Source organism: Cololabis saira, chromosome 12 (assembly GCF_033807715.1).
Source record: "Cololabis saira isolate AMF1-May2022 chromosome 12, fColSai1.1, whole genome shotgun sequence".
Lineage (NCBI taxonomy): Eukaryota > Metazoa > Chordata > Actinopteri > Beloniformes > Belonidae > Cololabis > Cololabis saira.
Window position 1 is genome coordinate 46,178,366 of NC_084598.1, and position 144,179 is coordinate 46,322,544.

The following is a 144,179-nucleotide window of genomic DNA, read 5'->3' on the forward strand; positions in this document are numbered from 1 at the left end:
TTTACACTAACGTATCAGTGTAGATGTCGGTCCTCCTGCCGTTAACCATCTGTTTCCAGACTTTTACACTAATATCAGTGTAGATGTCGGTCCTCTTGCCGTTAACCATCTGTTTCCAGACTTTTACACTAACGTATCAGTGTAGATGTCGGTCCTCCTGCCGTTAACCATCTGTTTCCAGACTTTTACACTAACGTATCAGTGTAGATGTCGGTCCTCCTGCCGTTAACCATCTGTTTCCAGACTTTTACACTAACGTATCAGTGTAGATGTCGGTCCTCCTGCCGTTAACCATCTGTTTTCAGACTTTTACACTAACGTATCAGTGTAGATGTCGGTCCTCCTGCCGTTAACCATCTGTTTCCAGACTTTTACACTAACGTATCAGTGTAGATGTCGGTCCTCCTGCCGTTAACCATCTGTTTCCAGACTTTTACACTAATATCAGTGTAGATGTCGGTCCTCCTGCCGTTAACCATCTGTTTCCAGACTTTTACACTAATATCAGTGTAGATGTCGGTCCTCCTGCCGTTAACCATCTGTTTCCAGACTTTTACACTAACGTATCAGTGTAGATGTGGGTCCTCCTGCCGTTAACCATCTGTTTCCAGACTTTTACACTAACGTATCAGTGTAGATGTCGGTCCTCCTGCCGTTAACCATCTGTTTCCAGACTTTTACACTAATATCAGTGTAGATGTCGGTCCTCCTGCCGTTAACCATCTGTTTCCAGACTTTTACACTAATATCAGTGTAGATGTCGGTCCTCCTGCCGTTAACCATCTGTTTCCAGACTTTTACACTAATATCAGTGTAGATGTCGGTCCTCCTGCCGTTAACCATCTGTTTCCAGACTTTTACACTAATATCAGTGTAGATGTCGGTCCTCCTGCCGTTAACCATCTGTTTCCAGACTTTTACACTAATATCAGTGTAGATGTCGGTCCTCCTGCCGTTAACCATCTGTTTCCAGACTTTTACACTAATATCAGTGTAGATGTCGGTCCTCCTGCCGTTAACCATCTGTTTCCAGACTTTTACACTAATATCAGTGTAGATGTCGGTCCTCCTGCCGTTAACCATCTGTTTCCAGACTTTTACACTAACGTATCAGTGTAGATGTCGGTCCTCCTGCCGTTAACCATCTGTTTCCAGACTTTTACACTAATACCAGTGTAGATGTCGGTCCTCCTGCCGTTAACCATCTGTTTCCAGACTTTTACACTAACGTATCAGTGTAGATGTCGGTCCTCCTGCCGTTAACCATCTGTTTCCAGACTTTTACACTAATATCAGTGTAGATGTTGGTCCTCCTGCCGTTAACCATCTGTTTCCAGACTTTTACAATAATATCAGTGTAGATGTCGGTCCTCCTGCCGTTAACCACCTGTTTCCAGACTTTTACACTAACGTATCAGTGTAGATGTCGGTTAACCATCTCTTCACCAGAGTCTCTGCTGCTTGTGTTGATTCTCTGTCCGTCTGGTCGTCGTTGCTGCAGCTCCGACTATTTTAACCTGCTGACACAATCTATTCCTGTCCTGGAGACTTCCCAGACCCCTACACGTAAATACTACCAGGAAATACTACCTCCTACCAGTAAATACTACCAGGAAATACTACCAGTAAATACTACCAGTACATACTACCAGTAAATACTACCAGTAATTCAATTCAATTCAATTCATTTTTATTTATATAGCATCTAATACAACAAAAGTTGTCTCTAGACGCTTTCCAGAGACCCATACCCAGAACATGACCCCCGAGCAGTTATTACATAAACAATGGCAGGTAAAAACTCCCCTAGTGGGAGAAAAACCTTAAGCCAAACAGTGGCAAGGAAAAACTCCCCTTTAGGAGGGAAGAAACCTTGAGCAGGACCAGGCTCATAAGGGGGGACCCTCCTGCCGAGGGCCAGACTGGGGGAGTCGGGGACGGCAACAGCACAGCAGGCAGGTGGAAGCAGCAGCGGGATGACCAGAGGGGGGTGGGGACAGCAGGCCGGCACGCAGCTCCCGAAGCTCCGGCCCAATCATCAAGTCCCAGGTTGGGGTGCAGGGTCGGGGAAGGGTTGAAAAGGGGCAGGGCCAGGGAGAGGAGTCTTGAGGGATGAACCTTTCTCCCCCGCCCAAAAGGGGCCGTTACCCTGCCCCCCTCACTCCCACACTGCAGGTTCCGGTGTCCGGCAAAGGATGCTGCATCATGGACAAAAGAGAGAAAAGTAAATACTACCTAATACTCTACCCGTAAATACTACCAGTAAATACTACCAGTAAATACTACCTAATACTCTACCAGTAAATACTACCTAATACTCTACCAGTAAATACTACCAATAAATACTACCTTCTAACAGTAAACACTACCTTCCCACCAGTAAATACTACCTTCTACCAGTAAATACTACCTTCTACCCTCCAGCTGTGACAGAGGGAACTAAAATGCTGTAATTCTCTCCGTTAAAACAGTTAGAGGGAACGTGCATGACGTCACAGATGCCACTTCAGGGCAGTTTAAACCACAGAGTGTCAGTCTTTCTGACATTCAGTCTTTCTGAGTGTAAACTTTCAGTTTGAGCAACTGGAAAACATCTAAAATGGGAAAGAGCTGTTGTGCGATCGACTGTACTCATAGATTTAGCAAGAAATCAGAGTTATTGTTTTACAGACTGCAGAAAAATAAGCTTAAGAGAAACAAATGGATCGCTGCAATTCACAGAAACAACTGGATTCCAGGACAGAAACGTGGATTTGTGGTTCCCATTTTGTATCAGGTAATGTTGGATTTTTGGGTAGCTAACGTTAAACGGTCCAATCATAAAGTTCGGTTTCCTCATCACTTTAATTTCTCCAACAAATCCTGCCTTGAAGTCGGACCAAGCGTCAAGACTTTTGTATCTTCAAGCTTTGCTTTGTGTGTTTCCCCGCGTAGAAATTAAGTCCATATGAATATCAGGAAACTGGATTGGTGTCCAAATATTAATTCCCCCCATTTCTGCTTCTTCTTCCTGTATCCAAATCCACAACAACAACAACAAGCATCGTGCCTGATAAACTCATGTCTGATCCAGAACGGTGAATTTAACACAGATAGCATCAGAGTTCTGCGTTGGAATAAACTGCATAAGTTCCTGCTTCACAAGCCTGGAGGAAACTATTAGATCTGGAGAAGCTTTTACAGCTCATTAAACGCTCGTTAGCGGCTCATTAAACCCTCGTTAGCGGCTCCCGTCCCGCTGTTAACGAACGAGTCCTGGCATGTTGAGATGCTGCTGCTGTCAGGACGCCCACTGTGACGGTCGTCATGGTAACCACGTATGAAAACAGCTGTTTGAGATGCTGCTGCTGTGACGGTCGTCATGGCAACCACATATGAAAACAGCTGTGGCGTGTTGTTGGTGTCCAAAAAGCCCCACACTGCAGACAATTTTGATGGATGAAAAAAATAACAGTGGGAAAATAAAATATGTAAATCCAAATTCCAAATTATAATAAAACTGCACTAAATTAAATCGAAATTAAGATTAAACAGAAATTTTGAATCCTCCAGAATTCAGTCAGATGATCTGAATGTTCCCAGATTCTGTTGTGGTAGATAATGCCCTGAATCCTCTCCCTTAACGACGTGACCCTGAATCCTCTCGTTAATCACATGACCTCAGTCTTAATCACATGACCCCACCTCAGTTTTAATCACATGACCCTCCTCGCCCCGTCAGCTGAACTCCAGATGATTCCAGATGAAGCTGTTCGGTCTAAATCAACATTACATAAATCCGTAATGAGGAAAGACACAGAGACTGCTTGAATAGTTTTAACTCCTGCAGGAGGGGGAGCAGAGGAGTGCAGAGCAACAAGGCCGGGAGTCAGGCCTGCAGGGACCTGGTCCTGGACCTGGACCTGGTCCTGGACCTGGTCCTGGTCCTGGTCCTGGTCCTGGACCTGGTCCTGGACCTGGTCCTGGACCTGGTCCTGGTCCTGGTCCTTGACCTGGACCTGGTCCTGGTCCTTTCCTGCAGAAGGGGGAGCCAGGAGACAGTTTCATGAGGACAAAACAAGTTTAAAGGTTGATTAACCTCACAATTCCCTCCTGTTGTCCTTTTGAAACTTCAACTAATATCCGTCCATTAGGCTTAGAATAGTAGCCTCAAGCATTTAATAAATAGCAAGGAGAGTTTAGAACACACTTAATGCAAGCTTGTTAACGAGTAATTATATGTCAAGGAGAGGCGAAAACCCCGGCTATATCGGGCAAAATTCCTCTCCGACCCTCCTAGTGAGCGATCGCTCATGGCCAAGACACATTAAAGCTTAAAACATTTCACGGTAAACAAAAGGAAACAGTCTACACTCCAGTGTCATCATAAACATCCTTGTCATCAGTTAGAGTTCAGAATACTGGACTAAGGAAGTTTGGATGGTTCTTTGGACCATTGCACTTAGACACGGGATGATACAGGTAATGAAAACACAGAACAGTACCAGGACAGTAATAATCGGAATCATAATTTTAGTCATTATGTCAGTCCAGGGGCCTGAGGTCAGCCAGGACCCAAAAGTGGTGCCTGCTGAGTGTCGACTTTGGCCAACCGGCTATAGCTTTGGTAACATTAGCTTCAGCACCGGTTTCATCAGAGATGAACGTACAACAGTGTTCCTAAATTACAACAACAATGTAAGTAAAGAGTTTGAGGAACAACATGTCCCAACATGTCAGCATGACTCATTAGTGGAAAAGTTTCTTCCATCTCTCGGACTCCTCTCCAGTCTGTTGTAGCCAGTCAGTTTGGGCTAGTCATCTTCTTCAGGCCCGTGGCTGGTGAGTAGGCGTCAGGTGAGTTCTGCAGCGGACAAGGGTTTTGATACCGTCCGACTTCCGGCCTACTCAGGGTCTGGAAAGTTTCCTACCAGCTTGCACTGTGACTGGTGAACCCACGTAGATCGTTCAGCAACCTTTACTGCTGTCGGGGTCGCGATCTGGACCACAAAGGGGCCGTCCCAACGGGGTGATGACCTTGTTTTTCGTTTCACACTCAAATCAGGATCTGGTCACCTGGTTTCAGCAGTTCCTGCTTAGGAGAGAGAGGAGAAAGCGGCAGCTCACAAGAACTTTGAACATCTTTTCAGCAAACAATTTATTCATCCACATCAAGAGTGGATCTGCCTCTTCGGCTTCCTCTGGCCACAGTTCTCCTTCCCATAAAGGGAACGGGCGACCATGCACTACCCCAAAGGGTGTGACAAAATTTTTTTAAAGTAGGTATTTGAATACTTAAATATTTTGTGTACTATACCCTTCATCCCTCCTGTTTGAGACATGTGACTTCCCATGGCTCAATTTAGCCACAAGGGGGAACAGGTTTTTTAGAAGTACTGGTTTGCTTTGCAGCATAAAGGCCTTCTGAATTTACAGTAGCACCTTCATTTAGCCAAATGTCCTTTTCCTGGAAGGGTCAGGGCTGCCAGAGTCCTGACTTCTCCCCAGATAAGTGGTTCTCCCACTTCTTGACCTTTGCCCCCTGGCAGGTCGGGAGCCTGATTTAATGATTCTCTAGGGTCGGTTATCCCTATGTCCCAGAGATCCCCCCGCCGTCACCTTAGATTAGAACTAAGTGTGGCGAAACCTGTTAAATTATGTCTCCTACCTTAGTCAAGGACTACAGAATTGTCTTATTTCAACCCAAGTGGGTTATGGTTTTATTAAAGTAACAACACACAAGTTAATAACATAATGGTCAAGTGACAACACGGTAAATCACATAATGGTCCCGGCCGTTCATGCTCAGGTGCCTCACAGACAAAACTGTCCGTGCAGCAACTCTCCTGCAACTTAAAACAATAGTTCCTAGTGAACCTATATATATAAACAATAACTCATGGTAAAATGTCACTGACATGCAACTGAAAGTAGGTTCATGAACACGCCCCTCCAATGTATCTAAAACACAGCAGCGCTGATTTTACGGGACATAACCCAACCTGATTAAGCTGTCAATCATCAATACGTGACTCCATGACAGATAAAATAAAGAACAAATGATTGATATGTTTCACATTCATGTAAAAGTCAACCCAATCATACACAGCTCATACTCGCAATGGCAAGAAGGCAAGGCAAGGCAAATTTATTTATATAGCACAATTCAACACAAGGTAATTCAAAGTGCTTTACATTGACATTAAAAGCGGCAAGACATAAGTAGACAGTTAATAACAAATAAGATTGAATAAGATGATGAGAAAAGAAGTAAAATAATAAAAAGCACAAGCTGTTAAAAATAAGGGCAGTAGAGTACAGCAGGTAAGTTTAATTTAGGAGTACGCTTGAGTAAACAGTAATGTTTTTAACCCTGATTTAAAGGAGCTGACAGTTGGAGCAGACCTCAGGTTGTTCCACATTTGAACCACATTTTCATACGATCAAAACACCCAATTAAACCAATTTGACAATTCTACATCACTACGCCTGTATCCAGGGCTTAGAATGATAAAAATACTTCATTACTCAATTTCTACACCTCTTCAAGAGGGGAGTTTCTCACTTGAAACACTAGCCAACCGTCCTCTGAAGCTCCTGTGTTGTCCAGCAGACAAAAATTCTCCCTCGTCAGACACAGATCACACCACCTAAAGAAGCTACTTATTTGTATCATTTTAACAAAAACTTCAACAGAAAGGACCATAAAAAATTCCACATTTAACCCACGGACATCTAGTCCCCAAAATGAGAGGACACCTCGCTCTCAGGATTCACCAAGCCTCTCATCCACGCAGCTTCTCGTGAACGCGCAGCCAGACAGGCAACAGAGCGCTCTTACACACATACACTGCTGCAGCTGTTTCACACACACCATGACCTTTGGCCCTGCTGCAGCTTTGCAGCAGCCCCATTTTCTCCACTTTCCCATCTTCCATCAAATCACATCTCTTTTCCTTTTGCTGGAACCTTGTCCCATTTTGAACGTTTAATCAGTTTTGATTAAATTAGTCATATTTCTGAAGGTTTTAAATCCTGTATATTATTTTGCACAAGATTTTTCCCAAAATATTTTTTATCCTAGTTTTAGGGATGTCTCCTGTCGACTAAGAGTCTTTTGGAAATTATTTTAGGCTTGCAATAAGTTTCAGTCTAACCACGTGTCTGCTATTTTATCCAGCTATTTTAGCCATCTTAAGTTTCTTTCAGCTCATAAGTTTCTGTTTTGACAGTTTGGTTTTAGCGCTGATCAATTTAGTGAACAATCAAAACTTTACTTCACAATTTTGGAAACCTGCAACATTGTCAATACACAGTTTCAGTCATGAACATTAGACAAAAACATTAGACAAGACAAACATTAGACAAAAAACCCATTCCAGTAGAAACCCTTCTCTCGGTTTTTCCATAACATTACTTTTAAGACCCTGACTTAAAGTGGGTCGCAGACCGCAGGCTAACCCCAGGCTAGCATCTATTAAAGTAACACTTGTAATGCCCCAGGTATTCATCGAGAGGAGTGTCTCTTACCCAGTCTCAGTTGCCCTTCCTGGTTCTGGGGACCCGTCACCGGGCCTCGGATCGGCGCAGGACCATGGCCTCGTCGCTGAAATCAGAACGACTGCTTGATCCCACGTCGCCCCGACACCACAGATCTTGGAGTCCCGGGTTTCAGTACCAGAAAATGTTAGGTCTAAATCAACATTACATAAATTTATAATGAAGAAAGACACAGAGACTGCTTGGAATAGTTTTAACGTACTCCTACAGGAGGGGGAGCAGTGGAGTGCAGAGCAACAAGGCTCTCATTGAGAACTCCTGAGCTTCCCCAAAGTTCCTCCTCCTGCATGATGCTTTTATTAAGAAACTTGACAGGAAATGACCATATAAGGACAATGAACAGTGAACAGTAGACAATGGGTGGAAGTGACAACGTGTGATTGATTCCTGACATTACAGTGGGCAGATGTCACCAGAACAGTCCAAAACCCTGAGTAGATCAGGAAGTGGCATTGTGACATTTGTTAATAAAGCATGTGACAGTTTCGTAAGGAAAAAACAAGTTTAAAGGTTGATTAACCTCACAAAGCTCCTCCAGCTGAGACGCTGCTGAAATGTCAATTACCTCCATCCACCAGGTTCAATCACCTCCATCCTCCCCCACATTTACCAGGTTCAATCACCTCCATCCTCCCCCACATTTACCTCCATCCTCCCCCACATTTACCTCCATCCTCCCCCACATTTACCTCCATCCTCCCCCACATTTACCTCCACCCCCCCCCCCCCCCATATTTACCTCCATCCTCCAGGTTCAATCACCTCCATCCTCCCCCACATTTACCTCCATCCTCCAGGTTCAATCACCTCCATCCTCCCCCACATTTACCTCCATCCTCCAGGTTCAATCACCTCCATCCTCCCCCACATTTACCTCCATCCTCCAGGTTCAATCACCTCCATCCTCCCCCACATTTACCCCCACATCCTCCCCCACATTTACCTCCACATCCTCCAGGTCCAGATAATCACCATCATGTCGTGCTGACTCCTGTCTGGAGGTCGGGGTGTATCTGGGGGGATATGGACCATTTCATTCTTTGTTGTTGAAGGAAGATTAAAAATAATATCAGATTCAGAGCCCAGTCTGATAACCGTCTGCTCTGGAAATGTTTCATCCTGAGTAGATGTGAGTAATGACTAAGGCTTTTAAACTTACATTTCATGGTCTCCAGCTCTGGTTTTGTTTTGTTTGTTCTTTTCTCTGTAATCTCTGTTTTTAATTAGACTTTTAATCAGTGTTTTTATTTGTCCCTCTGTCCCTCCCGTTACCTGTTTATTCCCATCAGTAGCTTTTCCAGCCTCTTGCTGCGTCTTATGTTTTCTTTAGTTTAGTTTTATCTTGGATCCCCATTAGTGGACACAAAAAATGCCAGCTAATCTTCCTGGGATCCATGAAGATTAAAAGTACATTCATATAAATGTACATTTACATATATACGTCATATAATACTTCATGCTTTAAATACATGAATATATAAATAAATACAATTAAATCACTCCATTAACTCCCACTAACCCACATCATTACATAAGCAACGTCACTATAGTGGTAATTATCACAGTTTCCAAGTACATGGAGCTGTATATTCCATACACTATACATCACAAATGTATATTAAACATATATATTAAACATTGTTTATGTCTGTACCCAAAAGGAACCCTTTTATTTGCTTTTTAAAGCTGTCTATGCTTGTTGCTATAGTAACGGCATAAACCTGTTCCAGGTGAGATGAACTGGACATGGAAGCTCATAGAAGACATAGAAGTCCCAGGCCGGGACTCAAACCCTCGACCTGCAGGGCTGTAGCCAGGACATAGAAGCTCTTTTATTTGATGTTGGTAAAGGAATGGAAACGTGTCCTGTTAACGAACCTGATGAGTTTATCAACTTTAAGAGTCGTTATCTATCTGGCAGGAAGACATGAGAAGTGTTTCATGTGGTTGAGCAGGTCGTCCACTGATGGAAGTGTTGTTGGTTCCAATCCTGCTCCCCCCAGTCGTCTGCCATTGTGCCGTTGGGCCAGAAACCTCCGGTGAGGCTTCGCTGGTGTGAGAAGGTTTGAATTCTCCGGTGACGGTCAGAGATGCCGTTTAGCGGATTAGCCGTGGCTACAGATGTAGTTTACCATCATCAAGTATGAATGAGTCGTGAATGAATAATCAGAGCTTTGAGTGTCCAAGAAAAGCGTAATATGAATTAAATGTATTATTATCTTGAATGCACGATGCTTGTAAAGGAATAAAGTCAAAATAAATGTGACGATAAATGCATTTTTTTATGGCTAACAATAGGAAGTTATTCCTTCCTTCAATTTCAAGTCCATCCCCCTTTCCTCATCTTAATACAGTAGGTTGTAAACCTTTAAAGACAGAAACAAAAGTTAACATCTTAAACATTTTAAATGAATCAAATATCTTAAACATTTTAAAATGTTTTAAATTAATCAACATTTTTACCCTTTTAAATTGAATAAAGAAAATCTAATTTCATGAATTCCCCATATTTTAAGCCTTTTAAATGGAATAAAGAGAAATTTTATTACATGAACTTTCCACATTTTTAGTAAAGTTTTGATATTCAACAGAATTGTAACATTTTCACATTTGTATTACCGGTATCCGTCTGTCCTCCCAAACTCAAAATGAAATATTTTCTTACTGAAAAATTAAATAGTATCTTAGTGCAAACTCATTCAACACAAAACCAATGAAGTCAATTCTGCAATGCTTTCATTAACCAATTCATCTACACGGCAGTTAAACATTCAATTCACTTCAATTCAATTTAGTTTTATTTCTATAGCGTCTATTCCAACATAGTTGTCTCCAGGATGGGGGACCGCAGGCAGGTGGAAGTAGCAGTGGGATGACCAGAGGGGGGTGGGACCGCAGGCAGGTGGAAGTAGCAGCGGGATGACCAGAGGGGGGTGGGGGACTGCAGGCAGGTGGAAGTAGCAGCGGGATGACCAGAGGGGGGTGGGACCGCAGGCAGGTGGAAGTAGCAGCGGGATGACCAGAGGGGGGTGGGGGACTGCAGGCAGGTGGAAGTAGCAGCGGGATGACCAGAGGGGGGTGGGGGACTGCAGGCAGGTGGAAGTAGCAGCGGGATGACCAGAAGGGGGTGGGGGACTGCAGGCAGGTGGAAGTAGCAGCGGGATGAACCTCTGTCAGGCTGAACCTCCGGCAGGTTCCTCCTCTCTTCCCACCGGGGGAACATTAGTCACGGATCATTAGTTTTCTGTGACGGAGTCAGGTCGTATAAAGGAGGAAACGGCGCTGCAGAGCAGAGACGTCGAGGGAGAAACGGCAGAGACGTCGAGGGAGAAACAGCAGAGACATCGAGGGAGAAACGGTGGAAACATCCCTGCAGGAGAAAATCCCTGCAGAAGAAAGAAGAAACTGAACATGAAGACGTACATGAATCTGTCCGTCTGTCTGTCTCTGCTGCTGCTGCTTCACTCCGGAGGAACTAAACCTGTTTCTGATTCTGACCTGCAGGTAAATCTTTTCCTCTGTCCTTCCAAACGTCTGCTTTATAATCAGATCTTTCTTTCCACAAACATTTTTAGATTTAAACATCTGTTCTCAGATTCAGGAGAATGATTGGATTCTCTATTTCATTATTCTTCTCTTTTCACTGTTTAGGTTTTTTTAGTTTAGTTTAGTTTAGTTTATTGGTCCTTTCAATTTCCACAAACCCAAAGTACAGGTGTAATTCATCAGAGTTGTACAATATATATATATATATATATATATATATATATATATATATATATATATATATATATATATATATATATATATATATATATATACACATATACACATATACAATTTTAACTAAAAACCACGGACCAAAAGGTGAAGACTGAAGCCTGAGCTTATGACCCTTTTCACAAAAATGTTTAGCTTTTATAAACTAGTGCAATGTCATTAATAAATATAATTCCATACAGTATATATATATATATATATATATATATATATATATATATATATATATATATATATATATATATATATATATATATATATATATACATATATATATATGTATATATATACATACATACACACACACACACATGTCCACAGGTACATGCCTGTGTGTATTATACCTTTGTTTTATACGTATTAATCATTTAGTATTTCTAGGTTTTGAATTGTAATAACTGCTCCACATTTTAATTTGTGTATCTCAGCTGTTCCACAGATTAATCTTTGTTGTTTATCGTTTCAGGCTCTACAGCAGCTTCTAGAGGACGACATCACCACCGTGAACCTCCTCCCCACCGTGGACCAGGACGGCCAGGAAGACCAGCAGGGATACTTCCTCCAGGACACACCGGTGTTCAGAGCTGCACATCTACCAGAACTTCCAGAGTCTCCAGAGTCTCAGCCCTGGACCTCCTACAATCCTCCCAGTTCTGGTCTGACCTCCTACGATCCTCCCAGGGCTGGTCTGGATCCCCCCAGGTCTGGTCTGGAGACCAAACGAGAGTCCTGGACCTCCTACGATCCTCCCAGGTCTGGTCTGGATCCTCCCAGGTCTGGTCTGGGGACCAAACGAGAGTCCTGGACCTCCTACGATCCCCCTAGGTCTGGTCTGGGGTCCAAACGAGACCCGCTCAGCCGCTTTCTGCAGGACTTCCTGACATCCAAACGTTCCTGGAGCCGATACAAGAAGGGGGGGCTGAGAAGCTGTTTCAGGGTCCGACTTGAGAGAATCGGATCTTTCAGCGGACTGGGCTGCTGATGACGGTAGGTCCAGGACGGGTGAAGGGACCCAGAATAGTTCTGGTACAGTAGCCAAGCCAAGGCAAGGCAAGGTAAAGGAAGGTTATTTCTACAGAGGGTTTGCATTGACGTCACTTTCCCACTGGACCCCCTTACTGCACTGAGTGGCAAAATATCAGCAAAAATGTCTGAAACTAGTGTGTTAGACGGAATACCAGCCGATTCTGGGCTTAAATTAGCATCAGTTGGACTTGACAGTGACCCGTACAGTTACCAAGAACCAGTGGTCCATGGACATTAATATTTGGTACAGTTACCAAGAACCAGTGGTCCATGGACATTAATATTTGGTACAGTTACAAGAACCAGTGGTCCATGGACATTAATATTTGGTACAGTTACCCCAAGAACCAGTGGTCCATGGACATTAATATTTGGTACAGTTACCCCAAGAACCAGTGGTCCATGGACATTAATATTTGGTACAGTTACCAAGAACCAGTGGTCCATTGACATTAATATTTGGTACAGTTACCAAGAACCAGTGGTCCATGGACATTAATATTTGGTACAGTTACCAAGAACCAGTGGTCCATGGACATTAATATTTGGTACAGTTACCAAGAACCAGTGGTCCATGGACATTAATATTTGGTACAGTTACCAATTTTAGATGTTTTCCAGTTGCTCAAACTGAAATGTACGCTGCCACTCAGTCTTTATTCACTCAGTCTTTATTCACTCAGTCTTTATCCACTCAGTCTTTATTCACTCAGTCTTTATTCACTCAGTCTTTATTCACTCAGTCTTTATTCACTCAGTCTTTATTCACTCAGTCTTTATTCACTCAGTCTTTATCCACTCAGTCTTTATTCACTCAGTCTTTATTCACTCAGTCTTTATTCACTCAGTCTTTATTCACTCAGTGGTTAAACCTGCTGTGAAGTTCCATCTGTGACGTCATGAATGTTCCCTCTATAGCACGATTCAATAACAAGGTGATTCAAAGAGCTTTACAAAGACATTAAAACGACATGTTGATGTAGAGACAATGTTGGTTCAAAACATCAAGGAGGAAACACAGATTCAGCTGAATCATCTGTGAAATGTTCTGTACACAGTTAATCAGGCAGGTCAGATTCTGATCAAATAAACCTAATAAACCTAATAAATCTAATACATAAACACCACCTGAGTCTGAAGTACAGACACTAGTGATGTGCAATGAAGTTATGTTCTTCCAAATTTCCTGTAGCCTAATTTCTCCTTTCTAATCATAATACATTATATTTATAGGCTTCTTTTCAGGACACTCAAGGTCGCCGTGCAAAAGGACAATAAAAACAATCACTAAAAACATGGCAATCAATCAAAAAGATAACATTACAATCCATAAACCAACAGTAAAGTGCAATAGTGAGCTCATTCCAGTCCCAAGAGGATTGTGAGTCTGTACGTCTGAAGAGCTGAGTTTTGGTGGACAGGCAGAGCTGGGTGTCGTCCGCATAGCAATGATAATTAATGTTATATTTATTTCCTGGATTCCTGGATCTCTGCTTTGAGACCAGCACCTGTTGATGAAAAGGAGGAGTCCAAGCACTGATCCCTGGGGGACACCAGAGGATGTAAATGTTTTCAGTTGAACCTGCTGAGATATGATTTAAACCAGTCCTGTTTCTGTCCTGATAAGCAGCAACGACAGATCAAAGAGTTGGAAACATGACATTCTTCCATCACCTACTTGTACATGATTTTTAATATTCTGTTCTGCTACTGGAACAACAGACGTGAAGAAAAGTGTCCCTTCACATCCACCGATGGACAGAACCACGTCTACTTTGATTGGAAAAAGTCAGGACGTTGGACGCTTTTATTTACATAAAGTTGAGTCAGACTCAGCTTTATGATTTCCTCACACTTCCTGTCTTCCTGAGATGCTTCGGCATTGACCTGCATCTATTTTTTCTATTGTCTTTTAAACCACATATAGAAAAGCTGGTCTGTAAGCTTAAGATGAAATTGGGTTTCTTCTTTAGAAACAAATATTGTTTTTCCCTACACGTTAGGAAATATTTAATTTCAACCACGTTTGTTCCTTTACTGGATTATGGAGACTTGCTGTTTATGAACGCACCTGTCACTTATTTGAGAAAGCTGGACACTGTATATCACTGTGCCCTACGTTTTATTACAGGATGTGGAAATCTTGTCCACCACTGCACTTTGTATGCAACTGCAAATTGTCCGTCTCTATCCGCCCGCAGACTTTCTCCATGGTTAGCGTTCATTTATAAATCTCTTCTTGGGTTGGTTCCCTCTTATTTGTGTTCTTACATGTGTAGAGTCTCTAATCCTTACAGCTTACGCTCACAGGACGTTCTGCGCATGTTGGTTCCTAGAGCCAACACTGAACTTGGGAAAAAAGCCTTCAGTTACGCTGCTCCCCGGTCATGGAATGACATACAGAACGATCTGAGATTACCTGAACTGATCACTCTGGGGGAATTTACATCAATTTTAAAGGATCGAGAAACTAGTTCTCTCGGGCAATGTGCTTGTTTTTAATTCAAATGGTGCCAAAAAGTTTTCAAATTATATGGACCCGTTTATGTTGTATGTAATTTGTGTTCCTGACTACAGTGTGTGATTGCTGTTTGTTGTTTTTTGTTGTGTTTTCTGTTGTAACTTATGCTGCCCTCTTGGCCAGGTCGCTCTTGGAAAAGAGATTTTTAATCTCAATGAGTCTTACCTGGTTAAATAAAGGATAATAATAAAAAAAAAATAATAATAATAATTTAGATATAAAATGAAAGGATTCCTCTGACGTTAGTACTTGTTGCATACAGTAGGTGTGAAAGTCAGATACAGGCTGTCCAATCTGAATTTCTACTATGTTGTTTTCTGACCGGTTTGTGTTTTCTCCACAGGACCGGATCATCAGCGTAACAGAACCACAACTCCCCGATCTGTGATCAATGACTGTATTTATATTTATTCTTCTTCCTGTTCATAAAGTACAGTTTCTGTCATGTTGTATTAAAACCACGGTTTTGCAGAAAGCCTGAATGTCGTGTGTGTTTGTGTCATTTAACTTAGACAGCAATCATAATTCTTTAAACATTTTGAAGAAATGTCTGACATCAAGAACGGACAGTTGGAAAAAGGGCAGGTTTAGAAACAAAGAACCTTGTACGGTCGTCCATAAACAGTTTACCATCACGCTGAGGATGAAGCAACAACAGGTCTGTTTCCGGTGTCTCCAGCGGTTCCACCTTTTCTCTGCTAGCATCCCGTAGCCTCTGGATTTAGCATCACGTAGCCTCTGGATTTAGCAACGGCGTCACGTAGCAGACGGTTTACTACTTCCCGTAGTCGGTGACAACACTCTCGTCCAGAGGAGGGTCGACTGTTTCCTGAAACAGAGTGGCGTTTGGAAGCCACTCCGTATCTCAGATACAATTCTTTATAAGGAGCAGTTTCCGACAGCGCCGGCTATCAGAATCAGGTGTCGGGAATGCCGACAGTCTGATGTCACATTCCTGACATTCTCACCATCGTCCGGCTGGAGTATAAAACAGCCCAGGCTGCGGGTTCAACTCCCAACCGAGCACCAGTTGAAAAGGAACAGCCATCCATCTATTCATCCATCCATCTATTCATCCATCTATTCATCCATCATCCATCACTGACATGGGGAAGAGCAGCTTCCACAGAGAAATGCTTCTGTCCTACGTTCCCCTCTGTGGATTCCTGCTGATTTTAAACCTGCAGATCTCCAGCTCGTTCCCCGTCAGCACCGGACTGTCGGACACCGACGTCGACATCTTAAAGGTGGGTCTCGACGTTCTGAAACGTGGCTTTGAAACGCGTCGGGGGAGGAAAACTCCTGTAAAACTCTTCTTCTTCTCACCGTACACTCGTTCCTTAGGCCAACGCTTCAGTCACAGCCTTGAATCTACGACCGGAACGTTGGCCTGAAAACCTGTGTACGGTGAGAAGAAGGTGTGGGAGTTTTCCTGTTAAGTTTGGGTCTCTAAATTCTGAAACGTTGCTTTGAAACTTTGGCTCTGTTGCCCATTCAGAAGCTTCAGAACGGCCACAAAGTCTGACTGGTTGATCCTGCCCAGGAGAAGGTCAATGATCCTGTTTTATAAGGGGATAACGTTAAAAATGTGGCTGGATTTCTGTCATCGTCAAAAGAGCCGTTGGTAATTTACGATGGTCTAAATATAAATGTAAATGTACTTTATTTCTATAGCACCTTCTCTAGCACCTTACATCCTATATGAACCAAGGTGCTTTACATAATAAACATATAATCAAGACAGAATAAAACAAGAATAAAACATAAGAACATATGTTGGGTGTAATGATTTAACGTTTCTGTTGCAGGTGGATGTTTGAGTTGGGTGTAATTATTTAATGATTAAACGTTTCTGTTGCAGGTGCTGCTTCACCGACTGGAGGAGTCGGTTTCAGACCAGAACTCGGAGGAGAACTTTATTCCTCCCGAGAGCAACTCTCCGTACGTCCTGAACTCTGAGGACGAGGAGGATGAAGAGAAGACGCAGACGGGACTGGACGAAGCTCGGATCCGGGAGTTTCTCTCGGCCAGGAAGGAGGACGAAGAGAAGAGACAGACGGGACTGGACGAAGCTCGGATCAGAGAGTTTCTCTCGGCCAAGAGTCTGAAGAACGTCCGCAGTGACTCGTCCCGACGGTCGTCCGGCTGCTTCGGCCGGCGCATGGACAGAATAGGATCCATGAGCTCTCTGGGCTGCAACACCATCGGCAAATACAGTGAGTTTACACAACTGAAATCCACTAGTTTCTAATTTCTGGTCTTTTTTATCCCAGTTTTCCATGAATTAATTCCCCACGTGTCCTTGTCTCCCTCTCTTTCAGACCCCAAGTAAAGATGAAGTCTTACCTTCGATATTCTGGAACCGCAATGTCTGTACTGAAATTAATTTTTATTTGAAAGCTATTTATTTACATATATTTATTGGAAATTGTGCTTTTAAAGAGTATTTATTAACAATAGAAGTGATGCTCTTCTTTATTTGCTGTTGAATGTTTAAATAAATGTTTACAACTGCGCATCAATCAAACCCGTGTTGTTGCAGGAGTTTACCACTTAGACTTTACACCCATTTATCTTTTTCATTATCTTCAACCGTTCTGGAGGTTTGGACTTTCAGAAAATGGAACCGAAAGAGGAAAATATGAAATAACGTAAATGAAACTTGAACTGTGTTAGTGAGGAAGCTTCACACTGAAACCAGTCCCGGTTTATCACTGTAGCAAGAACAGACAAATATACCCCGATGTTATAAATGTTACGTAAATAAATACGTAATATTTATTTAGGTATTTATCTATTTTCTTACCAAGGTTTGCTTTTGAGATTACTGCTAAAATATAGCATGTTTAACAACTGAGTTTCTCTCTGCAACTAGAAAATCAGGCGCTTCCCAAACCTGTTTAATTCTCTGTTGGATATAAACTCATGTATCATAGAATAAGAATATAGAACTTAATTATCTACAAATATACTTTGTCTTATATAATATTGGCAGTACATTAGTGTCTCTCCTCTTTCTTATTTCCATTTTTCTTCCTTTCCCGGGCTGGTCTTTAGTAATTGTGATTATAAAGAGTTATTCCCTCTTAAAGGGGAGTTTGTAAGATTTGCTAAATTAATTTACACCACGGTCTGAATGAATACTGGATTCTGATTGGCTGGCAGGTGGAGGTTATAACCTGCACTACTAGAAAACAAGTTGGGTCAAATTTCCTGATAACTTTAATATGATTACTGGATCAACTGCCAGGTGGTAACCACGGCAACGGAGATTCAGGTGGTAACCACGGCAACGGAGATTCGGGTGGTAACCACGGCAACGGAGATTCAGGTGGTAGCCACGGCAACGGAGATTCAGGTGGTAACCACGGCAACGGAGATTCAGGTGGTAACCACGGCAACAGAGATTCAGGTGGTAGCCACGGCAACGGAGATTCAGAGAAGAAGAGCTACCGCAGAACGGACACATGAGGGATTTGGTCATTTCTTTTAATTTATTTGGTGAATTTAACCATTTTGATGACTGGGATGCAGAAGAGGAGAGAAAAGAAACTATCGGAGCGGAGCTGAGACTAGAATATCTCCCGTTACCAAGGAAACGGACTAGAATATCCCCCGTTACCAAGGAAACGGACTAGAATATCTCCCGTTACCACGGAAACGGACTAGAATATCTCCCGTTACCACGGAAACGGACTAGAATATCTCCCGTTACCAAGGAAACGGAGTTATGGGTGGTTAAAAAACTTTGTAACTTACCAGGTTCCAACGGCTGCAGACGAGAGGTTAAATAGCCGCTCAGCTGTGGTTGTTATAAAACGAATGATTTACACTGAAAACACATTAAAGAATGAATAACTGATTTAATATTGATGTTTTTTGGTAAGTGACCGTGGTATAAGCAGATAATGCCCTTCCAGGTGACATTAACAGAAATATACTTCACGCCTCCGTGTCGTCCATATATTTATAATAATGTATCCCTTACATAATAATACACAATCAACACAATAAAGGCTGCAGAATTCAGGCTGGATGGAACCATGACAACACACACACACACACACACACACACACACACACACACACACACACACGAACACACACACACACACACACACACACACACACACACACACACACAAACACACACATACACACACACACACACACACACACACACACACACACACACACACACGAACACACACACACACACACACACACACACACACACACACACACCTCTTCACCACTTCAGCTTCTTATCTCCGAGGTGTCAGAATGTTGGATAATCTCCAACACTAGTGTGTGTGTGTGTGTGTGTGTGTGTGTGTGTGTGTGTGTGTGTGTGTGTGTGTGTGTGTGTGTGTGTGTGTGTGTGTGTGTGTGTGTGTGTGTGTGTGTGTGTGTGTACATGAGGTAAGGCAAGGCAAGTTTATTTATATAGCACAATGCAACACAAGGTTTTCAAAGTGCTTTACTTCGACATTAAAAGCGGCAAGACATAATTAGACAGTAAATAACAAATAGGTAAGAATAAGAAAAGAAGTAAAATAATAAAAAGCACAAGCTGTTAAAAGTAAGGGCAGTAGATCCAGCAGGTAAGTTTAATTTAAGAGTACGCTTCAGTAAACAGTAATGTTTTTAACCCTGATTTAAAGGAGCTGACAGTTGGAGCAGACCTCAGGTCTACAGGAAGTTTGTTCCACCGGTGAGGAGCAGAATAACTGAACGCTGCTGAACCTTGCTTGGTTCTGGTTCTGGAACCACAACAAACCAGATCCAGATGAATCTCAGGGGTCTGGGAGCTTCATAGGAACTAACAGATCCAGATGAACCTCAGGGGTCTGGGAGCTTCATAGGAACTAACAGATCCAGATGAACCTCAGGGGTCTGGGAGCTTCATAGGAACTAACAGATCCAGATGAACCTCAGGGGTCTGGGAGCTTCATAGGAACTAACAGATCCAGATGAACCTCAGGGGTCTGGGAGCTTCATAGGAACTAACAGATCCAGATGAACCTCAGGGGTCTGGGAGCTTCATAGGAACTAACAGATCCAGATGAAGCTCAGGGGTCTGGGAGCTTCATAGGAACTAACAGATCCAGATGAACCTCAGGGGTCTGGGAGCTTCATAGGAACTAACAGATCCAGATGAACCTCAGGGGTCTGGGAGCTTCATAGGAACTAACAGATCCAGATGAACCTCAGGGGTCTGGGAGCTTCATAGGAACTAACAGATCCAGATGAACCTCAGGGGTCTGGGAGCTTCATAGGAACTAACAGATCCAGATGAACCTCAGGGGTCTGGGAGCTTCATAGGAACTAACAGATCCAGATGAACCTCAGGGGTCTGGGAGCTTCATAGGAACTAACAGATCCAGATGAACCTCAGGGGGCTGGGAGCTTCATAGGAACTAACAGATCCAGATGAAGCTCAGGGGTCTGGGAGCTTCATAGGAACTAACAGATCCAGCATGTATTTTGGTCCAAGACCATTCAGTGCTTTGTAGACCAGCAGTAAGATTTTAAACTCTATCCTTTGACTCACTGGAAGCCAGTGTAGTGATTTCATGACCGGTCTAATATGGTCCAGTTTCCTGGTGTAATATGGTCCAGTTTCCTGGAGTAATAGGGTCCAGTTTCCTGGTGTAATATGGTCCAGTTTCCTGGTGTAATATGGTCCAGTTTCCTGGTGTAATGTGGTCCAGTTTCCTGGTGTAATGTGGTCCAGTTTCCTGGTGTAATATGGTCCAGTTTCCTGGTGTAATGTGGTCCAGTTTCCTGGTGTAATATGGTCCAGTTTCCTGGTGTAATATGGTCCAGTTTCCTGGTGTAATATGGTCCAGTTTCCTGGTGTAATATGGTCCAGTTTCCTGGTGTAATATGGTCCAGTTTCCTGGTGTAATATGGTCCAGTTTCCTGGTGTAATATGGTCCAGTTTCCTGGTGTAATATGGTCCAGTTTCCTGGTGTAATATGGTCCAGTTTCCTGGAGTAATAGGGTCCAGTTTCCTGGTGTAATATGGTCCAGTTTCCTGGTGTAATATGGTCCAGTTTCCTGGTGTAATGTGGTCCAGTTTCCTGGTGTAATGTGGTCCAGTTTCCTGGTGTAATATGGTCCAGTTTCCTGGTGTAATGTGGTCCAGTTTCCTGGTGTAATATGGTCCAGTTTCCTGGTGTAATATGGTCCAGTTTCCTGGTGTAATATGGTCCAGTTTCCTGGTGTAATATGGTCCAGTTTCCTGGTGTAATATGGTCCAGTTTCCTGGTATAATGTGGTCCAGTTTCCTGGTGTAATGTGGTCCAGTTTCCTGGTGTAATATGGTCCAGTTTCCTGGTGTAATATGGTCCAGTTTCCTGGTGTAATGTGGTCCAGTTTCCTGGTGTAATATGGTCCAGTTTCCTGGTGTAATATAGTCCAGTTTCCTGGTGTAATATGGTCCAGTTTCCTGGTGTAATGTGGTCCAGTTTCCTGGTGTAATATGGTCCAGTTTCCTGGTGTAATATGGTCCAGTTTCCTGGTGTAATGTGGTCCAGTTTCCTGGTGTAATGTGGTCCAGTTTCCTGGTGTAATATGGTCCAGTTTCCTGGTGTAATATGGTCCAGTTTCCTGGTGTAATATGGTCCAGTTTCCTGGTGTAATATGGTCCAGTTTCCTGGTATAATGTGGTCCAGTTTCCTGGTGTAATGTGGTCCAGTTTCCTGGTGTAATATGGTCCAGTTTCCTGGTGTAATATGGTCCAGTTTCCTGGTGTAATGTGGTCCAGTTTCCTGGTGTAATATGGTCCAGTTTCCTGGTGTAATATAGTCCAGTTTCCTGGTGTAATATGGTCCAGTTTCCTGGTGTAATGTGGTCCAGTTTCCTGGTGTAATATGGTCCAGTTTCCTGGTGTAATATGGTCCAGTTTCCTGGTGTAATATGATCCAGTTTCCTGGTGTAATATGGTCCAGTTTCCTGGTGTAATGTGGTCCAGTTTCCTGGTGAAATATGGTCCAGTTTCCTGGTGTAATGTGGTCCAGTTTCCTGGTGTAATATGGTCCAGTTTCCTGGTGTAATGTGGTCCAGTTTCCTGGTGTAATATGGTCCAGTTTCCTGGTGTAATATGGTCCAGTTTCCTGGTGTAATATGGTCCAGTTTCCTGGTGTAATATGGTCCAGTTTCCTGGTGTAATATGGTCCAGTTTCCTGGTGTAATATGGTCCAGTTTCCTGGTGTAATACGGTCCAGTTTCCTGGTCCAGTTTCCTGGTGTAATATGGTCCAGTTTCCTGGTGTAATATGGTCCAGTTTCCTGGTCCAGTTTCCTGGTGTAATATGGTCCAGTTTCCTGGTGTAATGTGGTCCAGTTTCCTGGTGTAATGTGGTCCAGTTTCCTGGTGTAATGTGGTCCAGTTTCCTGGTGTAATATGGTCCAGTTTCCTGGTGTAATATGGTCCAGTTTCCTGGTGTAATGTGGTCCAGTTTCCTGGTGTAATATGGTCCAGTTTCCTGGTGTAATGTGGTCCAGTTTCCTGGTGTAATATGGTCCAGTTTCCTGGTGTAATATGGTCCAGTTTCCTGGTGTAATATGGTCCAGTTTCCTGGTGTAATATGGTCCAGTTTCCTGGTGTAATGTGGTCCAGTTTCCTGGTGTAATATGGTCCAGTTTCCTGGTGTAATGTGGTCCAGATTCCTGGTGTAATGTGGTCCAGTTTCCTGGTGTAATATGGTCCAGTTTCCTGGTGTAATGTGGTCCAGTTTCCTGGTGTAATGTGGTCCAGTTTCCTGGTGTAATATGGTCCAGTTTCCTGGTGTAATACGGTCCAGTTTCCTGGTGTAATGTGGTCCAGTTTCCTGGTGTAATATGGTCCAGTTTCCTGGTGTAATATGGTCCAGTTTCCTGGTGTAATATGGTCCAGTTTCCTGGTGTAATATGGTCCAGTTTCCTGGTGTAATGTGGTCCAGTTTCCTGGTGTAATATGGTCCAGTTTCCTGGTGTAATATGGTCCAGTTTCCTGGTGTAATATGGTCCAGTTTCCTGGTGTAATGTGGTCCAGTTTCCTGGTGTAATATGGTCCAGTTTCCTGGTGTAATATGGTCCAGTTTCCTGGTGTAATATGGTCCAGTTTCCTGGTGTAATATGGTCCAGTTTCCTGGTGTAATATGGTCCAGTTTCCTGGTGTAATATGGTCCAGTTTCCTGGTGTAATATGGTCCAGTTTCCTGGTCCAGTTTCCTGGTGTAATATGGTCCAGTTTCCTGGTCCAGTTTCCTGGTGTAATATGGTCCAGTTTCCTGGTGTAATGTGGTCCAGTTTCCTGGTGTAATATGGTCCAGTTTCCTGTAATATGGTCCAGTTTCCTGGTGCAATATGGTCCAGTTTCCTGGTCCAGTTTCCTGGTGTAATATGGTCCAGTTTCCTGGTGTAATGTGGTCCAGTTTCCTGGTGTAATGTGGTCCAGTTTCCTGGTGTAATGTGGTCCAGTTTCCTGGTGTAATATGGTCCAGTTTCCTGGTGTAATATGGTCCAGTTTCCTGGTGTAATGTGGTCCAGTTTCCTGGTGTAATATGGTCCAGTTTCCTGGTGTAATGTGGTCCAGTTTCCTGGTGTAATATGGTCCAGTTTCCTGGTGTAATATGGTCCAGTTTCCTGGTGTAATATGGTCCAGTTTCCTGGTGTAATATGGTCCAGTTTCCTGGTGTAATATGGTCCAGTTTCCTGGTGTAATATGGTCCAGTTTCCTGGTGTAATGTGGTCCAGTTTCCTGGTGTAATGTGGTCCAGTTTCCTGGTGTAATATGGTCCAGTTTCCTGGTGTAATATGGTCTAGTTTCCTGGTCCAGTTTCCTGGTGTAATATGGTCCAGTTTCCTGGTGTAATATGGTCCAGTTTCCTGGTGTAATATGGTCCAGTTTCCTGGTGTAATATGGTCCAGTTTCCTGGTGTAATATGGTCCAGTTTCCTGGTGTAATATGGTCCAGTTTCCTGGTGTAATATGGTCCAGTTTCCTGGTCCAGTTTCCTAGTGTAATATGGTCCAGTTTCCTGGTGTAATATGGTCCAGTTTCCTGGTGTAATGTTGTCCAGTATCCTGGTGTAATATGGTCCAGTTTCCTGGTCCAGTTTCCTAGTGTAATATGGTCCAGTTTCCTGGTGTAATATGGTCCAGTTTCCTGGTGTAATGTGGTCCAGTTTCCTGGTGTAATATGGTCCAGTTTCCTGGTGTAATATGGTCCAGTTTCCTGGTGTAATGTGGTCCAGTTTCCTGGTGTAATATGGTCCAGTTTCCTGGTGTAATGTGGTCCAGTTTCCTGGTGTAATGTGGTCCAGTTTCCTGGTGTAATATGGTCCAGTTTCCTGGTGTAATATGGTCCAGTTTCCTGGTGTAATATGGTCCAGTTTCCTGGTGTAATATGGTCCAGTTTCCTGGTGTAATATAGTCCAGTTTCCTGGTGTAATATGGTCCAGTTTCCTGGTGTAATGTGGTCCAGTTTCCTGGTGTAATATGGTCCAGTTTCCTGGTGTAATATGGTCCAGTTTCCTGGTGTAATATGGTCCAGTTTCCTGGTGTAATGTGGTCCAGTTTCCTGGTGTAATATGGTCCAGTTTCCTGGTGTAATATGGTCCAGTTTCCTGGTGTAATATGGTCCAGTTTCCTGGTGTAATATGGTCCAGTTTCCTGGTGTAATATGGTCCAGTTTCCTGGTGTAATATGGTCCAGTTTCCTGGTGTAATGTGGTCCAGTTTCCTGGTGTAATGTGGTCCAGTTTCCTGGTGTAATATGGTCCAGTTTCCTGGTGTAATATGGTCCAGTTTCCTGGTGTAATATGGTCCAGTTTCCTGGTGTAATATGGTCCAGTTTCCTGGTGTAATGTGGTCCAGTTTCCTGGTGTAATGTGGTCCAGTTTCCTGGTGTAATATGGTCCAGTTTCCTGGTCCAGTTTCCTGGTGTAATATGGTCCAGTTTCCTGGTGTAATATGGTCCAGTTTCCTGGTGTAATATGGTCCAGTTTCCTGGTCCAGTTTCCTGGTGTAATATGGTCCAGTTTCCTGGTGTAATATGGTCCAGTTTCCTGGTGTAATGTGGTCCAGTTTCCTGGTGTAATGTGGTCCAGTTTCCTGGTGTAATGTGGTCCAGTTTCCTGGTGTAATATGGTCCAGTTTCCTGGTGTAATATGGTCCAGTTTCCTGGTCCAGTTTCCTGGTGTAATATGGTCCAGTTTCCTGGTCCAGTTTCCTGGTGTAATATGGTCCAGTTTCCTGGTGTAATGTGGTCCAGTTTCCTGGTGTAATATGGTCCAGTTTCCTGGTGTAATGTGGTCCAGTTTCCTGGTGTAATATGGTCCAGTTTCCTGGTGTAATATGGTCCAGTTTCCTGGTGTAATATGGTCCAGTTTCCTGGTGTAATGTGGTCCAGTTTCCTGGTGTAATATGGTCCAGTTTCCTGGTGTAATATGGTCCAGTTTCCTGGTCCAGTTTCCTGGTGTAATATGGTCCAGTTTCCTGGTGTAATGTGGTCCAGTTTCCTGGTGTAATGTGGTCCAGTTTCCTGGTGTAATGTGGTCCAGTTTCCTGGTGTAATATGGTCCAGTTTCCTGGTGTAATATGGTCCAGTTTCCTGGTGTAATGTGGTCCAGTTTCCTGGTGTAATATGGTCCAGTTTCCTGGTGTAATGTGGTCCAGTTTCCTGGTGTAATATGGTCCAGTTTCCTGGTGTAATATGGTCCAGTTTCCTGGTGTAATATGGTCCAGTTTCCTGGTGTAATATGGTCCAGTTTCCTTGTGTAATGTGGTCCAGTTTCCTGGTGTAATATGGTCCAGTTTCCTGGTGTAATGTGGTCCAGATTCCTGGTGTAATGTGGTCCAGTTTCCTGGTGTAATATGGTCCAGTTTCCTGGTGTAATGTGGTCCAGTTTCCTGGTGTAATGTGGTCCAGTTTCCTGGTGTAATATGGTCCAGTTTCCTGGTGTAATACGGTCCAGTTTCCTGGTGTAATGTGGTCCAGTTTCCTGGTGTAATATGGTCCAGTTTCCTAGTGTAATATGGTCCAGTTTCCTGGTGTAATGTGGTCCAGTTTCCTGGTGTAATATGGTCCAGTTTCCTGGTGTAATATGGTCCAGTTTCCTGGTGTAATATGGTCCAGTTTCCTGGTGTAATGTGGTCCAGTTTCCTGGTGTAATATGGTCCAGTTTCCTGGTGTAATATGGTCCAGTTTCCTGGTGTAATATGGTCCAGTTTCCTGGTGTAATATGGTCCAGTTTCCTGGTGTAATATGGTCCAGTTTCCTGGTGTAATATGGTCCAGTTTCCTGGTGTAATATGGTCCAGTTTCCTGGTCCAGTTTCCTGGTGTAATATGGTCCAGTTTCCTGGTCCAGTTTCCTGGTGTAATATGGTCCAGTTTCCTGGTGTAATGTGGTCCAGTTTCCTGGTGTAATATGGTCCAGTTTCCTGGTGTAATATGGTCCAGTTTCCTGGTGTAATATGGTCCAGTTTCCTGGTGTAATATAGTCCAGTTTCCTGGTGTAATATGGTCCAGTTTCCTGGTGTAATATGGTCCAGTTTCCTGGTGTAAAGTGGTCCAGTTTCCTGGTGTAATGTGGTCCAGTTTCCTGGTGTAATATGGTCCAGTTTCCTGGTGTAATATGGTCTAGTTTCCTGGTCCAGTTTCCTGGTGTAATATGGTCCAGTTTCCTGGTGTAATATGGTCCAGTTTCCCTGTGTAATGTGGTCCAGTTTCCTGGTGTAATATGGTCCAGTTTCCTGGTGTAATATGGTCCAGTTTCCTGGTGTAATATGGTCCAGTTTCCTGGTGTAATGTGGTCCAGTTTCCTGGTGTAATATAGTCCAGTTTCCTGGTGTAATATGGTCCAGTTTCCTGGTGTAATGTGGTCCAGTTTCCTGGTGTAATATGGTCCAGTTTCCTGGTGTAATATGGTCCAGTTTCCTGGTGTAATATGGTCCAGTTTCCTGGTGTAATGTGGTCCAGTTTCCTGGTGTAATATGGTCCAGTTTCCTGGTGTAATATGGTCCAGTTTCCTGGTGTAATATGGTCCAGTTTCCTGGTGTAATATGGTCCAGTTTCCTGGTGTAATATGGTCCAGTTTCCTGGTGTAATATGGTCCAGTTTCCTGGTGTAATGTGGTCCAGTTTCCTGGTGTAATGTGGTCCAGTTTCCTGGTGTAATATGGTCCAGTTTCCTGGTGTAATATAGTCCAGTTTCCTGGTGTAATGTGGTCCAGTTTCCTGGTGTAATATGGTCCAGTTTCCTGGTGTAATATGGTCCAGTTTCCTGGTGTAATATGGTCCAGTTTCCTGGTGTAATATGGTCCAGTTTCCTGGTGTAATATGGTCCAGTTTCCTGGTGTAATGTGGTCCAGTTTCCTGGTGTAATATGGTCCAGTTTCCTGGTGTAATATAGTCCAGTTTCCTGGTGTAATATGGTCCAGTTTCCTGGTGTAATGTGGTCCAGTTTCCTGGTGTAATATGGTCCAGTTTCCTGGTGTAATATGGTCCAGTTTCCTGGTGTAATATGGTCCAGTTTCCTGGTGTAATGTGGTCCAGTTTCCTGGTGTAATATGGTCCAGTTTCCTGGTGTAATATGGTCCAGTTTCCTGGTGTAATATGGTCCAGTTTCCTGGTGTAATATGGTCCAGTTTCCTGGTGTAATATGGTCCAGTTTCCTGGTGTAATATGGTCCAGTTTCCTGGTGTAATATGGTCCAGTTTCCTGGTGTAATATGGTCCAGTTTCCTGGTGTAATATGGTCCAGTTTCCTGGTGTAATATGGTCCAGTTTCCTGGTGTAATATGGTCCAGTTTCCTGGTGTAATATGGTCCAGTTTCCTGGTCCAGTTTCCTGGTGTAATATGGTCCAGTTTCCTGGTCCAGTTTCCTGGTGTAATATGGTCCAGTTTCCTGGTGTAATGTGGTCCAGTTTCCTGGTGTAATATGGTCCAGTTTCCTGGTGTAATATGGTCCAGTTTCCTGGTGTAATATGGTCCAGTTTCCTGGTGTAATATAGTCCAGTTTCCTGGTGTAATATGGTCCAGTTTCCTGGTGTAATATGGTCCAGTTTCCTGGTGTAAAGTGGTCCAGTTTCCTGGTGTAATGTGGTCCAGTTTCCTGGTGTAATATGGTCCAGTTTCCTGGTGTAATATGGTCTAGTTTCCTGGTCCAGTTTCCTGGTGTAATATGGTCCAGTTTCCTGGTGTAATATGGTCCAGTTTCCTGGTGTAATGTGGTCCAGTTTCCTGGTGTAATATGGTCCAGTTTCCTGGTGTAATATGGTCCAGTTTCCTGGTGTAATATGGTCCAGTTTCCTGGTGTAATGTGGTCCAGTTTCCTGGTGTAATATAGTCCAGTTTCCTGGTGTAATATGGTCCAGTTTCCTGGTGTAATGTGGTCCAGTTTCCTGGTGTAATATGGTCCAGTTTCCTGGTGTAATATGGTCCAGTTTCCTGGTGTAATATGGTCCAGTTTCCTGGTGTAATGTGGTCCAGTTTCCTGGTGTAATATGGTCCAGTTTCCTGGTGTAATATGGTCCAGTTTCCTGGTGTAATATGGTCCAGTTTCCTGGTGTAATATGGTCCAGTTTCCTGGTGTAATATGGTCCAGTTTCCTGGTGTAATATGGTCCAGTTTCCTGGTGTAATGTGGTCCAGTTTCCTGGTGTAATGTGGTCCAGTTTCCTGGTGTAATATGGTCCAGTTTCCTGGTGTAATATAGTCCAGTTTCCTGGTGTAATGTGGTCCAGTTTCCTGGTGTAATATGGTCCAGTTTCCTGGTGTAATATGGTCCAGTTTCCTGGTGTAATATGGTCCAGTTTCCTGGTGTAATATGGTCCAGTTTCCTGGTGTAATATGGTCCAGTTTCCTGGTGTAATGTGGTCCAGTTTCCTGGTGTAATATGGTCCAGTTTCCTGGTGTAATATAGTCCAGTTTCCTGGTGTAATATGGTCCAGTTTCCTGGTGTAATGTGGTCCAGTTTCCTGGTGTAATATGGTCCAGTTTCCTGGTGTAATATGGTCCAGTTTCCTGGTGTAATATGGTCCAGTTTCCTGGTGTAATGTGGTCCAGTTTCCTGGTGTAATATGGTCCAGTTTCCTGGTGTAATATGGTCCAGTTTCCTGGTGTAATATGGTCCAGTTTCCTGGTGTAATATGGTCCAGTTTCCTGGTGTAATATGGTCCAGTTTCCTGGTGTAATATGGTCCAGTTTCCTGGTGTAATGTGGTCCAGTTTCCTGGTGTAATGTGGTCCAGTTTCCTGGTGTAATATGGTCCAGTTTCCTGGTGTAATATGGTCCAGTTTCCTGGTGTAATATGGTCCAGTTTCCTGGTGTAATGTGGTCCAGTTTCCTGGTGTAATATGGTCCAGTTTCCTGGTGTAATATGGTCCAGTTTCCTGGTGTAATGTGGTCCAGTTTCCTGGTGTAATATGGTCCAGTTTCCTGGTGTAATGTGGTCCAGTTTCCTGGTGTAATATGGTCCAGTTTCCTGGTCCAGTTTCCTGGTGTAATATGGTCCAGTTTCCTGGTGTAATATGGTCCAGTTTCCTGGTGTAATATGGTCCAGTTTCCTGGTGTAATGTGGTCCAGTTTCCTGGTGTAATATGGTCCAGTTTCCTGGTGTAATGTGGTCCAGTTTCCTGGTGTAATATGGTCCAGTTTCCTGGTCCAGTTTCCTGGTGTAATATGGTCCAGTTTCCTGGTGTAATATGGTCCAGTTTCCTGGTGTAATATGGTCCAGTTTCCTGGTCCAGTTTCCTGGTGTAATATGGTCCAGTTTCCTGGTGTAATATGGTCCAGTTTCCTGGTGTAATGTGGTCCAGTTTCCTGGTGTAATGTGGTCCAGTTTCCTGGTGTAATGTGGTCCAGTTTCCTGGTGTAATATGGTCCAGTTTCCTGGTGTAATATGGTCCAGTTTCCTGGTCCAGTTTCCTGGTGTAATATGGTCCAGTTTCCTGGTCCAGTTTCCTGGTGTAATATGGTCCAGTTTCCTGGTGTAATGTGGTCCAGTTTCCTGGTGTAATATGGTCCAGTTTCCTGGTGTAATGTGGTCCAGTTTCCTGGTGTAATATGGTCCAGTTTCCTGGTGTAATATGGTCCAGTTTCCTGGTGTAATATGGTCCAGTTTCCTGGTGTAATGTGGTCCAGTTTCCTGGTGTAATATGGTCCAGTTTCCTGGTGTAATATGGTCCAGTTTCCTGGTCCAGTTTCCTGGTGTAATATGGTCCAGTTTCCTGGTGTAATGTGGTCCAGTTTCCTGGTGTAATGTGGTCCAGTTTCCTGGTGTAATGTGGTCCAGTTTCCTGGTGTAATATGGTCCAGTTTCCTGGTGTAATATGGTCCAGTTTCCTGGTGTAATGTGGTCCAGTTTCCTGGTGTAATATGGTCCAGTTTCCTGGTGTAATGTGGTCCAGTTTCCTGGTGTAATATGGTCCAGTTTCCTGGTGTAATATGGTCCAGTTTCCTGGTGTAATATGGTCCAGTTTCCTGGTGTAATATGGTCCAGTTTCCTTGTGTAATGTGGTCCAGTTTCCTGGTGTAATATGGTCCAGTTTCCTGGTGTAATGTGGTCCAGATTCCTGGTGTAATGTGGTCCAGTTTCCTGGTGTAATATGGTCCAGTTTCCTGGTGTAATGTGGTCCAGTTTCCTGGTGTAATGTGGTCCAGTTTCCTGGTGTAATATGGTCCAGTTTCCTGGTGTAATACGGTCCAGTTTCCTGGTGTAATGTGGTCCAGTTTCCTGGTGTAATATGGTCCAGTTTCCTAGTGTAATATGGTCCAGTTTCCTGGTGTAATGTGGTCCAGTTTCCTGGTGTAATATGGTCCAGTTTCCTGGTGTAATATGGTCCAGTTTCCTGGTGTAATATGGTCCAGTTTCCTGGTGTAATGTGGTCCAGTTTCCTGGTGTAATATGGTCCAGTTTCCTGGTGTAATATGGTCCAGTTTCCTGGTGTAATATGGTCCAGTTTCCTGGTGTAATATGGTCCAGTTTCCTGGTGTAATATGGTCCAGTTTCCTGGTGTAATATGGTCCAGTTTCCTGGTGTAATATGGTCCAGTTTCCTGGTCCAGTTTCCTGGTGTAATATGGTCCAGTTTCCTGGTCCAGTTTCCTGGTGTAATATGGTCCAGTTTCCTGGTGTAATGTGGTCCAGTTTCCTGGTGTAATATGGTCCAGTTTCCTGGTGTAATATGGTCCAGTTTCCTGGTGTAATGTGGTCCAGTTTCCTGGTGTAATATGGTTCAGTTTCCTAGTGTAATATAGTCCAGTTTCCTGGTGTAATATGGTCCAGTTTCCTGGTGTAATATGGTCCAGTTTCCTGGTGTAAAGTGGTCCAGTTTCCTGGTGTAATGTGGTCCAGTTTCCTGGTGTAATATGGTCCAGTTTCCTGGTGTAATATGGTCTAGTTTCCTGGTCCAGTTTCCTGGTGTAATATGGTCCAGTTTCCTGGTGTAATATGGTCCAGTTTCCTGGTGTAATGTGGTCCAGTTTCCTGGTGTAATATGGTCCAGTTTCCTGGTGTAATATGGTCCAGTTTCCTGGTGTAATATGGTCCAGTTTCCTGGTGTAATGTTGTCCAGTATCCTGGTGTAATATGGTCCAGTTTCCTGGTCCAGTTTCCTAGTGTAATATGGTCCAGTTTCCTGGTGTAATATGGTCCAGTTTCCTGGTGTAATATGGTCCAGTTTCCTGGTGTAATATGGTCCAGTTTCCTGGTGTAATGTGGTCCAGTTTCCTGGTGTAATATGGTCCAGTTTCCTGGTGTAATATGGTCCAGTTTCCTGGTGTAATATGGTCCAGTTTCCTGGTGTAATGTGGTCCAGTTTCCTGGTGTAATATAGTCCAGTTTCCTGGTGTAATATGGTCCAGTTTCCTGGTGTAATGTGGTCCAGTTTCCTGGTGTAATATGGTCCAGTTTCCTGGTGTAATATGGTCCAGTTTCCTGGTGTAATATGGTCCAGTTTCCTGGTGTAATGTGGTCCAGTTTCCTGGTGTAATATGGTCCAGTTTCCTGGTGTAATATGGTCCAGTTTCCTGGTGTAATATGGTCCAGTTTCCTGGTGTAATATGGTCCAGTTTCCTGGTGTAATATGGTCCAGTTTCCTGGTGTAATATGGTCCAGTTTCCTGGTGTAATGTGGTCCAGTTTCCTGGTGTAATGTGGTCCAGTTTCCTGGTGTAATATGGTCCAGTTTCCTGGTGTAATATAGTCCAGTTTCCTGGTGTAATGTGGTCCAGTTTCCTGGTGTAATATGGTCCAGTTTCCTGGTGTAATATGGTCCAGTTTCCTGGTGTAATATGGTCCAGTTTCCTGGTGTAATATGGTCCAGTTTCCTGGTGTAATATGGTCCAGTTTCCTGGTGTAATGTGGTCCAGTTTCCTGGTGTAATGTGGTCCAGTTTCCTGGTGTAATATGGTCCAGTTTCCTGGTCCAGTTTCCTGGTGTAATATGGTCCAGTTTCCTGGTGTAATATGGTCCAGTTTCCTGGTGTAATATGGTCCAGTTTCCTGGTCCAGTTTCCTGGTGTAATATGGTCCAGTTTCCTGGTGTAATATGGTCCAGTTTCCTGGTGTAATGTGGTCCAGTTTCCTGGTGTAATGTGGTCTAGTTTCCTGGTGTAATGTGGTCCAGTTTCCTGGTGTAATATGGTCCAGTTTCCTGGTGTAATATGGTCCAGTTTCCTGGTCCAGTTTCCTGGTGTAATATGGTCCAGTTTCCTGGTCCAGTTTCCTGGTGTAATATGGTCCAGTTTCCTGGTGTAATGTGGTCCAGTTTCCTGGTGTAATATGGTCCAGTTTCCTGGTGTAATGTGGTCCAGTTTCCTGGTGTAATATGGTCCAGTTTCCTGGTGTAATATGGTCCAGTTTCCTGGTGTAATATGGTCCAGTTTCCTGGTGTAATATGGTCCAGTTTCCTGGTGTAATGTGGTCCAGTTTCCTGGTGTAATATGGTCCAGTTTCCTGGTGTAATGTGGTCCAGTTTCCTGGTGTAATATGGTCCAGTTTCCTGGTGTAATATGGTCCAGTTTCCTGGTGTAATATGGTCCAGTTTCCTGGTGTAATATGGTCCAGTTTCCTGGTGTAATGTGGTCCAGTTTCCTGGTGTAATATGGTCCAGTTTCCTGGTGTAATGTGGTCCAGATTCCTGGTGTAATGTGGTCCAGTTTCCTGGTGTAATATGGTCCAGTTTCCTGGTGTAATATGGTCCAGTTTCCTGGTGTAATATGGTCCAGTTTCCTGGTGTAATATGGTCCAGTTTCCTGGTGTAATATGGTCCAGTTTCCTGGTGTAATATGGTCCAGTTTCCTGGTGTAATGTGGTCCAGTTTCCTGGTGTAATGTGGTCCAGTTTCCTGGTGTAATGTGGTCCAGTTTCCTGGTGTAATGTGGTCCAGTTTCCTGGTGTAATATGGTCCAGTTTCCTGGTGTAATATGGTCCAGTTTCCTGGTGTAATATGGTCCAGTTTCCTGGTGTAATATGGTCCAGTTTCCTGGTGTAATATGGTCCAGTTTCCTGGTGTAATGTGGTCCAGGTTCCTGGTGTAATGTGGTCCAGTTTCCTGGTGTAATATGGTCCAGTTTCCTGGTGTAATATGGTCCAGTTTCCTGGTGTAATATGGTCCAGTTTCCTGGTGTAATATGGTCCAGTTTCCTGGTGTAATATGGTCCAGTTTCCTGGTGTAATATGGTCCAGTTTCCTGGTCCAGTTTCCTGGTGTAATATGGTCCAGTTTCCTGGTCCAGTTTTCTTGTGTAATATGGTCCAGTTTCCTGGTGTAATATGGTCCAGTTTCCTGGTCCAGTTTCCTGGTGTAATATGGTCCAGTTTCCTGGTGTAATGTGGTCCAGTTTCCTGGTGTAATATGGTCCAGTTTCCTGTAATATGGTCCAGTTTCCTGGTGTAATATGGTCCAGTTTCCTGGTGTAATATGGTCCAGTTACCTGGTGTAATATGGTCCAGTTTCCTGGTGTAATATGGTCCAGTTTCCTGGTGTAATATGGTCCAGTTTCCTGGTGTAATGTGGTCCAGTTTCCTGGTGTAATATGGTCCAGTTTCCTGGTGTAATGTGGTCCAGTTTCCTGGTGTAATGTGGTCCAGTTTCCTGGTGTAATATGGTCCAGTTTCCTGGTGTAATATAGTCCAGTTTCCTGGTGTAATGTGGTCCAGTTTCCTGGTGTAATATGGTCCAGTTTCCTGGTGTAATATGGTCCAGTTTCCTGGTGTAATATGGTCCAGTTTCCTGGTGTAATATGGTCCAGTTTCCTGGTGTAATATGGTCCAGTTTCCTGGTGTAATGTGGTCCAGTTTCCTGGTGTAATGTGGTCCAGTTTCCTGGTGTAATATGGTCCAGTTTCCTGGTCCAGTTTCCTGGTGTAATATGGTCCAGTTTCCTGGTGTAATATGGTCCAGTTTCCTGGTGTAATATGGTCCAGTTTCCTGGTCCAGTTTCCTGGTGTAATATGGTCCAGTTTCCTGGTGTAATATGGTCCAGTTTCCTGGTGTAATGTGGTCCAGTTTCCTGGTGTAATGTGGTCCAGTTTCCTGGTGTAATGTGGTCCAGTTTCCTGGTGTAATATGGTCCAGTTTCCTGGTGTAATATGGTCCAGTTTCCTGGTCCAGTTTCCTGGTGTAATATGGTCCAGTTTCCTGGTCCAGTTTCCTGGTGTAATATGGTCCAGTTTCCTGGTGTAATGTGGTCCAGTTTCCTGGTGTAATATGGTCCAGTTTCCTGGTGTAATGTGGTCCAGTTTCCTGGTGTAATATGGTCCAGTTTCCTGGTGTAATATGGTCCAGTTTCCTGGTGTAATATGGTCCAGTTTCCTGGTGTAATATGGTCCAGTTTCCTGGTGTAATGTGGTCCAGTTTCCTGGTGTAATATGGTCCAGTTTCCTGGTGTAATGTGGTCCAGATTCCTGGTGTAATGTGGTCCAGTTTCCTGGTGTAATATGGTCCAGTTTCCTGGTGTAATATGGTCCAGTTTCCTGGTCCAGTTTCCTGGTCCAGTTTCCTGGTGTAATATGGTCCAGTTTCCTGGTCCAGTTTCCTGGTGTAATATGGTCCAGTTTCCTGGTGTAATATGGTCCAGTTTCCTGGTCCAGTTTCCTGGTGTAATATGGTCCAGTTTCCTGGTGTAATGTGGTCCAGTTTCCTGGTGTAATATGGTCCAGTTTCCTGTAATATGGTCCAGTTTCCTGGTGTAATATGGTCCAGTTTCCTGGTCCAGTTTCCTGGTGTAATATGGTCCAGTTTCCTGGTGTAATGTGGTCCAGTTTCCTGGTGTAATGTGGTCCAGTTTCCTGGTGTAATATGGTCCAGTTTCCTGGTGTAATGTGGTCCAGTTTCCTGGTGTAATGTGGTCCAGTTTCCTGGTGTAATGTGGTCCAGTTTCCTGGTGTAATATGGTCCAGTTTCCTGGTGTAATATGGTCCAGTTTCCTGGTGTAATGTGGTCCAGTTTCCTGGTGTAATATGGTCCAGTTTCCTGGTGTAATATGGTCCAGTTTCCTGGTGTAATATGGTCCAGTTTCCTGGTGTAATATGGTCCAGTTTCCTGGTGTAATGTGGTCCAGTTTCCTGGTGTAATATGGTCCAGTTTCCTGGTGTAATATGGTCCAGTTTCCTGGTGTAATGTGGTCCAGTTTCCTGGTGTAATATGGTCCAGTTTCCTGGTGTAATGTGGTCCAGTTTCCTGGTGTAATATGGTCCAGTTTCCTGGTGTAATATGGTCCAGTTTCCTGGTGTAATGTGGTCCAGTTTCCTGGTGTAATGTGGTCCAGTTTCCTGGTGTAATATGGTCCAGTTTCCTGGTATAATGTGGTCCAGTTTCCTGGTGTAATGTGGTCCAGTTTCCTGGTGTAATATGGTCCAGTTTCCTGGTATAATGTGGTCCAGTTTCCTGGTGTAATATGGTCCAGTTTCCTGGTGTAATATGGTCCAGTTTCCTGGTGTAATGTGGTCCAGTTTCCTGGTGTAATATGGTCCAGTTTCCTGGTATAATGTGGTCCAGTTTCCTGGTGTAATATGGTCCAGTTTCCTGGTATAATGTGGTCCAGTTTCCTGGTGTAATATGGTCCAGTTTCCTGGTGTAATACAGTCCAGTTTCCTGGTCCAGTTTCCTGGTGTAATATGGTCCAGTTTCCTGGTGTAATATGGTCCAGTTTCCTGGTATAATGTGGTCCAGTTTCCTGGTGTAATGTGGTCCAGTATCCTGGTGTAATATGGTCCAGTTTCCTGGTGTAATATGGTCCAGTTTCCTGGTCCAGCTTCCTGGTATAATATGGTCCAGTTTCCTGGTGTAATATGGTCCAGTTTCCTGGTCCAGCTTCCTGGTGTAATATGGTCCAGTTTCCTGGTGTAATATGGTCCAGTTTCCTGGTGTAATGTGGTCCAGTCTCCTGGTGTAATGTGGTCCAGTTTCCTGGTGTAATATGGTCCATTTTCCTGGTGTAATGTGGTCCAGTTTCCTGGTGTAATATGGTCCAGTTTCCTGGTGTAATGTGATCCAGTTTCCTGGTGTAATATGGTCCAGTTTCCTGGTGTAATATGGTCCAGTTTCCTGGTGTAATGTGGTCCAGTTTCTTGGTGTAATATGGTCTAGTTTCCTGGTGTAATGTGGTCCAGTTTCCTGGTGTAATATGGTCCAGTTTCCTGGTGTAATATGGTCCAGTTTCCTGGTGTAATATGGTCCAGTTTCCTGGTGTAATATGGTCCAGTTTCCTGGTGTAATGTGGTCCAGTTTCCTGGTGTAATATGGTCCAGTTTCCTGGTGTAATATGGTCCAGTTTCCTGGTGTAATATGGTCCAGTTTCCTGGTGTAATATGGTCCAGTTTCCTGGTGTAATATGGTCCAGTTTCCTGGTGTAATATGGTCCAGTTTCCTGGTGTAATGTGGTCCAGTTTCCTGGTGTAATGTGGTCCAGTTTCCTGGTGTAATGTGGTCCAGTTTCCTGGTGTAATGTGGTCCAGTTTCCTGGTGTAATATGGTCCAGTTTCCTGGTGTAATATGGTCCAGTTTCCTGGTGTAATGTGGTCCAGTTTCCTGGTGTAATATGGTCCAGTTTCCTGGTGTAATATGGTCCAGTTTCCTGGTGTAATATGGTCCAGTTTCCTGGTGTAATATGGTCCAGTTTCCTGGTGTAATATGGTCCAGTTTCCTGGTGTAATATGGTCCAGTTTCCTGGTGTAATATGGTCCAGTTTCCTGGTCCAGTTTCCTGGTGTAATATGGTCCAGTTTCCTGGTCCAGTTTTCTTGTGTAATATGGTCCAGTTTCCTGGTGTAATATGGTCCAGTTTCCTGGTCCAGTTTCCTGGTGTAATATGGTCCAGTTTCCTGGTGTAATGTGGTCCAGTTTCCTGGTGTAATATGGTCCAGTTTCCTGGTCTGAATGAAGACTGGACCTCTGCAGAGAAACGAAGACTGGACCTCTGCAGAGGAACGAAGACTGGAACTCTGCAGAGGAACGAAGACTGGACCTCTGCAGAGGAACGAAGACTGGAACTCTGCAGAGGAACGAAGACTGGAACTCTGCAGAATGAAGACTGAAACCTCTGCAGAGGAACGAAGACTGGACGTCTGCAGAGGAACGAAGACTGGACCTCTGCAGAACGAAGACTGGACCTCTGCAGAGGAACGAAGACTGGACCTCTGCAGAGGAACGAAGACTGGACCTCTGCAGAGGAACGAAGACTGGACCTCTGCAGAGGAACGAAAACTGGACCTCTGCAGAACGAAGACTGGACCTCTGCAGAGGAACGAAGACTGGACCTCTGCAGAGGAACGAAGACTGGACCTCTGCAGAACGAAGACTGGACCTCTGCAGAGGAACGAAGACTGGACCTCTGCAGAGGAATGAAGACTGGACCTCTGCAGAACGAAGACTGGACCTCTGCAGAGGAACGAAGACTGGACCTCTGCAGAACGAAGACTGGACCTCTGCAGAGGAACGAAGACTGGACCTCTGCAGAACGAAGACTGGACCTCTGCAGAACGAAGACTGGACCTCTGCAGAACGAAGACTGGACCTCTGCAGAGGAACGAAGACTGGACCTCTGCAGAGGAATGAAGACTGGACCTCTGCAGAGGAATGAAGACTGGACCTCTGCAGAGGAATGAAGACTGGACCTCTGCAGAGGAATGAAGTCTGGACCTCTGCAGAATGAAGACTGGACCTCTGCAGAGGAACGAAGACTGGACCTCTGCAGAACGAAGACTGGACCTCTGCAGAACGAAGACTGGACCTCTGCAGAGGAACGAAGACTGGACCTCTGCAGAACGAAGACTGGATCTCTGCAGAGGAACGAAGACTGGAACTCTGCAGAGGAACGAAGACTGGACCTCTGCAGAACGAAGACTGGAACTCTGCAGAGGAACGAAGACTGGACCTCTGCAGAGGAATGAAGACTGGACCTCTGCAGAGGAATGAAGACTGGACCTCTGCAGAGGAACGAAGACTGGACCTCTGCAGAACGAAGACTGGACCTCTGCAGAACGAAGACTGGACCTCTGCAGAGGAACGAAGACTGGAACTCTGCAGAGGAACGAAGACTGGAACTCTGCAGAGGAACGAAGACTGGAACTCTGCAGAGGAACGGAGACTGGACCTCTGCAGAACGAAGACTGGACCTCTGCAGAATGAAGACTGGACCTCTGCAGAGGAACGAAGACTGGACCTCTGCAGAGGAACGAAGACTGGACCTCTGCAGAGGAACGAAGACTGGACCTCTGCAGAACGAAGACTGGACCTCTGCAGAGGAAAAAAGACTGGACCTCTGTAGAGGAACGAAGACTGGACCTCTGCAGAGGAACGAAGACTGAACCTCTGCAGAACGAAGACTGGAACTCTGCAGAGGAACGAAGACTGGAGCTCTGCAGAATGAAGACTGGACCTCTGCAGAGGAACGAAGACTGGACCTCTGCAGAGGAACGAAGACTGGACCTCTGCAGAGGAACGAAGACTGGACCTCTGCAGAACGAAGACTGGACCTCTGCAGAGGAAAAAAGACTGGACCTCTGCAGAGGAACGAAGACTGGAGCTCTGCAGAGGAATGAAGACTGGACCTCTGCAGAACGAAGACTGGACCTCTGCAGAACGAAGACTGGACCTCTGCAGAGGAACGAAGACTGGAACTCTGCAGAGAAACGAAGACTGGACCTCTGCAGAACGAAGGCTGGACCTCTGCAGAACGAAGACTGGAGCTCTGCAGAGGAACGAAGACTGGACCTCTGCAGAGGAACGAAGACTGGACCTCTGCAGAGGAACGAAGACTGGACCTCTGCAGAGGAACGAAGACTGGACCTCTGCAGAGGAACGAAGACTGGACCTCTGCAGAACGAAGACTGGACCTCTGCAGAGGAACGAAGACTGGACCTCTGCAGAACGAAGACTGGACCTCTGTAGAACGAAGACTGGACCTCTGCAGAGGAACGAAGACTGGACCTCTGCAGAACGAAGACTGGACCTCTGCAGAACGAAGACTGGACCTCTGCAGAGGAACGAAGACTGGACCTCTGCAGAACGAAGACTGGACCTCTGCAGAGGAACGAAGACTGGACCTCTGCAGAACGAAGACTGGACCTCTGCAGAACGAAGACTGGACCTCTGTAGAATGAAGACTGGACCTCTGCAGAACGAAGACTGGACCTCTGCAGAACGAAGACTGGACCTCTGTAGAATGAAGACTGGAACTCTGCAGAGGAACGAAGACTGGACCTCTGCAGAGGAATGAAGACTGGACCTCTGCAGAGGAATGAAGACTGGACCTCTGCAGAGGAACGAAGACTGGACCTCTGCAGAACGAAGACTGGACCTCTGCAGAACGAAGACTGGACCTCTGCAGAGGAACGAAGACTGGAACTCTGCAGAGGAACGAAGACTGGACCTCTGCAGAACGAAGACTGGACCTCTGCAGAGGAACGAAGACTGGACCTCTGCAGAGGAACGAAGACTGGACCTCTGCAGAACGAAGACTGGACCTCTGCAGAGGAACGAAGACTGGACCTCTTCAGAAGAACGAAGACTGGAGCTCTGCAGAACGAAGACTGGAGCTCTGCAGAATGAAGACTGGACCTCTGCAGAGGAACGAAGACTGGACCTCTGCAGAACGAAGACTGGACCTCTGCAGAACGAAGACTGGACCTCTGCAGAGGAACGAAGACTGGACCTCTGCAGAGGAATGAAGACTGGACCTCTGCAGAACGAAGACTGGACCTCTGCAGAGGAACAAAGACTGGACCTCTGCAGAGGAATGAAGACTGGACCTCTGCAGAGGAACGAAGACTGGACCTCTGCAGAACGAAGACTGGACCTCTGCAGAGGAACGAAGACTGGACCTCTGCAGAGGAACGAAGACTGGAACTCTGCAGAGGAACGAAGACTGGAACTCTGCAGAGGAACGGAGACTGGACCTCTGCAGAACGAAGACTGGACCTCTGCAGAGGAACGAAGACTGGAACTCTGCAGAGGAACGAAGACTGGAGCTCTGCAGAATGAAGACTGGACCTCTGCAGAGGAACGAAGACTGGACCTCTGCAGAGGAATGAAGACTGGACCTCTGCAGAACGAAGACTGGACCTCTGCAGAGGAACAAAGACTGGACCTCTGCAGAGGAACGAAGACTGGACCTCTGCAGAGGAACGAAGACTGGAACTCTGCAGAGGAATGAAGACTGGACCTCTGCAGAACGAAGACTGGACCTCTGCAGAGGAACAAAGACTGGACCTCTGCAGAGGAACGAAGACTGGAACTCTGCAGAGGAACGAAGACTGGACCTCTGCAGAACGAAGACTGGACCTCTGCAGAGGAACGAAGACTGGAGCTCTGCAGAATGAAGACTGGACCTCTGCAGAGGAACGAAGACTGGACCTCTGCAGAGGAACGAAGACTGGACCTCTGCAGAACGAAGACTGGACCTCTGCAGAGGAAAAAAGACTGGACCTCTGCAGAACGAAGACTGGACCTCTGCAGAACGAAGACTGGACCTCTGCAGAGGAACGAAGACTGGACCTCTGTAGAGGAATGAAGACTGGACCTCTGCAGAGAAACGAAGACTGGACCTCTGCAGAGGAACGAAGACTGGAACTCTGCAGAGGAACGAAGACTGGACCTCTGCAGAGGAACGAAGACTGGAACTCTGCAGAGGAACGAAGACTGGAACTCTGCAGAATGAAGACTGGACCTCTGCAGAGGAACGAAGACTGGACGTCTGCAGAGGAACGAAGACTGGACCTCTGCAGAACGAAGACTGGACCTCTGCAGAGGAACGAAGACTGGACCTCTGCAGAGGAACGAAGACTGGACCTCTGCAGAGGAACGAAGACTGGACCTCTGCAGAGGAACGAAGACTGGACCTCTGCAGATCGAAGACTGGACCTCTGCAGAGGAACGAAGACTGGACCTCTGCAGAACGAAGACTGGACCTCTGTAGAACGAAGACTGGACCTCTGCAGAGGAACGAAGACTGGACCTCTGCAGAACGAAGACTGGACCTCTGCAGAGGAACGAAGACTGGACCTCTGCAGAACGAAGACTGGACCTCTGCAGAACGAAGACTGGACCTCTGCAGAGGAACGAAGACTGGACCTCTGCAGAACGAAGACTGGACCTCTGCAGAGGAACGAAGACTGGACCTCTGCAGAACGAAGACTGGACCTCTGCAGAACGAAGACTGGACCTCTGCAGAACGAAGACTGGACCTCTGTAGAATGAAGACTGGAACTCTGCAGAGGAACGAAGACTGGACCTCTGTAGAATGAAGACTGGACCTCTGCAGAGGAATGAAGACTGGACCTCTGCAGAATGAAGACTGGACCTCTGTAGAACGAAGACTGGACCTCTGCAGAGGAACGAAGACTGGACCTCTGCAGAGGAATGAAGACTGGACCTCTGCAGAATGAAGACTGGACCTCTGTAGAACGAAGACTGGACCTCTGCAGAGGAACGAAGACTGGACCTCTGTAGAACGAAGACTGGACCTCTGCAGAGGAACGAAGACTGGACCTCTGCAGAGGAACAAAGACTGGACCTCTGCAGAGGAACGAAGACTGGACCTCTGCAGAGGAACGAAGACTGGAACTCTGCAGAGGAATGAAGACTGGACCTCTGCAGAACGAAGACTGGACCTCTGCAGAGGAACAAAGACTGGACCTCTGCAGAGGAACGAAGACTGGACCTCTGTAGAACGAAGACTGGACCTCTGCAGAGGAACGAAGACTGGACCTCTGTAGAACGAAGACTGGACCTCTGCAGAGGAACGAAGACTGGACCTCTGCAGAGGAACAAAGACTGGACCTCTGCAGAGGAACGAAGACTGGACCTCTGCAGAGGAACGAAGACTGGACCTCTGCAGAGGAACGAAGACTGGACCTCTGCAGAGGAACGAAGACTGGACCTCTGCAGAACGAAGACTGGACCTCTGTAGAACGAAGACTGGACCTCTGCAGAGGAACGAAGACTGGACCTCTGCAGAACGAAGACTGGACCTCTGCAGAACGAAGACTGGACCCCTGCAGAGGAACGAAGACTGGACCTCTGCAGAACGAAGACTGGACCTCTGCAGAGGAACGAAGACTGGACCTCTGCAGAACGAAGACTGGACCTCTGCAGAACGAAGACTGGACCTCTGCAGAACGAAGACTGGACCTCTGCAGAGGAACGAAGACTGGACCTCTGCAGAGGAACGAAGACTGGACCTCTGCAGAGGAACGAAGACTGGACCTCTGCAGAGGAACGAAGACTGGACCTCTGCAGAACGAAGACTGGACCTCTGCAGAGGAACGAAGACTGGACCTCTGCAGAACGAAGACTGGACCTCTGTAGAACGAAGACTGGACCTCTGCAGAGGAACGAAGACTGGACCTCTGCAGAACGAAGACTGGACCTCTGCAGAGGAACGAAGACTGGACCTCTGCAGAACGAAGACTGGACCTCTGCAGAACGAAGACTGGACCTCTGCAGAGGAACGAAGACTGGACCTCTGCAGAACGAAGACTGGACCTCTGCAGAGGAACGAAGACTGGACCTCTGCAGAACGAAGACTGGACCTCTGCAGAACGAAGACTGGACCTCTGCAGAACGAAGACTGGACCTCTGTAGAATGAAGACTGGAACTCTGCAGAGGAACGAAGACTGGACCTCTGCAGAGGAATGAAGACTGGACCTCTGCAGAATGAAGACTGGACCTCTGTAGAACGAAGACTGGACCTCTGCAGAGGAACGAAGACTGGACCTCTGCAGAGGAATGAAGACTGGACCTCTGCAGAACGAAGACTGGACCTCTGCAGAGGAACAAAGACTGGACCTCTGCAGAGGAACGAAGACTGGACCTCTGCAGAGGAACGAAGACTGGACCTCTGCAGAACGAAGACTGGACCTCTGTAGAACGAAGACTGGACCTCTGCAGAGGAACGAAGACTGGACCTCTGCAGAACGAAGACTGAACCTCTGCAGAGGAACGAAGACTGGACCTCTGCAGAACGAAGACTGGACCTCTGCAGAGGAATGAAGACTGGACCTCTGCAGAACGAAGACTGGACCTCTGCAGAGGAACAAAGACTGGACCTCTGCAGAGGAACGAAGACTGGACCTCTGCAGAGGAACGAAGACTGGAACTCTGCAGAGGAATGAAGACTGGACCTCTGCAGAACGAAGACTGGACCTCTGCAGAGGAACAAAGACTGGACCTCTGCAGAGGAACGAAGACTGGACCTCTGCAGAGGAACGAAGACTGGACCTCTGCAGAACGAAGACTGGACCTCTGTAGAACGAAGACTGGACCTCTGCAGAGGAACGAAGACTGGACCTCTGCAGAACGAAGACTGGACCTCTGCAGAACGAAGACTGGACCTCTGCAGAGGAACGAAGACTGGACCTCTGCAGAACGAAGACTGGACCTCTGCAGAGGAACGAAGACTGGACCTCTGCAGAACGAAGACTGGACCTCTGCAGAACGAAGACTGGACCTCTGCAGAACGAAGACTGGACCTCTGCAGAGGAACGAAGACTGGACCTCTGCAGAGGAACGAAGACTGGACCTCTGCAGAGGAACGAAGACTGGACCTCTGCAGAGGAACGAATACTGGACCTCTGCAGAACGAAGACTGGACCTCTGCAGAGGAACGAAGACTGGACCTCTGCAGAACGAAGACTGGACCTCTGTAGAACGAAGACTGGACCTCTGCAGAGGAACGAAGACTGGACCTCTGCAGAACGAAGACTGGACCTCTGCAGAGGAACGAAGACTGGACCTCTGCAGAACGAAGACTGGACCTCTGCAGAACGAAGACTGGACCTCTGCAGAGGAACGAAGACTGGACCTCTGCAGAACGAAGACTGGACCTCTGCAGAGGAACGAAGACTGGACCTCTGCAGAACGAAGACTGGACCTCTGCAGAACGAAGACTGGACCTCTGCAGAACGAAGACTGGACCTCTGTAGAATGAAGACTGGAACTCTGCAGAGGAACGAAGACTGGACCTCTGCAGAGGAATGAAGACTGGACCTCTGCAGAATGAAGACTGGACCTCTGTAGAACGAAGACTGGACCTCTGCAGAGGAATGAAGACTGGACCTCTGCAGAGGAATGAAGACTGGACCTCTGCAGAACGAAGACTGGACCTCTGTAGAACGAAGACTGGACCTCTGCAGAGGAACGAAGACTGGACCTCTGCAGAGGAATGAAGACTGGACCTCTGCAGAACGAAGACTGGACCTCTGCAGAGGAACAAAGACTGGACCTCTGCAGAGGAACGAAGACTGGACCTCTGCAGAGGAACGAAGACTGGACCTCTGCAGAACGAAGACTGGACCTCTGTAGAACGAAGACTGGACCTCTGCAGAGGAACGAAGACTGGACCTCTGCAGAACGAAGACTGAACCTCTGCAGAGGAACGAAGACTGGACCTCTGCAGAACGAAGACTGGACCTCTGCAGAACGAAGACTGGACCTCTGCAGAGGAACGAAGACTGGACCTCTGCAGAACGAAGACTGGACCTCTGCAGAGGAACGAAGACTGGACCTCTGCAGAACGAAGACTGGACCTCTGCAGAACGAAGACTGGACCTCTGCAGAACGAAGACTGGACCTCTGTAGAATGAAGACTGGAACTCTGCAGAGGAACGAAGACTGGACCTCTGCAGAGGAACGAAGACTGGACCTCTGCAGAGGAATGAAGACTGGACCTCTGCAGAACGAAGACTGGACCTCTGCAGAGGAACAAAGACTGGACCTCTGCAGAGGAACGAAGACTGGACCTCTGCAGAGGAACGAAGACTGGAACTCTGCAGAGGAATGAAGACTGGACCTCTGCAGAACGAAGACTGGACCTCTGCAGAGGAACAAAGACTGGACCTCTGCAGAGGAACGAAGACTGGACCTCTGCAGAGGAACGAAGACTGGACCTCTGCAGAACGAAGACTGGACCTCTGTAGAACGAAGACTGGACCTCTGCAGAGGAACGAAGACTGGACCTCTGCAGAACGAAGACTGGACCTCTGCAGAACGAAGACTGGACCTCTGCAGAGGAACGAAGACTGGACCTCTGCAGAACGAAGACTGGACCTCTGCAGAACGAAGACTGGACCTCTGCAGAACGAAGACTGGACCTCTGCAGAGGAACGAAGACTGGACCTCTGCAGAGGAACGAAGACTGGACCTCTGCAGAGGAACGAAGACTGGACCTCTGCAGAACGAAGACTGGACCTCTGCAGAGGAACGAAGACTGGACCTCTGCAGAACGAAGACTGGACCTCTGTAGAACGAAGACTGGACCTCTGCAGAGGAACGAAGACTGGACCTCTGCAGAACGAAGACTGGACCTCTGCAGAGGAACGAAGACTGGACCTCTGCAGAACGAAGACTGGACCTCTGCAGAACGAAGACTGGACCTCTGCAGAGGAACGAAGACTGGACCTCTGCAGAACGAAGACTGGACCTCTGCAGAGGAACGAAGACTGGACCTCTGCAGAACGAAGACTGGACCTCTGCAGAACGAAGACTGGACCTCTGCAGAACGAAGACTGGAACTCTGTAGAATGAAGACTGGAACTCTGCAGAGGAACGAAGACTGGACCTCTGCAGAGGAATGAAGACTGGACCTCTGCAGAATGAAGACTGGACCTCTGTAGAACGAAGACTGGACCTCTGCAGAGGAATGAAGACTGGACCTCTGCAGAGGAATGAAGACTGGACCTCTGCAGAGGAACAAAGACTGGACCTCTGCAGAGGAACGAAGACTGGACCTCTGCAGAGGAACGAAGACTGGAACTCTGCAGAGGAATGAAGACTGGACCTCTGCAGAACGAAGACTGGACCTCTGCAGAGGAACAAAGACTGGACCTCTGCAGAGGAACGAAGACTGGACCTCTGCAGAGGAACGAAGACTGGACCTCTGCAGAACGAAGACTGGACCTCTGTAGAACGAAGACTGGACCTCTGCAGAGGAACGAAGACTGGACCTCTGCAGAACGAAGACTGGACCTCTGCAGAACGAAGACTGGACCTCTGCAGAGGAACGAAGACTGGACCTCTGCAGAACGAAGACTGGACCTCTGCAGAGGAACGAAGACTGGACCTCTGCAGAACGAAGACTGGACCTCTGCAGAACGAAGACTGGACCTCTGCAGAACGAAGACTGGACCTCTGTAGAATGAAGACTGGAACTCTGCAGAGGAACGAAGACTGGACCTCTGCAGAGGAATGAAGACTGGACCTCTGCAGAACGAAGACTGGACCTCTGCAGAGGAACGAAGACTGGACCTCTGCAGAACGAAGACTGGACCTCTGCAGAGGAACGAAGACTGGACCTCTGCAGAACGAAGACTGGATCTCTGCAGAGGAACGAAGACTGGAACTCTGCAGAGGAACGAAGACTGGACCTCTGCAGAACGAAGACTGTACCTCTGCAGAGGAACGAAGACTGGACCTCTGCAGAGGAACGAAGACTGGACCTCTGCAGAACGAAGACTGGACCTCTGCAGAGGAACGAAGACTGGACCTCTGCAGAAGAACGAAGACTGGAGCTCTGCAGAACGAAGACTGGAACTCTGCAGAGGAACGAAGACTGGACCTCTGCAGCGGAATGAAGACTGGACCTCTGCAGAACGAAGACTGGACCTCTGCAGAGGAATGAAGACTGGACCTCTGCAGAACGAAGACTGGACCTCTGCAGAGGAACGAAGACTGGACCTCTGCAGAGGAATGAAGACTGGACCTCTGCAGAGGAATGAAGACTGGACCTCTGCAGAGGAACGAAGACTGGACCTCTGCAGAACGAAGACTGGACCTCTGCAGAGGAACGAAGACTGGACCTCTGCAGAGGAACGAAGACTGGACCTCTGCAGAGGAATGAAGACTGGAACTCTGCAGAGGAACGGAGACTGGACCTCTGCAGAACGAAGACTGGACCTCTGCAGAGGAACGAAGACTGGAACTCTGCAGAGGAACGAAGACTGGAGCTCTGCAGAATGAAGACTGGACCTCTGCAGAGGAACGAAGACTGGACCTCTGCAGAGGAATGAAGACTGGACCTCTGCAGAATGAAGACTGGACCTCTGCAGAGGAACGAAGACTGGACCTCTGCAGAGGAACAAAGACTGGACCTCTGCAGAGGAACAAAGACTGGACCTCTGCAGAGGAACGAAGACTGGACCTCTGCAGAGGAACGAAGACTGGAACTCTGCAGAGGAATGAAGACTGGACCTCTGCAGAACGAAGACTGGACCTCTGCAGAGGAACAAAGACTGGACCTCTGCAGAGGAACGAAGACTGGACCTCTGCAGAGGAACGAAGACTGGAACTCTGCAGAGGAACGAAGACTGGACCTCTGCAGAACGAAGACTGGACCTCTGCAGAGGAACGAAGACTGGAACTCTGCAGAGGAACGAAGACTGGAGCTCTGCAGAATGAAGACTGGACCTCTGCAGAGGAACGAAGACTGGACCTCTGCAGAGGAACGAAGACTGGACCTCTGCAGAGGAACGAAGTCTGGACCTCTGCAGAACGAAGACTGGACCTCTGCAGAGGAAAAAAGACTGGACCTCTGCAGAGGAACGAAGACTGGAGCTCTGCAGAGGAACGAAGACTGGACCTCTGCAGAACGAAGACTGGACCTCTGCAGAACGAAGACTGGACCTCTGCAGAGGAACGAAGACTGGAGCTCTGCAGAGGAACGAAGACTGGACCTCTGCAGAACGAAGACTGGACCTCTGCAGAGGAACGAAGACTGGACCTCTGTAGAGGAATGAAGGAATGAAGGAATGAAGACTGGACCTCTGCAGAGGAACGAAGACTGGAGCTCTGCAGAGGAACGAAGACTGGACCTCTGCAGAACGAAGACTGGACCTCTGCAGAGGAATGAAGACTGGACCTCTGCAGAACAAAGACTGGACCTCTGCAGAACAAAGACTGGACCTCTGCAGAGGAACGAAGACTGGACCTCTGCAGAGGAATGAAGACTGGACCTCTGCAGAACGAAGACTGGACCTCTGCAGAGGAATGAAGACTGGACCTCTGCAGAACGAAGACTGGACCTCTGCAGAGGAATGAAGACTGGACCTCTGCAGAACAAAGACTGGACCTCAGCAGAACAAAGACTGGACCTCTGCAGAGGAACGAAGACTGGACCTCTGCAGAGGAACGAAGAGGAACGAAGACTGGACCTCTGCAGAACGAAGACTGGACCTCTGCAGAGGAATGAAGACTGGACCTCTGCAGAACAAAGACTGGACCTCTGCAGAACAAAGACTGGAGCTCTGCAGAGGAACGAAGACTGGACCTCTGCAGAACGAAGACTGGACCTCTGCAGAACGAAGACTGGACCTCTGCAGAGGAACGAAGACTGGAGCTCTGCAGAGGAACGAAGACTGGACCTCTGCAGAACGAAGACTGGACCTCTGCAGAGGAATGAAGACTGGACCTCTGCAGAACAAAGACTGGACCTCTGCAGAACAAAGACTGGACCTCTGCAGAGGAACGAAGACTGGACCTCTGCAGAGGAATGAAGACTGGACCTCTGCAGAGGAACGAAGACTGGACCTCTGCAGAACGAAGACTGGACCTCTGCAGAATGAAGACTGGACCTCTGCAGAGGAACGAAGACTGGACCTCTGCAGAGGAACGAAGACTGGACCTCTGCAGAGGAACGAAGTCTGGACCTCTGCAGAACGAAGACTGGACCTCTGCAGAGGAAAAAAGACTGGACCTCTGCAGAGGAACGAAGACTGGAGCTCTGCAGAGGAACGAAGACTGGACCTCTGCAGAACGAAGACTGGACCTCTGCAGAACGAAGACTGGACCTCTGCAGAGGAACGAAGACTGGAGCTCTGCAGAGGAACGAAGACTGGACCTCTGCAGAACGAAGACTGGACCTCTGCAGAGGAATGAAGACTGGACCTCTGCAGAACAAAGACTGGACCTCTGCAGAACAAAGACTGGACCTCTGCAGAGGAACGAAGACTGGACCTCTGCAGAGGAATGAAGACTGGACCTCTGCAGAACGAAGACTGGACCTCTGCAGAGGAATGAAGACTGGACCTCTGCAGAACGAAGACTGGACCTCTGCAGAGGAATGAAGACTGGACCTCTGCAGAACAAAGACTGGACCTCTGCAGAACAAAGACTGGACCTCTGCAGAGGAACGAAGACTGGACCTCTGCAGAGGAACGAAGAGGAACGAAGACTGGACCTCTGCAGAACGAAGACTGGACCTCTGCAGAGGAATGAAGACTGGACCTCTGCAGAACAAAGACTGGACCTCTGCAGAACAAAGACTGGACCTCTGCAGAGGAACGAAGACTGGACCTCTGCAGAGGAACGAAGACTGGACCTCTGCAGAACGAAGACTGGACCTCTGCAGAGGAACAAAGACTGGACCTCTGCAGAACGAAGACTGGACCTCTGCAGAACGAAGACTGGACCTCTGCAGAGGAACGAAGACTGGACCTCTGCAGAATGAAGACTGGACCTCTGCAGAACAAAGACTGGACCTCTGTAGAGGAACGAAGACTGGACCTCTGCAGAGGAATGAAGACTGGACCTCTGCAGAGGAACAAAGACTGGACCTCTGCAGAACGAAGACTGGACCTCTGCAGAACAAAGACTGGACCTCTGCAGAGGAACGAAGACTGGACCTCTGTAGAGGAATGAAGACTGGACCTCTGCAGAGGAACGAAGACTGGACCTCTGCAGAGGAACGAAGACTGGACCTCTGCAGAACGAAGACTGGACCTCTGCAGAGGAATGAAGACTGGACCTCTGCAGAACAAAGACTGGACCTCTGCAGAACAAAGACTGGACCTCTGCAGAGGAACGAAGACTGGACCTCTGCAGAGGAATGAAGACTGGACCTCTGCAGAACGAAGACTGGACCTCTGCAGAGGAATGAAGACTGGACCTCTGCAGAACGAAGACTGGACCTCTGCAGAGGAATGAAGACTGGACCTCTGCAGAACAAAGACTGGACCTCTGCAGAGGAATGAAGACTGGACCTCTGCAGAGGAACGAAGACTGGACCTCTGCAGAGGAACGAAGACTGGACCTCTGCAGAACGAAGACTGGACCTCTGCAGAGGAACGAAGACTGGACCTCTGCAGAACGAAGACTGGACCTCTGCAGAGGAATGAAGACTGGACCTCTGCAGAACAAAGACTGGACCTCTGCAGAACAAAGACTGGACCTCTGCAGAGGAACGAAGACTGGACCTCTGTAGAGGAACGAAGAGGAACGAAGACTGGACCTCTGCAGAGGAACGAAGACTGGACCTCTGCAGAGGAACGAAGACTGGACCTCTGCAGAGGAACGAAGAGGAACGAAGACTGGACCTCTGCAGAGGAACGAAGACTGGACCTCTGCAGAGGAACGAAGACTGGACCTCTGCAGAACGAAGACTGGACCTCTGTAGAGGAATGAAGACTGGACCTCTGCAGAGGAACGAAGACTGGACCTCTGCAGAGGAACGAAGACTGGACCTCTGCAGAGGAACGAAGACTGGACCTCTGCAGAGGAATGAAGACTGGACCTCTGCAGAGGAACGAAGACTCCCCAATCTGACCAGCGATGACATGTTTAGTCGCATGCTCTCGCTCCGTCGCTGGTTGTATCGGTGGTGTTCAGAAAACGACGTGGCCTTTATTGACAATTGGGAAACGTTCTGGGGAAAGCCCGGTCTGATTAGAAGAGACGGCATTCATCCCACCCGGGATGGTGCTGCTCTTGTCTCTAGTAATTTGGCCTGTTTCATTAGACCCTCTCCCTGACATCGCAGGGTCCAGGCCAGGATGCAGAGCTGTAGTTTAACACACTTCTCTGCTGCTTCTCGAGGACCAACGCCTGCCAACAAAACTATAAGATTACATGATGTAAATGGTAACTCTAACCAGGTGCCTAGCAAAATAGAAGTGGTTGCAGTTCCCCGCCCTCCACTAGTTCACCAGGTGCGGCGTTATAGAGGCGTTAACCAAGATAACCTTGTAAAAATTAAAACCAATGTACATTTGGTACCAATTACAGACCTAAAAATTAGATGCGGACTACTAAATATACGATCGTTAAGCTCCAAGTCTCTGTTAGTAAACGATATAATTACAGAGAGCAGGAGTGATGTTTTCTGCTTAACAGAAACATGGTTACAGGAGGAAGAGTATGTTAGTTTGAATGAATCAACTCCGCCCGGCTACTTTAATCATCACATTCCTAGAAACACGGGCCGAGGCGGAGGAGTCGCAGCAATTTATAACTCCAGTCTCCAAACAAAAATTGAACCTAAGTGCAATCATAATACATTTGAAAGCCTCATGCTTGGTCTGAAATTCCCGAGCTGGAAATCAGAGAAGCCAGTTGTGTTAGTGGTAGTGTATCGGCCCCCTGCTGGCGCTTATCTAGAGTTTTTGTCTGAATTTTCAGATTTCCTTTCTGGATTATTGATCAGCACAGATAAATTCATCATAGTGGGTGATTTTAATATTCATATGGATGTTGAAAGCGATAATCTTAAATTAGCTTTCAATTCTCTTCTAGAATCAATGGGTATCTCACAAAAAGTGGACGGGCCGACGCATTGTTTTGGTCATACTCTCGATCTCGTTCTCACCTACGGTGTTGAAACTGATGGTCTGTTGGTGTCACCTGTAAACTCCCTTTTATCCGACCATTACTTAATAACGTTTGAATTTAATTTTGTTGATGTTGAAGTGCAAAACAGGAGGTATTATTTTAGCAGATGTTTGTCTGATGAAGCTATTGCTAAATTTAAGGAGACCATTGCTCGTCTTGCGACAGTGGAAAATAGTGAAGCCTTTACTGAAGCAATAGAGGCCAGTGACCTGGGTTCTACCTCTGATGTTGATTTTCTTGTTAGTAACACTGCTGATCTGTTGCACTCAGCTTTAGATGAAGTTGCTCCTTTGAAAAGGAGGGTTTCTAGCCACAGGAGCTTAACTCCCTGGTACAATTCAGATATTCGCATGTTGAAACAAAGCGTGCGTAAAATAGAAAGGAAGTGGCACTCTTGTAAGTCTGTAGACTTCTATCGTGAATGGAAAGATATTCTAATAGTATATAAAAAAGCCATTCGCAAAGCAAGAACAGCTTATTATTCAACGTTGATAGAGGATAACAAAAGTAACCCACGTTTTCTGTTCAGCACTGTAGCCAGGCTGACAAAGAGTCACAGCTCTGTTGAGCCGTGCATTCCTGCAGCTCTCAGTAGTGAGGACTTTATGAGCTTCTTCAACAGTAAAATCGCGAGAATTAGAGAAGAAATCAACCAGCCGGTTGTGGGTGTTTCTTCAGCTTTAGCGACTTCCCTAGGCTCTGACTTGTCTCTAGACTGTTTTGATCCTATAGACCTCCCTGAGCTGACCTCACTCGTCAATAGAGCTAAGTCAACCACATGTATGTTAGACCCCATCCCGACTCGACTATTCAAAAATGTTTTTTCTCTTATTGGTGTGACAATACTGGACCAAATTAACCTATCCCTAAGCTTAGGATATGTACCACAGGTTTTCAAAGTGGCAGTAATTAAACCTTTACTTAAAAAACCTTCTCTTGACCCAGACACCTTAGCTAATTATAAACCAATTTCCAACCTTCCATTTGTATCTAAAATTCTGGAAAAGGCAGTTTCAAGCCAGTTATGTGACTATTTGTATAGAAATGATTTGTTTGAAGTCTTTCAGTCAGGGTTCAGAATGCATCATAGCACAGAGACAGCACTGGTTCGAGTCACGAATGACCTTCTTATGGCCTCAGATAAGGGATTAGTGTCCATACTGGTTCTACTGGACCTCAGATAAGGGATTAGTGTCCATACTGGTTCTACTGGACCTCAGATAAGGGATTAGTGTCCATACTGGTTCTACTGGACTTCAGATAAGGGATTAGTGTCCATACTGGTTCTACTGGACCTCAGATAAGGGATTAGTGTCCATACTGGTTCTACTGGACCTCAGATAAGGGATTAGTGTCCATACTGGTTCTACTGGACCTCAGATAAGGGATTAGTGTCCATACTGGTTCTACTGGACCTCAGATAAGGGATTAGTGTCCATACTGGTTCTACTGGACCTCAGATAAGGGATTAGTGTCCATACTGGTTCTACTGGACCTCAGTGCTGCTTTTGACACTATAGATCATGGCATTTTACTGCACAGGTTAGAGCATGTTGTTGGGATTAAAGGGACAGCTCTATGTTGGTTTAAATCATATCTATCTGACAGGTTCCAGTTTGTTCATGTACATGAGGTTTCTTCAGAACAGTCAAGGGTCTGTTATGGTGTTCCGCAGGGTTCAGTGCTAGGGCCAATCTTGTTCAGTTTATACATGCAGCCCTTGGGAAGTATAATCCAGAATCACGGCATACACTTTCATTGTTATGCTGATGATACGCAGCTCTACTTGTCTATGAAGCCGGATGAAACAGAACCGTTAGTTAAACTTCAGGCATGTCTTAGGGACATCAAGGACTGGATGTCCAGAAATTTCTTGCTTCTAAATTCAGATAAAACAGAGGTTATCATTCTTGGTCCAGAGCATCTTAGGAAGGGATTAGATGGTGTTGCGATGGCTTCCAGTGCAACTGTGAAAAACCTTGGTGTTGTTTTCGATCAGGATTTGTCGTTTAAACCATATGTTAATCAGGTTTGTAAAATAGCGTTTTTCCATCTCCGTAATATTGCAAAAATTAGGAAAATCCTCTCGCAGAGGGATGCAGAAAAACTAGTTCATGCGTTTGTATCTTCTAGACTGGATTACTGTAATGTGTTGTTAGCAGGATGTCCCAGTAATTTGCTGAATAGGCTCCAGCTGATCCAGAATGCAGCAGCACGAGTGCTGACAGGAATCAGCAGGAGAGACCACGTCTCTCCAGTGTTAGTGTCGCTCCATTGGCTACCTGTAAAATTCAGAATTCAATTTAAAATTTTATTACTTGCGTATAAAGCCCAAAACGGCTTAGCTCCGCAGTATTTACAAGATTTGATAGTGCCTTATGTTCCTGGCCGAGCTCTCCGCTCCCAGGGTGCAGGTTTACTCGTAGTTCCTAGAGTATCTAAATGTAGATTTGGAGGGCGGGCGTTCTGCTATCAGGCACCATTACTATGGAACCAACTTCCAATCTGGGTTAAGGAGGCTGACACCACCTCCACCTTTAAAACTAAACTTAAAACCTTTCTGTTTAGTAAAGCCTATAGTTAGTGTTTAGTAAACCTCTAGCTGGTGTTGGTAAATCTCTAGGTAGTGTAAACTCTAGTGTGTTAGAGTCAGTAGTCATAGTTGCAGCTATAGAACAAGACTATAATAGTTAGTCTCAAATATAGCTTGGTGGTAGATATGCTGCTATAGGCTTATGCTGCAGGGGGGCACCGACATGATCCGCTGGGCGGTGCCTCTCACCCTTCTTCTCCTCTCCTCTTCTCTTCCTCTCTTCTCCATTTCCATTTTTATTTATTATAAATATCTCATAGCTATCATTTTTGTCCATCGTTCCTGTAGTTTCTTGTGCCGGCCCCCCTTTTTTCTCTTTTGTGCATGTTTGCAGGCCTGAGCCTCAGGAGCTGCGTTCTGGCCTGTGTTCCCGGCCCTCCCCCCCCTCTGGTCATCCCATTGCTTCTTCCACCTGCCTACGTGGATGTCTGCTGTTGCTGCTTCCGCCTGCCTGCACCCCCCCCCCCCCCCCTCTGGTCATCCCGCTGCTGCTTCCACATGACTGTTGTGTGCTGCTGACGCCCCCCCCCCCCCCCCCTCTGGTCATCCCGCTGCTGCTTCCACATGACTGTTGTGTGCTGCTGACGCCCCCCCCCCCCACCTCTGGTCATCCCGCTGCTGCTTCCACATGACTGTTGTGTGCTGCTGACGCCCCCCCCCCCACCTCTGGTCATCCCGCTGCTGCTTCCACCTGCCTGCTGTGCTGTCGACGTCCCTGACTCCCCCAGTCTGGCCCTCGGCAGGAGGGTCCCCCCTTATGAGCCTGGTCCTGGTCCAGGTTTCTTCCTCCTAAAGGGGAGTTTTTCCTTGCCACTGTTTGGCTTAAGGCTTTTCTCCCACTATGGGAGTTTTTACCTGCCATTGTTTATGTAATAATTGCTCGGGGGTTTATGTTTATGTTTATGTTTATGTTTATGTTTATGTTTATGTTCATGTTCATGTTCTGGATCTCTGGAAAGCGTCTAGAGACATCTGTTGTATTAGACGCTATATAAATAAAATTGAATTGAATTGAATTGAAAGACTGGACCTCTGCAGAGGAACGAAGACTGGACCTCTGCACAGGAACGAAGACTGGACCTCTGCAGAGGAACGAAGACTGGACCTCTGCAGAACGAAGACTGGACCTCTGTAGAGGAACGAAGACTGGACCTCTGCAGAGGAATGAAGACTGGACCTCTGCAGAGGAACGAAGACTGGACCTCTGCAGAACGAAGACTGGACCTCTGTAGAGGAACGAAGACTGGACCTCTGCAGAGGAACGAAGACTGGACCTCTGCAGAGGAACGAAGACTGGACCTCTGCAGAGGAACGAAGACTGGACCTCTGCAGAACGAAGACTGGACCTCTGCAGAACGAAGACTGGACCTCTGCAGAGGAACGAAGACTGGACCTCTGCAGAGGAACGAAGACTGGACCTCTGCAGAGGAACAAAGACTGGACCTCTGCAGAGGAACGAAGACTGGACCTCTGCAGAACGAAGACTGGACCTCTGCAGAGGAACGAAGACTGGACCTCTGCAGAGGAACGAAGACTGGACCTCTGCAGAGGAATGAAGACTGGACCTCTGCAGAGGAACGAAGACTGGACCTCTGCAGAGGAATGAAGACTGGACCTCTGCAGAATGAAGACTGGACCTCTGCAGAGGAACGAAAACTGGACCTCTGCAGAGGAACGAAGACTGGACCTCTGCAGAGGAATGAAGACTGGACCTCTGCAGAGGAATGAAGACTGGACCTCTGCAGAGGAACGAAGACTGGACCTCTGCAAAACGAAGACTGGACCTCTGCAGAGGAACGAAGACTGGACCTCTGCAGAACGAAGACTGGACCTCTGCACAGGAATGAAGACTGGACCTCTGCACAGGAACGAAGACTGGACCTCTGCAGAGGAACGAAGACTGGACCTCTGCAGAGGAATGAAGACTGGACCTCTGCAGAGGAATGAAGACTGGACCTCTGCAGAGGAATGAAGACTGGACCTCTGCAGAGGAATGAAGACTGGACCTCTGCAGAGGAACGAAGACTGGACCTCTGCAGAACGAAGACTGGACCTCTGCACAGGAATGAAGACTGGACCTCTGCACAGGAACGAAGACTGGACCTCTGCAGAGGAACGAAGACTGGACCTCTGCAGAGGAATGAAGACTGGACCTCTGCAGAGGAATGAAGACTGGACCTCTGCAGAGGAATGAAGACTGGACCTCTGCAGAGGAACGAAGACTGGACCTCTGCAGAACGAAGACTGGACCTCTGCACAGGAATGAAGACTGGACCTCTGCACAGGAACGAAGACTGGACCTCTGCAGAGGAACGAAGACTGGACCTCTGCAGAGGAACGAAGACTGGACCTCTGCAGAACGAAGACTGGACCTCTGCAGAGGAACGAAGACTGGACCTCTGCAGAACGAAGACTGGACCTCTGCAGAACGAAGACTGGACCTCTGCAGAGGAACGAAGACTGGACCTCTGCAGAGGAATGAAGACTGGACCTCTGCAGAATGAAGACTGGACCTCTGCAGAGGAACGAAGACTGGACCTCTGCAGAACGAAGACTGGACCTCTGCAGAACGAAGACTGGACCTCTGCAGAACAAAGACTGGACCTCTGCAGAGGAACGAAGACTGGACCTCTGCAGAGGAATGAAGACTGGACCTCTGCAGAGGAACGAAGACTGGACCTCTGCAGAGGAACGAAGACTGGACCTCTGCAGAGGAACGAAGACTGGACCTCTGCAGAGGAATGAAGACTGGACCTCTGCAGAGGAACGAAGACTGGACCTCTGCAGAACGAAGACTGGACCTCTGCAGAACGAAGACTGGACCTCTGCAGAGGAATGAAGACTGGACCTCTGCAGAACAAAGACTGGACCTCTGCAGAATGAAGACTGGACCTCTGCAGAGGAACGAAGACTGGACCTCTGCAGAACAAAGACTGGACCTCTGCAGAATGAAGACTGGACCTCTGCAGAGGAATGAAGACTGGACCTCTGCAGAGGAATGAATACTGGACCTCTGCAGAACAAAGACTGGACCTCTGCAGAATGAAGACTGGACCTCTGCAGATGAATGAAGACTGGACCTCTGCAGAGGAATGAAGACTGGACCTCTGCAGAGGAACGAAGACTGGACCTCTGCAGAGGAACGAAGACTGGACCTCTGCAGAGGAACGAAGACTGGACCTCTGCAGAACGAAGACTGGACCTCTGCAGAGGAACGAAGACTGGACCTCTGCAGAGGAATGAAGACTGGACCTCTGCAGAACGAAGACTGGACCTCTGCAGAGGAATGAAGACTGGACCTCTGTAGAACAAAGACTGGACCTCTGTAGAACAAAGACTGGACCTCTGCAGAGGAATGAAGACTGGACCTCTGCAGAGGAATGAAGACTGGACCTCTGCAGAGGAACGAAGAATGGACCTCTGCAGAGGAACCAAGACTGGACCTCTGCAGAGGAACGAAGACTGGACCTCTGCAGAACAAAGACTGGACCTCTGCAGAACGAAGACTGGACCTCTGCAGAATGAAGACTGGACCTCTGCAGAATGAAGACTGGACCTCTGCAGAGGAATGAAGACTGGACCTCTGCAGAGGAACGAAGACTGGACCTCTGCAGAACGAAGAATGGACCTCTGCAGAGGAACGAAGACTGGACCTCTGCAGAGGAACGAAGACTGGACCTCTGCAGAGGAACGAAGACTGGACCTCTGCAGAGGAACGAAGACTGGACCTCTGCAGAGGAATGAAGACTGGACCTCTGCAGAGGAACGAAGACTCCCCAATCTGACCAGCGATGACATGTTTAGTCGCATGCTCTCGCTCCGTCGCTGGTTGTATCGGTGGTGTTCAGAAAACGACGTGGCCTTTATTGACAATTGGGAAACGTTCTGGGGAAAGCCCGGTCTGATTAGAAGAGACGGCATTCATCCCACCCGGGATGGTGCTGCTCTTGTCTCTAGTAATTTGGCCTGTTTCATTAGACCCTCTCCCTGACATCGCAGGGTCCAGGCCAGGATGCAGAGCTGTAGTTTAACACACTTCTCTGCTGCTTCTCGAGGACCAACGCCTGCCAACAAAACTATAAGATTACATGATGTAAATGGTAACTCTAACCAGGTGCCTAGCAAAATAGAAGTGGTTGCAGTTCCCCGCCCTCCACTAGTTCACCAGGTGCGGCGTTATAGAGGCGTTAACCAAGATAACCTTGTAAAAATTAAAACCAATGTACATTTGGTACCAATTACAGACCTAAAAATTAGATGCGGACTACTAAATATACGATCGTTAAGCTCCAAGTCTCTGTTAGTAAACGATATAATTACAGAGAGCAGGAGTGATGTTTTCTGCTTAACAGAAACATGGTTACAGGAGGAAGAGTATGTTAGTTTGAATGAATCAACTCCGCCCGGCTACTTTAATCATCACATTCCTAGAAACACGGGCCGAGGCGGAGGAGTCGCAGCAATTTATAACTCCAGTCTCCAAACAAAAATTGAACCTAAGTGCAATCATAATACATTTGAAAGCCTCATGCTTGGTCTGAAATTCCCGAGCTGGAAATCAGAGAAGCCAGTTGTGTTAGTGGTAGTGTATCGGCCCCCTGCTGGCGCTTATCTAGAGTTTTTGTCTGAATTTTCAGATTTCCTTTCTGGATTATTGATCAGCACAGATAAATTCATCATAGTGGGTGATTTTAATATTCATATGGATGTTGAAAGCGATAATCTTAAATTAGCTTTCAATTCTCTTCTAGAATCAATGGGTATCTCACAAAAAGTGGACGGGCCGACGCATTGTTTTGGTCATACTCTCGATCTCGTTCTCACCTACGGTGTTGAAACTGATGGTCTGTTGGTGTCACCTGTAAACTCCCTTTTATCCGACCATTATTTAATAACGTTGGAATTGAATGTTGTTGATGTTGAAGTGCAAAACAGGAGGTATTATTTTAGCAGATGTTTGTCTGATGAAGCTATTGCTAAATTTAAGGAGACCATTGCTCGTCTTGCGACAGTGGAAAATAGTGAAGCCTTTACTGAAGCAATAGAGGCCAGTGACCTGGGTTCTACCTCTGATGTTGATTTTCTTGTTAGTAACACTGCTGATCTGTTGCACTCAGCTTTAGATGAAGTTGCTCCTTTGAAAAGGAGGGTTTCTAGCCACAGGAGCTTAACTCCCTGGTACAATTCAGATATTCGCATGTTGAAACAAAGCGTGCGTAAAATAGAAAGGAAGTGGCACTCTTGTAAGTCTGTAGACTTCTATCGTGAATGGAAAGATATTCTAATAGTATATAAAAAAGCCATTCGCAAAGCAAGAACAGCTTATTATTCAACGTTGATAGAGGATAACAAAAGTAACCCACGTTTTCTGTTCAGCACTGTAGCCAGGCTGACAAAGAGTCACAGCTCTGTTGAGCCGTGCATTCCTGCAGCTCTCAGTAGTGAGGACTTTATGAGCTTCTTCAACAGTAAAATCGCGAGAATTAGAGAAGAAATCAACCAGCCGGTTGTGGGTGTTTCTTCAGCTTTAGCGACTTCCCTAGGCTCTGACTTGTCTCTAGACTGTTTTGATCCTATAGACCTCCCTGAGCTGACCTCACTCGTCAATAGAGCTAAGTCAACCACATGTATGTTAGACCCCATCCCGACTCGACTATTCAAAAATGTTTTTTCTCTTATTGGTGTGACAATACTGGACCAAATTAACCTATCCCTAAGCTTAGGATATGTACCACAGGTTTTCAAAGTGGCAGTAATTAAACCTTTACTTAAAAAACCTTCTCTTGACCCAGACACCTTAGCTAATTATAAACCAATTTCCAACCTTCCATTTGTATCTAAAATTCTGGAAAAGGCAGTTTCAAGCCAGTTATGTGACTATTTGTATAGAAATGATTTGTTTGAAGTCTTTCAGTCAGGGTTCAGAATGCATCATAGCACAGAGACAGCACTGGTTCGAGTCACGAATGACCTTCTTATGGCCTCAGATAAGGGATTAGTGTCCATACTGGTTCTACTGGACCTCAGATAAGGGATTAGTGTCCATACTGGTTCTACTGGACTTCAGATAAGGGATTAGTGTCCATACTGGTTCTACTGGACCTCAGATAAGGGATTAGTGTCCATACTGGTTCTACTGGACCTCAGATAAGGGATTAGTGTCCATACTGGTTCTACTGGACCTCAGATAAGGGATTAGTGTCCATACTGGTTCTACTGGACCTCAGATAAGGGATTAGTGTCCATACTGGTTCTACTGGACCTCAGTGCTGCTTTTGACACTATAGATCATGGCATTTTACTGCACAGGTTAGAGCATGTTGTTGGGATTAAAGGGACAGCTCTATGTTGGTTTAAATCATATCTATCTGACAGGTTCCAGTTTGTTCATGTACATGAGGTTTCTTCAGAACAGTCAAGGGTCTGTTATGGTGTTCCGCAGGGTTCAGTGCTAGGGCCAATCTTGTTCAGTTTATACATGCAGCCCTTGGGAAGTATAATCCAGAATCACGGCATACACTTTCATTGTTATGCTGATGATACGCAGCTCTACTTGTCTATGAAGCCGGATGAAACAGAACCGTTAGTTAAACTTCAGGCATGTCTTAGGGACATCAAGGACTGGATGTCCAGAAATTTCTTGCTTCTAAATTCAGATAAAACAGAGGTTATCATTCTTGGTCCAGAGCATCTTAGGAAGGGATTAGATGGTGTTGCGATGGCTTCCAGTGCAACTGTGAAAAACCTTGGTGTTGTTTTCGATCAGGATTTGTCGTTTAAACCATATGTTAATCAGGTTTGTAAAATAGCGTTTTTCCATCTCCGTAATATTGCAAAAATTAGGAAAATCCTCTCGCAGAGTGATGCAGAAAAACTAGTTCATGCGTTTGTATCTTCTAGACTGGATTACTGTAATGTGTTGTTAGCAGGATGTCCAAGTAATTTGCTGAATAGGCTCCAGCTGATCCAGAATGCAGCAGCACGAGTGCTGACAGGAATCAGCAGGAGAGACCACGTCTCTCCAGTGTTAGTGTCGCTCCATTGGCTACCTGTAAAATTCAGAATTCAATTTAAAATTTTATTACTTGCGTATAAAGCCCAAAACGGCTTAGCTCCGCAGTATTTACAAGATTTGATAGTGCCTTATGTTCCTGGCCGAGCTCTCCGCTCCCAGGGTGCAGGTTTACTCGTAGTTCCTAGAGTATCTAAATGTAGATTTGGAGGGCGGGCGTTCTGCTATCAGGCACCATTACTATGGAACCAACTTCCAATCTGGGTTAAGGAGGCTGACACCACCTCCACCTTTAAAACTAAACTTAAAACCTTTCTGTTTAGTAAAGCCTATAGTTAGTGTTTAGTAAACCTCTAGCTGGTGTTGGTAAATCTCTAGGTAGTGTAAACTCTAGTGTGTTAGAGTCAGTAGTCATAGTTGCAGCTATAGAACAAGACTATAATAGTTAGTCTCAAATATAGCTTGGTGGTAGATATGCTGCTATAGGCTTATGCTGCAGGGGGGCACCGACATGATCCGCTGGGCGGTGCCTCTCACCCTTCTTCTCCTCTCCTCTTCTCTTCCTCTCTTCTCCATTTCCATTTTTATTTATTATAAATATCTCATAGCTATCATTTTTGTCCATCGTTCCTGTAGTTTCTTGTGCCGGCCCCCCTTTTTTCTCTTTTGTGTATGTTTGCAGGCCTGAGCCTCAGGAGCTGCGTTCTGGCCTGTGTTCCCGGCCCTCCCCCCCCCTCTGGTCATCCCATTGCTTCTTCCACCTGCCTACGTGGATGTCTGCTGTTGCTGCTTCCGCCTGCCTGCACCCCCCCCCCCCCCCTCTGGTCATCCCGCTGCTGCTTCCACATGACTGTTGTGTGCTGCTGACGCCCCCCCCCCCCCCCCTCTGGTCATCCCGCTGCTGCTTCCACATGACTGTTGTGTGCTGCTGACGCCCCCCCCCCCCACCTCTGGTCATCCCGCTGCTGCTTCCACATGACTGTTGTGTGCTGCTGACGCCCCCCCCCCCACCTCTGGTCATCCCGCTGCTGCTTCCACCTGCCTGCTGTGCTGTCGACGTCCCTGACTCCCCCAGTCTGGCCCTCGGCAGGAGGGTCCCCCCTTATGAGCCTGGTCCTGGTCCAGGTTTCTTCCTCCTAAAGGGGAGTTTTTCCTTGCCACTGTTTGGCTTAAGGCTTTTCTCCCACTATGGGAGTTTTTACCTGCCATTGTTTATGTAATAATTGCTCGGGGGTTTATGTTTATGTTTATGTTTATGTTCATGTTCTGGATCTCTGGAAAGCGTCTAGAGACATCTGTTGTATTAGACGCTATATAAATAAAATTGAATTGAATTGAATTGAAAGACTGGACCTCTGCAGAGGAACGAAGACTGGACCTCTGCACAGGAACGAAGACTGGACCTCTGCAGAGGAACGAAGACTGGACCTCTGCAGAACGAAGACTGGACCTCTGTAGAGGAACGAAGACTGGACCTCTGCAGAGGAATGAAGACTGGACCTCTGCAGAGGAACGAAGACTGGACCTCTGCAGAACGAAGACTGGACCTCTGTAGAGGAACGAAGACTGGACCTCTGCAGAGGAACGAAGACTGGACCTCTGCAGAGGAACGAAGACTGGACCTCTGCAGAGGAACGAAGACTGGACCTCTGCAGAACGAAGACTGGACCTCTGCAGAACGAAGACTGGACCTCTGCAGAGGAACGAAGACTGGACCTCTGCAGAGGAACGAAGACTGGACCTCTGCAGAGGAACAAAGACTGGACCTCTGCAGAGGAACGAAGACTGGACCTCTGCAGAACGAAGACTGGACCTCTGCAGAGGAACGAAGACTGGACCTCTGCAGAGGAACGAAGACTGGACCTCTGCAGAGGAATGAAGACTGGACCTCTGCAGAGGAACGAAGACTGGACCTCTGCAGAGGAATGAAGACTGGACCTCTGCAGAATGAAGACTGGACCTCTGCAGAGGAACGAAAACTGGACCTCTGCAGAGGAACGAAGACTGGACCTCTGCAGAGGAATGAAGACTGGACCTCTGCAGAGGAATGAAGACTGGACCTCTGCAGAGGAACGAAGACTGGACCTCTGCAAAACGAAGACTGGACCTCTGCAGAGGAACGAAGACTGGACCTCTGCAGAACGAAGACTGGACCTCTGCACAGGAATGAAGACTGGACCTCTGCACAGGAACGAAGACTGGACCTCTGCAGAGGAACGAAGACTGGACCTCTGCAGAGGAATGAAGACTGGACCTCTGCAGAGGAATGAAGACTGGACCTCTGCAGAGGAACGAAGACTGGACCTCTGCAGAACGAAGACTGGACCTCTGCACAGGAATGAAGACTGGACCTCTGCACAGGAACGAAGACTGGACCTCTGCAGAGGAACGAAGACTGGACCTCTGCAGAGGAATGAAGACTGGACCTCTGCAGAGGAATGAAGACTGGACCTCTGCAGAGGAATGAAGACTGGACCTCTGCAGAGGAACGAAGACTGGACCTCTGCAGAACGAAGACTGGACCTCTGCACAGGAATGAAGACTGGACCTCTGCACAGGAACGAAGACTGGACCTCTGCAGAGGAACGAAGACTGGACCTCTGCAGAGGAACGAAGACTGGACCTCTGCAGAACGAAGACTGGACCTCTGCAGAGGAACGAAGACTGGACCTCTGCAGAACGAAGACTGGACCTCTGCAGAACGAAGACTGGACCTCTGCAGAGGAACGAAGACTGGACCTCTGCAGAGGAATGAAGACTGGACCTCTGCAGAATGAAGACTGGACCTCTGCAGAGGAACGGAGACTGGACCTCTGCAGAACGAAGACTGGACCTCTGCAGAACGAAGACTGGACCTCTGCAGAACAAAGACTGGACCTCTGCAGAGGAACGAAGACTGGACCTCTGCAGAGGAATGAAGACTGGACCTCTGCAGAGGAACGAAGACTGGACCTCTGCAGAGGAACGAAGACTGGACCTCTGCAGAGGAACGAAGACTGGACCTCTGCAGAGGAATGAAGACTGGACCTCTGCAGAGGAACGAAGACTGGACCTCTGCAGAACGAAGACTGGACCTCTGCAGAACGAAGACTGGACCTCTGCAGAGGAATGAAGACTGGACCTCTGCAGAACAAAGACTGGACCTCTGCAGAATGAAGACTGGACCTCTGCAGAGGAATGAAGACTGGACCTCTGCAGAGGAATGAATACTGGACCTCTGCAGAACAAAGACTGGACCTCTGCAGAATGAAGACTGGACCTCTGCAGAGGAATGAAGACTGGACCTCTGCAGAGGAATGAATACTGGACCTCTGCAGAACAAAGACTGGACCTCTGCAGAATGAAGACTGGACCTCTGCAGATGAATGAAGACTGGACCTCTGCAGAGGAATGAAGACTGGACCTCTGCAGAGGAACGAAGACTGGACCTCTGCAGAGGAACGAAGACTGGACCTCTGCAGAGGAACGAAGACTGGACCTCTGCAGAACGAAGACTGGACCTCTGCAGAGGAACGAAGACTGGACCTCTGCAGAGGAATGAAGACTGGACCTCTGCAGAACGAAGACTGGACCTCTGCAGAGGAATGAAGACTGGACCTCTGTAGAACAAAGACTGGACCTCTGTAGAACAAAGACTGGACCTCTGCAGAGGAATGAAGACTGGACCTCTGCAGAGGAATGAAGACTGGACCTCTGCAGAGGAACGAAGAATGGACCTCTGCAGAGGAACCAAGACTGGACCTCTGCAGAGGAACGAAGACTGGACCTCTGCAGAGGAACGAAGACTGGACCTCTGCAGAACGAAGACTGGACCTCTGCAGAATGAAGACTGGACCTCTGCAGAGGAACGAAAACTGGACCTCTGCAGAGGAACGAAGACTGGACCTCTGCAGAGGAATGAAGACTGGACCTCTGCAGAGGAATGAAGACTGGACCTCTGCAGAGGAACGAAGACTGGACCTCTGCAAAACGAAGACTGGACCTCTGCAGAGGAACGAAGCCTGGACCTCTGCAGAACGAAGACTGGACCTCTGCACAGGAATGAAGACTGGACCTCTGCACAGGAACGAAGACTGGACCTCTGCAGAGGAACGAAGACTGGACCTCTGCAGAGGAATGAAGACTGGACCTCTGCAGAGGAATGAAGACTGGACCTCTGCAGAGGAACGAAGACTGGACCTCTGCAGAACGAAGACTGGACCTCTGCACAGGAATGAAGACTGGACCTCTGCACAGGAACGAAGACTGGACCTCTGCAGAGGAACGAAGACTGGACCTCTGCAGAGGAATGAAGACTGGACCTCTGCAGAGGAATGAAGACTGGACCTCTGCAGAGGAATGAAGACTGGACCTCTGCAGAGGAACGAAGACTGGACCTCTGCAGAACGAAGACTGGACCTCTGCACAGGAATGAAGACTGGACCTCTGCACAGGAACGAAGACTGGACCTCTGCAGAGGAACGAAGACTGGACCTCTGCAGAGGAACGAAGACTGGACCTCTGCAGAACGAAGACTGGACCTCTGCAGAGGAACGAAGACTGGACCTCTGCAGAACGAAGACTGGACCTCTGCAGAACGAAGACTGGACCTCTGCAGAGGAACGAAGACTGGACCTCTGCAGAGGAATGAAGACTGGACCTCTGCAGAATGAAGACTGGACCTCTGCAGAGGAACGAAGACTGGACCTCTGCAGAACGAAGACTGGACCTCTGCAGAACGAAGACTGGACCTCTGCAGAACAAAGACTGGACCTCTGCAGAGGAACGAAGACTGGACCTCTGCAGAGGAATGAAGACTGGACCTCTGCAGAGGAACGAAGACTGGACCTCTGCAGAGGAACGAAGACTGGACCTCTGCAGAGGAACGAAGACTGGACCTCTGCAGAGGAATGAAGACTGGACCTCTGCAGAGGAACGAAGACTGGACCTCTGCAGAACGAAGACTGGACCTCTGCAGAACGAAGACTGGACCTCTGCAGAGGAATGAAGACTGGACCTCTGCAGAACAAAGACTGGACCTCTGCAGAATGAAGACTGGACCTCTGCAGAGGAACGAAGACTGGACCTCTGCAGAACAAAGACTGGACCTCTGCAGAATGAAGACTGGACCTCTGCAGAGGAATGAAGACTGGACCTCTGCAGAGGAATGAATACTGGACCTCTGCAGAACAAAGACTGGACCTCTGCAGAATGAAGACTGGACCTCTGCAGATGAATGAAGACTGGACCTCTGCAGAGGAATGAAGACTGGACCTCTGCAGAGGAACGAAGACTGGACCTCTGCAGAGGAACGAAGACTGGACCTCTGCAGAGGAACGAAGACTGGACCTCTGCAGAACGAAGACTGGACCTCTGCAGAGGAACGAAGACTGGACCTCTGCAGAGGAATGAAGACTGGACCTCTGCAGAACGAAGACTGGACCTCTGCAGAGGAATGAAGACTGGACCTCTGTAGAACAAAGACTGGACCTCTGTAGAACAAAGACTGGACCTCTGCAGAGGAATGAAGACTGGACCTCTGCAGAGGAATGAAGACTGGACCTCTGCAGAGGAACGAAGAATGGACCTCTGCAGAGGAACCAAGACTGGACCTCTGCAGAGGAACGAAGACTGGACCTCTGCAGAACAAAGACTGGACCTCTGCAGAACGAAGACTGGACCTCTGCAGAATGAAGACTGGACCTCTGCAGAATGAAGACTGGACCTCTGCAGAGGAATGAAGACTGGACCTCTGCAGAGGAACGAAGACTGGACCTCTGCAGAACGAAGAATGGACCTCTGCAGAGGAACGAAGACTGGACCTCTGCAGAGGAACGAAGACTGGACCTCTGCAGAGGAACGAAGACTGGACCTCTGCAGAGGAACGAAGACTGGACCTCTGCAGAGGAATGAAGACTGGACCTCTGCAGAGGAACGAAGACTCCCCAATCTGACCAGCGATGACATGTTTAGTCGCATGCTCTCGCTCCGTCGCTGGTTGTATCGGTGGTGTTCAGAAAACGACGTGGCCTTTATTGACAATTGGGAAACGTTCTGGGGAAAGCCCGGTCTGATTAGAAGAGACGGCATTCATCCCACCCGGGATGGTGCTGCTCTTGTCTCTAGTAATTTGGCCTGTTTCATTAGACCCTCTCCCTGACATCGCAGGGTCCAGGCCAGGATGCAGAGCTGTAGTTTAACACACTTCTCTGCTGCTTCTCGAGGACCAACGCCTGCCAACAAAACTATAAGATTACATGATGTAAATGGTAACTCTAACCAGGTGCCTAGCAAAATAGAAGTGGTTGCAGTTCCCCGCCCTCCACTAGTTCACCAGGTGCGGCGTTATAGAGGCGTTAACCAAGATAACCTTGTAAAAATTAAAACCAATGTACATTTGGTACCAATTACAGACCTAAAAATTAGATGCGGACTACTAAATATACGATCGTTAAGCTCCAAGTCTCTGTTAGTAAACGATATAATTACAGAGAGCAGGAGTGATGTTTTCTGCTTAACAGAAACATGGTTACAGGAGGAAGAGTATGTTAGTTTGAATGAATCAACTCCGCCCGGCTACTTTAATCATCACATTCCTAGAAACACGGGCCGAGGCGGAGGAGTCGCAGCAATTTATAACTCCAGTCTCCAAACAAAAATTGAACCTAAGTGCAATCATAATACATTTGAAAGCCTCATGCTTGGTCTGAAATTCCCGAGCTGGAAATCAGAGAAGCCAGTTGTGTTAGTGGTAGTGTATCGGCCCCCTGCTGGCGCTTATCTAGAGTTTTTGTCTGAATTTTCAGATTTCCTTTCTGGATTATTGATCAGCACAGATAAATTCATCATAGTGGGTGATTTTAATATTCATATGGATGTTGAAAGCGATAATCTTAAATTAGCTTTCAATTCTCTTCTAGAATCAATGGGTATCTCACAAAAAGTGGACGGGCCGACGCATTGTTTTGGTCATACTCTCGATCTCGTTCTCACCTACGGTGTTGAAACTGATGGTCTGTTGGTGTCACCTGTAAACTCCCTTTTATCCGACCATTATTTAATAACGTTGGAATTGAATGTTGTTGATGTTGAAGTGCAAAACAGGAGGTATTATTTTAGCAGATGTTTGTCTGATGAAGCTATTGCTAAATTTAAGGAGACCATTGCTCGTCTTGCGACAGTGGAAAATAGTGAAGCCTTTACTGAAGCAATAGAGGCCAGTGACCTGGGTTCTACCTCTGATGTTGATTTTCTTGTTAGTAACACTGCTGATCTGTTGCACTCAGCTTTAGATGAAGTTGCTCCTTTGAAAAGGAGGGTTTCTAGCCACAGGAGCTTAACTCCCTGGTACAATTCAGATATTCGCATGTTGAAACAAAGCGTGCGTAAAATAGAAAGGAAGTGGCACTCTTGTAAGTCTGTAGACTTCTATCGTGAATGGAAAGATATTCTAATAGTATATAAAAAAGCCATTCGCAAAGCAAGAACAGCTTATTATTCAACGTTGATAGAGGATAACAAAAGTAACCCACGTTTTCTGTTCAGCACTGTAGCCAGGCTGACAAAGAGTCACAGCTCTGTTGAGCCGTGCATTCCTGCAGCTCTCAGTAGTGAGGACTTTATGAGCTTCTTCAACAGTAAAATCGCGAGAATTAGAGAAGAAATCAACCAGCCGGTTGTGGGTGTTTCTTCAGCTTTAGCGACTTCCCTAGGCTCTGACTTGTCTCTAGACTGTTTTGATCCTATAGACCTCCCTGAGCTGACCTCACTCGTCAATAGAGCTAAGTCAACCACATGTATGTTAGACCCCATCCCGACTCGACTATTCAAAAATGTTTTTTCTCTTATTGGTGTGACAATACTGGACCAAATTAACCTATCCCTAAGCTTAGGATATGTACCACAGGTTTTCAAAGTGGCAGTAATTAAACCTTTACTTAAAAAACCTTCTCTTGACCCAGACACCTTAGCTAATTATAAACCAATTTCCAACCTTCCATTTGTATCTAAAATTCTGGAAAAGGCAGTTTCAAGCCAGTTATGTGACTATTTGTATAGAAATGATTTGTTTGAAGTCTTTCAGTCAGGGTTCAGAATGCATCATAGCACAGAGACAGCACTGGTTCGAGTTACGAATGACCTTCTTATGGCCTCAGATAAGGGATTAGTGTCCATACTGGTTCTACTGGACCTCAGATAAGGGACTAGTGTCCATACTGGTTCTACTGGACCTCAGATAAGGGATTAGTGTCCATACTGGTTCTACTGGACCTCAGATAAGGGACTAGTGTCCATACTGGTTCTACTGGACCTCATACTGGTTCTACTGGACCTCAGATAAGGGATTAGTGTCCATACTGGTTCTACTGGACCTCAGATAAGGGATTAGTGTCCATACTGGTTCTACTGGACCTCAGATAAGGGATTAGTGTCCATACTGGTTCTACTGGACCTCATACTGGTTCTACTGGACCTCAGATAAGGGATTAGTGTCCATACTGGTTCTACTGGACCTCAGATAAGGGATTAGTGTCCATACTGGTTCTACTGGACCTCAGATAAGGGATTAGTGTCCATACTGGTTCTACTGGACCTCAGATAAGGGATTAGTGTCCATACTGGTTCTACTGGACCTCAGATAAGGGATTAGTGTCCATACTGGTTCTACTGGACCTCAGATAAGGGATTAGTGTCCATACTGGTTCTACTGGACCTCAGATAAGGGATTAGTGTCCATACTGGTTCTACTGGACCTCAGATAAGGGAATAGTGTCCATACTGGTTCTACTGGACCTCAGATAAGGGAATAGTGTCCATACTGGTTCTACTGGACCTCAGATAAGGGATTAGTGTCCATACTGGTTCTACTGGACCTCAGTGCTGCTTTTGACACTATAGATCATGGCATTTTACTGCACAGGTTAGAGCATGTTGTTGGGATTAAAGGGACAGCTCTATGTTGGTTTAAATCATATCTATCTGACAGGTTCCAGTTTGTTCATGTACATGAGGTTTCTTCAGAACAGTCAAGGGTCTGTTATGGTGTTCCGCAGGGTTCAGTGCTAGGGCCAATCTTGTTCAGTTTATACATGCAGCCCTTGGGAAGTATAATCCAGAATCACGGCATACACTTTCATTGTTATGCTGATGATACGCAGCTCTACTTGTCTATGAAGCCGGATGAAACAGAACCGTTAGTTAAACTTCAGGCATGTCTTAGGGACATCAAGGACTGGATGTCCAGAAATTTCTTGCTTCTAAATTCAGATAAAACAGAGGTTATCATTCTTGGTCCAGAGCATCTTAGGAAGGGATTAGATGGTGTTGCGATGGCTTCCAGTGCAACTGTGAAAAACCTTGGTGTTGTTTTCGATCAGGATTTGTCGTTTAAACCATATGTTAATCAGGTTTGTAAAATAGCGTTTTTCCATCTCCGTAATATTGCAAAAATTAGGAAAATCCTCTCGCAGAGGGATGCAGAAAAACTAGTTCATGCGTTTGTATCTTCTAGACTGGATTACTGTAATGTGTTGTTAGCAGGATGTCCAAGTAATTTGCTGAATAGGCTCCAGCTGATCCAGAATGCAGCAGCACGAGTGCTGACAGGAATCAGCAGGAGAGACCACGTCTCTCCAGTGTTAGTGTCGCTCCATTGGCTACCTGTAAAATTCAGAATTCAATTTAAAATTTTATTACTTGCGTATAAAGCCCAAAACGGCTTAGCTCCGCAGTATTTACAAGATTTGATAGTGCCTTATGTTCCTGGCCGAGCTCTCCGCTCCCAGGGTGCAGGTTTACTCGTAGTTCCTAGAGTATCTAAATGTAGATTTGGAGGGCGGGCGTTCTGCTATCAGGCACCATTACTATGGAACCAACTTCCAATCTGGGTTAAGGAGGCTGACACCACCTCCACCTTTAAAACTAAACTTAAAACCTTTCTGTTTAGTAAAGCCTATAGTTAGTGTTTAGTAAACCTCTAGCTGGTGTTGGTAAATCTCTAGGTAGTGTAAACTCTAGTGTGTTAGAGTCAGTAGTCATAGTTGCAGCTATAGAACAAGACTATAATAGTTAGTCTCAAATATAGCTTGGTGGTAGATATGCTGCTATAGGCTTATGCTGCAGGGGGCACCGACATGATCCGCTGGGCGGTGCCTCTCACCCTTCTTCTCCTCTCCTCTTCTCTTCCTCTCTTCTCCATTTCCATTTTTATTTATTATAAATATCTCATAGCTATCATTTTTGTCCATCGTTCCTGTAGTTTCTTGTGCCGGCCCCCCTTTTTTCTCTTTTGTGCATGTTTGCAGGCCTGAGCCTCAGGAGCTGCGTTCTGGCCTGTGTTCCCGGCCCTCCCCCCCCTCTGGTCATCCCATTGCTTCTTCCACCTGCCTACGTGGATGTCTGCTGTTGCTGCTTCCGCCTGCCTGCACCCCCCCCCCCCCCCTCTGGTCATCCCGCTGCTGCTTCCACATGACTGTTGTGTGCTGCTGACGCCCCCCCCCCCCCCCCCCTCTGGTCATCCCGCTGCTGCTTCCACATGACTGTTGTGTGCTGCTGACGCCCCCCCCCCCACCTCTGGTCATCCCGCTGCTGCTTCCACCTGCCTGCTGTGCTGTCGACGTCCCTGACTCCCCCAGTCTGGCCCTCGGCAGGAGGGTCCCCCCTTATGAGCCTGGTCCTGGTCCAGGTTTCTTCCTCCTAAAGGGGAGTTTTTCCTTGCCACTGTTTGGCTTAAGGCTTTTCTCCCACTATGGGAGTTTTTACCTGCCATTGTTTATGTAATAATTGCTCGGGGGTTTATGTTTATGTTTATGTTTATGTTCATGTTCTGGATCTCTGGAAAGCGTCTAGAGAAGTCTGTTGTATTAGACGCTATATAAATAAAATTGAATTGAATTGAATTGAAAGACTGGACCTCTGCAGAGGAACGAAGACTGGACCTCTGCACAGGAACGAAGACTGGACCTCTGCAGAGGAACGAAGACTGGACCTCTGCAGAGGAACGAAGACTGGACCTCTGCAGAGGAACGAAGACTGGACCTCTGCAGAACGAAGACTGGACCTCTGTAGAGGAACGAAGACTGGACCTCTGCAGAGGAATGAAGACTGGACCTCTGCAGAGGAACGAAGACTGGACCTCTGCAGAACGAAGACTGGACCTCTGTAGAGGAACGAAGACTGGACCTCTGCAGAGGAACGAAGACTGGACCTCTGCAGAGGAACGAAGACTGGACCTCTGCAGAGGAACGAAGACTGGACCTCTGCAGAACGAAGACTGGACCTCTGCAGAACGAAGACTGGACCTCTGCAGAGGAACGAAGACTGGACCTCTGCAGAGGAACGAAGACTGGACCTCTGCAGAGGAACAAAGACTGGACCTCTGCAGAGGAACGAAGACTGGACCTCTGCAGAACGAAGACTGGACCTCTGCAGAGGAACGAAGACTGGACCTCTGCAGAGGAACGAAGACTGGACCTCTGCAGAGGAATGAAGACTGGACCTCTGCAGAGGAACGAAGACTGGACCTCTGCAGAGGAATGAAGACTGGACCTCTGCAGAATGAAGACTGGACCTCTGCAGAGGAACGAAAACTGGACCTCTGCAGAGGAACGAAGACTGGACCTCTGCAGAGGAATGAAGACTGGACCTCTGCAGAGGAATGAAGACTGGACCTCTGCAGAGGAACGAAGACTGGACCTCTGCAAAACGAAGACTGGACCTCTGCAGAGGAACGAAGACTGGACCTCTGCAGAACGAAGACTGGACCTCTGCACAGGAATGAAGACTGGACCTCTGCACAGGAACGAAGACTGGACCTCTGCAGAGGAACGAAGACTGGACCTCTGCAGAGGAATGAAGACTGGACCTCTGCAGAGGAATGAAGACTGGACCTCTGCAGAGGAACGAAGACTGGACCTCTGCAGAACGAAGACTGGACCTCTGCACAGGAATGAAGACTGGACCTCTGCACAGGAACGAAGACTGGACCTCTGCAGAGGAACGAAGACTGGACCTCTGCAGAGGAATGAAGACTGGACCTCTGCAGAGGAATGAAGACTGGACCTCTGCAGAGGAATGAAGACTGGACCTCTGCAGAGGAACGAAGACTGGACCTCTGCAGAACGAAGACTGGACCTCTGCACAGGAATGAAGACTGGACCTCTGCACAGGAACGAAGACTGGACCTCTGCAGAGGAACGAAGACTGGACCTCTGCAGAGGAACGAAGACTGGACCTCTGCAGAACGAAGACTGGACCTCTGCAGAGGAACGAAGACTGGACCTCTGCAGAACGAAGACTGGACCTCTGCAGAACGAAGACTGGACCTCTGCAGAGGAACGAAGACTGGACCTCTGCAGAGGAATGAAGACTGGACCTCTGCAGAATGAAGACTGGACCTCTGCAGAGGAACGAAGACTGGACCTCTGCAGAACGAAGACTGGACCTCTGCAGAACGAAGACTGGACCTCTGCAGAACAAAGACTGGACCTCTGCAGAGGAACGAAGACTGGACCTCTGCAGAGGAATGAAGACTGGACCTCTGCAGAGGAACGAAGACTGGACCTCTGCAGAGGAACGAAGACTGGACCTCTGCAGAGGAACGAAGACTGGACCTCTGCAGAGGAATGAAGACTGGACCTCTGCAGAGGAACGAAGACTGGACCTCTGCAGAACGAAGACTGGACCTCTGCAGAACGAAGACTGGACCTCTGCAGAGGAATGAAGACTGGACCTCTGCAGAACAAAGACTGGACCTCTGCAGAATGAAGACTGGACCTCTGCAGAGGAACGAAGACTGGACCTCTGCAGAACAAAGACTGGACCTCTGCAGAATGAAGACTGGACCTCTGCAGAGGAATGAAGACTGGACCTCTGCAGAGGAATGAATACTGGACCTCTGCAGAACAAAGACTGGACCTCTGCAGAATGAAGACTGGACCTCTGCAGATGAATGAAGACTGGACCTCTGCAGAGGAATGAAGACTGGACCTCTGCAGAGGAACGAAGACTGGACCTCTGCAGAGGAACGAAGACTGGACCTCTGCAGAGGAACGAAGACTGGACCTCTGCAGAACGAAGACTGGACCTCTGCAGAGGAACGAAGACTGGACCTCTGCAGAGGAATGAAGACTGGACCTCTGCAGAACGAAGACTGGACCTCTGCAGAGGAATGAAGACTGGACCTCTGTAGAACAAAGACTGGACCTCTGTAGAACAAAGACTGGACCTCTGCAGAGGAATGAAGACTGGACCTCTGCAGAGGAATGAAGACTGGACCTCTGCAGAGGAACGAAGAATGGACCTCTGCAGAGGAACCAAGACTGGACCTCTGCAGAGGAACGAAGACTGGACCTCTGCAGAACAAAGACTGGACCTCTGCAGAACGAAGACTGGACCTCTGCAGAATGAAGACTGGACCTCTGCAGAATGAAGACTGGACCTCTGCAGAGGAATGAAGACTGGACCTCTGCAGAGGAACGAAGACTGGACCTCTGCAGAACGAAGAATGGACCTCTGCAGAGGAACGAAGACTGGACCTCTGCAGAGGAATGAAGACTGGCCCTCTGCAGAGGAATGAAGACTGGACCTCTGCAGAGGAACGTGGGACGACCAGTTCCAACATCCCAGTCGTCGCAGCTCAGCCTCCCAGAGTAAGTCCCACCTGGGTTCAAATCCACCAGAACCGTCTTGGTGGCTCCGCAGAGGGAACCAGACAACGCTGACAGGATCTTCGGGGGGGACAGATTCAACCGGTTTACCTCCTCCCCCCGACCTCACACCACTCCCTCATACCCCGCTGGGTGCATGGCCTCCCCCCAGGGTCATTAAAACACATCCAAACACACCTGTATTAGGTCATTCAAAGGTCATAACCCCCCCAGAACACTCAGTAAACGGCTCCTCCACCGTCTGGTACACATCCATCATCCTCATTGAGAATCCAATTTAACAGACCCCCCCCATTCCTCCATCATCAAGAACCCTGAAAAACATGGAAATCCTCACATTTTTTTTTTTGCTACAATAAGATATCAGAGTCCATTTCAACTATCGATCAACAAGTGTTGAACATTTGTGCTGATCTTGTGTTTTAATGATGATGGTGAACAAGAGAGTAAAAAGTGCCTTGTGGTCGGTGCTGCTCCTGGTTCTGAGACTAATCACAGACATACACTTATTAACCACAGTAAACTGAACAAGAGAAAAGATCCAAGTTTTACTGAAGAATTTTGACTTTCTTTGAAGTGTTAACAATCATCGTAATATCCAGAAAACATTTACAATATTTATTGGAACAAACTGAGGAACATTCCTTGATCAAGTCAAGTTCATTTGTGTTTCATGTTTCATGAACAAACGCTGTTATTTCCACGGATCTCTTCAGTCTCTCTCTTCATCAGTGACGCGGAGAGAAACTTTAAAGACCTGACGAAGCTGAAAACACGACAACAAATAAAGGAAAACTTGGAATGAAACGGAAACATGTCCTTCCTATCTTCCTCCTTTAAGCTTTAAAAATAATTTCGGTAAAAACACGTTTTCATATACAGCAACATGTCTCTGGAATGAGCTGCCCACCCTAACCCTAACCCTAACCCTAACCCTAACACCCTAACCCTAACCCTAACACCCTAACCCTAACCTAACCCTAACCTAACCCCCTAACCCTAACCCTAACACCCTAACCCTAACCCCAACCCTAACACCCTAATACCCTAACCCTAACACCCTAACCCCAACCCTAACACCGTAACACTAACACCCTAACCCTAACCCTAACCCTAGCACCCTAACACCCTAACCCTAACACCCTAACCCTAACACCCTAACCCCCTAACCATAACCCTAACCCTAACACCATAACCCTAACACCTAACCCTAACACCCTAACCCCCTAACCCTAACCCCCTAACACCCTAACCCTAACCCTAACACCCTAATACCCTAACCCTAACACCCTAACCCTAACACCCTAACCCTAACACCCTAATACCCTAACCCTAACACCCTAACCCTAACCCCCTAACCCTAACCCTAACACCCTAACCCTAACCCCCTAACCCCCTAACCCTAACCCCTAACCCTAACCCTAACCCACTTCCCTCAAACTGATCTCAAATGAGAGGAGCCTTCACTTTCACCTGAAATGACACCTGTCCACTGGACGTTTGTGTTTTATCTTTCCTTGGTTTGATCTGTGTTGAATGTTTCTGTGTTTTTGGTTGTGTTTTGTCTTGTTTTGTTCTCTTATGAGAAGCCAATAGGAAACTAACATCAAACTTGTCGACACCTGCATTTTTCATCAGCTTTTATAAACATCGAGGACCGACATGTAAATAAGCCTGTTGTCTTTATTGTGTTTTAATCCTCGGCAATTTATATCATTAATGTATGTGAGACTGCAATGCAGTTATTCATGTATGTTTTTTTTAAAGATTGTCATCAATCAATCAATCAATCAATCAATCAATCAATCAATCAATCAATCAATCAATCAATCAATCAATCAATCAATCAATCAATGTCAATAAAAAGCAAACAGCGGGGAGTCATGTGACTCGGTGGGGGAGACGGCTGTTTCTCTGAGCAGCTCCGCCGCGGCAGCGCAGACATTTATCCATCACTACATTAGTAGTAGAAACCTCCAAACTAGAACTCATCCAGACTTTAGACAAAGAGCTTGAGGAACAATGTGGAACAAAACTCAAGTTCAAATTAAAGGCTAACTTTTTATGTACTGTTTTTTAACAATAATATAATAACAATAAAGACGTTTTGACTTAACATGAAATAAATGAACATATGAGAAGTTTGTAGAATGCTGGAATTCAGAAACGATGTACATCTTCATCATCATGATCTTCATCATCATCATCATCATCATCATCATCATCATCATCTTCATCATCATCATCATCATCATCATCATCATCTTCATCTTCATCACGGTCCAGTCAGAGTCCGTCCACACAAACTGTTGCTGCTTCAACTCTGAGGACGATCAGGACACGACTCGTCCGTCCTGGACACTCTCATCACAACCTGTAGAGGGAGGAAGAAAGAAGAGATCAGATAAAGGAGTGTTTGCAGAGATCCCTCCATCAGCTGTAGAGGGAGGAAGAAAGAAGAGATCAGATAAAGGACTGTTTGCAGAGATCCCTCCATCAGCTGTAGAGGGAAGAAGAAAGAAGAGAGCAGATAAAGGAGTGTTTGCAGAGATCCCTCCATGAGCACATCCAGGGGCCTCATTTATCAACCGTTCGTACGCACAGATTTGTAGCATGCGTACGAGCATTCCCACGCAAAGTATGGAATTTATCAACCTGTACTTGTGCGCAGGAACGCGTGTAAATGTAAGCACAACTCCGACCATCCGTACACACAAAACCTAGTGGTAGAACAGTGAAACTACAAAGAGAACCCATTGAAAGAGTCACAGTGTTCAGCGATCTCAGACTTCACGTCTCCTCCAAGTAATAAAAATTCTCCATTAGTAATTTAGCAGACATTTTGAATAATTGGTGTGACAAGCTATAAAAGACAGCTTTGGCAGGATCTGAAAAGAAAATACAAGTACCATGGCTTATCTTGCACTGTTGGAGGATTTAGAGACCGTGCGCTCCGCAAAAACGCGCTCCTCAGAGAGCGCGTTTTCAAAGAGCATGCTTATCTGTTCAGTGAGAGCACGGAGTGGCTTCTCAGCAGGTAGCGCTTCCCCAAAAACATTCTAATGGATCTATGCCGCGATTCACAACCTATGTTGGAGCGACAGACAAAACGCATCCCAGTGCAGCTCCGTTCACCCTGGGATGTTTGACCACCGGAACATTTCAGAGAGGGATTGGAGACGTATGCGGCATTTCGCAGCCGACACTAGCAGAATCATGCCGGCATACAGTGTTGTATGCAATTTCAATTTCAATTTCAATTTCAGTTTATTTATTTGCTAAGGAAGGACAGTGCACATCATTATGCGTTTACAAAATAAAGGCAGATGCACCCAAATGTAGCCTATTGGCTAATTCCCATTGGCAGTCCCCCCGGCTAGGATATAAAAACAGGCAAGTTTCAGGCAATAATTTCTCTGGCCCTAATTTACACCCAGTTTCCATACAGACATCACCAAGTCGAAATTAAACGAGGATTTCATGCCATCGCCGGATTCCCAAACATAATTGGAGCTATAGATTGCACCCAAATCGCAATAAAAGCACCATCACATAATAAATTCAGTTACGTGAACATGAAAGGATTTCATTCAATCAATGCACAAATAATCTGCATGCGACTATGTCTCTGTTGCCCGTCGTTGCCCGGTGGCCTGGAGGAATGCAACACTGATTTATTCTGCAGAACAGCTCTGTTGGTGTTTGCCCTTCCAAACAGGAGCTTTTGACTCCAATGTCAATGTCAATTTTATTTATAAAGCACATTTAAAAACGACGAGGTCGACCAAAGTGCTGTACAGCATACAAGAAAATAAAACAATACCAAAAGAAAAACACAGTACACAGTGTAGAAACAATAAAATCACTAACATACTAAAATGATCAATAAAATAGTAATAAAAAATAGAAAATAGAGAATAGACGACAAAGAACAGACACATAAAGTGCACAATCAATTCTCACAGATGTAGGGAACTAATTTGTCACACACTAAAGGCCAAAGAAAATAAATAAGTTTTCAAAGAAGACTTAAAAACCACTAGGGTCTCAGCAGATCTAACATTTAGTGGCAAACTATTCCACAGCTTAGGGCCGGCCACCGCAAAAGCTTGGTCACCTCTAGTTTTGAGCCTGGATTTAGGGACGTCCAAAAGCAACTGACTTGACAACCTCAGAGCTCTGGCTGGTGTGTGAGAGTGGAGAAGTTCAGTAAGGTATTGGGGAGCCAAGCCATTCAGTGATTTAAAAACAACCAGCAGAATCTTAAAATCAATCCTGTAGTGATCAGGAAGCCAGTGCAGGGAGGCCAGAACCGGGGTAATGTGGTCACGCTTTCTACTTCCAGTCAACAGTCGAGCAGCCGGATGCCCAAACACAATAACCTCAGTTTTATTTTCATTTAGATTCAAGACATTTTGTTCCATCCAAACCTAAATGTCTTTAAGGCAAGCTAGTAGAGGCTGCAGAGAGTCCTTACACTTTAACTTTAAAGGAAGGTAGATTTGAACATCATCGGCAAAGCAATGAAAAGAAACGTCATGCTTTCGGAGAACAGAGCGCAGAGGGAGCATATATAAAGAAAATAATAATTGACCTAAAATGGAGCCTTGGGGCACCCCACAAGTAAGAGGGGCCACACTGGAGGAGAAATCACCCAAGTGGACAGAAAAAGACCTGTCAGTCAAGTATGACTGGAGCAGCATGAGAGCCGCACCTTTGATACCCACAGAGTTCTCCAAGCGTGACATCAAGGTCCTATGATCAACGGTATCAAAGGCAGCGGTCAAATCTAAGGTCACCAGGATAGCAGCACAACCAGAATCAACAGTTAAAACCAGATCGTTGAACACTCTTAAAAGAGCAGTTTCAGTGCTGTGACGAGTTTTAAAACCAGACTGAAACTTCTCATAAATATCATTCTTTTCTAAAAATGAGTTTAACTGAATAAAAATTACTTTCTCCAACACTTTAGACAGAAAGGGCAGTTTAGAGATGGGCCTGAAGTTAGAAAGAACGGAGGGGTCCAGATTTGGCTTTTTGATTAGTGGCTGCACAATAGCATGTTTAAAAGGAGCTGGAAAACACTCTGAGCTAAAACAGGCATGAATCAAAAAAAGAATAAAAGAACCAAGTGAAGAAAAAAACTCTTTAAAAAGGCAAGAGGGAATACTGTACGAGAGGCAGTTAGTGGGCCGTAGCTCACGAACAACATCAGACAGTGAGGACAGTGATATGGGCTCAAACTGATCAAAAACAGCTGGGCATGTAGGATGAACAGAAGGGTCAGGAGCTGCTAGGGATGGTACAGCCCGAGGAGAAGAGATTTTGTCAACAAAGAAATGTAAAAAGTCATCAGAGAGAGCAGCCGTGGGTACAATGGGGGCAGTATCACGAGGGTTAACAAGATAATCAAGAGCTCTAAACAGAACTTTGGGCTTATCGATATTGTTGGAGACAAGGTTGCGAATGTAGCCAGTTTTAGCAGCTTTGATAGCTCTCTGATACTCCAATAAACAGTCCTTCAGGATCCCAAAAGAAACATGCAACTTGTCCTTTTTCCATCTTCTCTCAGCACGCGCAAGCGTCTGAGAGCACGGACAGAGTCATTCATCCACAGTTCAGAGGGTGGCTTGGAGCGCTTCCTCCTTGAGGAGCAATGGAGTCTAAGATGTTCGTGCATGTAGAATTAAAAAGAGCAACAAGCTCTTCAGCATTAAGGGCATCACAACCATCACCGGAGGAATGCATAAAGGCATTAAAAGCTGCAGAAAACTGCAGTGAAGTGCTGGAATTTATGGCACGAGAGCGGCGAGCAGGGGGACGAGCAGCAACAACAGACCCAGGGACAGTGGCAGAAAATAAAACAGACAAATGTATGTGCCTGTATTTCTGATCAGAATCAGAATCTGATTCTGATTCTGATCAGAAATACAGGCACTGTCACAAATTTCATTGACACAGACAGATAGGCCATACGACAGCACTAGGTCAAGAGTGTGCCCTTTTTCATGTGTCGAGCCAGAGACCCACTGAACAAGATTAAAATAGTCAATCAGAGCCAAGAAGTCTTTAACCAGAGGTCTGGTTTCGCAACACACATGGATATTGAGAGCACCAGAAATTAACAAGTGATCGTAATCCACCATAATTCCAGACAGAAAATTCCCAAAATCCTGGATTAAATCCTTATTATATTTGGGTGGACGATATACCATCGCACACAGCAAGGGAGGACACGAATTTACTTCGAAGAGCTGATTTAAACACACAGGCTAGTCGTCCACCTTTGCCAGTGGTTCGAGGGGAGCTGAAGAATGTACAGTCAGGAGGGAGAAGCTCTGAGAATGGAATAAACTCACCAGCATGCAGCCAGGTCTCAGTCAGAAACATAAAATCCAGCGCACGGGAGGTGAAGAAATCATTCAGCAGGAAGGTCTTATTTGCTAGCGATCTAGCATTAATCAAGGCCATATTCATGGTGACATCAGGACTCGCGCCGGTCGAAGCCGCAGCGCGTCTTAACGGGTGAAGGTTTCTGTGGGCAACGCCACTTCTGCATGCTCACAGCTGCCCGAGAGGCGCCACCAACCCCAGGCCAAGTTGAGCAGAGACCACCGGCGAATTCCGAGAAGCGGCGCGCAGACAGGCGCCGTCAGCAGGCCAGGAGGAGCGGAGCCTTAAGGCGACGCGGGATGCGCCGGCCGGCCAGGCAGCAGCATCAGCCCGGGAGCAGCAGGGAAAAGGCAGGGGATGACAGCCCGGGTCCACGGTCCTCTGAGCTGCAGTGAGCGTCTGACGGCAGAGGAGTAACCGTATCCCTTGTGCAGGAGGCGAGGATTAGCCACACAGGATGACGACAGGTAAGCCTTGATTTTTACCAATAGGCCACCGCGCTTTCCCCGTCTTTTCCGGCGCTTTTTAGCGGGATGGACATTATTTGAGCGCAGGTGAGCAGGAATACCTGCCAGCAAGGGAGGAGGGTTTGCGGACCGATCTCCCAAATCATGCCGGAGCATGTAAAGTTTCATGCCACCAGAAGCTCGGATGTTTAGAAGAGCTTGGCGATCATATGCAAGCACAGCCGAGACATCCCGACAGCAGACACAGACAAACAGGGCAAAAGCAAAAAACAAACTCAGTAGATGCGACCGACGACTCGCCAAACATACTGGCGCCATCTTGACAGCTGTCACTGAGATGTCACTAAGTTAGTGACCAAATCCTCCAACCAAATCTTAATTTATATGGATAATCTTCTAAGAAATATATCAAACATGGTCAACATAATTATTTTACTTGTAAATATCACATACATAAATGCAAATGGAATAACAGCAAACCCTCCATTGTACATCTGAAGAATGAATGTAAACTGTACTCAGCGTCTCTAAAACTGATGTGTGAAAAAAACGATATTGCCAAAAGCTTATATGAAACGATGTCTTTGTTTCTTAATTTTTATTAATACACTTCCCATAGCTTGTCAGTAAATGTATCTTTTTTTTGCTCTCAACCCCCCCAAATGTTGAATATCTGTAGAAAATTCATTGTTTCGTTTCATTTGCCTTTTGTTGTAAACCCTACAGAATTTTGTAAACCTCCAAGCGGGAGCTGTTGTTGCTCCATATATGGTTAATTGGAGGCGTTTCTGAATGCAAATGACGGTAACCGTGCACGAGCACGGCAGTTAAGAACAGGTGGGATTTATCATCACTGATGTGCGTACGACCGGTGTCCGCACGTTTGATTAATCCGGATTTTTTTGTACTTACACACATTCTAAATTTCATTCCTACGACAGAATTTAGAACTTTTTCTACGAACGGTTGATAAATGAGGCCCCAAGACTTCAGAGTTCAGAGCTGCAGTGGAGCAGCTGTGTGTCTGAACATCCTGGAAGGCCATCAGTTGGAATACTCCTTTATTTCTGGACACGTGAACACCAGCACAACACTGGTCTACAACAAACATCTGGACCCTCTGATTGGCCGACTGCTGTCTCTGTGTTTCTGTCCAATCTTGCAGCCTGTCATCATCCTCCTCTCACAGCTTCATGAGGAAAGCAGCTGCTGAGAAGCTGCAGCTTCACTGGAAACACTGATCTTTGATACCAACTGGTTTTAGTAGAAAACTGCTGGAAGCAGCAGAACCGACTCCAACCTCCACTGACCTGAGAGTCTGCAGCTGGAAGTCTGGACTCTCCTCCAGATCAGAAAGCTGCTTCACATCTGCAGCCTTCAGGTCGTTCCTGCTCAGGTCCAGATGTTTCAGATGGGAGGGGTTGGACTTCAGAGCTGAGACCAGAGAAGAACAGCTGATCTCTGACAGATCGCAGCCCCTCAACCTGAATAAAGACACCAGAGAAGAAGAACTCAGAGCAGTCAGATGGTCAGTGTGGATCAGTAGAAGATCAGCCTGATGTCTGCAGGTTAGTGTCAACACAACTTTCACATCAGATTCATCTGAACACACAACTAAAACATGTCTGACCTCAGAGTCTCCAGTCTGCAGTCTGGACTCTCCAGAAATCCACTCAGATGTTTCACTCCTGAATCCTGCAGGTTGTTCTTACTCAGGTCCAGATGTTTCAGATGGGAGGGGTTGGACTTCAGAGCTGAGACCAGAGAAGAACAGCTGATCTCTGACAGACTGCAGTTCTCCAACCTGAACAGAAAGTAAAACATGTTCCAGTCTCATCAGAGAAGAGTTTCTTCAAATATCAACTTTGTCATCAGGTCCATGTGGGTCACCACCGTATCTGGACTTTATAAAACAGGTTTGACAGTTTTGTTACATCCATGATGTGGGTTCCTGGTTGTTCCTCTGACATGTTCACCTTTACTGAACATCCTGAGCTTTTCTGGTCCAAGTCTGACACTAGATTAAGATGAAAACACCAACATACACACCAATCCTTTTGATTAGTGTTGATGTTCAAATATTGTTCAAAGCAGCAGTTTAGAGATCAGAAGCTGATCTAGCAACAATTATTAACACCAGAATGGATCTGTGGAGAACTGCTGGACTTTATATCATGTGTCCAGTTTTATATCATTTATGCAGGATTCCTGAGCTTTTTATCATAATGATCCTTGTATGTTATAAGAGTTAAAATGATGTTTTCTGAGAGCAGAAGATATTAAAATACTTTACTTTTAGTAATGTGTCATTTATAATGATAGATAGATAGATAGATAGATAGATAGATAGATAGATAGATAGATAGATAGATAGATAGATAGATAGATAGATAGATAGATAGATAGATAGATAGATAGATAGATAGATAGATAGATAGATAGATAGATAGATAGATAAATCTACAGGATAATCTGAAGTGACAACAGCTTTGGCTAAAAGAACAAAGAACAATAAGGACGGCCCCAAGATAAGAATCAAGATAAGTTAAAACATCAGTAGATAAAAACAATAAAATATTAAAACCAAGCAAAAGGATAAAAAATGTGCCTTTTCATAAAAACAAGATAAAGGAAACAATACAAAACATAAATACAAAGTTATGTTGCAGTTCCCTCACTTATTCATGGCACTGATGGCTGCTGGTACAAAACTGTTTTTGTAACGTTTAGTTTTACAAGCAGGAACATGAACCTCTGACCTGATGGAGCAGCTGAAACTCACATTTAAGAGGGTAGGAGTTGTCTTTTAAAACAGAGCCAGCTATAACTGTAACTGTTTAGAAAACAGGGATTCTGGCTGAAGCTGAGATTCTCCAATCAGCTCGACCATTTCACGATTTGGTTTAAACAGTTTTTGTTTTTAAAGGATGCATTTCCAAACCATGAAGCAAGACAGAAAGATAAAACTGATTCTATAAAAGCATGATAAAACAAGATCAGCATGGTCCTGGAAATGTTGAAAGTAGACAGTTTTCTCAAACAAAACAGGTGCTGGCGTCCCTTTTTGTACACAGCTTGACCGTTTTCCTCAACGTTCAGTTTTGACTGAATTTATATTTTTGAATATTTAATATTTAAGTCAAATTAGAAATGAATGTTTAATTTGACTTAACTTGCAACCTAATAATTCTGTTAAAACTGAGTTTATCAGTTAATATCTTACTTTTAGTTAAAGATAAGAATGATTGAATTCTGTATATTTATCAGACTAATTCAACAAATTCTGAAGTCTGTGTGAAACTAAACATCAGGTTCTGTATCGCTTGCACTTGAAAAGTCTTTGCTTGAACAACTAATGATCTGCTTGATTAAAGGACATTTCTGAATTAAACCCACACGGGAGGATCTAAGACACTTCCTGTCAGGACGATCACTTTGACGCTCCACCTGTAGCCGTCAGTCCAACCTGTCCAGGTCTGAGGCCTCGTTTACACGCAGCAACAACGCTGGTGTTTTCATGAGTTTTAGCCGTTCGTTTACACGAAAACGAAGCTCAAAGTCTCCAAAAACCATCATTCCTGAAAACTCCGGCCAAAGTGGAGATTTTTAAAACCTCCGTCTTCACGTTTGCTTGTAAACGGAGAGAAACGGACATTTAGGCTTCAGAACGTCTCATTATGAGACAGAAACGTCACCAGCGTCATGAGTTTACGGTTTGTTTGGCCGCTGTGATCATGATGGATGCTGTTAAAGTAGTGCTGGTTTTTACTTTTGTGCAAACACTTTTCAACTGTTTCATTTGCATTAACAACTGCTGTATTATGTGGAGGAGCAGAGGAGAAGGAATGCTCGGAGCTCTGCAACTTTACATCAACTTTATCTCCAACCAAGACAAAGGGTTGCCTGGCAACGGCGTCGTCGTCGTGTTTGGAACCGACCAGGACGAACCGCTCGCTGGTGAGAAAACTCAGAAAACGAAGGAGTTGTCCCGGAGGAATGGTGTGAGAACTTCAGGATGTCGCGGTCATCGCTACTGTCCCTTTAGGAGTTACTGCACCCCCACATAGAAGGACAGACGACTTTCATGCTCGGACAGTCTCATGAAAAAAGTAGCTGCACCCTCTACTATTTTGCTGACGAGGGTGGACTGCACAAAACAGCAAATGTATTTGCTCTATCTAGTATTTATGTAAATGAAGAAATTTTGAAAACAATCTGATGTAAATGATGGTATTTTTCAAAACGTAGAGGGGGAAATATCAGTTTTTGTAAATACCTGACTGTGTGTAAACGTGGCCTAAGGCAGGGATGGACAACTGCAGTCCTCGACTGCTGCAGTGCTGAATGTTTTCTGTTTAATCACACAGGAAACTAAACGGTGTGGACATCCCGACCATCAGAAACGTCTTTACAGACTACCGTTAGCACTTTGAGTCATGTACGTCGCCAGTGCAGTGTTTGAGTAAGAGCTACGTGGGGGGGAATGTCTTAATTTTATCTGAAAGGGATAAGTTGTGAAAAGAGTTTAAAAAAAATAGAATTTAGTAGTTTCTGTAAAAGACGAAAAGGAATTGAATTAAACAAAAAAGGGAATAATTGCTGTAAATCTTGAGGGTTGATTTGAAAAAACAAATACATTGATTTTATTTAACAGATGTATGTAGATTAATAAATGAGGCCTTTACTTAAGTTTTGGCAAAATGTTAAATTATCTGGGTCTCATTTTTTGTAATGAGGATATTATTGTGTTAGTACTGGTTGATGAAACTTGCACCTTGGTGGTTTCCACCTGTAACCAGACCCAACCCGAGCACCACCGTCCTCTAGGAAGTAACACAGAGTGGCTGTGATGGTGATACGTTTGTTACATTTGTTTCACCAGGTTCTCCAGGTTAGGGTTAGGGTTTAGGGTTAGGGTTAGGTTTTTGTGGTTTACGATATGGTGCACGAGCCTACTGTACTGAGGAAAGGGGATAGAGCAGTGGGAGCACTGCCGTCTTCCACACAAGTACCGAGGGTTCGAACCCCAAGCAGAACCAGAAGGACGGACAGAGGGGATCAAAATCACTATAGGCTGATTTTTCCCTATATGGCGACATCCCCAGGTTGTATATTTATAAGGGAGGAGGTGAGAGAGAAAAAAAAGGGGGGGAAAGGAAAAATATATAAGTGGAGGGGGAGGGGACCCGGACCCAGAAGACCAGTAGGGGGCAAACGCCCCGGGGGGCAGGGTTGAGCTTTTAGGTAGATCATTCATCATTTAAGCCCCCCGGTGCAGCAGTCCCCAGCCTATGGATCCAGATCCTCTCCGCCCTCCTCCTCTGTCCGTCCGTCCAATGGTCATTCTGTTCCAGACCTGTTATGGAAAGGTGGTTTGTGGGATGAGATTGGAAGTGTTGTACCAGGTGGGTGTTCAGACGGCCCTTCCCAATGTTATATAAATGTTGTGTGAGTCGTGTATGAATTGAATGTTTGGTTTCTCCAATGTATATTTTATTGCATAGTGTGCAGGTGATGGCATAAACTGCGTTGGTGGTCTGATGGGAAGGGGAACCTAGAATGGGATATTTCTTATTTGTGTAGGGGTTGTAGATACATTTCCTTAGTTTGTAAAAGTGACTGTTGGGGAGAGGAGGGGTTGGTTTATTGTTGGAAAACAGTGATCGGACCGAGATATCTTGAAGGTTCCGTTTTTTCTTAAATGCAGATATGGGTCTGGTGTGGTTGAGGATGGGGTGGAGAGATTGTGTAATAAAAAAGTTGCGTTTGATAATTCTGTGAAATTGGGTGACTTGGTGAGAGAAGGTGGAAACAAACGGGATGAGATGAGTTGGAGGGGGTTCGGGGTTAGGGGGGAGAGATGGGGAAGTGAGTAGAGGGTTGGGGATAGGGTAGGGGTTAGGGTTAGGAGGGAGAGGGGGAGAAGGGGGTAGAAAGTTAGGGTTAGGATCAGGGTAAGGGTCGGGGTTAGGGTGGAGAGGTGGGGGTAGAGGGTTGGGGTTAGGATGGGGGGATGGGGAAGAGGGTAGAGGGTTAGGGTTGGGGGGGCGATGGGGGAGGGGATAAAGGGTTAGGGTTAGGGTAAGGGTTGGGAGAAGGGTCAGGTTGGGGGGTAGGACAGGGGTCTGGTGAGGAAGGTCTGGAGACCTGGGCCGGAGAATAAACTGAGAAGGATGGGAGGGAAGGTGATGTGGGTGGGGGATCAAGTGGAGCGAGTGGGACGAAGGGAGGCCAGTGTGGAATTTTTTATGTTTCAGAGGAACCTTTTGGAGTAACCTCTGCACCGGAGGGCTTGAAAAAGTGTTGATGTTGCTTGATGAAAATCGGAGATGTCGGAGCTGATACGGTGAAAGCGGATGAGTTGCGATTTTATTATTCCTTTAAATGCGTGTTTTGGATGGTAACTGGATTTATGGAGGAAGGCGTGAGTGTCTGTAGGTTTGAAAAAAAACTTTGGTTTTAATTGATTTGAAAGTGGAGATGTGGGAAACCTGAAGGGAAACTGTGGTGTCGAGGAAATTGATGTGAACCGGGTCGATTGTATGTTTGACTGTGATCAGTGGGTGATGGTTGTTGAGTGTGTCTATGAAGGTGGAAAACTGTTGAAGGGAGTGTGGCCAGATACCAAAGATGTCGTCCAGGTAATGGAGATATATAGATATATAGAAAGAAGAACTCAGAGCAGTCAGATGGTCAGTGTGGATCAGTAGAAGATCAGCCTGATGTCTGCAGGTTAGTGTCAACACAACTTTCACATCAGATTCATCTGAACACACAACTAAAACATGTCTGACCTCAGAGTCTCCAGTCTGCAGTCTGGACTCTCCAGAAATCCACTCAGATGTTTCACTCCTGAATCCTGCAGCTTGTAGTTCTGACTCAGGTCCAGATGTTTCAGATGGGAGGGGTTGGACTTCAGAGCTGAGACCAGAGAAGAACAGCTGATCTCTGACAGACCGCACTTCTCCAACCTGAAGAGAAAGTAAAACATGTTACAGTCTCATCAGAGAAGTGTTTCTTCAAATATCAACGTTGTCATCAGGTCCATGTGGGTCACCACCGTATCTGGACTTTATAAAACAGGTTTTACACTTTTGTTACATCCATGATGTGGGTTCCTGGTTGTTCCTCTGACATGTTCACCTTTACTGAACATCCTGAGCTTTTCTGGTCCAAGTCTGACACTAGATTAAGATGAAAACACCAACATACACACCAATCCTTTTGATTAGTGTTGATGTTCAAATATTGTTCAAAGCAGCAGTTTAGAGATCAGAAGCTGATCTAGCAACAATTATTAACACCAGAATGGATCTGTGGAGAACTGCTGGACTTTATATCATGTGTCCAGTTTTATATCATTTATGCAGGATTCCTGAGCTTTTTATCATAATGATCCTTGTATGTTATAAAGAGTTAAAATCATGTTTTCTGAGGGCAGAAGATATTAAAATACTTTACTTTTAGTAATGTGTCATTTATAATTTGACTTATCTTGCAAACACCTAATAATTCTGTTAAAACTGAGTTTATTAGTTAATATCTTACTTTTAGTTAAAGATAAGAATGATTGAATTCTGTATATTTATCAGACTAATTCAACAAATTCTCTTCTCTGATGAAGACACCATGAGTCTAAGGAGACTTTGTCGTAAGACTGAACGTCTGTGGAAATCCACTAAACTTGAGGTGCACAGACTCCATCTCAGGGATCTTGTGGCCTCATACAATGAGATGGTGGAAAATGCCAGATCAGACTTTATTCGTCAACTGGTAACAGCTAACAAGAAAAATCCCAAAGTGCTTTTTAACACAATCAATTCTCTTGTGTGTCCTGCTGCGCCAGTTACTCCTGTTTTTTGTGAAGCTGACAGCAATGCATTATTGAGATTTTTTACTGAGAAAATTAAGTTGATCAAGGAGAAAATCCCTCCCCTTTTGTGTGGAACCCCTGCTGTCGCTGAGCCTGTCTCCAGCTTGTGGTCCTCATTTAGGTCTGTGACTCTTGCTGATATCTCAGCACTGGTGACCAAGATGAAACTCTCCTCTTGCTCATCGGATGTCCTTCCGTGTAGGCTTTTTGTGAAAGTGTTTGAGGTAATTGGCCCCTGGGTTACCAAAATGGTTAACCTCTCTCTGTCCTCCGGAGTGTTTCCCAATGCTTTTAAGCATGCTATAGTGGAGCCTTTACTCAAAAAGACAGGCTTAGACCCGACTGTCCTCAGTAATTTCAGGCCGATCTCTAAGCTACCAATCTTGTCCAAGATCCTAGAGAAGGTACAGTAGTAGTAGTAGTAGTAGTAATAGTAGTATTAGAGAAGGTACAGTCGTCTCTGAGCAGCTGTCATTATTCCTGGATCAAAACAACATCCATGAGACATTTCAGTCTGGTTTCCGCAAACATCACTCTACGGAGACAGCCTTGCTGAAAGTGTCCAGTGACATTATGATGTCTGCTGATTCGGGAAAATCCACTGTTCTAGTTCTCTTAGATCTGTCCTCAGCCTTTGACACCGTCGACCACCAAATCCTGTTGAGAAGGCTGAGGGATGAAGTAGGACTGTCAGGTTCAGTTCTACAGTGGTTCTCGTCATACCTTTCTGGGCGTAGCTTTAGTGTTACAGCTAACCAAATAAGGTCTGGGTCAGCAGATCTTTTGTGTGGAGTCCCCCAAGGTTCTGTTTTGGGTCCTTTATTATTTTTGTTGTATTTGATCCCCTTGGGAAAAATCATCCAGAGATTTCCTGATGTCTCCTACCACATGTTTGCTGATGATATTCAGCTTTACTGCTCTTTTAAGCTTACTGAGCTCCACAGGCTAAATTCCCTAGTTCATTGCTTGGTGGAGATAAAACAATGGCTAAGTGTGAACACCTTGCAGCTAAACGTAGACAAAACTGAAACCCTGGTTATTGCCCCTGATGCCTCCATTCCTGGGATTAACCAGTATTTGGGTGACTTGGGCCAGTCTGTTAAACCGAGCCTAAGAAACCTGGGTGTTGTGTTTGACAAAGACATGTCATTAGTGCAACACTGCAAACAGCTGACAAGGAACTGCTTCTTTCATCTGAGGAATATTTCGAAACTCAGGAAAATGTTGTCGCAAAAGGATTTGGAGCTGGTCATTCACGCATTTGTGTCCTCGCGTTTGGACTATTGTAACAGTTTGTTCTCTTGTCTAAACAAGAAGGAGCTGTCTCGCCTGCAGCTAGTGCAGAATTCCGCAGCAAGAATTCTGGCCCGCGCTAATAGGAGGTCACACTTAACCCCTATTCTCAAAGATCTTCATTGGCTGCCAGTTTCCTCTAGGGTCAATTTTAAAATTCTGGTTTTAACTTTCAGAGCTTTGCATGGTCAGGCTCCACCTTACATCAGCGATCTGATCCAGCCCTACACCCCAGCTCTCTGAGGTCTGTGGATCAGAATCTGCTGATGGTACCACATACTGGTTTCTGATCCAGTCCTACACCCAGCTCGGGCTCTGAGGTCTGTGGATCAGAATCTGCTGATGGTACCTCGTACTCGCTTCCGGACCAGAGGAGACCGATCCTTCCAGGCTGTTGCTCCCAGGCTTTGGAACGATCTTCCAGTCTCTCTGCGTTCCATGGAGTCTGTTGACTCCTTCAAAAGGCAACTAAAGACCTTTTTGTTTGTGCAGGCTTTTGCCTAATTGTCTTGGGGCTGTTATGATTGTAAATGTGTTGTCTTGGCCTTTTTAATCTTAAATTTGTATGTATCCCTTAACTGTGTTTTTATTTTAACTGTGAAGCGCTCTGTGACCATGGTCTGTGAAGAGCGCTGTACAAATAAAGTTTACTTACTTACTTACTTACTTACTTACAAATTCTGAAGTCTGTGTGAAACTAAACATCAGGTGGTTCTGTATCGCTTGCACTTGAAAAGTCTTTGCTTGAACAACTAATGATCTGCTTGATTAAAGGACATTTCTGAATTAAACCCACACGGGAGGATCTAAGACACTTCCTGTCAGGACGATCACTTTGACGCTCCACCTGTAGCCGTCAGTCCAACCTGTCCAGGTCTGAGGCCTCGTTTACACGCAGCAACAACGCTGGTGTTTTCATGAGTTTTAGCCGTTCGTTTACACGAAAACGAAGCTCAAAGTCTCCAAAAACCATCATTCCTGAAAACTCCGGCCAAAGTGGAGATTTTTAAAACCTCCGTCTTCACTTTTGCTTGTAAACGGAGAGAAACGGACATTTAGGCTTCAGAACGTCTCATTATGGACAGAAACGTCACCAGCGTCATGAGTTTACGGTTTGTTTGTCCGCTGTGATCATGATGGATGCTGTTAAAGTAGTGCTGGTTTTTACGTTTGTGCAAACACTTTTCATCTGTTTCATTTCGTCCCCACATAGAAGATCAGACGACTTTCATGCTCGGACAGTGTCATGAAAAAAGTATCTGCACCCTCTACTAAACTATTACTAGGTTGGGTCTGTTGGTGACCTGTTTCCTGTTTTATTTTGAAAGTACATCCTTGTGTGTTTAGTTCTTTCTTTGACTCCCCTTGGTCCCGTCCATCCTGATTGTTTGCACCTGTGTCTCCTCAGTCCTTGAGAGGACATGTGTCTCTTCCTGGCTGTTGGTCCGTCTGTCTTCATTCCTGCTCTCTTTCAGTCCCGGCTGGTTGTCAGTCTGACGCCTCCCAGTCATCTTCACCATTCTCTCATTTCTGTTAGATAACTTTTTCTGGGTTTTTATTTATTTATTTTTTGGGTTCTGTAATATCAACTCATGACAAAACCTGCAGCAGTTTTAGTTCAGACTCAGGAAACTGCAGATTACACACACAAGAAAGTACAAAGTACTTATTATCAAACATGTACTTTGGCCTGATGTGCTGGGATAATGTTTAATAAACTTTTCAAAATATTCAAACTTTTATAAAAAAAAAACATTTCTTCATATCAGATATTAAATATTTCATGAATATGTTTTGAATTAAAGTAGTTTTGTCACATGTTTGGAGGATGATAAGTGTATAAATGTGTAAACGTCTCCATGAACTGACCTCAGAGTCTCCAGTCTACAGTTTGGACTCTCCAGTCCACCAGACAGAACCTTCACTCCTGAATCCTCCAGGTCCTGGTTCTTACTCAGGTCCAGTTGTGTCAGATGGGAGGGGTTGGACTTCAGAGCGGACGCAACAACTTCACACTGAGTCTCTGAGAGTCCACAATAAACCAATCTGTGATGAGAGAAAAGATGATGTCAGTTGTAATAAAGTGTGAGTTAAAGCCAGACTGAACATCTGTTAACATCTGCAGACTTTGTCTGGATCTGCAGATGAAGGAGGGAACCGGCTTCGTTAACGTCTACGTCTGTCAGAGTCATCTGAAAACATCGGATTAAATGAAAGATCTTCAAGCTTTTAAGCTGTATTTGGTGTTTTTCTGACTCCTGGATTAGTTTTCTTGTATTTTGTGTTCAGGTCTGTTAAAGGAGACTTTGCTCTCACAGAGACTTCAACATTGATCAGAGATTGATTAAGGAGACTGAATTGTGCTGTTCTGCTCTGATATCCAGACGTCAGTTCTCGTATGAAGCTGTAAACGTCTTCATGCTGCTCTCCTCTACAGCAACAACACAAACACCTGTCCCCTTCTGTCTCAGACAAACTTTCATTCATAATCAATGAAGCTGCACTCGTCACATTCAGAGCTTTTCCATCTAGAGTCTCGGTCTGGTACGACCAGCAGTTTATGGAGGATCATGGGATTTCAAGCCTTCATATCTGTGTCGACTCTTGGATGAGGGAGAAAAGTCTTCAGGAACCAATAACAAGTCCAACTGCTCTCCTCTTAAAGTGTGAGGAAAGTAACCCCCACCGGAGTTACAGGACGGTGCAGGAGATCACAGAACCAGAGTTACTAGAACTAAGGTCTCTGACCAAGTACATGTGTCCACAAAACCCCCAGTGGTTCTGATGTTTCATCTTTCTCCGTTACACAGATTCATCTCTGAGCAGCAGAAACATCAACACACCTCACTTCAGTTTTCATTTGAAGATCAAAACAAGATTTAAAGAACTAAACTGCTAATTTACACTAACTGATGGTGTTATTGATCCATCTGGACTCACCGAGCCTTTCTGCAGTTCCTCACAGCTGGAATCAGTCTCAGTCGACCCCCCCATGGTGTTGTCTTGTACTTGCTCAGGTCCAACTCATCCAGAACCTCCTCCGACATCTGCAGCATGTAGGCCAGAGCTGAACACTGGATCTCAGAGAGTTCCTGCTCTGATCTGTTCTCTGACTTCAGGAACTCTTGGATCTGCTGATGAACTGAGAGGTCGTTCATCTCCATCAGACACTGGAAGATGTTGATGCTTCTGTCAGGAGAGATTATGTCAGTGATCATCTCCTTCAGGTTGTAGATGACTCTGTGGATGGTTTCTGGATCGTTCTCCGTCTGGTTCAGCAGAACTCCTAACAGTCTCTGGTTGGACTCCACAGAAAGACCATGAAGGAAGCGGACAAACAGGTCCAGGTGGCCATTTTTACTCTTCAGGGATTTCTCTGTGACTCTCTTCAGGAAGTCATACAGAAATACGTATCCGTAGTCTTCTCCCAGGAAGTTCTTTAGCACATCTGTGTTTCTGGTGGAGCAACAGTGGAGCACGTAGACTGCAGCCAGGAACTCCTCGATGCTCAGATGAACAAAGCAGTAGACGGGTTTCTGGAAGACCTCACACTCTCTCCTGAAGATCTGGGTACAAACTCCTGAGTACACCGAGGCCTCTGGGACATCCAGACCACACTGCTCCAGGTCTTCTTGGTAGAACATGATGTTTCCTTTCTCCAGATGTTCCAACGCCAGCCTCCCCAGCTTCAGGAGAAGGTCCCTGTCAGCCTCCGTCAGCTCCTGTGGACTCGTCTCATGTCCCTCCTGGTACTTGTTCTTCTTCCTCTTGGTCTGGACCAGCAGGAAGTGGGAGAACATGTCAGTCAGGGTCTTGGGCAGCTCTCCTCTCTGCTCTGTGGTCAACATGTGGTCCAGAACTGTAGCAGTGATCCAGCAGAAGACCGGGAGTTGACACATGATGTGGAGGGTTCTGGATGTCTTCATGTGGGAGACGATGCTGCTGGACCGCTCTTCATCCCTGAACCTCCTCCTGAAGTATTCCTCCTTCTGGCCGTCGGTGAAGCCTCGTACTTCTGTCACCCTGTCCACGTGTTTGTGAGGGATCTGATTGGCTGCTGCAGGTCTGGAAGTGATCCAGATGAGAGCTGAGGGAAGCAGGTTCCCCTGGATGAGGTTGGTCAGCAGCACGTTGACCGATGAGCTCTGTTTGACGTCAGACACCACCGGACCGTTGTTGAAGTCCAGGGAACGTCTGCTTTCATCCAGGCCGTCAAAGATGAACAAGGGTTTCCCGGCAGCCAGCTGCTCTGCTGTGAGCTTCTGGAACGATGGATGGAAAACCTGGATCAGCCTGAGAAGACTGAGCTGCTCATCTCCGATCAGGTGCAGCTCCCTGAACGAGAGCAGAATCACCACGGTGACGTCTTGGTTCTCCGAGCCCTCGGCCCAGTCCAGAGAGAACTTCTGAACCGAGAAGGTTTTCCCAGCGCCAGCGACGCCGTTGGTCAGAACCACTCTGATGGCTCCACGTTGGTCAGGTAAGGCTTTAAAGATGTCCTGGCACTTGATTGGAGCGTCACGGAGGCTCTTCATCCTGGGAGCTGTCTCCAGCTGCCTCACCTCATGTTGGGTATCAACCTCTTCACTCAGTCCCTCTGTGATGAAGAGCTCCGTGTAGATCCTGTTGAGGGGGGTTCTACTTCCTGGTTCATCAGTTCCTTCAGTCACATGTTCACATCTGCTCCTCAGACTGATCTTGTGTTCATCTAGGACCTGCTGCAGACCAGCATCTGCTGAAAAACACAATGAAGAGGAGGTCAGAGAGATACAAACTCCTACTGCAGTCAGTGATGGGGGCCTCCAGGAGCTAAACCAACCCGGGTTAGGAACCGGTTTGACCACTCAGTCCACCCATGCCGGTGAAGGGTCAAGACCACCTCAGCTTCATCGCCCTGCAGACTGCAGGTACCGTTCAAGAATGTGGAAAACGTAAACACTGGTCACTGACATCGAACGGTGGAAAACACCGGTCGTTGATGAGAGGAACATTGTGAGAATCTTCAGGTTAAACCCTAAAACAAGCGTCAGTGACATCAGCAACCCCCTCCAGGAGGGCAGGAGTGAAGGCATCACCATCTACAGCTCACCGGAGAAGACTTCATGAACTAAAGTAGACGACCTATTAGTAAGAAGAATAGGAACACGACTGTTAGGATTTCATGAAAGTGTTAAGAGTTTGAAGGGTTTCTTACACTGGTGGTTTTCTCTATATGCAAAGTTACTTCCTATTCAGCAGTTCAGCTATAGGTCAGCTGTTTTTATCTAGTCACGGAGTCAGCCTCTGTTTATGGCTCGACTGTTTTCTTTAGATGCAGGTTTAGATAGTTCAGATACGTACCATTTGATAAGAGAAGACGATGGGAGAAACAGATGTTTAGCATTGGGGGGTCTGATCTGTGATCTGGGTTGACACCCCAGGTGCGATTCATCAGAGGTTTTAAAAACCTGTGATGCATCACCATGACGACTCTTCAGACGGATGGACGGTCTCACCTTGTGGAGATCTTCCTCTGGATCTTATTCCATGTCCCAGATTTTCCAATGAAGTCGACTGGTCTGAGCTCCGTCTGCAGAACCAGCGTCCACACAGCGTTTATTGGCAAAACATCTCACATTTAATATCCACGATGAATATGATCAATAATCCACAAGGTGTACTGACGATAAAGGACTATTCTATTCTGTTATTGTCTATTCTAGGTGTGTCCTTCCACTTAATGTAAAAGGAAATCAGTATTGAAAATGCTCACAATAATTAGGAAGGAGGAAGTGGGAACTTTCCCTACGAAGGGAGAGGTTTCTGCCTCTGACAGGAAACTGCAGTGAGATTTCTACTTGGTGGTTTCAACAAGTTCCATGTCTTGATGGATATTTATCAAGCGAAATAAATGTACTTACTTTGTGTCTGAAGGTCCAGGTTCTCTGAAGACTAAAGGGGGGTCCATGGACCGGTCACTCTTCAGAGACAGACAGATGGATCCTGGAGACTCTGGTCTCTGACTGCAGTACCGACCTCTGCAAACACAAATTCACTCAGTCACTCGTGATATTGATGAAGACCACTGAAGAAGATCTACACCAGGTTCTCCAACCCTGGTCCCCGAGAGCCAGAGTCCTGCATGTTTTAATGTTTCCCTGGTTCAGCACAGCCTCATACACATGACTGATACACATGACTGGTACAAATGACTGGTACAAATGACTGGTACAAATGACTGATACACATGACTGGTACACATGACTGATACACATGACTGGTACACATGACTGATACAAATGACTGGTACAAATGACTGATACAAATGACTGATACACATGACTGATACACATGACTGATACACATGACTGATACACATGACTGGTACAAATGACTGGTACAAATGACTGATACACATGACTGATACACATGACTGATACAAATGACTGATACACATGACTGATACACATGACTGATACACATGACTGGTACAAATGACTGGTACACATGACTGATACACATGACTGGTACAAATGACTGATACACATGACTGGTACACATGACTGATACACATGACTGGTACACATGACTGATACAAATGACTGATACACATGACTGGTACACATGACTGATACACATGACAGGTACACATGACTGGTACAAATGACTGGTACACATGACAGGTACACATGACTGGTACAAATGACTGGTACACATGACTGATACACATGACTGGTACACATGACTGGTACACATGACTGGTACACATGACTGATACACATGACTGGTACACATGACTGATACACATGACTGATACAAATGACTGGTACACATGACTGGTACACATGACTGGTACACATGACTGGTACACATGACTGATACACATGACTGGTACACATGACTGATACACATGACTGGTACACATGACTGGTACACATGACTGATCTAGATATTGATTTATTCTGTATATCTATGAAATAAACCAGCACGGACAGAAAATATTCAGTCATGATGAGTCGTATAATCAGTTACCAACAGTTGTCTTACTTTGTGTCTGAAGGTCCAGGTTCTTTACTGAAGGTTGGAGGTTCTCGTCTGGACCGGTCACTCTTCATAGAGACACTGATGGATCCTGGAGACTCTGGTCTCTCCTCCTCTTTCTCCACACAATCCTCCATCTTCTGGACTTCAGTCATTCAGAGACATGAACCAGAAACACCAACCTCTGAATCTGTAGACAGAAACTTTATTAAAACACCACTAATCATGAAATACATTCTTTCACCCACTTTTCCTGAATGACTTTGTCAAAACTCTTGAGGTTGAAGAAAGAGGTTTTACTGATACTGACGATAAGAGAGAATTGAAACTGAGCCTCTAATTTGATTCCAATCTGTGAAGCCGAGTATTCACCTGGAGAAGAAATGTTCTGTTTCATTAAAAAGTCAAAGAACGACTGGTGAAGTCATCCAGGAAACCACTTCTTCACTCATTCCCACTAAAGAGCAGCCTGAACGTTACCTGCTCGTGTTCAGTTTTCTACACAAGAACATCAGAGTTTATTCTGGATCCAGTCATGAAGGTGAGTCTGAGATCAATTACATGGTAAATACCTGTTTGTTTAAACTAAACATTACTAGGTAATTACAAAGACATTAGATGGAACTGTGAGGGAAATTACAGGTATTTACTAGGTTAATATTGGTAACTACCAGTCAATTTACCATGTAATTACTCTGAGATTACATGAATTATTTCTAAGTAAGTACCAGGTAATTACTAAGTATTTTTCTGCAAACTACCAGGAAATTATAACCTATATTTGAGGTAGTTACCAGCTAATTACACTTCAATGACCATGTAGTTACCTTGTATTTACTATACATTTCATGGATAACTACCGGGTATTTACCCATTCATTATTGATTTATGTATTATCAATGGATTGGTGCATGTACCCCCGAGGGTGTAAATGACTCTATTGACCTTGTAATTAACCTGATAGTTACCATGTTTTACCTGGTAATCCAGGTACTTACCTTGTAGTTACTTGCCCAGTAATTCTATTTCCTAAGTATTTACCCAATAAGTACAGACATTTTTACCTGCTTTTACTCAGTAATTAAAGTGAAACTGGACTGTAAAAGAAAGCGTGTGTTGTTTCCATAATATTACCTGGTACTTCCTCATTAAGTAAGTAAGTAAGTAAGTAAGTAAGTAAGTAAGTAAGTAAGTAAGTAAGTAAGTAAGTAAGTAAGTAAGTAAGTAAGTAAGTAAGTAAGTAAGTAAGTAAGTAAGTAAGTAAGTAAGTAAGTAAGTAAGTAAGTAAATGTTATTTATATAGCACCTCTCACAGAGAGAAACTCACAAAGTGCTTTACATACAGAAATAACAGTAAAAACATGAGGTAATTAAAAAGCTGCACAATGTGTCTCTAAGGAAAATAACAAACAGAAAAGAAAGAAAGAAAAAGACAAAAAGAAAAGAAACAAAAATCATATTTCATCAATAAATGCCTTCTCAAAAAATAGCGTTTTTAATTTGTTTTTAAAAATGTCCACAGATGTTGCATCTGTCAGGGCTTGTGGGAGCATGTTCCAAAGATGTGGAGCAACTGCTTGGAAAGCCCAGTCACCTTTGGTTTTTAGATTAGTTTTTGGCGTTGTTATGAGGCCCTGATCAGCCGACCTTAAGGCTCTTTGTGGCTCAGAGCGTGGGACCAGATCTATAAGGTACTGAGGAGCCTGACCATGCAGTGCTCTGTAGGTTATAACTAACATTTTAAAATGGACCCTGAACTTGACAGGGAGCCAGTGCAAGGAGGCCAGGATGGGAGTGGTATGGCACTTCCTGCTGGATCTGGTGAGTAATCTGGCTGCTGCATTTTGGATAAACTGAAGACGTCCCATGTGGGTTTTGTTGAGGCAGGTGAAGAGTGAATTACAGTAGTCCAAACGTGATGATATGAATGCGTGAATGATCATTTCTAGCTCTGGGTATGAGACAACGGATCTGAGCTTGGCAATATTTCTGAGGTGGAAAAAGCAGGTGCGGGTTATTGAGCTGATGTGAGTGTTGAGTTGCATGGTCTGGTTGAAGTTGACACCTAGGTTCCTGATATTTGGACGGACATAGGGCCAAATCCACAAAGAACAGATTGCGCCCGCAAATAGCGCTGTGAATTGCGCTGCATCTGCAATTTGCCCCGCTTTAAGGTCCTACTCACAAAAGATTTTGCTCTAATGAAATACCGGGGCAAACACGCCCATAAAGTTTTGCGGCTGAGTGCAATTTGCCCTTGTCTCAGTAAGTGAGCGGAGCTGTTTCCAGTGTTCTCCATATTTCAGCACACAGATTGGTCCATAATGAAAACTGCAGAAATAAAAGATAAAGCGAGTGAAAATAAAACGCTGTGAGGCGCAAGAGCGCAATTTCCACTGGGAACAGGGGGGGCATGCCCCCCCACTTTTAAAACTCATGCTTTTGCCCCCCCCCGCAAGCTTTTTTACAGTTTAAGAACTAACGGTAGACTCAGCCTGTATTACAAATCATCAAGACACTGTGCGAAGACGGGACAGGAGCCCGCTCCCCCTCCTCCCTCCGTGCTGCTCAAGGATGATTTATGGTTCCGCGTTAAATCGGCGCAGACCATACAGCGTAGGTTACGCGGCGACGCGCACCGTACAGTGCTCGTTGCCGCGTACCGTACGGCGTAACCCTACGGCGCAACCCTACAGCGTAACCCTACGGCGTAACCCTACGGCGTAACCCTATGGCGTAACCCTACGGCGTAACCCTACGGCGTAACCCTACGGCGTAACCCTACGGCGTAACCTACGGCGTAACCCTACGGCGTAACCCTACGGCGTAACCCTACAGCGTAACCCTACAGCGTAACCCTACGGCGTAACCCTACAGCGTAACCTACGGCGTAACCCTACGGCGTAACCCTACGGCGTAACCCTACAGCGTAACCCTACAGCGTAACCCTACGGCGTAACCCTACAGCGTAACCCTACGGCGTAACCCTACAGCGTAACCCTACGGCGTAACCCTACGGCGTAACCCTATGGCGTAACCCTACAGCGTAACCCTACGGCGTAACCCTACGGCGTAGGCTCTGCGGCGATTTAACGCGGACCATTATTTAGGCATAATTAGGCTTAACTAGTATGTGCGTATGTGACAGACGTGCATGGGACGATTGTGAAATACAGAATAAACTGTTTTTTATGAATTCTGATTCCCAATTACGTAACAATTCCGTATTTCAAGGGACGGGTGGCGAGCCCACTCACCGCGGCTGCATCTCCAGCAGCAGCTGAGAGTCCTGGCTGACGCTGAGCTTCACATACAGAGGGACACGATCAGCGCTATTTTATTATCAGTCTGATATATGTTGTGATATGTGATGACATTATTAAGCTGTTAAACACACACATTCTAGATTTATATGTTTATATGGTGGAATTGTTTGTAATAAAGCAGCCCCTTTACTGTATGGATGAATCCTGAGCTCCGTCCTGTTATTTTTATTTTTAAATCCGAGATAAGTCCACAACCCCACTTGATCTGACTCTGTACAGTCATGTCTGACTATAGATTTCACCCTTAATATCCTTCAGTATCACACAGGCTTGAATGATATTGAAGAGAGAGAGAGAAACAGAGAGATGGGGAGTGAGGAGTGAGTTTGCAGCAGTTAATACACGCTTCGAAAAGACGGTATTTTTGCGTGTGGCAAATAGCGCTGGCCTTTGTGAATTAGGCGCTTTTTGCAATGAGGCTTATTTGCATAAAAAGGGGGCAATTTTGCGCAGAATGTATGAATATTACCTAATTTGCATGCATGCAAATGGCACCGGCGCAGACTGCCACTATTTGCTTGGCAGCGCAGTTTGTGGAGCAATTCGCCCTTTGAGGGTGCTTTGTGAATTAGACGCTCTCTTTTTGTCTCATTTGCACCGGTTTAGCGGCCGCAAAAGCCACGCAATCCTATTGTGGATTTTGCCCATAGTCTTTAAGGGGCCCGATGCAGTCCACCACCTTTGGAATGAGGGTATCAGGTGCCACAATGAGCACCTCGGTTTTCGTCTCATTCAGGGATAAAAAATTACTGAAATAATTACCTGTTATTTACCCATTACCGGATTTTATTTATAACAACGAAATAGGCCTCATAGGCAAACCTATAACAATACATAACAAACCTCCTGTGCCTACTGAGCATTAATAACATGTCATAATCGAAGGAGAACTAATTAAAACGGATGTCCTTAACATGAACCTATTGTATTATTGAATTATGAAGGACACTTTTGTGTTTTTGTGTTTAGAAATGTTAAAGATATTAAAAGAAAACCATAACACAATGAGGAAAATACTGTGGCGAACAAGTCGTGCCCAGAGCGTGTCTCGAACCACAGTCTCCCAGACCACAGTCAACTGCACTAACCAGTCTCCCAGACCACAGTCAACTGCACTAACCAGTCTCCCAGACCACAGTCAACTGCACTAACCAGTCTCCCAGACCACAGTCAACTGCACTAACCAGTCTCCCAGACCACAGTCAACTGCACTAACCAGTCTCCCAGACCTAAGTCAACTGCACTAACCAGTCTCCCAGACCACAGTCAACTGCACTAACCAGTCTCCCAGACCACAGTCAACTGCACTAACCAGTCTCCCAGACCACAGTCAACTGCACTAACCAGTCTCCCAGACCACAGTCAACTGCACTAACGAGTCTCCCAGACCACAGTCAACTGCACTAACCAGTCTCCCAGACCACAGTCAACTGCACTAACCAGTCTCCCAGACCACAGTCAACTGCACTAACCAGTCTCCCAGACCACAGTCAACTGCACTAACCAGTCTCCCAGACCACAGTCAACTGCACTAACCAGTCTCCCAGACCACAGTCAACTGCACTGACCAGTCGGCCAAATGCTGATGTGTTGCCCAGGCGGGCAAGGCCTTATCTTATCTGTGGTCGTTACACTATGTTCCAAAAAGTATTGTTTTTAATGGACAAGATCCGGCATTTTACGTTGAATTCTATTGTTCAGGTTTTAAAATCTAGCTAAAGGTGAGGTGTGAGCTTCATAACAAAACTTCTTTGCCTACTGAGCATTAATAACATGGGGTTAGCCATAGAAAGGGGCGATAATGAGGTGTGAGCTCCATAGCAAGCATTAATAACATGGGGTTAGCCATAGAAAGGGGTGATAATGAGGTGTGAGCTCCATAGCAAGCATTAATAACATGGGGTTAGCCAACATGGGAAATGTAGTTCTTTCTGGTAAAGCACTAATAATAATAATAAAGCACTACCGCTTTTGTCCAAAGGAGCCGCCAAACTCAACAAAAGCTGAAAGTTACAGGTGCTGCTTTAAAAGATAATAAAACAAAACGTCTGATAACTACAGATAAGCAACTAACTAAACATTAAACACAAACTTGTACTTAAACTTATATACGTGTGTGTGTGTGTGTGTGTGTGTGTGTGTGTGTGTGTGAGTGTGTGTGTGTGTGTGTGTGTGTGGGGGGGGGGGGTCATGATGGATGTTAATACACGTGGAACTCGGCTTTATGACCAAGATAAGAGTGTGTGTGTGTGTGTGTGTGTGTGTGTGTGTGTGTGTGTGTGTGTGTGTGTGTGTGTGTGTGTTCAACACGGGGCTGGGGTCCAACAACACGTAACGTTGGACATTTGAAAGCTTGAGTGAATTTTCTGCTGAAGTAAAATCAAACACATCTGGAAACATCGTTGTTCCAACGTTGGAGCTTCAAATAACATCGTTCAAACTTCCATAAAACAACAGTTTCAGGAAACAGTCAGACTTCAGATGACTCAGAGAGAAGAGTCTAAAGTACAGACACACACACAAACACACACACACACACACACACACACACACACACACACACACACACACACACACACACACACACACACACAGGTTTATGGTGGGGAGTGTTTCTCTGTGACGACGGATTCAAATATCAACCAGTAACAATCATCACCCCCCCCCCCCCCAGACCTGCTGGAGGACGGTTCCCCCAGTTATAGTTCTAATCCCCCCCATTTAACTGAATGTTCAAAATATAGCATCAAAGTTTTGCAAACTAATTAAAAGCACACACACGTCCGTCCTTATGAGGACTTTTTATACTTCTGTGTTTCCATCTGAACCCAAACCTCAGATCTCACTCACACCTCAGCAGGACTCCAACCAGAACCACAGAAATGACATTTAAACAGCAGAAGAAGAAAGAACCAACACTAACCTGAATGACATTTAAACAGCAGAAGAAGAAAGAACCAACACTAACCTGAATGACATTTAAACAGCAGAAGAAGAAAGAACCAACACTAACCTGAATGACATTTAAACAGCAGAAGAAGAAAGAACCAACACTAACCTGGTCTCTGCTGCTCCGTCCACCAACATGGAGTCTGAACTCTGAATACTTTTATCAGTTAAACTCAGATCAGAGAGACTCCTCCTCTACATGTACAAGAAACCAGAGCTGCACTTCCTCCTGCAGGTACAGGAAACCACGTGACTTTCTACAAGCCTGCACTTGTGTGTGTGTGTGTGTGTGTGTGTGTGTGTGTGTGTGTGTGTGTGTTGGCGGGCTTGGCTCGCAGGGTGTAGTGATGCGTCTAGTGCAGCATGCTAGAGAGACGTTGCATGTAGGGATGCATGTGACCACCCTCCCTTAGTTCCTGCCGCTGACCAACCCAGTCTGGGTAAAGGGAGCTGAGTGCGTAAGCCTCCCGAGGTCAGTACATAGCCTCTCCTTCACCAAGACCCCTCCCTTGCCTCCTCGTGGCAGCACACGGTAACTGGAGTCTCGCGACTCCAGGCTAAAAGGTAGGGGATCGACCCGCTGCCTTGTGGGTAAGTCCAGGAATACAAAGGCTAGGGGAGCACACCCTGAGAGAAAAGCACTGTGACGGAGGCACACATAGGCGGGCCACGACAGACAGGGGTTCCGGCAGCTTCCTGCAGTCATGGAGAGGTGCTGGTTGTCCTGGGTTTTCCCCCTTGCCACTAGGTCCCATCTCTCTGTGGTGAAGACAGTGCGACTGGGAATTGTGCATCCCCAGTGGCACTCTAAACAAATCATTGCACAGGTCTCTACTTCTGACCTGGTGGATCCAGAACAGCAATGGATTCTGAACTCAAAGTCTGGCGGCGCCAGGATATCTGATGACGGGGGCAGGTTAGGATGAAACTGGGAGCCTCTAGTTAGATGCCTGCACGTCAGCGATACAGGGCTATAATGGTCGCTATCAACTGGGATCTGAGTGGCAGCTGATTTCGGCAGACCCCTGTATGTCTGAGCAGCCCTATTTAGGAGCCACACTGCTCACCCCAAGTCTGGGGGAAGGCCTAGAAAAGGTGGCCTAAACATTGCCCACTCTACACTTCCTGGGTAGGATACCGCACCTACCGGGACATTCCAACACTGCGGTCGAAAAACAATAAAGAAAAAAGTTCCCCTGAAATTGGCTACATGGAATATCAGAACCCTTCTGGACAACAACCCTGAAAGGCCACAGAGAAGGACTGCGCTTGTTGCCTCTGAGCTCAGACGCTATGGCATTGACATCGCTGCCTTGAGTGAGACCAGACTTCTGGACGAGGGATCCCTGATCGAAGAGGGCCAGGGATATACCTTTTTCTGGAAGGGATACCCTACAGGAGGTCCGCATCACCATGGTGTCGGTCTTGCCATAAAAAACAGCCTGCTACCCAGTCTCACTGAAACACCTACCGGCATAAGTGAAAGACTTATGTCTGTCCGTATTCCCCTGGCAAAACAACGCTTTGCGACTCTTCTCAGCGCATATGCGCCAACTCTACCATCTGAGAATGAGGCAAAGGACAGCTTCTACCAGGAACTAGATGAGGCCCTACAGCGCATCCCCAGCAGTGACAAAATCCTTCTGCTTGGTGATTTTAATGCCAGGGTAGGGAAAAACCACCTCATATGGAAAGGAGTGATTGGGAGGCATGGCATCGGGAAGGTCAACGGCAATGGCATGAGATTACTCAGTCTCTGTGCAGAGCATGACCTGACAGTCACCAACACAATCTTCCAACAAAAAAATAAATACAAGGCTTCCTGGATGCACCCACGCTCCAAGCAATGGCATCTGCTGGATTACATCATCGTGAGGCGTAAGGACATCAAGGACGTGCATATCACCCGTGCAATGCGAGGTGCTGACTGCTGGACTGATCACCGCATGATCATCTCCAAGCTGCGAGTGACAGTACGACCCCCTGTTCGTCTCCGTAAAGCTGGCAAGAAGAGGTTGGACTGTGCCCGACTTGAAGAAGCCGAGGCCCGGAACAGCCTGCGATCTTCCATTGCAGGGAAGCTGCAGGAAATCGACTCCTTCCTGACCCCTGAAGGCAGTATGGATGACAGCTGGACCCGTCTGAGCTCGAAGCTTTACGAGGCCGCAGCTGAGTCTATTGGTTACCGCCGGAGGAGGCATGAGGACTGGTTCGATGAAAACTCAGAATCAATCAAAAGCATACTGGACACCATGCACAAGGCACATAATGCAGTCTTGAACAACCCTACATCTGGCCGGCTAAAGCAGCAGTGGAGAACATCTAGGAAAGAGGTGCAGTCCGTTCTACGGAAACTGAAGAATGACTGGTGGACTGACAAGGCTCAAGAAATCGAACATTTTGCAGTGAAGAACGACATGCACAACTTTTATAATGCTGTAAAAACCATCCATGGCCCCAGGAACTCCTCTCTCTCTCCCGTGAAGTCTGCTGATGGCTCAACGCTCATAAAGGACCAGAAGCAAGTTGTGGATAGATGGGCTGAACACTTCCAGACACTCTTAAACCAACCTGCCACTCCAGATCTGGCAGTGCTGGATGAGCTGCCCAGCTACCCAACCATTGAAGAACTGGACCAAACACCAACCTTCTCTGAAGTCCGGGCTGCAGTTAGGTCACTGAAGAACAACAAGACCCCTGGCCCTGATGGCATCCCTGCAGAGATCCTCAAACAGGGAGGCTATTTCTGCACCAGAGCAATCTCCCACTACATCGCTGGCGTATGGAAGCATGGAGCGGTCCCCCAACAATGGCGGGACGCAAATGTTGTGACCATATACAAAGGGAAAGGTGAGAAGTTTGTCTGCGGCAATAGTAGGGGAATATCCCTCCTGTCTGTCGCTGGCAAGGTCCTTGCCAAAGTGATGCTGTCAAGACTCATAAGGAGCATAACGGAACACCTTTTGCCCGAGTCTCAATGTGGCTTCAGGAAAAACCGCAGCACTGTGGACATGATTTTTACAACTCGCCAACTACAAGAGAAGTGTAGAGAGCAACACCAAGACCTACACATGGCTTTTGTGGATCTATCGAAGGCTTTTGATACGGTCAACAGAGACCTGCTCTGGGCGATCCTTCTCAGGGTTGGTTGCCCGAAGAAGTTTGTAAACATCCTGCAAAGTTTTCACAAGGGGATGATGGCTCAGGTGACAACAGGAGGACAGGAGTCAAGGCCTTTCAAGGTATGCACTGGTGTTAGGCAAGGATGTGTACTTGCACCAGTACTATTCAACATCTTCCTCATGTGCGTCACCTGGCTGCTGCACAAGGAGGTTGAAGGAAGCAGTGGTGTGTTGGTGGACTACAGGTTGGACGGGAACCTATTTAACATCAGAAGGCTGCAGGCTGCTACCAAGGTCAAAACTGTCAACATAGTGGAGCTACAGTATGCAGACGATTGTGCCTTCGTGGCACATACATCGGAGGCTCTGCAGGCAACACTAACAGCTGCTGTAAAGGCCTATAGCAGACTAGGTCTCACTGTGAACACTGTGAAGACGGAGGTACTCTGCCAGTGGAACTCCCCTCCCCCAACTCGACCACCATCACCTGTCTTTAACATCGATGACAAGCCTCTTGCAGTAGTTCCAGACTTTAAATACCTTGGGAGCATCCTATCCGAAAACTGCAGCATGGACAATGATGTTCAAAACCGAATAAGATCTGCCTCAGCCTCCTTTGGTAGACTCCGTAAGAGGGTGTATATGAACAAAGACCTCAACATTCACACCAAAGTAGCAGTCTACCAAGCCATTTGTGTCTCCACACTCCTGTACGGCTGTGAAGCCTGGACCCTGTATCGCCGACATGTACAACAGCTGGAGAACTTCCACATCAAGTGTCTCCAACGCATCCTTGGGCTCACATGGCGTGATCGCGTACCACACACAGAAGTGCTGAGCAGAACTGGTACCAAGAGCATGGAGGCCACATTTCTCCAATACCAATTACGATGGGCTGGCCACACCATCAGAATGCCAGATGACAGACTCCCACGCCAATTGCTGTACGGTCAACTGCATCATGGCCAACGATCTGCAGGAGGGCAAAAGCGGAGATACAAGGACCAGCTCAAGACAACACTCAAGAAGTGTGGAATACAGCACACACAGCTGGAAAGGTCTGCCTTGGATCGTCTTCTCTGGAGGCAACTCTGCCTTTCTGGGCTTCAACGTTTTGAAGAGGAGAGGAGTGCAGCGAGAGAAAGGAAACGCCAGAAGAGGAAGATAGTCCCTGCAGCCAAGACCAGCACAACAAACACTAACCTCACATGCCCCCACTGCAATAGAACATGTGGCTCTCGCATTGGACTTTTCAGTCACCTCAGAACCCACCAACAGAAGAAGTAGAAGTCATCATCGGACACGATGGACTACCATAAGCAAGCAAGTAAGCAAGTGTGTGTGTGAGAGAGAGAGAGAGAGAGAGAGAGAGAGAGAGAGAGAGTTGAGTTTTTCAAACCACTTTTATTGACTCAAAAAATCATGTCCAGCCAAACATACAGACAATTTAAAATATTTCCAAAGAGCAGCATGCTGCCCTCCACTGAACACAGCAACTTGTCAACACACCACATTTCAATAAAATCATTTATGTTGTTAGTCAGATAGTTGAAATTTAAAAACAGTCCTAAGTCTGACTTTCAACATCCGACAAAAAATTAAAAGTTTTCAGTACAAACATCAATAAAAACCAATAAATTTCAATTTAAAATATTTCCAAAGAGCAGCGTGCAGCCCTCCACTGAACACAGCACCTTGTCAACACACCACATGTCATTAAAATCATTCATGTTGTTAGTAAGACAGTAAAAATTAAAATCAGTCCTGAGTCTGACTTTCAACATACGACAAAAAGTTAAAACAACATCAGTATCCACAGAACCCTCCAGTCTACTTCTCCTGCTGACATAGATCGCCAATTTGGCTTGACCAATGACAAAATTTAAAAGTCGACATTTAGACTTTACCGTTTTCCTGTGCCTGACACATAAAATGAACATCTGATGTGAAAAAGTCTCACCAAACATTGAGAACATTCGACTCAGCAGGAGAAACAGAGCCGAAAGACGAGCACATTCTAGAAAACAATGAAACACCGTCTCTCTCTGTGCACAGAAGGGACAAACAGGCTGAACATTCGAATTCAAAATGGAAACAAAGGCATTCACAGCGAGCGCCCCGTGCAGGAGCCTCCACTGTAAATCCCCAACCCTCCTGGTTAGTGGTGGTTTGTACAGTGCTCCCCACTCAGGCCCCTGATCCTGTGTGAGGGCCAGGTGAGCTCTCCAAGGAGTATCGGCCCTACCTGCCAGTGTACGCTGATTCAGCACTTTAATCAGCACACAGTACATATTCTTACCCGTCATAGAGCTCAGCCTGTACTCAGTGTTCACTTTCAGCAAGACATTGGTAGTACACTTAAACACAGGAGACAGTTTAACAACAGGGAAAGGATCACAGTCATTGGCTGATTTCAGTCTTTTGTGGTGTGAAACCAGTAACGCCCTCTCAGAGACCGTCAGCTGCTGTTTCCAGCCCCCCAGCAGACGGCTGATGGTCCTGACAGACCTGACACCAACAAGAGAGGCCAGACCCTCAGAGCTGTCCAGAGAGGGGCCGCACAAGTCTATCACCTGGCCCAGTGTAATAATCTTGGCCTCATACAGTTTCTGAAGCAAGGATGGCCCTGCCTCACACTTGAACCGTGTCCCGTACACCACCGGCTCTCTTAAAAGCCAGAAAAGAGAGTCTGAACAATTCCTTCTGACTTTGTAGAACAGACCCCACACTTTAAAAAGTCCACGATAAAAACAGGGCAGAAAGTCCAGCTTAAAGCCACTCAGGTCCATTAAAAACAATGACTCTGCAAGTCCCAGTCCACTACAGCACTCTAATAAGGCTCTAGCCACAGGTCTCCAGACCAGGTCCGCAGGTCCAGAGAGTAGTTTCTGAATTGACTGGAGCCTGAAAGCAGCACCTCTGCTTGCCAGATGTACTAGTCCCTGCCCCCCCTCCTCCTTGGGCAGGAACAGAACACTCTGCGGGACCCAGTGCAGACGGTCCCAGAAAAAGTCCACCATGATCGCTTGCGCCTTGGACAGCAGGTTCGGAGGAGGGTCCACACACGCCAACCGATGCCACAGCATGGAAGACACAAGGTTGTTGATCACCAAGACACGACCTTTAAACGACATCTTTGGGAGGATCCATTTCCACCTGTTGAGCCTGGCTCGAACTTTTTCCAGAACATTCTCCCAGTTCTTGGAGAGGAAGGACTCGTCTCCCAGATAGACCCCCAGATATTTCAGTCCTCCCTTCTTCCAGACCAGGCCTCCAGGTAACACCAGCTTCCTGCTCAGCCCAGCACCTACAGCTAAAGCCTCACTCTTCAGCCAGTTGACCTTAGCTGAAGAGAGTTTGCCAAAGTCAAAAATGATCTGATGAAGAGCATTTACATCGTCCTGTTCCTTTACAAAAGCAATCACATCATCAGCATAGGCAGAGCAAAACAGAGGTTTTTTCAGACCAGGAAAACAGAATCCAGACAATTTTGACCTCAGTCTGTGTAAGAGTGGCTCCAAAGCCAGGGAATACAACATCCCTGACAAAGCACAGCCCTGTCTGACCCCTCTCTGGACCCCGAAGGGAGCACATAAAACACCGTTAACCTTTAGAACACTCTCAATGTCTCGGTACAGGACCTGGATCTTGGCTATAAGTCCAGAGCTGAACCCAAAAGCCTGCAGTACGTGCCACAAGTACTGGTGTTCAACCCGGTCAAAAGCCTTTTCTTGGTCCAGAGAAATCAGACCAAGTTCACAGCCCAATGAACTAGAGAGGTCCAAAACATCCCGAATTAAAGCAATGTTGTCAGTTATTAACCTGCTGGGCACACAGTACGTCTGGTCCACATGGATGACCTGCTCCATCACTCCTCTCAGCCTCATGGCCAACACCTTTGACAGAAGTTTGTAATCCGTACATAGTAAGGACACGGGCCGCCAGTTCTTAACATCTTGCAGGTCTCCTTTCTTTGGGAGGAGGGTGAGGACAGCTCGCCTGCAGCTCAGAGGCAGCCGCCCTTTACTCAGACTGTCCCTGAGGACACACAGCAAATCCTCACCAAGCACAAACCAGAAGGTCTTATAAAAATCAGCAGGGAGACCATCTATCCCCGGAGCTTTCCCACTCTTCAGGCTCTGCAAGGCCGCCAGCAGCTCTTGAGCAGACAGCGGGGCCTCCAGCTCTGCATTGTCCTCCTCATGGACCTGTGGCAGACCATTGAAGAAGGATGTGGCCATCTCAGGTTCCTCCTGGAACTCCGCCTTATAAAGTTCTTTGTAAAAGCTCACTGCACGTTGACGGATCTCCGCAGAGTCATGCAGCAACTGTCCGGTGTCAGACCGCAACGAGTGCATCATTCGCCTCTGTCCATTTTTCCTCTCCAACCCAAAGAAGAAGTGAGAGGGAGCATCCATCTCAGCTATGTGCTGAAAACGTGAGCGGACCAGAGCGCCCTGAGCAGATATACCCAGCAGGTCAGACAGAGCTGATTTTTTCCTTTTGAGAACTTTAATATGTTCTCGGTCTCCTGTGGAGTCTGCTAGATGTTGAAACTCCACCACTTCCCTCTCCAGATCTTTCATAGACCTGGCCATGTCCTTTGTGACATTGAGAGTATACTGTAGGCAAAGCTGTTTGATCTGAGCTTTGCCCACATCCCACCACTGCTGTAACGAGCTATACTGAGATTTGGTTTCTCTGAAATTACTCCAGAACAACACCAAGGCATTTTTAAACCTGTTATCTGACAACAGGGAGGTGTTAAAGTGCCAGTATGCGCTCTTACATTTTACATCTTTTATGACCACCACACAGTGCACCAGAGAATGATCAGAAAACCCTACTGGACTGATTAAAACACTTTTAAAAACATTAAAATGATGTTTAAAACAGTAGACTCTATCCAGTCTGGCCAGGGACAGCCAGTTGTCTCTACTGTGAACCCAGGTGAACTGCCGCTGCCCAGGATAGAAATGTCTCCATACATCACTGAGCTCAAAGCTTTCGGTCAGCTCAAGCAGAGCCCGTCCAGAAGGAGCGTGAGGTTCCAGGTGGTTCCTATCCAACTGAGGGTTCTCGGTGCAGTTAAAATCACCGCCCAGGAACAGGTATTCCTCACTGCTACAGTCAGAAAGAACATCTCTTAACTTATCTAAAAAAAACATTCTGTCTGAACCAACAGTAGGAGCATAGACATTAATAAAAACCATTTTGACATTCTCGAATACAGCACTAATCTTTAGCATCCGGCCTGGAACGACTTCCTCTGCGGAACAGGAAACAGGTAAAAAATCTCTAGAGAAGAGAACTCCAACCCCCCCACTGTTGCTGCTCTTATGGCTGAGAAACAGGTCCCCACCCCACTCCCTCTTCCAATCTGACTTATTATCAGGAGAACTATGGGTCTCCTGAAGGAAAACCACATTTAGTTTCTTAGACTGGATCAGAGAGAAGAGAGAGGCTCTCTTTACATCTACTCTCGCACCATTAATATTTAAAGAGCCAAGTCTTAAATCACACATAATGAAGCTGCGTGTGAACAACAACCACAAACAAAAAAGTAAAAAACACATATTTAACTTATTCATCTTTATCCATTTGGGCCCGCACCTTCACCAACAATTTCCTAAGACGGTAAACTTCCGGGTCAGTAAAGGTCGACTGCCCAAGGTTTCCTGACTTCTTCAGGAAAAACTTGGTGGAGTCATGAAACAACTTAAGATCAGGGAAAAAATCCTCCACCTGCACAGCCCTCATCCCCTTTGTGTTCTTCAAAAAGGAGCGGATTCTGGAGAACGAATAACCACTGTGTGTCCCACCCGGCATATCCTCAGTGTCCGAGTCACTCTGTGTGCTTATCTGTGAGCTGAGTATGTCCTGCGTGTCCATCTGCGAGCTGAGTGTGTCCTGCGTGTCCATCTGCGAGCTGAGTGTGTCCTGTGTGTTTTCCTCTAACTCAGAGGGGTAGCACTGCAAGTCTTTTTTAGACATCTTGTTCACATTTTCACCATCAATTGTAGATTCCGGTGTTTTCCTCTTTGCAGCTATTTTAAATAAATCCTCCTCCATCACACTATCCTCCTCTCCCTCCAACACAGACTCAGCCATCCTGGTGGCAGTCTGTCCCGTCAGCCCCTTTAACAGAGCCTGACTACTAGACTCTGCCATCTCATCCTGTACACCAGTTGCTTCGTTCTGTGCAAAAACCTGCGCCCCACTTTGTGCCCCGCTTGGCCCCTCGCACGGCCCCTCGCCCGGCGCCTCGTTCGGCGCCTCGGCCGGCGCCTCGGCCGGTTCCCCGGCCGGTGCCTCGGCCGGTTCCCCGGCCGGCTCCCCGGCCGGCTCCCCGGCCGGTTCCCCGGCCGGTGCCTCGGCCGGTTCCTCGGCCGGTGCCTCGGCCGGTTCCCCGGCCGGTTCCCCGGCCGGTGCCTCGGCCGGTTCCCCGGCCGGTGCCCCGGCCGGCGCTGCAGGCCGGCTGTCAGCCCTGACAGCCGGCTCTGCTGCCCGCCGTTCCCCCGCTCTGTCGGGGCATGAACGGATCAAGTGACCCTCCGCTCCACACCCAAAGCATTTTAAATTATCAGTGGTGACATGAACTGTATAATCAAAGTCGTCAATGCGAAAGCAGAGAACTAAATTGAGCTCATCCTTATTCCCATTGAGAACCATGGACACTTGTCTCCTAAAAGACACAACATGTTTAAGGAGCGGAGATTTACAGCCGAGGGGAATCAGCCTCATGGGAGACACAATCTGACCGTGTCGGGCTAATTCCTTCTCCAACAGCCCGTTTTTCAGAAAAGGGGGAACATTTGAAACAATGACTTTCTTTACAGGGCTAACGAGAGAAAACACCGGCGTTAACGTTCCCTGAATCACCACGCCCCTCTCCACCAGCTGATCCGCTTTCTCAGTGCTGTCTAAAAAAATCACCACAGCACTATTCATCCTGGAGGCTGATTTTACACTTTCATAACCCACAACTTCACCCACAGCCAGGCCACACTCTTCCACGGAGACACCAAAAGGTGGAGAGAGCTTGATGGCGTGCCTGCGGGAGAGTTTCTCCAAGCCGGAGACCCCCCGCGGAGCAACCATGTCTAATTGACAGGCTGCGGGCGGCGGCCGCCGCCAAACAAATCACGGAAACCCAAACTACCAAACAAAGAAAACAAAACTTATCACAGAGAAATGATGCAAAAACACATTAACCACCACCCAGTGCAGAAAAAAGAGCAAAAAAAGGTTTGAAACTCACACATTCAACAAACGCTCTCCGACACACTCACTCTGACACTCCAACCATCCACTCAGAGAGAGAGAGAGAGAGAGAGAGAGAGAGAGAGAGAGAGAGAGAGAGAGAGAGAGAGAGAGAGAGAGAGATTTTGATTTTTTTTAAAACCCTTTATTTTCTATTCAATCATGACATTTTAAAACACTTCAGAATATCAAAAATAGAACTCATTATAATTACACATAGTTAAAAACCAACTGTCCCTCTACAACAGAGCACAGAGCCTCATTGAAACACCACTGTAAGATAAAAAACTCATCATCATTCATGAGTGAGTAGAACCCAAAGTCCACTCTGATTCTGGCTTTTACCAATGCCTAAAACATGGGCAAAAGCCCCTCCCCTGATTCATTCAACACCTGATTCTTCCTGCTTTTGTAAACGGACAGTTTGGCCTGTCCCACAACAAAGTTCAATAACTGCCACTTCTTTGCATTTTCTTTTTTGTACCCAGCACCAAGAACAAAAGCCATTTTACACCACTCCTCACCACAGCTTAAAAAAATCATTTTCAAAATTTCAAACTGTTCTTCTAATCTGTAACATTCCATAAAACAATGGAAAATAGTTTCCGGCTCGTCACAGAAAGGGTACTTAGTGGACACTGAGGGATTCAACCTAGAAACAAAGCTGTTAACACCCAGAGCTCCCTTCAATATCCTCCACTGTAGATCCCCTGATCTTTTGTTGAAGGGTGGCTTATATAGCACCCTCCACACTGGTTTGCAATCGTCCTCCATCTTTAATGTCTCTCTCCATACAGTGTCGGTTTTCCCACTCAACTGTTCTTTGTTCAGAGCTTTAACACAGTGTTTGTACATAGCTTTCCCCCTCAGCATGTACAAATCTGTAGATGGTTCATTTCCACTTCTCAAAGAAAACTCCATCACCCCAGTTTGATCCACATCAAGACCCAATTCAGGGAACGGATCTCCCTCATCTGGACGCTCCGTACCACTGAAGTAGTCCTGTAGCATCTCCAGTTCCTCGTTGCTCAGTCTCCTCATCCATTCGTTCAGAATGTCTCTGGTGTGTCGCCTCGACCTCAGACCCAGCAAAGCGGCCACTGCCTCTGTGTTGTAGAATCCTGGACCCTCATTTATCAACCGTGCGTACGCACAGATCTGTGCGTAAAGCGTGCGTACGAGCATTCCCACGCAAAGTATGGTATTTATCAACATGTAACTGTGCGCAGAAACACGTGTAAATATACGCACAGCTCCGACCATGCGTACACACAAAACCTAGTGGTAGAACGGTGAAACTACAAATAGAACCCATTAAAAGAGTCTCAAACTTTACATGTGAAGTTTGAGATCGCTGAACTGTGACTGAACGGGGAACATGTGCACATGTTCCCCGTTTCGTCCAATTAATAAAAATTCTCCATAAGTAATTCAGACATTTTGAATAATTGGTGTGACAAGCTATAAAAGACAGCTTTGGCAGGACGACCTGAAAAGAAAATACAAGTACCATGGCTTATCTTGCAGTTTTGGAGGATTTGCGCTCCGAGGGAGCGCGTTTTCAAAGAGCGCACTGATCTGTTGATCTGTGAGAGCACGGAGCGGCTGCTCAGCAGGTAGCGTTTCCCCACAAACATTCTGATGGATCTATGCCATGATTTACAACCTATAATGGAGCGAGAGACAAAACCGCCATCCCAGTCACATCCAGCTCCGTCCACCCTGGGGTTTTTTGCCACCGCGACATTTTGACACTAAGCAGAATCATGCGGGCAGTGTTGGATGCAATAATGTCTCTGGCCCTAATTTACACCCAATTTCCATACACACATCACCAAATCGAAATTAAACGAGGATTTCATGCCATCGCCGGATTCCCAAACATGATTGGAGCTATAGATTGCACCCACATTGCCATAAAAGCACCATCACATAATAAATCAAGTTATGTGGACATGAAAGGATTTAATTCAATCAATGCACAAATAATCTGCGATATGTCTCTGTTGCCCGTCGTTGCCCGGTGGCCTGAACGCACGACTCATTTATTCTGCAGAACAGCTCTGTTGGTGTTTGCACCTCCAAGCAGGAGTTTTTGACTCCAACCAAATCTTAATTTATGGATAATCTTCCAAGAAATATATCAAACATGGTCAACATAATTATTTTACTGGTAAATATCACATACATAAATGCAAATGGAATAACAGCAAACCCTCCATTGTACATCTGAAAAATGAATGTAAACTGTACTTAGACTGATCCGTGAAAAAAACGATATTGCCAAAAGCTTATATGAAACAATATCTTTGTTTCTTAATTTTTATTAATACACTTCCCATAGCTTGTCAGTAAATGTATCTTTTTTTTTTTTTTTGCTCTCAACCCCCCCAAATGTTGAATATCTGTAGATAATTCATTGTTTCGTTTCATTTGCCTTTTGTTGTAAACCCTACAGAATTTTGTTCAATAAAGTTTGTAAACCTCCAAGCGGGAGCTGTTGTTGCTCCATATATGGTTAATTGGAGGCGTTTCTGATGCAAATGACGGTAACCGTGCACGAGCACAGCAGTTTAGAACAGGTGGGATTTATCATCACTGATGTGCGTACGACCGGTGTCCGCAAGTTTGATAAATCAGGATTTTTTTTTACTTACACACATTCTAAATTTCATTCCTACGACAGAATTTAGGACCTTTTCTACGTACTGTTGATAAATGAGGGCCCTGGACCCGCTACATCCGCAACATGTCTCAGTTTTACTGTCCCAGCTGACACCAACCTCTGAGTGAGCCCAGGTCTGCTTCCACTCTGCACATCCAGTCGGCCCCATGTGTTAGAGTCTCCTCAAGGAGCCAGTGCAACGAAGCTGCAGGTTCCAGCCTGTTCCATTTCAAAAGAGTCCATGCCCTAAACAGTCCCTGATAAAAAGGAAACATCTCGCACAATCTTATAAAATTACAGTCTGTTAAAAACAAGGAAGCATCTAGCCCCAAACCTGCTATTCTCCTTAAAATGAAGCCCCTTACTGGCTTCCAAACAACATCATCATCTCCTGTGAGGTACCTTTGTATATGTTGTAATCTGAAAGCCGCTGTTCTGCTTTCCAAGTGAATTAACCTCTGACCCCCTTCCTCTTTTGACAGATAAAGTTCACTTTGTGGAACCCAATGCAACTTGTCCCAGGAGAAATTGACCATCACTGCTTGTATTTTTTTTTAACAGACCAGCAGGAGGCGCCAAACATTTGAGCCTGTGCCAAAGAGTTGATGCCACTAAATTATTAATGATCAGTACTCTTCCTCTGTAAGACATTTGTGGTAGCAGCCACCTCCATTTAGCCAGCTTTCCCTCCACCTTTTCCACCACTCCTTCCCAATTCTTTTCTTCAAACTGTTTATCCCCCAAGTACACCCTCAAGTACTTTAAACCGCCCCTCTTCCACATTAACCCTCCTGGCAACTTAGGTAGACCTGCAGACCATGTCCCAACTGCTAAGGCCTCACTTTTGGTCCAATTTACCTTTGCAGATGAAATTTTCCCAAAAGTTTTAACTATGTTTCAGAAACCAGACCAGCACCTCCTGGTCCAGAAACCAGACCAGCACCTCCTGGTCCAGAAACCAGACCAGCACCTCCTGGTCCAGAAACCAGACCAGCACCTCCTGGTCCAGAAACCAGACCAGCATCTCCTGGTCCAGAAACCAGACCAGCACCTCCTGGTCCAGAAACCAGACCAGCATCTCCTGGTCCAGAAACCAGACCAGCACCTCCTGGTCCAGAAACCAGACCAGCACCTCCTGGTCCAGAAACCAGACCAGCACCTCCTGGTCCAATGAAACCAGACCAGCACCTCCTGGTCCAGAAACCAGACCAGCACCTCCTGGTCCAGAAACCAGACCAGCATCTCCTGGTCCAGAAACCAGACCAGCACCTCCTGGTCCAGAAACCAGAACCTCCTGGTCCAGAAACCAGACCAGCACCTCCTGGTCCAGAAACCAGACCAGCACCTCCTGGTCCAGAAACCAGAACCTCCTGGTCCAGAAACCAGACCAGCATCTCCTGGTCCAGAAACCAGACCAGCACCTCCTGGTCCAATGAAACCAGACCAGCACCTCCTGGTCCAGAAACCAGAACCTCCTGGTCCAGAAACCAGACCAGCATCTCCTGGTCCAGAAACCAGACCAGCACCTCCTGGTCCAGAAACCAGACCAGCACCTCCTGGTCCAATGAAACCAGACCAGCACCTCCTGGTCCAGAAACCAGACCAGCATCTCCTGGTCCAGAAACCAGACCAGCATCTCCTGGTCCAGAAACCAGACCAGCACCTCCTGGTCCAGAAACCAGACCAGCACCTCCTGGTCCAGAAACCAGACCAGCACCTCCTGGTCCAGAAACCAGACCAGAAACCAGACCAGCACCTCCTGGTCCAGAAACCAGACCAGCATCTCCTGGTCCAGAAACCAGACCAGCACCTCCTGGTCCAGAAACCAGACCAGCACCTCCTGGTCCAATGAAACCAGACCAGCACCTCCTGGTCCAGAAACCAGACCAGCACCTCCTGGTCCAATGAAACCAGACCAGCATCTCCTGGTCCAATGAAACCATACCAGCACCTCCTGGTCCAGAAACCAGACCAGCACCTCCTGGTCCAATGAAACCAGACCAGCACCTCCTGGTCCAATGAAACCAGACCAGCACCTCCTGGTCCAGAAACCAGACCAGCAGCTCCTGGTCTAATGAAACCAGACCAGCACCTCCTGGTCCAGAAACCAGACCAGCACCTCCTGGTCCAGAAACCAGACCAGCACCTCCTGGTCCAATGAAACCAGACCAGCATCTCCTGGTCCAATGAAACCAGACCAGCATCTCCTGGTCCAGAAACCAGACCAGCACCTCCTGGTCCAGAAACCAGACCAGCATCCAAGCCCAAAGAACTGGAGACGTACAAAAGGTCTCGAATCAGTGAAACGTTGTCAACGATGGACCTGCCGGGCACACAGTTTGTCTGAGTCCGGTGGATGACCTGGTCCATCACCTTCTTCAGCCAGGACTTTGGACAGCATCTTTTACTCCGTACACAACAGAGAGACCGGCCGGCAGTTCTTTATTTCCTGAGGGTCACCCTTTTTTGGCAACAGTGTCAGAACTGCCCTCCTGCAGCTCTGAGGCAAAAATGAGTCATTAAAACATTCATTAAAAACAGCCAGAACATCTTCTTTCAGCACATCCCAAATAACTTTATAGAAGTCAGGTGGTAGCCCATCAATACCAGGAGCCTTCCCCCCTTGCATACTCTGCAGCGCCGCATATAGCTCCTCTGTAGTCAACTGACCCTCCAGTTCTTTGTTGGTCTCCTCAGAGACTTTGGGTAGACCACTGCAGAACATGTCAAAAGCCTCCTCATCCTCACTGTACTCACTGCTGTACAAGTGAGAATAAAAATCCACGGCTCTCTGCCGGATGTCACTGGCTTCAGTTTCCTCCATCAGAACGCAGCGCATGGATGAATCTGCTCTGTCCCTTCTTTTTCTCCAGGCTAAAAAAAAACTTTGATGGTGAGTCCATTAGAGCTTCGGACTGGAAGCGGGACCGGACCAGCGCCCCCTGCGCTTTGGAACCCAGCAGGTTTGCCAGTACGGCCTTTTTGTATTTGAGGTCATCAATACTGCCTCTATTTCCTGTGGACGCTGCAGCATTCTGTAGCTCCACTATTTCAATCTCCAGATCATTCATGGATTTGGTGATGTTACGAGAGACATTGAAAGTGTACTGTTGACAAAATTACCTAATTTGCACCTTTCCACAATCCCACCATTGTTTTAATGAATTAAAATCTCTCTTTCTGGATTGAAAACCCTTCCAAAGAAAAATAAAACTCTCTCTAAAGTGCACATCTAATAATAGAGCAGTGTTAAAGTGCCAATATGCAGATTTGTGCTTAACATTTGCAATAAATAAGTTACACAAAACCATGGAATGATCGGAAATCCCTATGGGCAGTATACTGCATTTTTCAAAAGTACCAAAATTATGTTCAAAACAATAAAATCTGTCCAACCTGGCCATACAAAAAATACCTTCTCTGCTCTGGACCCAAGTATATTGTCTTTGCTTGTCATGCATTTCTCTCCACACATCAGTTAGCGTGTTAGCTTCCACCAGCCGCTGCATGGCTCGTTTTGAAGCACCATGAGGTTCAACATGATTTCTGTCAATCTGGTCATTTCCTGTACAATTAAAATCACCTGCCAAATATAAAAACTCTTCGGGCCCACATTGATTAAAAATATTATTGAGCTCATGCAGTGAGGGGGCCCGCCCTCGGGCCGATTTGACCTAATTTACATAACTAGGTCATTCACACAGTTCATATGTTAAGTGAGATACTCATGCAATATACCTTTGGAAAGCTAAGACTCTTGTGATTCCATTCATATAAACCATTTCAGGATATAATCAAAGCAGCTGGTACATATCGACACCACAAACAAACAAACAAAGATTTGTGCAAATAATGCAACTCACCTTTTAGTCTTCATATAAATCATATGTTGAAAAATAATCCCACAAAAACGGTCTTGTTACATTCAGGAAGGTTCAGTATATCCAATCCATTAAAATATTTAGTCCAAAATACATCATTATGTATTTTACATGGAGGAGCCCAGACAAAAGGACAAGAAACCAAATTGATTATATCATGATAAAACGACGATGGAGATCATCCCTCTTAAATGTTAAAACTAGGCCAGATGCGGACTGTGGCAGCGACCATCAATTGCTGCTAGTAAAAGCAAAGATCAAACTGAAAAGCATGAGCAAAAGGGTGAAGGCAACAAGATATGACGTTCAGAACATCCCAGAGGCCTTCACGGTTGAGATCAAGAACAGATTCACCCCACTGCTACTATATGCGGAGGAGGAATGCACACCAGAAGAGCTCTGGGCAAAGACAACAACCATCATGTCAGACACAGCAAAGAAGCACATCCCCAAGAGGAAGAGTTTGAAGAAACCATGGCTGAAAAACGAAACCATGGACATAGCAGAGGGAAGACGCGAAGCGAAGAGCAGAGGAGACATGCAGGAATGGGCCAGGCTCAACAAAGAGTTCAGGAAAGGAGCAAACGCAGACAAGAGAGAATACCTCGAAGGGAAATGTCAACATCTAGGGCAGCGCAAAGATAACCCCAAGGAAGTAAGCAAAGTAATAAAAGAAATCACTGGTAAATGGACACCGCAAACAGAAGTTATCAACGACAAAGACGGGAACACTTTGACCGAATCAGATGCCATCATGAAGAGATGGGCAGAGTATTGTAACCAACTCTACCATGAACCACAACACCACCAATGGGAAAAGCCCAATGAGCATGAGGAAGAGCCAGAACCAACAAGAGAAGAGGTACAGTCAGCTCTGAAGGCAATGCCCAACAACAAAGCACCAGGGACAGATGAAACACCAGCCGAGTTATGGGAAGTGTCAGGAGAAGAAGGCGTCACATTATTATGGAAGATAAGTGTGAAGATATGGAGGACAAAAGAATGGCCCAAAGATTGGTGCAGAGGAATATTCATGCCTATCTTCAAGAAAGGGAATGTGAAGGAATGCGCTAATTACCGAACAATCAACCTTATTGTACATGCCAGCAAAATACTCCTGAAAATCATCATTGCACGAATACAACTCAAGTATGCATATGAAATCTCTGAAGAACAATCAGGCTTCGTGAAAGGAAAGGGTACAAGAGAACAATTAATCAACATCCGGATCATCATGGAGAAATGCAAGGAATACAACATCCCCCTATACATGTGTTTCATTGACTATGCAAAAGCATTTGACTGCGTCAGTCACCAACTACTCTGGCAAGATATGTACAAAATGGGCTTTCCAGTACACACGATCAAACTCCTGGAAAACCTATACTCCAACCAGGAGGCCGCAGTCAAGACCAAAAGCGGAACATCAGAGTGGTTCTCGATTGAGAGAGGAGTGAGACAAGGCTGTATTGTATCACCAGCTCTATTTAACATCTATTCGGAAAACATCATGAGGGAAGCCACGGAAAACACAAGCACCGGAATAAAGATTGGAGGAAGACTGATTAACAACCTGACATACGCAGACGACACAACACTGCTATGCGAAAGCAAAAAAGACCTCATGGAACTACTGACCCACGTGCAACATCTGAGCGAAGAAAAAGGGCTACTCCTGAACACCAAGAAGACCAAGATCATGGTGATGCACAAGAACTGGACAGATTTCAGCAATTTCACGCTCAATGGAGAAGAACTGGAAGAGGTGAAGAGCTTCGTCTATTTAGGATCCACCATCACAACGGAAGCTAACTGCATGGCAGAAATCAGTAGAAGACTGTGCATGGCCCGGAGCACAGTGGAGAAGCTTACACCAATATGGAAGAGCCAAGAAGTCAGCAAAAGCCTAAAACTGCCCGTAGTCAGGGCCACAGCTTTCGCAGTTGCCACTTATGGCAGTGAATCTTGGTCTTTCTCAAAGAAAGCAACAAAGAAAATCGAAGCCTTTGAAATGTGGACATACCGACGCCTGCTGCGTGTGTCATGGAGGGAGCACAAGACCAACGACTGGGTTCTAGAACAACTAAGAACAAACCCAATGCTGATGAAGCAGATAAGGAGGAGAAAGATGAAGCACTTTGGCCACACCATCAGACATGACAGCCTGGAGAAAACCATCATGCAGGGCATCAAGGCAGGGAAGAGATCCAGAGGGAGACCGGCAAGAACCTGGGAAGTTGACCTTACCGAATGGACGGGAGAGAGCCTAGGGGCAGTTACAAGAATGGCCGAAAATCGGGATCTGTGGAATGCTACCGTCGATGTCACAGCAGCTCAACCAAGAGCCACCTGACCCAGAGAGAGACATCATTATAACTGTAAATAGCCACAAACAGCCGCTGCATCATTAGAAATTAGCCGCTCCATATACAACTTTTCCAAATTGAATTCACTGTATTCCTTGTTTACGGGGCTTTCCTGTAGAAATTCTTTTCTCAAGATGGAGTCGGGGCCGTGTCCTATTGATTGACACCGATTTGGACCAATCAGACTATTCCTCTGGCCGTCCACAGCCATCAACAGCCAATGACCGTCTGTGTTGGAAATAGGCTCATGCCCCCCTTTTGTCATGAAAAAAATGAGCCAATTGCAGCCAATCATGCTGATGACAGGCACATTCTAGCCAATGAGATCCTGAATACAACGACGTATGACACCATGGGGTCTGTATAAAAACCCGCAGCATGAGCGCTGAGCGCAGTCTGAAAACTTTCAGTGAGCAAAAATGAGCGTCTCCAAATGGCCATTTTTGGAAACGCCTAGACATAGTCTGACAAAAACAAGTGTACAATACTCTTTTTCTGTGCTATTTTTATCAAATGTGATGTTGCACTAGATAAGGATTCAGGCTTTGGTCCCATTGTGTTTTCCAGCTAATAAGTAACAGATTCACTCATCTGCAGACATCTGATTATGAAAATAATTTCCGGCTGAAATAAAAACCTTCTATTTCAGTGTGTTCAAAGTTAGATTATTCAATTATAGTAGCAGTTACAGTGATTCTGACAGTTGGAGAAAAAACTTCAGAGTGTTACCTTTCAAAAAAGACCAGAACCATCCATATACTTCAAACGGTTCAAGAATAGCTTTCAATTTACTTTGGGTACGCCTTGGATAGGCGTTTTTGGCAACTTTTACAAGTGTGGGAAGAGGTTAAAATTGAACTCTAACAGTTCCCAAGTTAGGAGCGTAAACATTGATAAAAACCATTGTATGAAGCTCATATTTGGCCCTTACCACTATCAGTCTGCCTTTTACTATTACCTCCACCTCATAGGACTTTGGCAAAAAATCTTTGGAAAAGAGAAGTGCCACACCGCCACTGTTATTGTGAAGATGACTTAAGACAACCTCCCCCTCCCACTCCCTCTTCCAGTCAGTCTCATTCAAAGTGTCACTGTGCGCTTCCTGAACTAAAGTTACATTAATGTTTTTTAATTTAACCATTTCAAAAAAACTCACTCTCTTCCTCACATCTCTGGCCCCATTTAAATTAAGTGTGGCAACTCTGAAATCACTCATGACTTCTGAAGTGAGAAAAACAACCAAAACTAAGAACCACAGAAAACAGCCAGTCTTACAAAGCATTGGTGCTTTCATTTTTCTAACTTGATTTTGAGTTTCTGTACCATTTTCCTCAATCTAAATATCTCCTGATCGGTAAAACCATCCTCACCATCCTTTTTCCTCATATGAGATCTGACAGAATTTAAAAACAATCTTTCATCCTCAAAATGATCTCCAACTTTTACATTTTTCATGATTTTGGTTGTTTGCAGGAATCTTTGAAATTGAACGATTTCATAATGTCTTTCCTGCTGTGACTCATCAGACTTTTGTGTGTCCATGAAAGGACCAACCAAAAGCTGGCTGGAAGAGCAAGAGTAAGACTGGCTGTCCTCATCACACTCATCCTCCCAATCTTCATCTCCTCCCTCCTCCTCCTCATCTGTACCTGCATTACTAACCACACTCTGCCTGTTCATCCTGCTCTCTTCTCATGCCTTTCTTTGCCTGAGAGTCACTACTGCCTTTTCCCTTTCTTTTCCCTTTCTTTTGAGATTACCTTTCTCATCATTCTTCACTGTGTCTGTTTTTTTATCTGTTTCCATCTAATCTGCCTCTGCTGCCTCCTCACTGTTATTCTCCACATCTTCCATCTGACTGACCTCTGCAGTAGGCCTTCTCTGTTCCTGTACTTCAGCTTCACTGTCCTTCTGTTTCTCATGTTCCTCTCCAGTCTGCGCTTGTCTGGTCCTCCTCTGAGCGGGCACCGGGGCCGTCGGCGGGGCCGTCGCGGGGCCGGGGGGGGCTGCTCTCGCCCCGCACCATCCTGACCCTGCTGTGTGTCTCCCCCCACCTCCTCCCCATGTTCGTTCTCAGCAGACGATCCTGCATCTCTCTCGGGACAGGCACGGGCTAAATGCCCCTCTCCCCCGCATCTAAAGCACTTTAATGAACCAGAAGTTGCATAAGCAGTATCAGCAAAATCGTCGACTTTTATATTAAACACCAGGTTTAGTTCTTCATCTCTCCTATCGAGAATCATAAGCAGCTGCCGTCTATGCGACACAACATGCTTCAATAGCGGAGATTTGCACCCCGCCGGCATTTTTCTGAATGGGGAAATAATCTTTCCAAACCTGGACAATTCTCTGGCCAAATCATCATCATTAATGAACGGTGGGATGTTAGAAACAGTGACTCTCTTAGCGGGTGTAGAGAGAGGAGATACTGAAACAAATGATCCATTAATCACAACACCTTTCTCACCCAAAACATTCGCTTTTTCAACCTCGTCAACAAAAATCACAATCGCGCCGTTCATTCGAGCGGCGGATTTAATATTGTTGAAACCAATCACTTCTCCAGCAGCTAAACCACATTGATCTCCTGAACAGGGGGTAGTAGAGGCAATCTTAATGCAAACGCACACCAAATTAAACTAAACCCACTATGAAACCCACTTCTAAACCAACAAATAAATATAGGAAAAAAAAATTAAAGAAAACACTCACTCCGTAAATAAAACTAACAAACACTTTTGCACGCTCCACATGCTCTCACCATCCACTCAGAGAGAGAGAGAGAGAGAGAGGGAGAGGGAGAGAGAGAGAGAGAGAGAGAGAGAGAGAGAGAGAGAGAGAGAGAGAGAGAGAGAGAGAGAGAGAGAGAGAGAGAGAGAGAGAGAGAGAGAGAGAGAGAGAGAGAGAGCACAAACATTTTATTTTTTCCTTGTGCACTGGACAGAAAAAAACATTAATAGATTGTGCTAATGCACTCAAAACATCCAATTACATACAGAAATCATCTCAGCTCATGTGCCAGACCCAAAGCTCCCTCTGTTAGAGAGCATAACACTCCCTGACAACCCCAAACCAGTTTAAATAGCTCTAGTTCTTGTGTGGCTCTGTAGAAACTGAATTCCACCAAAAGTCTGGATTTAACCATCTGCACAAAAACAGGAACAACTTCAATGGTCAATTCCTGCTCAACCTTTCTCCTCCTACTCATGTATACCGCCATCTTTGCCTGTCCCAAAATAAAGTTTAGTAACTGGCACTTGAACTTCTGACTGTGTGTATACTTGAACCCACAAATAAAAACCTGCTTCGTGAAAACCTCTCCACATTTGCTAAACATGGTCTCCAACAGAATGAACATATTCGCCAAACGAAAACAGTCCAAAAAACAGTGAAACACAGTCTCTTTTTCATTACAAAAGGGGCAGTTTTCTTTAACAGCAGCATTAATAACTGAAACAAAAGCGTTCACTGCAATAAAACCATGAAGAATTCTCCAATGCAAATCAGCGTGTCTTTTTGCCAACGGAGGTTTGTACAGTGCCCCCCATGCTGGTCTACAACCTGGATCTAAGTCCAACTTACTCCTCCATGAGGTGTCACTACGCCCATTCAGTTTCCTCTAGTTTAAAGTTCTGACCATCAGCTTGTATAAAGTCTTTCCCGATGTGTCCTCCAAAGAGACTCCTGTAACATCAGTAGGCTCCAGGAGAGGCCCCGAGCAGTCCTTGAGGTCAGGAAACAGTCTGATAGCAGGAAAAGGGTCCGTACAGTCTGGCGTTATTGCACCTTCACAAAAGTCAATTAATAGATGGTGTTCATGTCCTGTCAGTCTCTGTCTCCAGTGTTCCAACAACTGCTCAATGACCCGAAGGGATCTCACTCCCAGTCGAGCAACCAGCCCAACCGGATCATCCATCCGGGGTCCAGCCAGCTCCACCACCTGCCCCAGAGTGGAAACTCATTGTGAAGCAGCCTGATCAGCCAACCAGGACAGTCCAAACGGCCTCCAAACACCACAGGTTCCTGCAGGAGCCAGTACAGAGATCCACCCTGCTCCGGCCTCTGCTTCCTCAGCAGCATCCACACCCAGGACACGCTCCTATAGAAACCCGGCAGTGAAGACGCACCAAGACTCTTGGAGTCCATCAGGAACATAGGCAGGCCCAGTCCCAGACCCCAAACCGCTGCAGGATGCAGCACGACAGAGGCCTCATCACCAGGTCCACAGGTCCAGTAAGCAGCCTCTGTAGGAACTGCAGGTGGAAGGCAGCCCCTCTACTGGCCAGATGGACCAGACCCTGCCCACCCTCCTCCTCAGGAAGGAACAGGACACTTTGGGGTATCCAGGGCAACTTGTCCCAAAATAAATCCACTAGGACACTTTGAACTTGTGACAAAAGAGAAGCTGGGGGATCAACACAGGCCAACCGGTGCCAGAGAGCAGAAGAAACCAGATTATTCATCACAAGAACACGGCCTCTATAGGACATTTTAGGTCAAATCCATTTCCATTTTGTAGCCGACCTTTAACCTTTTCTACGACATTATCCCAATTTTTCTGCATAAACACTTCGTTGTCCAGAAAAACTCCCAGATATTTTAGTCCCCCTTTTTTCCAGACTAAACCACCATGTAGCCTGAGCCGATCCCTAAGCCTGTCTCCTACCACCACAGCTTCACTTTTTCCCCAATTTACCCTGGCAGAAGACATACACCCAAACAGTTTCACCGCATTTACCAACACATTAATATCTTTCTGAGAGTTTACTATGACAATGACATCGACATTTTAAAAGACCCATCACAGTCAGGAAAACAAACTCCATTTAATTATTCTCTCAATTCATGAAGCAGGGGCTCTATGGCTAGCGAGTAGAGCATGCCGGAGAGAGGGCTGCCCTGTCTGACCCCCCTCTGAACACCGAAAGGAGCACTCAAACCTCCGTTAACCTTCAAAACACTCGCAATGTCACTATAGAGCACCTGGACCTTAGCTATAAAACCTGGGTTGAACCCAAAAGCACTCAAAGTGTGCCATAAATACTGGTGTTCAACCCGGCCAAAAGCTTTTTCTTGGTCTATCGAAATCAGACCAATATCGACAGCCAAAGAGCCAGAAACCCCCAAAACATCGCACCTGGACCTTAGCTATAAAACCTGGGTTGAACCCAAAAGCACTCTAAGGGCCAGATTTACTAAAGGTTTGCGTGTGTAAAAACCTGTGCAAACTTGACAGCACCCGCAAACCAAGGTGCCAGCTGATCTACTAACAGCGTGCAAAGAATATCGTGCGCAAAATAACACACGCAATCCATTTAGTACTTTTGCCCTGATGAATAATCAATATGGGGCGTACCCACCAGAACGCGTGTTTTCAGAAAAAAAGTGTTTCTTATTGTGCGCCAATGACGTGATCTACTAGTTTGCATTATTCGTTTTGGAATACTCAATTTAGATATATACTGCATGGGATTTAGACTCAGAATAATGGCTATAATTGCCACGGCATGCCACGGTCAGCTGGAGACAATTGTCTCGAGCTGACCGGAGCATCAAGACTGGAGAGATGATTAAAAATGATGTCCGAGCTGTCATGTTAGTCTATGTCCAAAATAACACTGAAAAGCTTGTCTGATTACGCTTTTAGTTGTCATCCATCCATTCAATACACTTAACTGACATTGATGTATTCACAGTGATTAATTATCAGCTGTAAATACTTGTGTACAGCCATTATTCTGAGTCCAAATCCCATGCAGTATATATCTAAATTGAGTATTCCAAAACGAATAATGCAAACTACAGATCACGTCATTGGCACCCCAGGATACAGCTTTGCCACCGAGGTGGCAAAGCGCTCTCTCTGTGCGCTCTGTGCGCTCTGTGCGCTGTTCTGAACACTTCTCTTCTCTTCTTGCCATATGATGGTCCCGTCTGTCACACATTTACTGTCAGTGTTTGCTATATAATATATAATATTTGCAATATACTGTGGACATCTGAATAAAAACTTAACTCATAAATAGATTGAATCAAAGCGCTCTCCAGCTCTGTGTCTGATGTCTTTTTCTCCTCAGATCATGCCGAGCACCGCCGGGTCACGTAAACCCGACCAATTCAATATTAAAATCAAATTCAGTCCTGTGGCCCGTTTTTCTATTTCGTATTTTTGATCTGTGCCTAAAATTGAAATATGAAAAACCAGACGTTTTTCCGTTTTTTGTGTTACCAACTGCATTTATTCTATCGCAGGTTTTCTCCGATATTGCGTTTCTTTTGGTAATGTTTAAATTTCTTTGCTGTAGTTCATGAATGTGTTTATTTGCCTCTTCCACTAATATCTCTAACTCCAACTCGTCAAATTTAATTTTGCGCTTGTGACTGTGCATTCCATCCAGACTCTCCATGGCGCAGAGTTTGCGCTCGCAAACCTTAAGACACGCAACACCTCATTTAAATACTGCGGTTTGCACCTGTTATCAATTGTGCACGCAATCTTAGTTGATCACCCGCAAACCACGCAACAACAGCACGCGCAAACTTTTTCAGTGCACACGCAATTTAGTACTCTTTATTTAGGATCTTAGTAAATCGGGCCCAAAGTGTGCCATAAATACTGGTGTTCAACTCGGTCAAAAGCTTTTTCTTGGTCTATCGAAATCAGACCAATATCGACAGCCAAAGAGCCAGAAACCCCCAAGACATCGCAAATTAAAGTGACATTATCACGTATAAACCTGCTGGGCACACAGTATGCAGAGGTGTCACGTAACGAAGTACAAATACTTCGTTACCTTACTTAAGTAGAAATTTTGGTTATCTATACTTCACTGGAGTAATTATTTTTCAGACGACTTTTTACTTTTACTCCTTACATTTTAAAAACAGCCTTGTTACTCTATTTCATTTCGGCCTTTTAAAAGAAAACTATCCAGTTAAATTGCTCCATCCGGATAGAGTGAATTTGGTTGTGGTTGTTTCAGATGTTCTTGTCCAGTTTTGTTCTTACATCCGTTCCCTCAGATTCCTGCAACTAAACTTGGGTGTACATTCCAATAAAGGTTAGGATAAATGATAACATGCCTCTGAAGTTTGACTTTTTGCACCATTACAATAGGTATAGGCAACTAGTCATCATATCTGCTGCTCTCTGAAACACATGTTAATGCTCAATAGTACACATATATGGTTCTTTAATATATTTACATTATACTAAGATACATTCATTTTCAATGGCTTTTGTCCTTAATGGCTTTTTTCCCCCTTACATTACTTTGACTTTTATACTTTAAGTAGTTTTGAAACCAGTACTTTTATACTTTTACTTGAGTAAAAAACTTGAGTTGATACTTCAACTTCTACAGGAGTATTTTTAAACTCTAGTATCTATACTTCTACCTGAGTCATGAATGTGAATACTGAAGACACCTCTGACAGTATGTTTGGTCAGTATGAATCACAGAAGCCATCACCTCTCTGAGTCTGGACGCCAGGACCTTGGACAGTATCTTATAGTCCGTACACAACAGGGAAACTGGTCTCCAGTTTTTCAGCTCCTGCAGGTCTCCTTTCTTGGGCAGCAAAGTGATAACAGCCCTCCTGCAGCTCAGAGGCAGCTGCCCACTCTCCAGGCTGCTGATGAAAACTTCCAGGAGGTCCCCGCCCAGCACAGACCAGAAGGACTTATCAAAGTCCACAGGGAGACCGTCAATGCCAGGAGTTCTCCCGCTCTGTAGGCTCATCAGGGCTTTATGCAGTTCTTGAAGAGACAACTTAGCCCCCAGTTTTTCATTGGCTTCAGCATCCACCTGAGGGAGACCATTAAAGAAACTGCTGCATTGGATGGAAGCAGACAGCTTCCATCCACCATGGCTGATAGATAACATACCTTTTGGTCAGTTCCATAGACTTAAACACATCTGTGACTATGAAGATGATTTTGAAAGAAATGCTCTAGATATGAGTCAAAGATTTAAGAAAAGAGGATATAAACATAAAACCATAAATACAGCATACAACAAAGTTAAAAGTGTCACTAGAGAAGAGTTACTGGTTAAAAAACAGAGGCAACAACAGAACTCTAATCAGGTATACTTTGTCACACAGTATAGCAGTGAAGCAAAGGGAATAAAACTAATTATTGAAAAAAACTGCGATATATTGAAAAGTGACAATTTACTCAGAGAGGCACTTCCAGATTCTCCAACCATGAGTTTCAGGAGAAAACACTCAATGACAAACCTCTAAAAAGCCATCTCCCCCCTGTACAACAGAACACCTGGTTGAGCATGAGATCAGGTAACTACAAGTGTGGTGATTGTAATCACTGCAGCAATATGACAAAAACAAACTTTTTCACTGATGTCACATTCGTTCGTTCGTTTTTATTTATTTTGAAGATGTATATTAAGAAAAAAACAAGAAAAAAGATAAGAGAAACAAATACAGGTTCATTCCACCACATAAAGAAAAAAAACACATCAAAACACATATTTCAGTTACATGTTGGAAAAGGAGTGGGAGGAAGTATAAATTTATTTAATACCACCCCCTTTCCACAACTAAACATAAATTATATGCCTGTATTTACGTTTTATACTATACACTAATTTGTATAAATAAATAAATATATATCATTTTTACAAAAATAACCTGTTTAATAGCAAATGCAAGCTCTATCATAAATATAATATAACTATGATATAAATGTAACTATGATATAAATATAATACGTATATCTATACAAACATACAAAGACAACATGATAAATAGCAGAACACAAACAGCTGACGATCTTTAAACACAGTCTTCATTTTTATACCTCAAATAAACTATGACTTTATATTTCTTTTTAAATTGTTTTATGTTTGTACATTCTTTTAACTCCAAATTCAAATCATTTTACAGTTTGATTCCACAAACTGATACACAAAAACTTATTTTTGTTGCACGCACAAATAAAGATTTGAAGTTTAGGTTTCCCCTTAAATTATACTATCTCATCAGATCATAAATATATTATTATTTCATTTATTAATTGTAAGACTTCTTTTGTAGTTTACAGACTCGAGTGTCCATGTGGTAACTTTTATATTGGCAGGACAAAACTCAAACTGAAGGTAAGATTGTGTGAACACAAACATGCTATAAGAACTGGCAACCCTCTATATCCTATGGCAGTACGTTATAAAGAAGCTAACCATGGTAGCTGTGACTCTTTAAAGATATCTGGAATAGAGCAGATAGAAAACTCCATAAGGGCTGGAGACAGATTGAAAAGGCTCTTCCAGAGAGAATCGTTCTGATCTAAACATTGAAAGCTTTACCCATTCCCAGGTCTGAATGGTGAACTGGAAGTGTTGGGGCTCCCTGTTCAATATCACATATAGTTTATCTTTTGTTTGATTCATTAGTCCTCCTATATATTTTTGGTCTTCTTTTTTCTCCTTTGTGTAACTAGGTATTGTTAGAGATATTGAAAGAATCTTTTTGTATTTAAAAGTTATTTTGAAATATTTTGTTTACTTTTAAAAACTTTAGAAGATTTCCTTGAAACGTTTTTCTAATTTGATCAATTTTCCTGCTTTAAAACATTTAAAAAGTTTTCTTTCACCTTCAAAACACTTGAAAAATATGACTTTATAATTTATTTTTCGGTTGTCTTTTGTATTATTATTGTTTGTATTGCTGTTTGTGTCTTTCTTTGCTGCTTATGCTGATTGGTTGTTAGTTCTCCTGCATCTGATGGATGAGCCTGTTTGCTCCTACCAGGTTATTGATCCACCTGAGCTGATCATGTGACTGTTTACCTGAGCTGATCATGTGACTGTTTACCTGAGCTGATCATGTGACTGTTTACCTGAGCTGATCATGTGACTGTTTACCTGAGCTGATCATGTGACTGTTTACCTGAGCTGATCATGTGACTGTTTACCTGAGCTGATCATGTGACTGTTTACCTGAGCTGATCATGTGACTGTTTACCTGAGCTGATCATGTGACTGTTTACCTGAGATGATCATGTGACTGTTTACCTGAGATGATCATGTGACTGTTTACCTGAGCTGATCATGTGACTGTTTACCTGAGCTGATCATGTGACTGTTTACCTGAGATGATCATGTGACTGTTTACCTGTGTTTAAAGAGCTGCTTGAAGGAGACCCCTTTGTCTCTGTTATCTGCCTTCATGGCCCAAACATGTTGGCATTTTTTAACTTTTACTAAGCCATGATTCAATAAAGGCTTTTTATATTTTTCTAACTTTTGAGTGCCTCGGTTTTTCTAAATTGTTTTTCAAACTGCTGCATTCATCAGAAGATTCTGTTGGTTCACTCTTGTACAGATCTTTGTAATACCCGGCTGCAAACTGACGGATCTCAGAAGAATCCCAGATTGTAGCGCCGCTGCTGGAACGCAGGGAGTGAATGATCTTGCTCTGTCCATTTTTCTTTTCAAAACCAAAAGAAAACCGAGACATCCCAGTCGTCCCAGCTCAGCCTCCCAGAGTAAGTCCCACCTGGGTTCAAATCCATCAGAACCGTCTTGGTGGCTGCGCAGATGGAACCAGACAACGCTGACAGGATCTTCGGGGGGGACAGTTTCAACCGGTTTACCTCCTCCCCCCGACCTCACACCACTCCCTCATACCCCGCTGGCTGCATGGCCTCCCCCCAGGGTCATTAAAACACATCCAAACACACCTGTATTAGGTCATTCAAAGGTCATAACCCCCCCAGAACTCAGTAAACGGCTCCTCCACCGTCTGGTACGCATCCATCATCCTCATGGAGAATCCAATTAACAGACCCCCCCCCCCATTCCTCCATCTTCAAGAACCCTGAAAAACATGGAAATCCTCACATTTTAAATGCTACAATCAGAGATCAGAGTCCATTTCAACTATCGATCAATAAGTGTTGAACATTTGTGCTGATCATGTGTTTTAATGATGATGGTGAACAAGAGAGTAAAAAGTTCCTTGTGGTCGGTGCTGCTCCTGGTACTGAGACTAATCACAGACAAACACTTATTAACCACAGTAAACTGAACAAGAGAAAATATCCAAGTTTTAATGAATAATTTTGAATTTCTTTGAAGTGTTAACAATCATCGTAATATCCAGAAAACATTTACAATATTTACTGGAACAAACTGAGGAACATTCATTGATCAAGTCAAGTTCATTTGTGTTTCGTGTTTCATGAACAAACGCTGTTATTTCCACCGATCTCTTCAGTCTCTCTCTTCATCAGTGACGCGGAGAGAAACTTTAAGAACCTGACGAAGCTGAAAACACAACAACAAATAAAGGAAAACTTGGAATGAAACGGAAACATGTCCTCCCTATCTTCCTCCTTTAAGCTTTAAAAATAATTTCGTTAAAAACACGTTTTCATATACGGCAACATGTCTCTGGAATGAGCTGCCCACCCTAACCCTAACACCCTAACACCCTAACCCTAACCCTAACACCCTAACACCCTAACCCTAACCCTAACACCCTAACCCTAACACCCTAACCCTAACCTTAACACCCTAACCCTAACCCTAACCCCAACCCTAACACCCTAACCCTAACACCCTAACCCTAACACCCTAACCCTAACACCCTAACCCTAACCTTAACACCCTAACCCTAACCCTAACCCCAACCCTAACCCTAACCCTAACACCCTAACCCTAACACCCTAACCCTAACCCTAACACCCTAACCCTAACACCCTAACCCTAACACCCTAACCCCCTAACCCTAACACCCTAACCCACTTCCCTCAAACTGATCTCAAATGAGAGGAGCTTTAACTTTCACCTGAAATTACACCTGTCCACTGGACATTTGTGTTTTATCTTTCTGTGGTTTGATCCGTGTTGAATGTTTCTGTGTTTTTAGTTGTTCTGTCTTGTTTTGTTTTCTTTTGAGGAGCCAATAGGAAACTAGCATCATACTTGTCGACATCTGTATTTTTCGTCAGCTTTTATAAAAATCGAGGACCGACATGTAAATAAGCCTGTTGGCTTTATTGTGTTTTAATCCTCAACAATTTATATCATTAATGTATGGGAGACTGCAATGCAGTTATTCATGTATGTTTTTTTAAAGATCAAGGTCAAATCAATCAATCAATCAATCAATCAATCAATCAATCAATCAATCAATCAATCAATCAATCAATCAATCAATCAATCAATCAATCAATCAATCAATGTCAATAAAAAGAAAACAGCGGGGAGTCATGTGACTCGGTGGGGGAGACGGCTGCTTTGCTGAGCAGCTCTGCCGCGGCAGCGCAGACATTTATCCATCACTACATTAGTAGTAGAAACCTCCAAACTAGAACTCATCCAGACTTTAGACAAAGTGCCTGAGGAACAATGTGGAACAAAACAGTTCAGATGAAATTCTACATTTTGATGTACTGTTTTTTGACAATAATATAATAACAATAAAGACGTTTTGATTTAACATTTAACATATGAGATGTTTGTAGAACGCTGGAATTCAGAAACTATGCACATCTTCATCTTCATCATCACCATCATCCTCATCTTCATCATCATCTTCATCATCATCATCACGGTCCAGTCAGAGTCTGTCCACAAAAACTGGTTCTGCTTCAACTCTGAGGACGATCAGGACACGAATCATCCGTCCTGGACTCTCTCACCATCTCCACCTGTAGAGGGAAGAAGAAAGAAGAGAGCAGATAAAGGAGTGTTTGCAGAGATCCCTCCATCAGCTGTAGAGGGAGGAATAAAGAAGAGAGCAGATAAAGGAGTGTTTGCAGAGATCCCTCCATCAGCTGTGGAAGAAGAAGAAAGAAGAGAGCAGATAAAGGAGTGTTTGCAGAGATCCCTCCATCAGCTGTAGAGGAAGAAGAAAGAAGAGAGCAGATAAAGGAGTGTTTGCAGAGATCCCTCCATCAGCTGTAGAGGAAGAAGAAAGAAGAGATCAGATAAAGGAGTGTTTGCAGAGATCCCTCCATCAGCTGTAGAGGAAGAAGAAAGAAGAGAGCAGATAAAGGAGTGTTTACAGAGATCCCTTCATCAGCTGTAGAGGGAGGAAGAAAGAAGAGAGCAGATAAAGGAGTGTTTGCAGAGATCCCTCCATCAGCTGTAGAGGGAGGAAGAAAGAAGAGAGCAGATAAAGGAGTGTTTGCAGAGATCCCTCCATCAGCACATCCAGGGGCCTCATTTATCAACCGTTCGTACGCACAGATCTGTGCGTAAAGCGTGCGTACGAGCATTCCCACGCAAAGTATGGAATTTATCAACCTGTACTTGTGTGCAGGAACGGGTGTAAATGTAAGCACAACTCCGACCATCTGTACACACAAAACCTAGTGGTAGAACAGTGAAACTACAAATAGAACCCATTGAAAGAGTCACAGTGTTCAGCGATCTCAGACTTCACACATGTTCCCCGTCTCCTCCAAGTAATAAAAATTCTCCATTAGTAATTTAGCAGACATTTTGAATAATTGGTGTGACAAGCTATAAAAGACAGCTTTGGCAGGACGACCTGAAAAGAAAATACAAGTACCATGGCTTATCTTGCACTGTTGGAGGATTTAGAGACCGTGCGCTCCGCAAAAACGCGCTCCTCAGAGAGCGCGTTTTCAAAGAGCGTGCTTATCTGTTCAGTGAGAGCACGGAGTGGCTTCTCAGCAGGTAGCGCTTCCCCAAAAACATTCTAATGGATCTATGCCGCGATTCACAACCTATGTTGGAGCGACAGACAAAACGCATCCCAGTCACATCCAGCTCCGTTCACCCTGGGATGTTTGACCACCGGAACATTTCAGAGAGGGATTGGAGACGTATGCGGCATTTCGCAGCCAACACTAGCAGAATCATGCCGGCAGACAGTGTTGTATGCAATTTCAATTTCAATTTCAATTTCAGTTTATTTATTTGGTAAGGAAGGACAGTGCACATCATTATGCGTTTACAAAATAAAGGCAGATGCACCCAAATGTAGCCTATTGGCTAATTCCCATTGGCAGTCCCCCCGGCTAGGATATAAAAACAGGCAAGTTTCAGGCAATAATTTCTTTGGCCCTAATTTACACCCAGTTTCCATACACACATCACCAAGTCAAAATTAAACGAGGATTGCCATCGCCGGATTCCCAAACATAATTGGAGCTATAGATTGCACCCAAATCGCAATAAAAGCACCATCACACAATGAATTCAGTTACATGAACATGAAAGGATTTCATTCAATCAATGCACAAATAATCTGCATGCGACTATGTCTCTGTTGCCAGTCGTTGCCCGGTGGCCTGGAGGAATGCAACACTGATTTATTCTGCAGAACAGCTCTGTTGGTGTTTGCCTCCAAGCAGGAGCTTTTGACTCCAATGTCAATGTCAATTTTATTTATAAAACACATTTAAAAATGACGAGGTCGACCAAAGCATACGACAAAATAAAACAATACCAAAAGAAAAACACAGTACACAGTGTAGAAACAATAAAATCACTAAGATAATACAATGATCAATAAAATAGTAATAAAAAATAGAAAATAGAGAATAGACGACAAAGAACAGACACATAAAGTGCACAATCACTTCTCACAGATGTAGGGAACTAATTTGTCACACACTAAAAGCCAAAGAAAATAGATACGTTTTCAAAGAAGACTTAAAAACCACTATGGTCTCAGCAGATCTAACATTTAGTGGCAAACGATTCCACAGCTTAGGGCCGGCCACCGCAAAAGCTCGGTCACCTCTAGTTTTGAGCCTGGATTTCGGGACGTCTAAAAGCAACTGACTTGACGACCTCAGTGCTCTGGCTGGTGTGTGAGAGTGGAGAAGTTCAGCAAGGTATTGGGGAGCCAAGCCATTCAGTGGTTTAAAAACAAGCAGCAGAATCTTAAAATCAATCCTGTAGTGATCAGGGAGGCCAGAACCGGTAATGTGGTCACGCTTCCTACTTCCAGTCAACAGTCGAGCAGCAGCATTCTGCACCAACTGCAGGCGTCGCACAGAACGCTGGTCTAAGCCCACGTACAGAGAGTTGCAGTAATCTAGCCGTGATGTAATAAAAGCGTGAATGACCCTCTCTAAATCTTTAGGAGATAGGTAGTGTCAGGGTTTGACACTTCCCCCAGTATGTGACTTTCAGTTTCTGTCTTGCCCCGCCTGTGTCCCATCTGCCCTGATTGTGTCTGCACCTGTGTCTCGTCATGTCTCGTTATCCCTTCAGTATATCTTGTCTTGTCAATCCTTGGTTCCCTGTCGGTCCGTACTGGTTCTTCCTCCATGTCTCCTCGTCATTTTTTCCTGTTCCTGGTTTTTGGTTAATCCTGCTCTGCAGCGCTTTGTTTTTGCCTTTTGGAATTAAACCCTTTGTTTTTGAGAACTCCTGCCTCCAGCCTCCCTCTCTCTCCTGCACTTAGGTCCTTAACAAACCAGGAGCCTTAGCTGAAAAAAAGCACCTTATACTACAGACCCAATCTGTCTATCAAATTTAAAATCACTATGAAAAATGACACCAAGGCTTTTAATAAAATAATTCATTTTGGAACCAAGGGGGCCCAGGGCATCAACAGAGTCATTTAAAACAGCCGGATGTCCAAACACAATAACCTCAGTTTTATTTTCATTTAGATTCAAGAAATTTTGTTCCATCCAAACCTTAATGTCTTTAAGGCAAGCTAGTAGAGGCTGCAGAGAGTCCTTACACTTTAATTTTAGATTTGGACATCATCGGCAAAACAATGAAAAGAAACGTCATGCTTTCGGAGAACAGAGCGCAGAGGGAGCATATATAAAGAAAATAATAATGGACCTAAAATGGAGCCTTGGGGGACCCCACAAGTAAGAGGGGCCACACTGGAGGAGAAATCACCCAAGTGGACAGAAAAAGACCTGTCAGTCAAGTATGACTGAAGCAGCATGAGAGCCACACCTTTGATACCCACAGAGTTCTCCAAGCGTGACAACAAGGTCCTATGATCAACGGTATCAAAGGCAGCGGTCAAATCTAAGGTCACCAGGATAGCAGCACAACCAGAATCAACAGTTAAAACCAGATCGTTGAACACTCTTAAAAGAGCAGTTTCAGTGCTGTGACAAGTTTTAAAACCAGACTGAAACTTCTCATAAATATCATTCTTTTCTAAAAATGAGTTTAACTGAATAAAAATGACTTTCTCCAACACTTTAGACAAAAAGGGCAGTTTGGAGATGGGCCTGAAGTTAGAAAGAACGGAGGGGTCCAGATTTGGCTTTTTGATTAGTGGCTGCACAATAGCATGTTTAAAAGGAGCTGGAAAACACTCTGAGCTAAAACAGGCATGAATCAAAAAAAAGAATAAAAGAACCAAGTGAAGAAAAATGTCTTTAAAAAGGCGAGAGGGAATACTGTCCTAGAGGCAGTTAGTGGGCCGTAGCTCACGAACAACATCAGACAGTGAGGACAGTGATATGGGCTCAAACTGATCAAAAACAGCTGGGCATGTAGGATGAACAGAAGGGTCAGGAGCTGCTAGGGATGGTACAGCCTGAAGAGAAGAGATTTTGTCAACAAAGAAATGTAAAAAGTCATCACAGAGAGCAGCCGTGGGTACAATGGGGGCAGTATCTAGAGGGTTAACAAGAGAATCAAGAGCTCTAAACAGAACTTTGGGCTTATCGATATTGTTGGAGACAAGGTTGTGAATGTAGCCAGTTTTAGCAGCTTTAATAGCTCTCTGATACTCCAATAAACAGTCCTTCATGATCCCAAAAGAAACATGCAACTTGTCCTTTTTCCATCTTCTCTCAGCACGCCTACACGAGCGTCTGAGAGCACGGACAGAGTCATTCATCCACAGTTCAGAGGGTGGCTTGGAGCGCTTGCTCCTTGAGGGAGCAATGGAGTCTAAGATGTTCGTGCATGTAGAATTAAAAAGAGCAACAAGCTCTTCAGCACTAAGGGCATCACAACCATCACCGGAGGAATACATAAAGGCATTAAAAGCTGCAGAAAACTGCAGTGAAGTGCTGGAATTTATGGCACGAGAGCGGCGAGCAGGGGGACGAGCAGCAACAACAGACCCAGGGACAGTGGCAGAAAATAAAACAGGCAAATGATCAGAAATACAGGCACTGTCACACATTTCATTGACACAGACAGATAGGCCATACGACAGCACTAGGTCAAGAGTGTGCCCCTTTTCATGTGTCGAGCCAGAGACCCACTGAACAAGATTAAAAGAGTCAATCAGAGCCAAGAAGTCTTTAACCAGAGGTCTGGTTTCGCAACACACATGGATATTGAAATCACCAGAAATTAACAAGTGATTGTAATCCACCATAGTTCCAGACAGAAAATTCCCCAAATCCTGGATGAAATCCTTATTATATTTGGGTGGACGATATACCACCGCACACAGCAAGGGAGGACACAAATTTACTTCAAAGAGCTGCAACTCAAAGCTGGAGTATGTGGCAGATGGAATCTGCCGACAGTAAAAGCTGGATTTAAACACAGGCTAGTCGTCCACCTTTGCCAGTGGTTCGAGGGGAGCTGAAGAATGTACAGTCAGGAGGGAGAAGCTCTGAGAATGGAATAAACTCACCAGCATGCAGCCAGGTCTCAGTCAGAAACATAAAATCCAGCGCACGGGAGGTGAAGAAATCATTCAGCAGGAAGGTCTTATTTGCTAGCGATCTAGCATTAATCAAGGCCATATTCATGGTGACATCAGGACTCGCGCCGGTCGAAGCCGCAGCGCGTCTTAACGGGTGAAGGTTTCTGTGGGCAACGCCACTTCTGCATGCTCACAGCTGCCCGAGAGGCGCCACCAACCCCAGGCCAAGTTGAGCAGAGACCACCGGCGAATTCCGAGAAGCGGCGCGCAGACAGGCGCCGTCAGCAGGCCAGGAGGAGCGGAGCCTTAAGGCGACGCGGGATGCGCCGGCCGGCCAGGCAGCAGCATCAGCCCGGGAGCAGCAGGGAAAAGGCAGGGGATGACAGCCCGGGTCCACGGTCCTCTGAGCTGCAGTGAGCGTCTGACGGCAGAGGAGTAACCGTATCCCTTGTGCAGGAGGCGAGGATTAGCCACACAGGACGACGACAGGTAAGCCTTGATTTTTACCAATAGGCCACCGCGCTTTCCCCGTCTTTTCCGGCGCTTTTTAGCGGGATGGACATTATTTGAGCGGCGCAGGTGAGCAGGAATACCTGCCAGCAAGGGAGGAGGGTTTGCGGACCGATCTCCCAAATCATGCCGGAGCATGTAAAGTTTCATGCCACCAGAAGCTCGGATGTTTAGAAGAGCTTGGCGATCATATGCAAGCACAGCCGAGACATCCCGACAGCAAACACAGACAAACAGGGCAAAAGCAAAAAACAAACTCAGTAGATGCAACCGACGACTCGCCAAACATACTGGCGCCATCTTGACAGCTGTCACTGAGATGTCACTAAGTTAGTGACCAAATCCTCCAACCAAATCTTAATTTATATGGATAATCTCCTAAGAAATATATCAAACATGGTCAACATAATTATTTTACTGGTAAATATCACATACATAAATGCAAATGGAATTAAAGCTGCAAGCAGCGATGAACGGGCCCTCGCACTCACGGCCACCGCCCCCATAAGCATATCAGAAATGACACCACCCACGACTTCCTATGTCAAACCATTCAAAAGTTATAGCAGAAAAAAGGGACAACCAATCAGAAGAAGGGGCGGGGCTAATTCAGGCCAATGAAGGTCAAGGACTCATTACAGAGTCTGATGACACCACCCACGACTCTCTATGTCAAACCATTCAAAAGTTATAGCAGAAAATCGGGACAACCAATCAGAAGAAGGGGCGGGGCTAATTTTCGCCAATTATGGTCAAGGACTCAATACCGAGTCCGATGACAACACCCACGACTCTTTATGTCAAACCTTTCAAAAGTTATGGCAGAGAAAAGTATTCTAGTGGGCGCTGTTGAGCCGTTAGGCCACGCCCATTAATGCAAACCATGAAATATCAAATGTATCGACAGGCCTGGCTTTTCTTTAAGTTTGGACATGATACAGGTGTGTACCGATTTTTGTTCATGTACGTCAAACCGTATTATGGGGCTTGAGGCGCAGTTTTTTCTGTCTGAACCAATCAGATGAAGGGTGGGCGCGCTTTTTGCCGTCTAGCATTGCCACGGTAACGCTTTTGAAAGAGAAAAGTAATGCGTGGTGTCGGAGGATGGAGACGCACGTTTTGATGTATAGCACACCTGGGTGCACGTTACGTTCGGGCCGTATTAATGACCGAAGAAATGGCATAAATTGCGCCAAAATTACACGATTAATTCAAAATGTTCAAAATGGCCGACTTCCTGTTCGGTTTCGGCCATGGCGCCAAGAGACTTTTCTTTAAGTTGTGACATGATACAGGTGTGTACCGATTTTCGTGCATGTACGTCAAACCGTATTGTGGGGCTTGAGGCACGAAGTATTCTAGGGGGCGCTGTTGAGCCATTAGGTCCCGTCCATTAATGCAAACCATTAAATATCAAATTTTTCACCAGGCCTGGCTCAGTGTTTCGAGAGGAGGTAGTAAAACGTTAATACCTGAAGCAACAGCAGGACTGGTGTCATCACCATCACCACCTTTGAACAGCCAATATGCTTACAGTGTTTTTTCATACACGTATAGTTCATACAGGAAGATAGTGTAGCTTTTGTCTCACTTGATTTGGCCTTGTATTCATATACATACTAATTGAATGATTATAGGCTATCCCATTTGTTGCCCAAATAAATCATTTCAAAATCAGTAAATAATTAAAATCAGTACTCGAGTTGTAAAAAAAAAAAATCAGGGGGGATGGTGGATTTGATCATATGGGGACAGATAATTGTGCTGATTACAAATAATATAATATATTACAAATAATAGCAGTGACCAAAACACCTGCAGAAATACTGCAGGAATGACATAGCAGCAGTTAAATGCAGCCTTCTGTAAGCTTTAAATATCCACTGGGCTTACATCAAATACATCAAAACACAACAATAAAAAACACTTTTCTGAACTTATCAATATGACTCTGTCCTTCACAGGATAAGTAACACGGATCACTGCAAAAACTCTAAATCTTAACAAGAATATTTGTCTTATTTCTAGTTAAAATGTCTCATTTTAGTAAAAAAATCTCATTACACTTAAAACAAGACTCATCACTGGAAAAAACAACAATTTTCCCCTGTTTCAAGTAGATTTTCACTTGTAATAAGTAGAAAAATCTGCATGTGGAACAAGATTGTTTTGCTTGTAATGAGAAGATAAATCTTGTCCCATTGGCAGATTTTTCTACTTATTTCAAGTGAACATTTACTTGAAACAGGTGAAAATTGTC

The 144,179-nt window shown here is 45.7% G+C and overlaps 4 protein-coding genes across 6 annotated transcripts; 3 read left to right on the forward strand and 1 right to left on the reverse strand.

Annotated features, from left to right (window-relative positions):
* Positions 1-10,851: 10,851 nt before the first annotated feature.
* nppal (natriuretic peptide A-like) lies at positions 10,852-15,327 on the forward strand. Of its 2 annotated transcripts, XM_061736935.1 has the most exons (4): positions 10,852-11,043; positions 11,786-12,093; positions 12,145-12,306; positions 15,210-15,327. In XM_061736935.1, the coding sequence occupies exons 1-3, from the start codon at positions 10,951-10,953 to the stop codon at positions 12,299-12,301; spliced, it is 558 nt and encodes a 185-aa protein (XP_061592919.1). In that variant the 5' UTR covers positions 10,852-10,950; the 3' UTR covers positions 12,302-12,306; positions 15,210-15,327. The 2 variants fall into 2 exon arrangements, with proteins under 2 accessions (XP_061592919.1, XP_061592918.1); XM_061736934.1 differs by having other exon boundaries at positions 11,786-12,306.
* Positions 15,328-15,866: 539 nt separating this feature from the next.
* nppb (natriuretic peptide B) lies at positions 15,867-17,393 on the forward strand. The gene is made up of 3 exons (XM_061736936.1): positions 15,867-16,113; positions 16,728-17,082; positions 17,188-17,393. The coding sequence occupies exons 1-3, from the start codon at positions 15,973-15,975 to the stop codon at positions 17,196-17,198; spliced, it is 507 nt and encodes a 168-aa protein (XP_061592920.1). The 5' UTR covers positions 15,867-15,972; the 3' UTR covers positions 17,199-17,393.
* Positions 17,394-51,066: 33,673 nt separating this feature from the next.
* LOC133456448 (uncharacterized) lies at positions 51,067-75,362 on the forward strand. The gene is made up of 7 exons (XM_061734922.1): positions 51,067-53,102; positions 53,417-54,523; positions 58,677-60,542; positions 60,777-61,883; positions 67,837-69,702; positions 70,379-71,485; positions 75,237-75,362. Exons 1-7 carry the CDS (start codon positions 51,117-51,119, stop codon positions 75,360-75,362), a joined length of 9,165 nt encoding a protein of 3,054 aa, XP_061590906.1. The 5' UTR covers positions 51,067-51,116.
* Positions 75,363-76,642: 1,280 nt separating this feature from the next.
* Positions 76,643-104,689, reverse strand: LOC133457543 (NLR family CARD domain-containing protein 3-like). 2 transcript variants are annotated; one of them, XM_061736912.1, is made up of 10 exons: positions 104,633-104,689; positions 98,255-98,438; positions 97,129-97,245; positions 96,724-96,797; positions 94,169-95,960; positions 93,098-93,274; positions 88,857-89,033; positions 83,693-83,866; positions 83,373-83,546; positions 76,643-77,576 (listed from the first exon to the last, which is right to left on the reverse strand). In XM_061736912.1, exons 2-10 carry the CDS (start codon positions 98,401-98,403, stop codon positions 77,570-77,572), a joined length of 2,841 nt encoding a protein of 946 aa, XP_061592896.1. In that variant the 5' UTR covers positions 98,404-98,438; positions 104,633-104,689; the 3' UTR covers positions 76,643-77,569. The 2 variants fall into 2 exon arrangements, with proteins under 2 accessions (XP_061592896.1, XP_061592897.1); XM_061736913.1 differs by lacking the exon at positions 88,857-89,033.
* Positions 104,690-144,179: the final 39,490 nt, after the last annotated feature.

Coding starts and splice junctions, on each gene's coding strand:
- LOC133457543 (XM_061736912.1), bottom strand. CDS start 98,403: ATGACTGAAGTCCAGAAGATGGAGGATTGTGTGGAGAAAGAGGAGGAG. Junction 96,798..97,128: donor CCTGGACCTTCAGACACAAA/GTAAGTACATTT, acceptor CTGGTTCTGCAG/ACGGAGCTCAGACCAGTCGA. Junction 83,867..88,856: donor TGCAGACTGGAGACTCTGAG/GTCAGACATGTT, acceptor CTTTCTGTTCAG/GTTGGAGAACTGCAGTCTGT.
- nppal (XM_061736934.1), top strand. CDS start 10,951: ATGAAGACGTACATGAATCTGTCCGTCTGTCTGTCTCTGCTGCTGCTG. Junction 11,044..11,785: donor TTTCTGATTCTGACCTGCAG/GTAAATCTTTTC, acceptor TTATCGTTTCAG/GCTCTACAGCAGCTTCTAGA.
- LOC133456448 (XM_061734922.1), top strand. CDS start 51,117: ATGCAGAGCTGTAGTTTAACACACTTCTCTGCTGCTTCTCGAGGACCA. Junction 69,703..70,378: donor TGGCCTCAGATAAGGGATTA/GTGTCCATACTG, acceptor ACCTCAGATAAG/GGATTAGTGTCCATACTGGT. Junction 71,486..75,236: donor AAACCTTTCTGTTTAGTAAA/GCCTATAGTTAG, acceptor GTGGCTCCGCAG/AGGGAACCAGACAACGCTGA.
- nppb (XM_061736936.1), top strand. CDS start 15,973: ATGGGGAAGAGCAGCTTCCACAGAGAAATGCTTCTGTCCTACGTTCCC. Junction 16,114..16,727: donor CCGACGTCGACATCTTAAAG/GTGGGTCTCGAC, acceptor TTTCTGTTGCAG/GTGCTGCTTCACCGACTGGA.